General features: G+C 38.4%; 3 protein-coding genes across 3 annotated transcripts; all 3 read left to right on the top strand.

Moving 5' to 3' along the window:
- The first annotated feature begins 22,519 nt into the window (after positions 1-22,519).
- On the top strand, positions 22,520-33,196 carry Amtn (amelotin). The gene is made up of 7 exons (XM_051198592.1): positions 22,520-22,573; positions 24,018-24,101; positions 25,287-25,352; positions 26,775-26,864; positions 29,428-29,463; positions 30,971-30,997; positions 32,843-33,196. Exons 1-7 carry the CDS (start codon positions 22,520-22,522, stop codon positions 33,194-33,196), a joined length of 711 nt encoding a protein of 236 aa, XP_051054549.1.
- A 42,591-nt stretch (positions 33,197-75,787) lies between these two features.
- Ambn (ameloblastin) lies at positions 75,788-88,107 on the top strand. The gene is made up of 11 exons (XM_051198427.1): positions 75,788-75,802; positions 76,621-76,689; positions 79,126-79,191; positions 80,504-80,551; positions 81,218-81,328; positions 82,669-82,911; positions 83,928-83,966; positions 84,207-84,266; positions 84,365-84,409; positions 84,782-84,826; positions 87,495-88,107. Exons 1-11 carry the CDS (start codon positions 75,788-75,790, stop codon positions 88,029-88,031), a joined length of 1,278 nt encoding a protein of 425 aa, XP_051054384.1. The 3' UTR covers positions 88,032-88,107.
- Positions 88,108-114,114: 26,007 nt separating this feature from the next.
- On the top strand, positions 114,115-132,601 carry Enam (enamelin). The gene is made up of 10 exons (XM_051198199.1): positions 114,115-114,441; positions 114,728-114,788; positions 114,916-115,022; positions 116,300-116,327; positions 116,442-116,486; positions 117,846-117,887; positions 119,907-120,179; positions 121,251-121,313; positions 126,031-126,081; positions 129,371-132,601. The coding sequence occupies exons 1-10, from the start codon at positions 114,302-114,304 to the stop codon at positions 132,599-132,601; spliced, it is 4,041 nt and encodes a 1,346-aa protein (XP_051054156.1). The 5' UTR covers positions 114,115-114,301.
- The last annotated feature ends 11,578 nt before the right edge of the window (positions 132,602-144,179 follow it).

The following is a 144,179-nucleotide window of genomic DNA, read 5'->3' as shown; positions in this document are numbered from 1 at the left end:
TCAAACGTAAGATCTAGAGATGGTCCAGTGCTTAAGAGCATATGGCACTGGAAGAGGGGCAGATTTCAGTTCCCAGCTCCCACAGCAGGGACCCACAACCACCTATAATTCCAGCACCAGAAAATCTAACACCCTCTTCTAGGTTCTGTAAGAATGTGCATTCATGAATATCCCAAATATCACATGTGTGTGAGCATGTATGCACACTTAAAAACAATTTTTTAAAAAAAATCAAATGTAAGACTTAACTAATGAAATATTTTTAATATGTTATTTTAAGTAAAATGATAAAACTTTTTTCAGTACAGAAAAAATGACTTAAGATTTAAGTTATTAGAGAGATAGTGTACATCAAAAGTTATACTAAGTGGCATAATCACTATTTCCAAGGAGCTGATAACATGATAGAATACTGTGGTTTGCTTCTGGTGCTTTTGACTGTAAGCAAGTGTAGCTGCTGTTCTATATCTGCTTTGTAATTTATGGAAGCACTAGAAGAAAGCAATCTTTTAAATATATAATCAAGAAATTTGAAAATATGCTACAGAACAAAGAGATTTAACTGAGAGAATCTTTACAACATTGACTACATATAAATACAATTATCCAAACACAAGCTTCATTCCCACTTCTGCCACTATGGGTATCTTACTAAGAAACAAAATTGCTAGACACAACTTCTGCTTACCCTCTTTGGAATCTCCTGGCCTAGGGACTGCGGGAAGGAAGAATCACTCCCAGTAGATCAAGCAATCCAGAGTTGCTGACATCCAGGAGCTAGTCCCACCTCAATCCACAAGGAAAGGGAGAGTCTCTCAGAACATTCTGCACATATCATGAGAGCCATCGGAGCATTGGACCTCCCTGCACCATCCAGAAGAGAACCATGGATCTGAACCTACCAGGAGAGGAAGATACCACACCTGCACCCACCAGAAGAAGGGATGAGAACAGAAAAATGTAAGAATATATACATAATCCCAAATGAAATAGAAGAACTCATCAAAAGACTCCCAACCAAAAAAAGGCCAGGGTCATATGGATTCAGTACAGAATTCTACCACAAAATTCAAAGAGTTAATACCAATACTCCTCAAAGTGTTTCACACAATAGAAGCAGAAAGTTCATGAGCAAACTCTTTTTATGAGTGTACCTTGGTACACAAGCCACACATAAAAGCAAGTAACAAAGAGAACTACACACCAATATCCCTCATGAACATCGATACAAAAATATTCAATAACATATTGGCAAATAAATCCAAGAACATATCAGAGTAATCATCCAACATGACCAAGTAGGCTTCATCCCTGGATTGCAGGGATGGTCCAACATACAAAAATCTATTAATGTGATCCACCATATAAACAAACTGAAAAAAAAGCCACTCTCACTAGATGCTGAAAAAGCCTTTGAAAAAATTCAACACCCTTTCCTAATAAAGGTCTTAGAGAGATCAGGGATAACAGAAACATACCTAAACATAATAAAAGCAATATATAGTAAACCAACAGCCAAAATCAAACTGAATGGAGAGAAGATTAAGGTGATTCCTGAAAATCAGGAAAAAGACAAGGCTGCCCTCTCTCTCCATACCTCTTCAATATTGTACTTGAGGTTCAAGCTAAAGCAGTAAGACAACAAAAGAAGATCAAAGGGATACAAGTTGGAAAGGAAGATGTCAAACTTTCTCTATTTGCCAATGATATGATAGTTTACATAAGCAACCCAAAAAACACTACCAGGGAACTCCTACAGCTGACAAACACCTTAAGCAAACAAGCAGGATGCAAATAAACTAAAAAAAAATCAGTAGCCCTACTTTATTCAGACGACAAAGGGGCTGAGAAAGAAGTCAAAGAAACATCACCCTTTACATAGCCACTAACAACATAAAGTATCTTGGGGTAATGCTTACCAAACAAGTGAAAGACATATATAATAAGAACTTTGTGTCTTTAAAGAAAGAAATTAAAGAAGATACCAGAAAATGCAAAGATCTCCCATGCTCTTGGATAGGTAGGATAAACATAGTAAAAATGGCAATCTTGCCAAAAGCAATCTACAGATTCAATGCAATCCCTATTAAAATCCCAGCACAATTCTTCACTGACCTTCAAAGGATAATAATCAACTTTATATGGAACAACAAAAGACCCAGGATAACCAAAACAACCCTGTACAATAAAGGAATGTCAGGAGGCATCACCATCCCTGACTTTAAGCTCTACTACAGAACTATAGTCCTGAAAAGAGCCTGGTATTCACACAAACATAGACAAGTAGACCAAAGCAATCGAATAGAAAATCCTGATATTAACCCACATATCTGTGAACACCTGATGCTTGCAAAACAGCTAAAAGTATACTATGGAAGGAGGAAAGCATTTTCAACATATGGTGCTGGCACAACTGGAGGATGGTATATAGAAGACTGCAGATAGATCCATGTCTATCACCATGCACAAAACTCAAGTCCAAATGGATCAAAGACCTCAACATAAATCTACCCACACTGAACCTCTTAGAGGAGAAAGTGGGAAGTACCCTTGAACAAACTGATATAGGAGACTGCTTCCTGAACATAACTCCAGGGAGCACAGACACTGAGATCAACAATTAATAAATGGGACCTACTTAAACTTAGAAGCTTCTGTAAAGCAAAGGACACAGTTCACAAGACCAAGCTCATAGACTGGGAAAGGATCTTCACCAGCCCTACATCTGGCAGAGGGCTGATCTCCAAAATAAACAAAGAGCTCAAGAAACTAGTCAACAAAACACCAAATAATGCAATTAAAAAGTGGGGTATGGAAAAAAGAGAGAATTATCAGTAGAGAAATCTAAAATGGCTGAAAGACACTTCTGAAAGTGCTCAACATCCTTAGCCATCAGAGAAATGCAAATCAAAACAATTCTGAGATACCATCTTACTCCTGCCAGAATGGCTAAAATTAAAAACACCAAGGACAGCTTATGCTGGAGAGGATGTGGAGAAAGGGGAACACTCCTCCACTGCTGGTGGGAGTGCAAACTCATTTTGGAGATCAGTATGGTGGTTCCTCAGGAAAATGGGAATCATTCTATCACAGGACCTGGCAATTCCCCTCTTAGGCATATACCCAAATGATCCACATCTATGCAACAAAGACATGTGCTCAACTATGTTGACAGCAGCATTATTTTTAATAGCAAGAACCTAAAAGCAACCTAGATGCCCCTCAACTGAAGAATGGATAAAGAAGATATGGCACATCTACACAATGGAATACTACTCTGCAGAAAAAGTAATGGAATCTTGAAATTTGCAGGGAAGTGGATGGCACTTGAAGAAACCATCCTGAATGAGGTAACCCAGTCACAAAAAGAGGTACATGGTATGTACTCGCTCATATATGGATTTTAGACCTAGAGCAAAGGATTGCCAGCCTATAATTCACACCGCCAGAGGAACAAGGATACAAGGTGTATTCTAAGAGATTCATATAAGGTCCCTCACAGAAGGGGGAAGGGACTAGTCCCCCAGAACACATGGGAAGTTGGGGCTGGCAGTGAATGGAGAGAGAACTAGGAAAAAGAGAAGGGGAGGAGAGGAAAGCACATGGGACTAGGAAGATTGAGTCAGTGATAAGAGAAAGGTTCATAGCACTAAGGGCCCACATGAAGAAACTGGAGAATAGTCACATTAGAATATTAACAGCACAACTGAAGCGCTAGAACAAAAAGAAGCAAACTCACCCTGGAGGAGTAGACACCAGGAAATAATCAAATTCAGGGCTGAAATCAATAAAGTACAAAGAAAGAAAACAATACAAAGAATCAATGTAACAGAGAGTTGGTTCTTTAAGAAAATCAACAAGATAGACAAAACATTATCCAAACTAACCAAAAGGCAGAGAAAGAACATGAAAATTAGCAAAATCAGAAAAGAAAGGGAGTACATAACATCAGACTCTGAGTAAATCTAGATAATCTTCAGGTCATACTTCAGAAAAATGTACTCTAAAAAATGAAAATTTTAAAGGAAATGAGCAAATTTCTGGAAAGGTATCAGTTAACAAAATTGAAATAGAAGCAGTCATCAAAAGACTACCACCCAAAAAAAAAAAAAAAAAGCCCTGAGCTAGATGGTTTCAGTGCAGTATTCTACCAGAAATTCAAAGAACAGCTAATGTCAATAATCCTCAAAATGTTTCACACAATAGAAGCAGAAGGTTCATTGCCAAACTCTTTTTACAAGGCTACAATTACCCTGGTACCCAAGCCACACAAAAACACTACTAAGAAAGAGAACTACAGACCAATATCCCTCATGAACATTGATGCGAAAAAACTCAATAAAATACTGGCAAATCGAATCCAAGAACACATCAGAGAAATCATCCAACATGACCAACTAGGCTTCTTCCCTGGGATCAGGGATGGTCCAACATATGAAAATCTATCAGTGTGACCCACCATATAAACAAACTGAAAAAGAAAAACCACATAATCATCTCACTAGATGCTGAAAAAGCCTTTAACAAAATCCAACACCCTTTCATAATTAAGGTCTTGGAGAGATCATGGATAACAGGAACATACCTAAACATAATAAGAACATAAACATTAAACCAACAACCAACATCAAACTGAATGGAGAGAAGCTTAAGGTGATTCCTCTAAAATCAGGAACAAGACAAGGCTGCCTTCTCTCTCCATATCTCTTTAATATTGTATTTGAAGTTCTAGCTAGAGCAATAAGACAACAAAAGGAGATGAAGGGGATACAAATTGAAAAGGAAGCTGTCAAACTTTCACTATTTGCAGATGATATGATAGTTTACATAACTGACTCGAAAAAACTCTATCAGGAATCTCCTACAGCTGATAAATACCTTCAGTAAAGTGGCAAGTTACAAGATTAACTCAAAAAAATCAGTAGCCCTACTATATGCAGACAATAAATGGGCTAAGAAAGAAATTGAAGAAGCATCACCCTTTACAATAGCCACAAACAGCATAAAATATCTTGGGGTAATGCTAACCAAATTAAAGACCTAAATAGCAAGAACTTTGCATCTTTAGAGAAAATAATTAAAGAAGATACCAGAAAAGGGAAAGATATCCCGTATTCTTGGTAGGTAGGATGAACACAGTTAAAATGACAATCTTGCCAAATAGCAATCTACATCAAAATCCCAGCACAATTCTTCCCTGACTTTGAAATAACAATGCTCAAATTTATAAGAAAAAATATAAGACCTAGGGTAGCCAAAACAACCCTGTACAATAGAGGAACTTTCTGAGGCATTACCATCCCTGACTTCAAGCTCTACTATAGAGATAGAGCCCTGAAATGGTACTAGTATAACTAATTAGATACTGGCATGTAGAAGACTGCAGATAGATCCATATCTATTGCTATGCACAAAACTTAAATCCAAATGGATCAAAGACCTCAACATAAATCTAGCCACACTGAACTTCTTAGAAGTGAAAGTGGGAAATGCCCTTGAACAAATTGGTACAGGAGACCACTTCCTGAACATAACTTCAGTAGCACAGACACTGAGATCGACAATTAATAATTGGAACACCCTCACACTGAAAAGCTTCTATAAGGCAAAGGACACAGTTAACAAGACCAAATGGTGCCCACAGAATGGGAAAAAATCTTTACCAACTCCACATCTGACAGAAGGCTGATTTCCAAAATATACAAAGAACTCGAGAAGCTAGTTACCAAAACACCAAATAATCCAATTAAGAAATGGGATACAGAACTAAACCGAGAATTCTCAATACTAAGAATCCAAAATTCCTCAAAGACACTTAAGAAAGTGCTCAACATCCTTAGCCATCAGGGAAATGCAAATTAAAACAACACTGAGATACCATCTTACACCTGTCATAAGGGCTAAAATTAGAAACACCAATGACAACTTATGCTGGAGAGGATGTGAAGAAAGGGAAACACTCCGACACTGATGGTGGGAGTACAAACTTGTACAGACACTTTGGAAATCAGTATGGTGGCTCCTCGGGAAAATGGGAATCAGTCTACCTCAAGATCCAGCAATTCCACTCTTAGGCATATACCCAAAAGATGCACATTCATGCAAAAAGGACATCTGTTCAACAATGTTCATAGAAGCATTATTTGTAATAGCCAAAACCTGGAAGCAACCTAGATGCTCCTCAACTGAAAAATGGATAAAGAAGATGTGGTACATTTACACAATGGTGTACTATTCAGCAGAAAAAGAAAGAAAGAAAAAATGGAATCTTGAAATTCACAGGCTAAGGATGGAACTAGAAGAAACCATCCATCCTGAGCGAGATAACCCAATCACAAAAAGAGAAATATGGCATGTACTCACTCATACATGGATTTTAGACATAGCGCAAAGGAATACCAACCTACAATCCACACTGCCAGAAAAGCTAGGAAACAAGGAGGACACTAAGAGAGACAAAAATGGTCCCCCGGAGAAAGGAAAAGGGACAAGATCTCCTGAGAAATTGGGAGCGAGAGGAGAGGGAGTCAGGAGAAAGAGAAGGGGAGAAGAGGAGACCATAAGGGAGTAGGAAGAAATTTGAGTCAAGGAAAGAACAGGAGTGGAAGAAAAGAGATACCATAATAGAGGGAACCATATATGTTTAAAAAGAAATCTGGCACTCGGGAAGTGACCAGAGACCTACAATGAAGACCCCCAACTGACAATCTAAGCAATAGTGGAGAGGCTACCTTAAATGTCCTTCCCTGATAATGAGATTGATGACTACTTTATATGCCATCCTAGAAACTTCATGTAGTAGCTGATGGAAACAGAAGCTGACACCATATTTAAACATTAAGCTGAACTGGAATTCAGTTGCAGAGAGGGAGGAGTGATGACCAAAGGGGTCAAGGCCAGGTTAGAAACCCACAGAAACAGCTGACCTGAATAAGAGGGAGCTCATGGACCCTAGAATAATAGCTGGGAAAACAGCAGAGGACCGACCCAGACCCCCTGAACATGGGTATCAGGAGGCCTGGGCAATCCATGGGGCCTCTTGTAGTGGATCAGTATTTATCCCTAGTATATAAATGGACTTTGGGAGCCCATTCCACATAGAAGGATACTCTCTCAGCCTAGACACAGCCCTGCTACAAATGATATGATGGACTTTGAAGATTATCCCATGGAAGGCCTCACCCTCTCTGGGGAGCAGAAAAGGGATAGGATAGGAGTTTGATTGGGGGGGGCAGAGGAAGGGAAGGAGGGGATGGAGAGAGAACTGGGATTAAATTGTTAAATAAAAAGCGTGTTTCTAATTTAAATTTAAAAAGGAAAAAATTGCTGATATCTTTAGTAGAAAATATTCCTGATTATTGGTAAGTTGCTTTGCAGTAGAGACATTAAGTGGGAGTGATCTCTGCCTATGATTTTGGCCTGGCCAGAGTCCAAAAAAGAATAATGAATGACCAGCCAGCTAAACTGTGATCACAGTGATGCATGATGGATCTGTGTAACTGTAAAACATTGGCAGATCCTAGTTGAGATAACATGTGAACATATGAACACCTCTGTTAATTTGGTTAAACCCATTGATTTAATACATGTATGAAACTATCCAAGCCACCATCTTGTATAAATAATCTTAGGTCCCTTTAAAATGAGAAATTGTAACTAAATCAACAACTTTAATCTGCAAAGTATAAAACCCTAGCCTACACAAGCCACATCAAAACCAATTTGAAAATGGAGCCAAGCAAATGAAGCTTAATCCAAAATCACTTGTTTAAAATAAACCAAGCCACCCAACAACCTATGTGTAGTTGCTGGATGCAAGAGAGCACACACAGCTACTAAATTCAAGAAAACATCCTTAGCTATGTAGCTGAAGACATCTATAGACATCCTGTTGAAAAGGAAATCAAATCTACTCCTTAAAGAATCTAGTCTAACCTGCTATGTGGTAGGTCATGTATTCAAAGCAAACCTGAACCACGCCACCACCAAAAATTAGTATTTTCCTAAATTTTACTGAATCGTTTTTAAAAGTATGTGATTGAAGTTTGTTCATACATACATTCATAACACCACAGGCACTAAAGAAGTTTGATATCTTTACCTAGCATATGATTCTTATTATTCCTAAAAATGTTCTTTGAATTGTGATTTTTTATTAACTTAGTTCTTTGACAATTCTATACATGAATATAATATATTACTCTCTCCTGACCCACTCTTTGTCTCCCCCAATCACTTTCACTCCCCACCACACTCCAGTCCCTTTCCCAGGTTCATGTATTTTGTCTTTGTTCTTTGACCAACTTAACTTGACTAGGCCATCTATGAGACAGTAGATTATGACTATATATTAGAGCATGCTGGGGTCACCAACAGCTATACAAATGGAGGCAATGGCTCCCCTGACTTTTAAAACTATCAGTAGCAAATAGTTGTAGTAAGGAATAGAGTACCTGAGCCCCTCTCCCATCTGTGCCTGGCTGTTGATGAGCACATGTGTTACTTTCTCTTTTGTTCTTTTTCTTTAATTTATTATGTGATATAAATATATTACACATATTACATGTGTACACACACACACACACATATTTAGGGGGCTCATCCCTGGGGAAGACAGACAGACTCTCATTCTCTCATACTCTCTCTCTTTCTCTCTCTTTCCAATTGTTCAGGAGTTGGCAGTCATATTGCTAACGATTTTACAGATGCAACTTCCCTATCATATATAAAAAGACAAATTCTCAAAGCAGATGTTCTAATCCTCTTACAATCCTTTTACCCCCTCTCCTGCAGTATTACCCAATATGAAGTGCAGGGGATGTATTTTAGATGTGCCACTTGGTACTGAGCATCCCATGGGCAATTGTTCTCTGCATTTTGGTCAGTTGTGGCTTTCCATAATGGCCTCTTTGTGCTGCAAAATAAGCTCCTTTCTACACTCAACTGTGGGTATACAGATAAGCATTTAGAATACATCTAGAAATTATACTGAATGTGCCTCCATGGTGACTACAGAAACCAGAAAAGTAAAAAGAGACTGTGGACAGCAAGTGAAAGAAGAAAATAACAGGCCACAACTGATTTGAAGGAAAAATGAAGGGGGGGGGGTAATTGTAGAGGGAAGAGGAAGATAAACATAGAAGGAAGGAGGAGGGTAAAATAGCTCCAAGAAGGTCTAAAAAAGTCTTATAAAATCATTATCTATCTACCTAAAATTACATAGAACACATATAAGTCTGTGTACATACATACATACATACATACATACATACATACATACATAGCTTAAATAAATTTTCCCATATAGATTGGCAATGCTTCCCTCAAAAGCCATCAACTATTTAACAAAAACCCCAATACTATGCATGAGAATAATACCTATTTTGAGCTGTTGGTCAAGGATGTCCAAAGGACTCCCAAAACATTATAGTCTATTGTTATTGTCCTTGATTGCTCATCAGAAATAAGTAAGTCCCTACTGTGAAGACACCATACACTTCAGACACTGGATCCAGAGGACCTGAGCCAGATCTAATCTGAAATCCTCCTTCCTGAGGGCCAACTCTCATGGTACCAAAAGGGGCCATGCAAGCATCCAAGGAAGGAAACAATCCAACAGTCTTACCCAGGTATGATACCTAGGAACCAGGACAACAATCCCCATGGCTCCAAAACGTAAAGGTACAATAGTGGCACACACCTTGGTGGTAACCAACAGCTGTCTATTTGGACTTTGGGTTTAAATCCCCCTCCATGAAAGAGAAACCATGCCCAATATTGGAAGTTAGCCAACTACCCAGAGCTAATGAAGCCATGGCTCTTGAAGGAAATTCTACAACCACCAAACTACATTCCAAGTTTTTAATGCATATACTACCAGGTAAGTATAACTCTCACCTCTCATCAAAGAAACTTCTCTTTAGGGGGGGGGGAGTAAATGGAGAGGGAACTAGGAGAAAGAGAAGGAGAGGAGAGGAAAGCACGTGCAACTAGGAAGATTGAGTCAGGGTAGGAATAGAAGGCAGGAGAGAGAGAACATAAAAGAGGGAGCCATTATTGGTTTGAAGAGAAAACGGAACCTAAAGAAAGGTCTAGAGACCTACAAGACTGACATTTTGAGCAACTGTGGAAAGGCTACCATAAATGCCCTTTCCTGATAGTGAAATCAACAACTAACTTATCCACCATCATGGAGCCCTCATCTAGTACCTGTTGAAAACAGAAGCAAACATCCATAACTAAACACTGAGTCGAACTAGAATCCAGATGCAGAGAGAGATGACAAGACCAGGTTGCAGAAACACATAGAGACAGCTTACCTGAACAAGGAGGAGCTAACAGGCCCCCAGACTGATAGCTATGAAGCCAGCATGGGACTGACTCAGGCCCCCCTGAATATGGGTCTCAGCCAGAAGGACTGAGCAGTCTAAGAGACCTCAGACAGTGGAACCAGGATGTATCCCTGGTGCACAAAAGGACTTTGTGGGCACATCCCCCATGGAGGGACACTCCCTTAACTTAGAGACAGGAGAGAAGTTCTAGTCCCTACTCCAAATGACTTGACAGATTTACATGACCCCACCTGTATGGCATTGCCCTACATATGGAATTGGGGTGGGGGGATGGGAGAGGAGGGTGGTCAGGGTGCATTGAGGGGGGAGAGAGGGAAAAGGGAGGGAGGGAGGGGACAGAACTGGGATCAACATGTAAAATAAACAAATAATAAAATAAAATTTAAAAAAAAAAGAATCTTCTCTTTGCAACAGATAGAGACCATTACAGAAAACAACCAATCAGAATGCAGAAAAGAAACAAGTAGTACTCAGTACCAGCTGATACATCTACAATACAAATCCTGTAACTAACTCTCAGGATCATGATAGGAGAGGAGGCAGAAAAGGTGTCCAAGCCAGAGAAATAGTTTTGTTAGAATGTGTCTCTGAGAAATGTCAGAAGCTACATCCATGAAAACTCATCAAACAAGTCCTGAACAAAGGCAACAACAATGAATATAATTACAGAGGATGGAAAGTTCTTGGGGCCTCAACCCTAGAAAAAGAATTACAGGTGACTTGGGAATGCAGAGAGTGAGAGAAATGATCTGCCCCATGGAAGAGCACACTAACTGATTGTATAATACCATATATATACAGGTGACATTATACAGACTGAGTAGGTTGTATTTATGTATTTAAGAATACATATCACAATTTAAAAATAGGCCATGAATATCTGAATCTTCTTCGAATCCCCCAACACAGCGCCCCTAACCAGCAGGAAGTAGTTTGGAAAGAACGACGCCCAAATTCCCAAATATTGTGTATAAATGTTGTTTTTCATTTAATTGGACTTTGTTATATAAAATTAAATAAAAATAAATAAATAAAAATAAAAATAAAATAAAAATAGGCCATGAATTTGAAAAAGAAAGGGGTTTATGGAAAAGAGCTGGAGAGTGGGAAAGGGGTTAATAATGCAATAACAACTTGAAAAGTAAAAAGTTATTAGGAAAAAAACCCATGGTGATGGTGGTGATTACACTGACACATTTATATAATTACCAAATATATGTGTCAACTATATATATTAAGTATGAATGCATTCTATGTAAACTACAGGATGATAAGTTTATATTTAAGTCTTGGTAGCACTATTGACTGCTCTTCTCCCTTGGCGTCTTCCACAGCACCATGGTACCATGAGAGCTGGACCTCAGGGAGGAGGCTTCCAGGTCAGTCCCAGCTTTAATTCTCCATGTTTTGTGCTCAAAGTGTGTGTTCTCTTCAGAACTAAGAGCTGACTTTTTGCTGTTTAACAATTTCCACCCAGATTGAAACATCCCATCCTGCACGGAAACTTCTGAAGCAGGAAGGTAAATAACTCAAAATAGTTTTAGGAAGTCTCTGAAACTGAACAGAGTGCAAACAAGACAAGGTGCTGAGAGTCATCCTCAGACAAGACAAGCTGCAAAGAAGACTCTCAGACCAGACTAGTTAGTTGCCTGGGAGAAACAGGAACCAGCAAAGCTGCCTGGAAGAGGTTTAGACCAATCAGGACATGGAAGTGATACTCTCTAACCTGTTGAGCTGCCTGTAGGCTGTGTAGTGTCTTCCAGGTTCCCAGCTTTTCTGAACTGCCATTCATGCTGGGGTGGGATTCGGTGATACAGATGTCTTGAGTCATTCATTTGCCTGCAAATTTCATGATTTCATCTTTCTTTTCTACTGAATAGAATGTTATTATGTATATGTACCAAATTTTCATTATCCATTAATCAATTGCAGGTCATTTAAGTAGTTTCTATTACCTAGCTATTGTGGGAAAAGGAGGAGGTGGAGGAGGTGGGGACGAAGAAGAAGAGGAAGAGGAAGGGGCAATGAGCATGTCTGAAAATGTAACTGTGGAGTAAAATATCTTATCATTTGCAATTTTTTTAAACAATGTGATTCAAACTTTTAGGGTGAAGTCTGTTCACTATAGAAATTACAGGGACAGGCGTACCACAGAAGAGATATTTAAAGGTGTCAATACCATGTTCAGAAGAAAATGAGTTGCATCAATCCTGTCTCCCTTCAATACAACACACTAAGTCACTAAACCATGCCTGACACACAGATGGAGCTCAATAAACACATAGCTCAATTATTGAATGAAATAGGTTACCATTTACTGAGATAGACCTTCATGAGACTGAAACCCATGTTTACAACTAGAAAACCCATAGCTTTAGCAGAGGCACCCTCTAGTGTTCATACTTCTGAATTGCAAAACACGTCTGGTTGGTTTGGGTTTGTTTGGCAGATTATGTTAGTTTTTGCTTAGTTGGCCAGTTAGCATTGGTTAGTTTATTAGTCAGCTGGTTTAATGGTTAATTTTTAAGACACAGCCTTAAACATCTAAAACTCTGGAGTTCAAAGGCTACAGTGAGAGCCACACCACATCACAGTTTAAGTTGAGAATTAAGTACTTTAATAATACATTCTTCAATATTGTTTTATTAATATGCAGGAGCTTTTGGAAGGAATAATAAAAATGCTAAAAAGTAAAAACACAGTCATAAGAAATAGACTGAAACAAAATAAAAAGACATTGTCTATTGAAACATAACTTCTGAAAAAGCCATGCCTTTCCAATCTCCCACAGTGAGCAGACCACCTGGGGACAAACAGCCTATAACCTTAGTTGGGACAACAACGAGGAAGGAACAATTCGAAACATCACTCATAGCTTCTCTGGACAAATGTTCCAACTTCATGAGCTAACGTCCAGAACTGTCCTTAAGTAACACTTGGACATTCTACCAATATTCTTCATCTCATACTTGGAACTGTGTTTACTGCTGATTGATTCGTTTTATTTCTCCATTGAATTATACTTGTACAAGAGGAAGATGCATTTTATATTTCTTAGGAACAGAAATTCTTTGGAAGAAAGTATTTCTCATTTCTTTAATCACTTTTGAGCATACAAAATGACTTCAGGGGTTAATATAGGTAGTAGTGTGCATTGTCAGTAAAGAGAAACAAAAATATCTCTATACATTAATATGTCACCTAAACAGTATATATTGACTAGTGATTTCTGCCCCAAGAACAGAATCTGTGATAAATTTGGCTGTATAAAACTGGTGATACTGCCAACAGTTTTAATATACATGTGTTTAGAAACAGATTCACATTTGGGACCTGGAAAACCAACTGGCTCTGAGCATAAGAAGGGGAAAAGTTCTTCTGGCTACAATGAAAATGCAACATTTTATTACATAATATCCCAGGCAAGGGGACCCAGGGAGCATGCATTTCCACAACCACCAGTTGACTATCAGCTTAGTTTTATGTCTCAAACCTCAAAGCCAAATGAACACTGAGCTCCATTATAAGTCAATGGTCATGATAGGTCTCCACAGCTGTACATACCTCAACTATAAGGTAAGAATGAAGATGCTTATTTTCTATTCAAAAAAATTTTAAATGGTAGCAATATCGATGAATTTGACTAAATGGCTACTAAATAAAATGTAGGAATTCCAATAAAGATGTTTCTAATGTCAATGATCATTCTACCACTCAGCTACCTCATGCATTCATTTGACAGTATTTATCAAGTGTCCATTATGTGCCGGGCCCCAGGACAGAAGCATAAAATATGCACACTCATCAAGAGAGCTGCCAGGTGCTTAATAAGCAATGCATAGGCTTATTGGAAGTGACCACCATGAAGAAATGAGGAGGGTGGCATAATAGACCAATCCATGGGCACTAGAATGTTCTGAAAAGGCCTGTCAGCAGACTACCTGCTGTAAGGGATGAAAGGGAACCAGACAGACAAACTACAAACCAAGGATTTCAGACAGAGGGAAAACTCGGGTCAAAGGTTCTGCTGAGTTCAAAGGAACAGGGAAAATATGTAAGCTGTACAGTGAACTAGTGTGCACTCAATCAAGTTAAATGAAGGTGGGTTATTTCATGATTTTGGAGACCCTAATGAGCTTGCTCAAAATGAGATCAAAAGCCATTAGCCATTCTAAATAATGTGAGACGTGTAATTGACAGTTTCATGCAGGGATTAGGTTGAGAATGAATTGCAAAGGAAATCTGAATGGAGAAAGGGCATTAGTTTAATGACTATTACAAAAGCCACGGCACAGATAATGATGTGGAACCAGGAGGCAGAAGAAATAGGAGATTAATCTGAAGGCCAGCAATGTTCACTGGAATTAACAATGTCTGTGATTATTCCATCAGTGGTAAATGAGGGACAAATGAGGGACACAGCTGGCAATGTCTGAAGAAATTTTTGGTTGTCAAATCTGGAGGCAAGCTACTGGTCTCTACTGGAGACTTAAAGTAGCTGCCAAAGATTCCAAAACACACAAGGGTGTCCCCTGCAACAAAAGAAAATGGAAGGGAGGAGAGAGGGAAGAGGGTAAAAAGGAGGAGGGGGAAGGAACAAAAGTAAGGGCAAATAGAAAAAACTAAGGAAGGAGAAGAAGTAAAGAGGGGGGAAACAGGGAAGAAGGGGGAGGGAGAGAAGAAGAGGATGAGGGGGTAGGAAGAGCAGGAAGGAGAAGAGGATAAAAAGAGTGAGAGGTAGAGGGAGTTTCATAAACTTAATAACTAAATGAAACTTGGCAGAAAATAATCAAAACAAAACTTGGGGGTGAGAGATTTGGGGTATATTTTAGAAGTAATGCTGACAAGACATAACAATACCTGTAAGGTGAATTCAATAAAGTAGAAATAAGATGTCTAACTTTAGACAGTTGAGAGATTGGTAGTACTGCCTACCAAGAGAGTGAAATCTTGGGGAGAAAATTAGATGAAGGAAAAAAAGTTTGCCAGAAACAACTGGGTTTGCTTCAGCAAAGTGGTAGGATACAAGATGAACTCAAAAAAAAACAGTAACACTATTATGTACAGAAGATAAAGGGGCTGAGAAAGAAATCACAGAAACATCACCCTTTACAATACCCACAAACAACATAAAATATTCTTGAAGTAATGCTAACCAAACAAGTGAAAGACGTACACAGAAAAAACTTTGTGTCTTTAAAGAAAGAAATTAAAGAAGATACCAGAAAATGCAAAGATCTCCCATGCTCTTGGATAGGTAGAATAAACATAGTAAAAATGAGTCTTGACAAAAGCGATTTAATGGAATCCCCATCAAAATTCCAGAACAATTCTTCACTGACCTTGAAAGGATAATACTCAACTTTATATGAAAAAAAAAAAGAACCATGATAGCCAAAACAACCCTGTACAATAATGGGGAGACATCCCCATAACCGATTTCAAGCTCTATGATAGGGCTATAGTCCTGTAAATAGCTTGGTATTGGAACAAAAATAGACAGGTAGACCAATGGAATCAAATCGAAAATCGTGAAATTAACACACACACTTACAAACACAAGATTTTTGACAAAACAGATAAAAGTATACAATGGGAGGAGGAAAGCATCTTCAACAAATGGTGCTGGCACAACTGGATATGGTGTGTAGAAGACTTCAGATAGATACATGTCTATCATTATGCATAAAACTCAACTCCAAATGGATGAAAGACCTCAACATAAATCAACCACACTGAATGAACCTCTTAGAAGAGAAAGTGGGAGGTACCCTTGAACAAATTGGTACAGGAGACTGCTTGCTGAACATAATACCAGTAGCACAGACACTGAGATTGAATATTAATAAATGGAACATCCTGAAACTGAGAAGCTTCTGTAAGGCAAAGGACACAGTTCACAAAACCAAGCTTACAGACTGGGAAAAGATCTTCACCATCTCTACATCTGGCAGAGGGCTGACCTCCAAAATATACAAAGAAATCAAGAAACTAGTCAACAAAACACCAAATAATGCAATTAAAAAGTGGGGTATGGAACAAAGAGAGAATTTTCAATAGAGAAATCTAAAATGACTGAAAGCCACTTCTGAAAGTGCTCAACATCCTTAGCCATCAAAGAAATGCAAATCAAAACAATTCTGAGATACCATCTTACCCCTGCCAGAATGGCTAAAATTAGAAACACCAGTGACAACTTATGCTGGAGAGGATGTGGAGAAAGGGGAACACTCCTCCACTACTTGTACAGCCAATTTGGAGATCAGTACGGCGGTTCCTCAGGAAAATGGGAATCATTCTATCACAGGACCTGGCAATTCCCCTCTTAGGCATATACCCAAATGATTCACATCCATGCAACAAGGACATCTGTTCAACTATGTTGACAGCAGCATTATTTTTAATAGCAAGAATCTGGAAGCAACGTAGATGCCCTTAAACTGAAAAATGGATAAAGATAATGTGGCACATCTACACAATGGAATACTACTCTGTGGGGAGGGAGGAAACAATGGAATCTTGAAATTCGCAGGCATATGGTTTGAACTTGAAAAAACCATCCTGAGTGAAGTAACCCAATCAAAAAAAGAGGAACATAGTATGTACTCACTCATATATGGATTTCAGACCTAGATCAAAGGATCACCAGCCTATAATTCATGCCCTCAGAGAAACTAGGATACAAGGAGGAACCTAAGAGATTCATACAAGGTCCCTCACAGAAGGGAAAAGAAACAAGATCTCCTGAGAATATTGGGGGTAGGGGTAGTAAGTGGTGAAGGAACTAGGAGAAAGAGAAGGGTAATAGAGAAAACTATGTGAGACTAGGTAGAGAGAGAGACCATAAGAGACGGAGCCATTATAGGTTTGAAGAGAAAACTGACTCTAGAGAAATGTCCAGAGACCTACAAGGATAACTCCAGTGAAAAGGCTACCTTAAATGCCCTTCCCTGATAATGGGATTGATGACTAACTTATCCACCATCATAGAGCCCTCATCTAGTAGCTGATGAAAACAAAAGCAGATACCCACAGCTAAACACTGAGCCGAACTGAAATCCAGATACAGAGAGGGAGGACAAGATCAGGCTATAAAAACCCACAGAGACAGCTGACCTGAACAAGGGGGAGTTAATGGACCCCCAGACTGATAGCTGGGAAACCAGCATTGGACCAACTCAGATCCCCTGAACATGGGTCTCAGAAGGCATGGGCAGTCCAAGGGACCTCTGACAGTGGAACCAGGATGTATCCCTGGTGCACAAAAGGACTTTGGGAGCACAATCCCCATGGAGGGATACACCCTTAACCTAGAGGCAGGAAGGAGGGCCTAGTCCCTACTCCAAATGATTTGACAGATTTTATTGTTCCCTCCTGGAAGGCATAACTCTCCATGTGGACTGGGGGAGAATGGGATGGGAGGGTGGTCAGGGGACATGGGAGAAAGGGAGAGAGGGTGGGAGAGAGGCAGGCAGGGAGAGAGGGAGGAAGGAAGGGAGGGAGGGAGGGAGGGAGGGGGGAGGGAGGGAGGGGGAGGGAGGGAGGGAGGGAAAGAGGGAGGGAGGGAACTGGGATTGGTATGTAAAATAAAAATAATTTAAAAAGAATGGCTAAAATTAAAAACACCAAGGACAGCTTATGCTGGAGAGGATGTGGAGAAAGGGGAACACTCCTCCACTGCTGGTGGGAGTGCAAACTTGTACAGCCATTTTGGAGATCAGTATGGTGGTTCCTCAGGAAAATGGGAATCAGTCTACCAGAGGACCCAGCAATCCCCCTCTTAGGCATATACCCAAATGATCCACATCCATGCAACAAAGACATCTGTTCAACTATGTTCATAGCAGCACTATTTGTAATAGCAAGAACCTGGAAGCAACCTAGATGCCCCTCAACTGAAGAATGGATAAAGATGATGTGGCACATTTACACAATGGAATACTACTCTGCAGGGGGAAAATTTTTTTTAAAAAAATGGAATCTTGACATTCACAGGCAAATGGAAGAAACCATCCTGAAGTAACCCAGTCACAAAAAGAGGAACATGGTATGTACTCACTCATATATGGATTTTAGACATAGAGAAAAGGATTGCCAGCCTATAATTCACACCACCAGAGAAACTAGGATACAAGGAGGAATCTAAGAGATTCATGCAAGGTCCCTCACAGAAGGGGAAAGGAACAAGATCTCCTCCGCATATTGAGAGTAGGGAGGAGGCAGTGTGTGGAGAGGGAGTTAGGAGAAAAAGAAGGGGAAGAGAGAAGAAGTGTGGAACTAGGAAGATTGATTCAGGGAACGAATAGACCACAGCAAAAGAGAGAGAGAGATGCCATAATATAGGGAGCCATTGTAGGTCTGAAGAGAAAACTGACTCTATAGAAATGTCCAGAGACATACGAGGATGACCCCAACTAACAATCTGAGCAACAATGGAAAGGCTACCTTAAATGCCCTTCCCTGATAATGAGATTGATAACTAACTTATATGCCATCATAGAGCCCTCATCTAGTAGCTGATGAGAAGCAGAAACCCACAGCTAAACACTGAGCCAAACTCCTGGAATCCAGTTGCAAAGAGGGAGGAATGATAACAAAAGGGGTCAAGACCAGGCTACAGAAAAACACAGAGACAGCTGACCTGAACAAAGGGGAGCTCATGGACCACCAGACTTATAACTGGAAAACCAGCATTGTCCTGACTCAGACACCCTGAATATGGTTCCCAGTTAGAAGGCCTGGGCAGTCTAAGGGACCTCTGACAATGGAACCAGGATGTATCTCTGGTGCATGAAAGGACTTTGGGAGCACATTCCGCATGGGGGTATACTCACCTAACCTAGAGGCAGGAGGGCCTAGACCCTACTCCAAATGAGGACAGATTTTGATGATCCCTCCTGAAAGCATCACCCTCCCTGTGGAGTGGGGGGAGGATAGGATGGGAAGGGAGTCGGGGGAATGGGGAGGAGGGAGGAAGAGAGAATGGGGATCGATATGTAAAATAAGGGAAATATATATATATATATATATATATGTATGTATATGTATATATAATCAAGAGATTTTATTTGTGTCTTCATTGTTATGCTCTTAGGTCTATGAAACCCTTGTCATTGCCTGACATCATTATGTGCATTGTCATATATGTAGTTTTCTAAGAAAGTGGTACACAGATTCAATGAGTTTCAATGGGCCTAAAGAAACATAAAACTAATAAATAAAAAGGAATAGTAAAGTGCCTAGACATTTAAGGCTAAAAGATGTCACTTGTAGTTAACAAAACCCTTTAATGAATCCTAATACCTAAGCAATTTCAAAAACAAAATTATCTGTTTTGATATACTTTGCCTTTGGTACAATTTAGAAATTTTCCCTTCATAGTATGTACTTCTTGATACCAAAATTCCATAATTACATCGTTGAAAGTTATCTGCTTTCAGACTTAAATTTTCTTGTCTAAGAAATTACTCAGCCCTCATAATGTTGCCTGCTTGTTTTAGTTTAATCCCACTGACTACTCAGTTCCCTGGCTGGGACATGTATCATTTCACCTTAGGGTTGGAGGTATGTCTGAAATAAATAATGCACTCACTGTGAGGTCCCTGAATCACCTGGGCCCCAGACAGAGGCAGTGATTCAACTGAATTTGTTATTCACTGGAGCCATACTCTACACTGGAACTAAAACACAGGTTTTTCCCACATAATCCCTGAGACAGCAATGACATGAAACTCAATTCTTCCTCCACACAAACAAAAACAGTTAAATAATGATCTGCAAATTCACCTAAAATAAAACCTGGAAATAGTAGAATACACAGTGCCAAGGGGTCTGTCAAATGCTATGAAGCTGCTTGAAATTTAGTGATCCTGCCAACAACATGTAAGGTACATAAGGGTAAGGATTTCTATATCCAGATACTAAAATGGTATTCATGAATATGGAGTGGATATGTTAAATGTGTTGGAAAAATAAATTCACTAGGGCTGAAGAGTTAGCTCAGTGGTTAAAAGCACTGACTTCTCTTCCAGAAAACCTGGTTCAATTCCCAGCACACATATGGCACCTCATAATTATCTATAAATCTAGTTCCAGGGAATCCAATTCCCTCTTCTGGCTTCTGTTGGCACCAGGCACACATGTGACATATAAACATACAGGCAAAATACCCACACACAATGTTTAGATGTCTTACATAGATAAATTTACTCAAAAACAAAAAGGTGAACTTGCCTAGGAAGGAACATAAGAACAAGAAGTTGCTTCAAGTGCCAACCAAATAGCTCATCATACTGTGCATTGGCAGCAAGTGCACACAAGCCTACACACAAAATAAAATAAAATAAGAATAAGAATAATTGCTTCTCTTCAAATCCTGAAGCATTTTTGTTTTCCATTAGTCCTCTCAGTATTATCTTTTTCCATGTTATGTCTTATTCATCATATTTATTCTCCAAATTTACCTAATGTATTCTTTCTCTCCCATTGTGTGCATGTGCACATGTGTTGTGTATGTATCTGTGTATGTATCTGTACATGTGAGGTATGTACACGTGCACATGGATATGCATGCATGTGTGCATACATTCATGTGAAGGTCAGAAGTCAGTATAGGATAGCATTTTCCCGCACACTTCACCATCTTTTCCAGACAGGATTTCTCACTGACTGGAGATAACCAACTGGCTAGGCTGTAGGCTAACAACCTCCAGGGGTCTGCCCCAGTAGCTTTGGGGGTACAGATAAAAGCAACTGTTCCTAGTTTTTATGTGAGTGCCATTGATCCAAACCCAAGTCCTCATACTTACTTCTTTCCATCCTTCAAAACTCACATCAAGGGTGACTCCTCCATAAAGTCTTGCCTCCCCCAATCAAAAGCTTTTCTTCACACTTTCACACGCTCCTATTTTTATACTTACCACACATATTATTACTGTTAGCCTCTTAAAGTGTTCCTCCATTCATAACAGACTATCTGATAGTCATCAGTCATCAGTAAATGAGTGGAGTTGCTTGAGGAAAACTGAGGCAAATGCCTCATCACCTCAGCCAATTTTCCATTGATAGACACTCCATATTGAATAAAAGATGACACTGGATGTCACGTGGTCTTCACTATGAAATTCCACCAGACAGATTCACCATTGATTTCATTTCAGATATTAGTGAGTAGACCTGGTCTGGTCTGAAGGCCAAGCTCTGGAAGCTTGTGGGTAGGTGTGAAATGCCTGTCTTGTGAAAGAAACTTCAGCAGATTCTTTTCTTTGGCTGATATAACATCATCCCTTTCAATATTTGAAATCATGCAAATTATTCAACAATTCTTAGAGGCAATTTTGTCATATTCATTGAAGTTGTAGATATTTGTATCTTTTTTAATATTCCTAGCAGTAACACCACAGAAAAACTGCTACATATGTGAGAAATACGTTATATGAATGTTATGATATTCATTGTAAACTGTTTATAATTTTAAAAATAGAATGATGCAGATTATCTATACACCAAGAAGAAAGTAATACAATTTAACCACTAAATAAAATTGATCTATAAAGTTCATTATTAACTAAGGAAACATGTTAGAATATAAAGAAATACATATAATAGACTTTATTTTAGTAAAGTATATAGAGAGTATATTTTGATGTTTGAGATATCCGCTCACTCTTATATGGTAAAACCAGTAAATTCACAAAATATTTGCAAAAGAGTTGGAAGTGAAGACAATTGTCTTTTTTGTTGTTGTTGTTGTTGTCTGCACTTTTAAAATTATACAGGTGTGTCTTCCTAAATACCCTCTAGTCAAATCGTAGACGTTGGGTAATATAATGTCTGCAGCTAATAACCCACCTAATGAAGTGTTGGGAAATGAAACCAAATGATTTCACAGACAGTTTAGTCCTGATTGGTCTCTCAAGTTGCCTGTCTACTGTAGCTGAGCTTAAATTCCTTCTACAAACACAAATCAGCAAAAGATAAATTTTGCACCAGAGTAAAGTGGAGAAGTCATCTGGATTTTGAATATCATTTTGCCTGGTAGCACAAAGGTAACATTACTTGACCAGATTGCAAGTAGAATGGTCATTTTTAAGTGTCATCTTCTCTCAAAGGTTAGAAAAAAGTGAAAGAGTAACACAATTTTGTTCTTATAGGTAGCAAATCGAAACATGAAGACTACGATTCTACTGTTTTGTCTTCTAGGATCAACTCAGTCATTACCAGTAAGTGCAATGTGTTTACTTTATGTACTGACTGGCCTCAGCCCTGTCTCATTTGAAGACATTTATTTCTTCCTGCTTTTCAACAAAACCACTCTGTTCTATGACCCATTTTTTAAGTTTCCTGATTTAATTTCCAAAGCAAAAGCGGTAAACTAATAAGGCGTTCTTGGAAATTTCAATGTTTTGAATTTTTCTTAAATGCATCCACTTTATCATAGAAGAATTTCAGTTCTTTGGGCAAGGTAAGAAAGTTGACATGAGGGACAGAGTGAGTAACTATTTTACCTTCCAAAAGATAATTAAGATTTTCTTAGTGGCGAGTTATTTGATCATGACTAAAAGGGTAGACAATACTTTTTATGTTTCTATTTGATAAACAAAGCAGCTAAACTGGATAAACACTTAGCTATAAAATTATGTGATCCATATCTTTTACTTAACACATATCATTACAGAGCATATTGACATACGATAGATTATTTAAATGAAGGATGAGGACTAGTGATCCTTCCTTACTTCAGTCATCCTAAATTATTTTATAGATTAGAGATGGGCTATTTGATCTCTATGTAGATTTCTCTCCCCCTAGAATTCACAATGGCTACACATATCAAGTCATTGTTTAGAGAAAACTTAGATTGTAAACATTTCTGTGAAAAAAGAAAAGAACAGAAATTATGAAACAAAATATGAATGACCAGCAAATTTTTAAGAAGTTCTCAGTGCAGACTTAATCATTAAAACAAAGCAAAAAAAAAAAATGGACCAAGATTTGGCATCCCTCTGGGATGCACCCAGCAACAAATGCATTCTGGAGTCAGACCAGAGAGAAGGGTTAATTGTATTCAGAAACTAGAGTCACTACAGTGGTCTCAGTACTAACTCTGACACTCACCAGGTAACCTTGCACAGATCTTGTTTTGCCTATAAAATATAAACAAAGCCAACTAACTAGACCATCTGAATTGCAAGGTCATTTTCACCCTTAAGTTCTGAGTCTTAATACAATATAAATACTCCAGTTAGAAAAGAGGCTGGATTCCCATTGCAAGATTGGCATGCCTTATGCAAAGCAAGAATGGGAAAACTCAAAAAAAAATGCAATTTAATTAAAATATTGCAAGGAAAATAAAAGCAGATGTGCATAGAACTAAGACTCAGAGTACAACACAAGTCTTAGTAGAGGACAGAAATAGTAAATTAATGGGAACTGGAGATAAGCGCTGGAATCCCATGTGTCTCATCCTTTCCACCTGGTATTTTCCCAGTCTCTGATTCCAAATCTAGCCAAGCATAAAATGTTTAAGAGTTAAAACTGCTCCAAAAGACATGGAGTTTAAATTCATATTGTTGTTTAGGGGACAACCTGTTAACCTTCCAGATATTACAGGATCCAAAACCTCAAAGGCATCCCTCCTGCTTTATCAAATATTTATATTCACAGAAGCAGATTAACCCTGCTTTGGGACTTCCTCCAACAAAAACTGCAGATCAGGTGACACTACTAACCCAACAGCAACCAAATCAGGTAAGCACCCAACAATAGCAACAATTTACATACCAGGAATAGAAGCACATTAAGGCTGGTAAATTTTAAAAATCAAGAAGCTTTGTCTTTGGAAGAAGCCAAATATCTTGCTTTGACATTTAAATGAAGAGAGCAAAATAGCCTCTTCTTTTTATGTGAATTATATGAGCAGGGATTTGTTTTAACAACTAAATCTAGAATGCTTTGAAACGTGGATGGCATCACCTATTTACAAAGGTGTGACCTTGAGATTCTCTAACATCCTGTATGGCTTACAGGAAAAAAAAAATGACAGTTAAGAAGTGTATACAAAATTAACTATAACTTTTCTCATGGCTCTCTCAATCTCTTTCTCCTCTCCCCCCACCCATGTGGGGGGATGTACACATGTGTAGAAACCAAAGGTTGGCATTAGGTGTCCTTCTATTTCTGTCCTCCTCTGTTGACTAGACTGGCAGGCCAGTGAGGCTGTGGGATCCTCCCTTTCTACCTCCAACCCTGAAATTACACATGGGGCTTTTTACATGAGTTCTGGGAATCTGAACTCAGGCCCTCTTGTTTGCACAGCAAATGCTTGATCCACTGAAACCTCCACACACCCTCTCATAGTTTTCTTGAGTTCATCACTACCAATGAATTGATACAATGCTGTAAAGCCTGTCTTGTACATTCTTTTTTAGCTCCTATGTTCTCTATCTCTCCAACTCTCATACTTCTATAAAGGATCTTGCCTTGCCTTCATCTAAACTCTGAAATATTAGTCAAAAATATTAAAAGTTCAAGCTGTCCCTTTAGTTAATGGACACTGAATCATTCAAGTCAAATCAATCCAACTCCTGTAGCTTATACTATTAGAGACATTCTTTATGGAAAAGAATATAAAATTTAATGTGCACAAATTAAGTACTAAAACAAAAATAGTATAACTAAATAATAATCATAAATCTCCTGCTAAATATCATAAACTTCACATATTGCTAGGCCATCCAGAACCACACAGGAAGAAATGTGGCATCGTGCAGACAATTCAAGGGTAGTGAGAGGGTTTGAAACTTTGCCTTCATTAATTTTGATGGTAAATACCTACCTTTGAGAGCAGTATAAACTAGCTGAAACTATCTACCATTGATATTGCAGTAGAAACAGATAATCTCTTGTCTGATGGCCAGTTTCAATGCCTTGCAGGTCTTTCCTTCCGTAAGTCTAATACCACTAACACAGCTGCTCACCCTGGGGTCAGACCTGCAATTGGTAAGTACTCTTTCACATCACCTCACTACCTTTTGCTTGATGAATACTGCACTTGATATTGAGCATGGAGGAAAGTCAAGAACATACAGAAATGTCTATCCACAAGTACACATGCACACACATTCACTGCGCGTGGGCTGGAAGAGGAACAAGAGAGTATTCAAAGAGAGTCAGATGCCACTCAATAATTCTTTGAAAGTTTTCCTCATAAGTCCCTCTGTAGCACTGACCTCATCCTCATTTTTAATCTCCAGATCCTGATACCTCTTCTCTAAGATCCTGCCTCAGTTTCTGCATCAGATCTTCCTTGGTGTCCCTTATTGTATTAGAATGTCACATAAACACTATGATTGATGTTGTGGCCATCTAGGGTGACAATAGAACACTAAGATCTCTCTGCTCGTAGAACATCTATAGAGTCATCTGTTTGGGGAAGAAAAATGTTTCCCTCATGATTGTTCCCAGTGTTCAGATTTAAATACACTCTTAACCTATGCTCTACACTTGGTATGTTACTCTGTATCTCATACTATGTCTGAAAATGCCTGTGAAGTAATTCATTTCTTAAGGGAAAAAATCAGAAAATGTCCAATAATGATTATTGTATCCAAAAGTGATAAATTACCTAACTGACCTCAAAAATGCCAAAGAAAAAAATCAATTCCTAGGGAAGCAGCGACAAGAAGGCTCATTGTGTAAGAACATTTGCCACAAAGGACTGATGACCCAATTTTGAAGCCCAGAAACCACATAAAGGGGGAAGGAAAACATAGATACCATTAAGTTGTACTCTACCTCCACAAACACATGCTGTGACACAAACATATACTCAGTATTTTTTTTTTCTTTTTAGTTTAGTGTAGGAGCTTGAGAGACACCTCAAAGGTAAAGAGAACTTGTAGAGAACTTGTAGCAGTACAGAAGGCTCTATACTGCTCTTGTAAAAGACCTGAGACTTGGTCCCATGTAGATCAGCTTACAACTTATTGTAACTCCAGGTCCAGGAGGTCCAGTGCCCTCTTCTGTCTGTCTATCCTACTTAGGTACACACACACACACACACACACACACACACACACACACATATATGTAATATATATATGTATATATATACACATGTATATATACGTATATATATATTTATATGTATATATTCATATACACACACTCACTGACACACATGCATACATGTAATTAAAAATAAAAACAAAGCAAATCTTTGGAAAATTATTGTAGAGGCTGTGCTAGGAAATTAAATAGTTGAATTGCATTTCTGCGATTAATTACAGACACAATAAAATAGTATGAACTTATATAAGAAATCCTTCCTTTAAATGTATTTGCCTTTGGTGAATATATTTTAGGGTCCTAAACATTCAAACAGAAAGAAATGTAACTCAAGTTTTCTTTGATTCCCCACAGCTCAACCCTGCCACTGGACTGGCACATGGGGCACAGGCACTCCCTTTTACTCTGGGCCCACTGAACAGACAACAACAGCTGCAATCTCAGGTAAAGTGAGGGTAGGGCTTCCTAAATGCTGAGGGCACTTCCTCTCAGCTGAAGCTGTAAGGATCAATGAGCCTTTTTCAAGGTTCTTAGAAACCTTATATGTAGGTGTTTTGCGGGTGTTTATTCCATGAACACAAAATGGCATTAATTGTTTCCACAACCTTAAAATACTCACATACAATGTTATTTTTAATAACTGCATAGTATGCTGCAATATATGTAATTCCTTATTGTAGAAAATCAGGGGTTATTTTTCAAATTTTTGACTTCTAAACTCATGTTAAATGACACCCTTATAACTAAATCTATTGCTACTGAGGAATGTTTCTTTTGAACTCATTCTTGAACTTTTTTTTAAAACAAAGAGACATAAATGTTTTGACAATAAAAATCTTGAGAATAAATTTTGTCCTCTGAAAAAGACCAAAGAAACAAGCATACGAAATGCAAAGCCTCCTTACTACATGATGCTGCTGTGATTCATATACAGACTGTCCAGCTTTAGTCTCATTGCTACTCTACCCTAGCAAGAAGACATGAAGAGTAGAGAAGGCTGAGAGCCTTCCATGGGGAGTGGGAGGAATGGGGACGAGCACCACAAAAGCGCATTTGGTCAAATGTCATGCTGGTATCCATTAGATCACATAGCATGGTGATTTAAAAATCAAAATGTTTCAAAAGAAACAGACTCAACGCAGCATCTTATTCCCCAGAGTTAGAAGCATTAGTGGGCAGGTTATAAAAGGTTTTGTATAAAAGATCTGACATTGCACATTCTCTAGCATACAGGAATGTTAAGTCATTGATTCTTCATTCTCTCTGGGGATTCTTCAATGCCTCTGGGCCAGGTCTAGATCCAGTCCTGTCAACCTGCCTCTTCCTATGAAGAATGAATAACTTTTTGGAAGTATTTTATATGTATATATTATACATAATAATGGATCCTGTTATGCCATTATCATACATGCATATGAACTATTTTGATCATAATTGCCTCCCATTACTTCCTATGACCCTCCCCCTCCTTGTCCTCCTACTGACATCTAGCCTCCCTTCTTCTTTCATATTTTTATTGTGTGCACGTGAACCAATGAGCTTAATTAGGTTAAATTACATAAGCATAGGTGAGTTATCACTTTTAGGAACATGAGCAACTTACCCCATGACTATATGGCTGAAGAAGATGTCTCTCTGCTACCCCAGCAAATACTAACTGCCTATAGATCCTCAGAGAGAGGCAGGGTCTCATGGGTCCCTCCCCTGTCCATGACAGAATGTTGACTGGTCCAATCTTTGGCAGGGTTTTTTCCGGTAATCACAGCTGCTGAGTGGTTGGTCAAAGTGTGACAGCCACGTCCTTCCCACAAGACAGCATTGCAGAGTACTCTGTCCCTTCCTCCATCTCTTCCACTCTATCTACCATGCTTCCCTCTGAGCCTTAAAAAAAAGGTGGTAAGAGATGCCCCACTTCTTATTCTCAGCACTTAGACCAGTTACAAGTCTCTGCCACAGCTGCTGCCCATCACCAAAAAAGAAGTTTCTCTGACCAAAGATGCTGATAGAAGTACTAATTTGTGGCCATAAACAGGCAAGATAAAATGGATCACTTTCTATGACAAAAACCTCTGTTTGTAGCCTAACTACCAAAGGCCAAACTGGGGAAGAAAAGATTACAGAACCTCAAAGCTAAACAAATCCCAGTTCTCTGTGTACACGGCCTGTGTGATGTGGGTGAGTTATTTTAACCCAATGGGACTCGTTTTCCTCAAAATTTCAAACAGGCCTTAAAGTAGAGGTTTCCTTTAACTGTTACCAAGATTAAATGAATGAGTATCTAGACCAGTTTGTACCACACAGCAAATACATGTGTATTCACTGTCGTTACTCCAAACAACTTCCAATCAGTAACTAAAACAATGTAGTTTATAATTACCCTGCTGAGCAATTAGGTTAAGTCTCCTATTATTTGTACTTATGTACCCACACAGTTCCCCTTCTTATTTGTTTATTTTTGTTCCTCCCACTCCGGTTTTCCACCAAAAGAGACTTTAATTGGGTTTCTTCAAAATTCTATCCCTTCATTGCTCACCCTAACAGTTTGTTGGATTTGTTGTTCCTCCTGCTTTAGCTACTGTCATATTTTGCTGTTGAGAGACAACTGACTATTATAAAAAGATGTGTGCATATCATAGTTGGCCTGAAAAAGAAATGGTAAGGTTGGGAGCCCATCAGATTCAGACCTTTCAGGGTGGTACATACTAAGTTAAAAGTCAACTTTGATGATTTCTCCTGACACTATGGATTTTCTATGGAAAAATAAAATAAAATTTTAATGTTTGAGCTCCATTTTTGCAAAATTTAGGCTAGTTTTTTGGGTTAGTAGAGAATACCACAGCATGCCTAGTTGTCATCCATTTCAGCCAGCAACTCATTATCCAGTTATCAGTACTCTCACCTACCTTAAAGACCTCGACTGTTGTTGTGGGATGCTAAGCGAGTGTAACCCATAACCTACCCCCTCGTATTCTACTTTCACAGTGATTTTTGTTCCTCTATTTTTCAGATGTTACCCATTATCGTGGCACAACTTGGAGCTCAGGTAAGGCTATTATTAAACAGACTTTGGTTTTCAATTGCCCATAGGCAGAATACATCTCTTGTCTCAATTCACCAATCAGGCACCAGGATTCTATCTCATTTTGCACTGTGTGAGCACTGAGGATAGCAAGGTGTAGCACTTACCTAGCCCTAGCTGGCTGAAAGGTGCAGTTCTAAGTTCTTCATGATACCATTTCAGTTAACAGTGACACAATCTCTTGTAGACATCATCATTATATCCATTCTGAAAATGAGTGAGATAAAGTTACTCCTCTAGACACACCTTTAGTAAATGAAGCATGCAGTCACCCCTGAACCACCTGTCAAGAAAGAATAACTTAATGGGATTAATGTGATGACTCATGATGTGGGTGATTTATTTTTAATCTCAAATATATTTTAGCTGTCTGTGTTTAATCTCAAAATGCTCAAACCCTTTTCCCTTTCTTCTCTTCCTATTTGTTTCTTACAAAATTTACTGTTTAGCTAACTTATAAAATCATCAAGGACCAAGATCAGTATCAGCATTAGCATCAGATGGCAGCTCCATTTCTAAAATCAGAGGCAGATATTGGCATAAAATCCCTATCAATCCTTTGTGCTTAAACAGGTATCTGTATAGCCTGTCCTTGAGTTTGCAATCCTCATGCCTCAAAACCTCTCTTGTTCTGAGATTAAAGGAGTGTGTCATTCACTACACCCACTCCTATCGTCTCTTTATTCCACATCTAGAGACTACATCTCAAGAAAAGAAATTCTGAAATGCAGCAAAGATTAGGTACCACATACTCATTAAATAATATTTGTGGTGTATAAAAATACAGCTAAACCTTAAATTTAAGACCAACCCAAAAAGAAAAATTCAGTGAACTACAACATAACCACAATACATACAACATAGCCATTTAAAATTCCATTTATCACAATTTAGTAGTAACCCAGCTAAGGGATTGTTATGAAATGCTGAGAGAAAATGAAAGTCAAAAATACTATATAAATGACAATTTCTATTACATGAAAAAATAAATTTGTAGAAAACACCTAGAAAGAACATCATATGTAAGTCACAGGATTATTTTTTTAATTTTTTAAATTTATTTTATATAACAAAGTCCATTTAAATGAAAACAAACATATATAGACAATATTTGGGAATTTGGGCGTTGTTCTTTCCAAACTACTTCCTGCTGGTAAGGGGTGCTGTCATGGGGATCACAGGATTTTTTTTTCTGTTTTTTTTTTTTTTTTTATTCTCCATGTTCTTTCCAATGTATCTATCACCTAATAATACATATCTGTATATGTACTTTTCAAAGGTGTGTCACATTATTCAATAAAACATGAGCAGTCCCAAATCACATGCTGACATGAGTTTTGTGAAATAGATACCAGACTTTTAATTTCTTTATAATACTTAAAATTATTTGAAATTTTGAGTTATATTATATGCATTGTACTGAATATAATGAAATTTCTCAAATTGCTTCCATTTGTCATTTTGCTTTTAGGGTGCTCTCCTAAGCTCAGAGGAACTGGTAAAAAGAAAATCTTTTAAATCACTGCCATTTTAAATTCCTCTCACTTCTCCTGTGCCCTCTGGCTTCCCGGTTCTTTTGATCACATCCCTTCATTTGTGTTCTCCTAAAATGAGCCCTGCATTTTTAGAGCTGCTTGAGTATGATTATTCTTTCTCAGCTAAAGATTTAGTCATCTTTATCCTACTACTTCCCACTAATTTAACTTTGCATTAGCTTTCTATATAGTGCTACCAGACTCGGTATTAACCCAGAGGGCCATTGCACACTTTTACTTTATTTTGATTGACTTAACCTTTATATTGAAGTTTATGCACTATTCTACAGATGCAGAAGCAGAGTAATAAAAATAAATACTGACTCTGCGGGAGTGATTAAATCTGTTGTACTTTCCATTTTATGAAATGTTTTTCTACATTATAGTAGTGATGAATGAATTCTTTCCTATAAACACAAATAGCTGAAGAATAGGAATTAAAATTCTTATTAATATCACTCATAATTTCTATGCAATTCTGAACAGGTCATGTTTAAAGACACCTGTTTGGACTACTGTGGTATCTAAGCAGGACAACATAAGTGAGTAACTGAAGTAGTATCATAGAACACAGTTTTAAAGTATCTTTTATATTATGAAAGGGTATGTATTATATTCACTATACCACTCCTAATAATAATCCAGTCATGATCTCCATCTGCTTTGACAGCACTGACACATGGAGCTTCACATCTTCCTACTGTGGGGCATTTTCACATAACAAACGCTTGAAGTCTTTCACTTTTAGCCTTCTGTCTAAAATTACATAGCCATGACAGAACTGTATGGGCAAACTGAGGCTCAGCAAACTTAAGTTAGTTGTCTCAAAGGCAACAAACTAGATCTAGATCCACAGCCACATGTTCTATGATATTAGTAGTTTTCAAACATTTTTTAGCTCAACCCATGGTAATAATTATATATTCGTGCAGCCTAACACACACACACTAGTTCACAAAACAATAATTACTCTTATATGGAATGTTTTTTGATAATTTACAGTCTTCTCTATTAATCAAAATTCCTATATTTCAAAACCATGTGCCATAAGCAGGGATCTAGCTCTGCCTTCAGGATCTCTTAAGTCTGAAACAAGGCTTCCCTACCTATGGTTCTGGAACTCAGATTGCCTCAGGAGGCCTTTGAGAACTAGCTTAAATTCAAATTACCAGGCCCAGTGCAGACCTGTTCAAGCATAATCTAACCATGAAAGCCTCTGAAATGGAAATGTTCCTTCCGGAATCTCAGAAAACACCCAGGCAGCTCAAGTGCCAGGAGAAGTGCTCCTGATGACCACAGTGATGCCTTTGAAATGCATGCTAAGGGAAGCTTCAAGGGAAGGGTTCCAGCCACAAAAGCAATGTCTGGTTAATGAACTTGCATTAATTGTTCCATTAACTTGTAGTCTCAAGCTTTCATGGGCAAAAGAAAGGTTGTATTTCAGGCCAAGGACAAACAGAGCTTCTCAGTGTTTTGTGAATTTTCTACCTTAGCACTGTCTCCAGACATGCTTCATAACTCCCAGCTGTCCTTCTGCTTGCATTTACATTCCCTTTTTTGAGGAAAAGGAAGTCAGCAAAAAAAATCCCAGCTCTGAAACCAGCAACAGATTTGGTCCTGACAGGGGCACATTTTTGATGAATGTTGGATCTCTATGACTTTTCTCTGACTTTAGTCTCTCCCTTCTGCCATGCCTATCCCACCCTGCCATCCTCTCTCCAAAGAAAAAAAAGATTGGGTAACCTTGTTCAAATGAGTTCTTTTTTTTTTTTTTTTTTTTTTTTCTTCTGTTTCCTTCCCTATTCTAGCCATTAGCCTCACAAATCTTCACAGGCCTCCTTATCCACCCCTTGTTCCCTGGAGGCATTCTGCCCTCCAGTCAGACAGGAGCTAAACCAGACACACAAAATGGAGTCCTTCCTACAAGGCAGGCAGGAGCAAGCCCTGCTGTACAGGGAACCACCTCGGGCCATGTCACAACTCCTGGTGTCACCGATGACGACGACTATGAAATGAGCACCCCTGCAGGCATGCGAAGGGGCACACACACCACGGAGGGAAGCACTGTAGACACACCAAATAGTAAGTTGTCCCAGTCCCACCATGCTTACCCTGAAGGTCATCTGCAGCATGGCAGAGAGGAGTTCTTTGCCTTGCACTGACAAATGCAGATCTCAAGCGAGGCGAGGAGCCTTCTTTATTTACAAGCTTCAAGACTCATGAAGAAACAGTTTTTCTAGGCTACCAGTCCAATGGTATTAACTCTATAAGAGACAATCAGTTGCTGATACAACTTCCACAACACACACACACTCGCATAGTCATTCACACATTCACAATCACACACACACACACACACACGCACGCACGCACGCACGCACGCACGCATGCACGCACACATGCATGCATGTATGTATGTACATGGGGCCTGTAACCAACTTCCCTATAAGAGACAACCAGTTGCTGATATAACATCCACAACACACATACACTCACATAGTCATTCACACACTCACACTCACATAGTCACACACACACACACACACACATGCACATGGGGCCTGTAACCAACTTAGAAAGAGCCTTAGAACTTCTTATAATATTGCAAGGAGCCACTGGTAATATCTGAAATTAACACAGTGGATAAACTACCCTTCTGCATTTCCTCCATCGAGTGTAAGCACAGAATGCTTTTACCTGCATCTAAAATAATTTTGTCTCTTCTAGGAACTCAGTAAGCTGCTTCAGATCTCCTTGGCTAACCCACATCACATTTGGAGGTTACATGTGAATCATCTCCATTAATCACATGACAAAAAGACTGAGACACAGTAAAAGGTTTCAGAAGGTATAAATTCTTAGTTTACAAAGATTTTTTTCTTGAAATGAAGAGAAAGCCAGGTTCAAAAACATCATTAAATAGATCAGTTTGTCTTGGAAATACTTAGTATGATACGTCAAACTTGAAAGATGTTATATTAAAATATATTTTGAAAACTGACTTTTTTCTCCTTTGGGGCTAGAAGAAAGTTGGATGTCTTCAGAAATTGTATTTATAACCATGACCACTGCATTCATACGGGTTGAAATAGAATCACCACACACACACACACACACACACACACACACACACACACACACCCAGTGTTGTGGGATATTTTGATCACACTCTGATACTCCTAAGACTGCCAATAAACTTTACTTTGAATCAGAGGGCAGAGCTAGCTATTAGCTGATCAGAATTAGCCATAAAAGTTCTTGAGGACCCAAGACATACAGACACTGGAAGTAATAGGGGCAGGAGGGGGGCTTAGAAAGAGTTATTGGCTTTTGGATTAAGGAAGGAGAGAGGAGGTCACTGATTATTTCTCCACTTCTCTGATGGATCAGGTTTTTACCCTGCTATCTAACTCCTGAGTTCTCTTTAATAATTGAACAATATAAGTAACCACTTCATCCCAACCTCCCATGGATCAGGCTAATAGTGTTCCTCAGTATGTTTATCTGATCCTATCAGTATACAATAAACCTAAATATGCATCATGAAATTCATTCCACCCAAGTCCTTCAGTGATTAAAGATTATCATCAGCATTTCATATCAACTGAATCTCAAACACACACATGAATTGTCATTTTTTGTGGTCCAACCTTCAAAAATATCAGTAAGAAGAATTGGTTTTATCTTGAATTCTCCTCAGATTTGACAAATCAAAAGATAGTATGATTTTTTTTTCATCTGTTTCTGCATTGGATGTTGGAAATTTTCACAGTATAAGATTCAGACAGGTAGAATAAATATAAAATAACACTTGAATGTTATTAAAAAATTAGATTTACATTGCCAAAATATCCAAAGGATCACAGAGCCTTCCAGTAATCCTCAGATCAAATGTTGAGGACAACTTTGAGCAATGGTACATCTGTTTATCTTTATCCTCTTCAGATTACATATATCGATGTTCACACATAGAAATTCCCACTGTTTCACTATCACAAATGAATGGCCTAATACACCATTTCTGATAAAAACTCAATTTCATTCGATCCTAACCCCAAAAATTTTAAAACTGTAATAAACTTAATTATAAGTGCTGCATATCAAATATATTCCTGACTGGAATGAGTTCCCTGATAAATGAGGCATCAGTGAAAACTGAAACTTGTGTCACTAATTTTTACCATCTGATAACTAAGCATTTTCCTTAGACTAGTCTCTGGCTTCAAATGTTTAGACATTTTCCCCTTCCATTAATGACATAAATGCCAACTGTTACTAAGCACCATAAAACACAGGTACACAGTGTTAACAACTTTGACCTGTCACTTGTGAGTCTCAGTACTTGGTGCAGGAAAACCCTGAGTGACACCTGAACCATTCCTAGAAGCCGTTTCTGAATGGAACAACCAGAAATAACTATTCAAAAAACTACATAAACATACACCACTGAGCCTACACTAAATGTATCCCCAATTTAATCTTCCTTAGGCACATCAAAAGTATACCTATGATCATACCATACCAATGCCATCTAATACAAGTCATAGTAAGACAAAGGAAACTCTAAGTGGACAGAAGTCATAACCAGCTGTGGTTAAACTATCCTGGTAGCACAGCCTATAATCCCAGCTATTAAGGAGGCTGAGAGGGGAGGATCACAGGTTCAAGTGCTGACACAGCTATAGTTCAAGACCAGCCTGAACAACATAGTTAAACCTTCTCATAATAAAAACATAAAAAGGACTAGGGGGCTAGGAGAGATGGCTCAGAGATTAAAGGGCTTGTCACACATATACAGTACCAGATTTCAGATTCCAGAACCCAGTACAAAATGCTGGTGAGTATGGGGGCCTCCTGTAATTCCAGTCTCAGAAGGTGGAGACATGATGAACACAAAGACATGGGAAAACTGTGGGTTTAACTGTGAGACCATGCCCTGTTGGATAAGATGAAAACTCAACCAATGGTTCCCAATAACTTAGTTTCCACAAGTAAAACACATGCATACACACACACACACACACACACACACACACACACACACACACACTGAAAAAATGGGTAAATGAGATGGGTATTTAACTCAATGGTAGAGTGTGCTTGCCTAGCACATGAGAATCTCAGGCTCAATGCAAAAGCTACAAATATAGGGTCTTGTGAGTCCATTGCCTCTTTTTATACTACAAAATCTTTAAAATCTAACATGTATTTCCACTTAATCCACATTTCAAGTTCTTAATGGCAACATGTAGATGGGGAATGCTATACTGGGTCTAAATTTAAGGAAAGAATAACCACAGGTTAAAATTAAACATAAACATACTTGTGAAAACCACAAAACCTTAATAGAAGAAATAAAGAAACCATAAGTCACTAATGAGATATTTCATGTATGTGGGTGAAACTCATCATGTCAAGATGTCAGTTTTTCCCAACTTGAGCTACAGATTCAATACAATCTTATCTAGAACCCCAATAATATATTCTTTACACCAACCTAAAAATTAATATATGTAAAATATAACACAAGGTGTGAACCTTAATGTAAAATATCTAATCCATCTAATAGTAATGTATCAATGTTGGACCACCACTTGCAACAAATGAACCATACTAATCCAAGAAGCTGATGATAGGATTAACTGTGGAGAAAGTGGAACACTCCTCCACTGCTGGTGGGAGTGCAAACTCGTACAGCCATTTTGGAGATCGGTATGCCGGTTCCTCAGGAAAATGGGAATTAGTTTACCACAGGACCCGGCAATCCCCCTCTTAGGCATATACCCAAAGGATCCACATCCATGCAACAAAGACATCTGTTCAACAATGTTCATAGCAGCACTATTTGTAATAGCAAGAACCTGGAAGCAACCTAGATGCCCCTCAATTGAAGAATGGTTAATGAAGATGTGGCACATCTACACAATGGAATACTACTCTGCAGAAAAAAATAATGGTATCTTGAAATTCGCAGGCAAGTGGATGGCACTTGAAGAAACCATCCTGAATGAGGTAACCCAGTCACAAAAAGAGGAACATAGTATTTACTCACTCATATATGGATTTCAGACCTAGATCAAAGGATCACCAGCCTATAATGCACACCACCAGAGGAACTAGGATACAAGGTGTATTCTAAGAGATTCATATACAGTCCTTCACAGAACTGGTAAGGGACAAGTCCCCCAGAGCACAGGGGAAGTGGGAGGGGCAGCAAATGGAGAGAGAAGTAGGAGAAAACGAGAGAGAGAGAGAGAGAGAGAGAGAGAGAGAGAGAGAGAGCATAAAAGAGGGAGCCAATATTGGTTTGAAGATAAAATTGAACACAAAGAAAGGTCTAGAGAACTACAAGACTGCTGCCAACTAACAATTTGAGCTTCCGTGGAAAGGCTACCATAAATGCCCTTCCTGGATATTGAGATCAACAACTAACTTAACCCTTCATATGGAATTGGGGTGGGGGGATGGGAGGGGAGGGTGGTTAGGGTGCATGTGAGAGGGCAGAGAGGGTAAAAGGCAGAGAGGAAGGGAGGAAGAGAGGGAGGGAAGGAGGAAGGGAGAGGGAACTGGGATCGACATGTAAAATACTAAATTAAAAAAAAAAATGCTCTGACTCAAAAATTTAAGTTCAAGGACAAGTTACTGGGGGAAAGGATTCTATTTTTGTTTTCACAGAAAATGAAAAGCTGTGGATTCCTTCCAGACTAATGTGGTTTGATCAAGCCAGAACACCTGAAACAGAGTACCAAGTGATCCTACATTCAAAACAGCTGGACAAAGCAGCCTTACAGACTACAGCCAGGATTTCTGAATCTTCTTAGAATCCCCCATGACAGCACCCCTTACCAGCAGGAAGTAGTTTGGAAAGAACGACGCCAATATTCCCAAATATTGTCTATAAATGTTTGTTTTCATTTAAATGGACTTGGTTATAAAAAATAAATAAATAAATAAATAAAAACTAAATTATAGTGTTGCTACAAAGAATTTACACTGTCATCTAAACTTTTAAATCTTTCTTAATTTCCCTATTTGTGTCTGTGCATGTGAGGTGAATGTTTACCACGTATGCACAAGGTAGCAAGAGAGGTACCTCAGGTACCCCATTCTATCACTCTCCACATACTTCCTGAGACGGGTGGGGAGCTGGGGCCACCTCTGCCTCCTGAGTGCTACATTAAAGGAATGTGTACTTTGTCTGGTTGCAAAAATTACAGCCTGCAATATTTTCCAAGCTGCTGCATCATAGCAAATGGTGAATCTTAGAGTTACCAATTATGACAACTTCTTAAAACAGGAGTAAATAAAAACCAGCACTTAAAAGTACAAAAAAATAGGATAATTCCAGTTCAATCAGCCTTTGCGTGTGGAACATCAGATGAATGTAACTAACCCATTCCAAGCCTCTAAGGCAAAGGAATTTAGCAAACATAGAAAAGACAAGTCCAAAGGGACTTAACTTCCTCCTACCACTATGAAGTAAAATATGTAGACAAACATTCCTGTGGTGATGAAGGATGGTTCGATGCCTGATGCTTGTCCGTGAGTGGAAGCAATGAGGATGAGTGGCTGCAGCCTCCTGGCACAAGTTCTGAGTGCTCTGTGAGTATCGTGTATGTTTGACCAGCTGTGTGAGACTATCTAATAATGCAGTCTCTCCTCACCCGCTGCCACTTGTGGGGTGTCCACCAAGGAAACCCCATATACTATAATATAATAAGCACCAGCACATGCCTTTATCACTACTCAAATCAGACTCTGTGTCAGCAGGCTTCTTCTAGTTAATTACCAGTCATTTTGCCAAGTCCACACCCTGTCTGCCCCACACACTCTACCTGTGCCTCACTTGCTTTTTAAAGGAATGTCTCACCAGACCATCTGAAACTGGTTATTCAGTATGAAAAAATATGCTCAAGGAAGCTTCAGCAAGCTGTACTCAGCAAGCAGCTACCGAAGGAGCCTGCTGAGTATAACAGCTTACACCCTCCTATGCATCAAATCGCAGTCTTTAAAACATTATAACCTAAGCACATTTAATGTCTTTACATTTCAACAAATTACGTGTTTTAAGTAAGCCAAAGAAAACACCGCAGTACACACATGACACGTTCAGAAATGTAATCATCTCCCTCATAGTCCTTCCTCTGCAGTTTCTGTTTGTGTTCATTTTCTCCCACAGTTCCTGACCTCTTTCCTTCACCATCACATACAGTCAGGTGTGAATGCTATGTCTACTTCAACTCCCCCCAACAACTACTTGGCAACCTTTCTAACATATTGGGAATGTAATAATCTTGACTATTATAATTCATTGCATCAAAAACATACTGTTTTCTTGCCTATATGAGCAAGAGAGCTTGAATTCCCTCCCCAGGCCCTATCTGTTTTGAGACAGAGTTTCATTATGTAGACCTGGCCATCTTCAAAATTATGGAAATCCCCCCTGTCTTTGCCTTGCCAGCATGAGGATTATAAGTATGGGTCACCATGCCTGGCTGATTTTCCACTGTTTACTTTCTTGAAATTAAGTAAGTTTCAAAAAAAAAAAAAAAAAAAAACAAAGAATTGCTCTATATTCACTGGCAGTCTCATATCTTACAGCTTGTATATAGAAATATGAAAATCATTGGTGCTAATAATAATTGCCATGTCTCATAGAAGATAAATTGAAATATGAATTTAAAATGATCAGGCAAAGACTAGAGCAATACACTTACCATCCTCTTTAATAACTACAAGGTGAAATATACACATGTTGGATTACTTAAAAGGTCTAAGATGAAACAATTAATTGTAAAGAAGGAGGGAAAAGAATTTAAAATTTTAGGCATATAAAATCAATAAAAAAATAATAGATTATGTTGCACCATATTAACCAACCAGTTTCACACAATACTAGAAACGTATAACCATAGTACTAAGACATGAACATTAGGGCTGGAGACATGACTCCCTGGGTAAGATTAGCTCTTGCTGTTGTTACAGAGGACCAGTGTTCAAATCCCACTTTATGGTTAGAGATGCATACAAATACACCTGCTATTTTTTGTTGTTGTTTTGGCTTGGTTTTTTTTCTTAATGTAGGTGCTAGGGATCCAAAGCCAAGTCCTCACTCTTACTGACTAAGCCATCTTCTCAGCACCAAGCTTTCTTCTTTTTTTTTAATGACCTTAATAATTTGGAAGAATATTGATGAGGCATTTAAAAGCTACCCCTCAATTTAGGTTTTTCTCATAATTTCACATAGCTCTACTGTGGCTGCAGATTTTGAGTAAGATAAATGGCTGTAATGTGCTTTGGTGTGTATTCAGGAGTAGTGTCTGTGTATTTTATTGCTATTGACACTGAAATGGAGTCTTATGGCTTTCTCTTGCATACACTTGCTATTTTTCCTTTGGAATCAATATTTTTTCATCAATATTTGAGTGATAATATTAAGTCATGCAAATATCCTAAGTTTATCCATTAAATTTTGACAGTCAGCCATGGACCTTAAAAGCTTTAATATTCCAGTGATTATTTCCTTTTTTCATCCATTCAACATTTATTTATTGAAATCTATGAGAAAAAAAGTCTGTTTCTTTTCCCACATAAAAAAGGAACTTTGAATTGTCACCAATAACAATCATTATTAATTCTCCTTATGGTCTATGACCTGAATACCCTAACTACCTTACAGAAGATAAAAATATCAACAGATAAGAATTCCATTGTCTAATACAGTTGATCAACTATAATCAACAACACTTACAAGCTGAGCAAAATTATAGATAAAAGACTTGTGGCTAAAAAAAAAAGATAAAGATATACAATAAAAACAGATTCAGATAAAGTAAAAACCTAAAATATTTTAACAATATGTTTAAAAGTATACATAGGCTTGAGAGAAAAAAAATTTAAAAAGATATTTGGTTAAAAAAAATAACTAAACAATGATTACACACACCTTTAATCCCAACACTCAAGAGACGGAGACAAACAGATCAAGACAAACCTAGAGTACAAAGTAAATTTCAAGACAGACAAAAGTTCACAAAAAGGTCTGGTCTCAAAATTTTTTTTAATTTTTTTTTAAAAAAGGAATAGAGTAATAAAAAAGGCCATGTAAAAAAATGAAAAATACACAGAGAGTCTTCATACTCTATGCTACTGTATTGTCTTCAATTGTTTACTGCTGAGAAAATAGCAACAACTGCTAACAAAAAAAAAATTACTGGATTAATTCAATTTATATATTTTAAAAAATACTTTGACTTCAAAATTTAAATCTAAGAACAGGTTACTGGAAAAAATAATTTCTACTTTTATTTCTACAGAAAATGAAAAGCTGTAATTTCCTTCTAGAGTAACACGGTTTGATCAAACAAGACTCCTTAAGACAATGTCCCAGGTGATCCAACATTCAAAACAGCTGGGACAAGGCAGTCTTACTGACCACTACAGCCTGGATTTCTGGGTCACCAGTCAACAAAAAAACAATTTAAAGAAAATGATACCCATATTCCCAAATATTGCCTATAAATGTTTCTTTTAATCTAAATGGGGTTGGTTATAAATGGTTAATGATCACAACCAATCTTTTTTTTTAATGTAAAAAAGAAATTATGGTATAAAAATGAATACTTTGTTTTGGAATGGATTTTCATTTATTGATACAAATTTAAGGTCAATTTAGTGATATGTATATTTCTCTTCTTGTTTATGTACTGTATTTGTATAGCTCATTTAAAAATGTAATGTGTAATTAAGTACAGATTGTAGATAGTTACCTATAATAGTCAAGGTTTACAATTAGGTTGGTTAAGTTTTCTAGATATACATAGATATATTTCAATTAGATAGGCATTCTTCAAACCTTTCAAAGAATTACAGAATATGGCATTTTAAATGGTTTAGGGTTTTCTTTTTAACAGTGAGGCGCAACAGCTCCTGGCAACACTAACTTCGCTGTCGAAAGGAAAGATGGACATCAAAGAAACTCGTTATGGAGTTTCCTCCCAATATGGCAAGACTCACCATTTGGGCAAGAAACTGCTCTTGTCTGAACTATTTGACTTTATGCTATATAAACTGGACATGCAGGACCGACAGAAAAGTGACTGCTAAAACAAAATGGACAGTGCTACAGGATTCCTGCTTCATGGAAGAATCTGCCAGACATTCTACAGGACACAGAGAAAAGTGACTGACAAACTGCCAATACAGGTGGACAGTTTAAAGTGTCCTGCTTTGCTGAGGAGTCCTAGGGCCTAGGGACCAAACATGGATGTGCCAATTTACAAAAGAACTTTGGAAGACTGTCCAGGTAGTGAGATGTCTCTGTCATTTCTAGAGTTTATATACTATCCTTCTGTAGTCTTTGATGGAGTTGAAGACAGATAGTTATGATTATAGCTTTCCTATTACATATAAGACTTTAGACTCATAAAGATAGGATAGATGATAGAATATTTTCTTTAAATCTTGCTAAATGTTAATGGACTAAATATTGTTAACTATAGTTCTTATTTGATTACTGTTTTGCTATATATTTTACTATGTTAAAGTTAAAATCCATCTTCATATTTTAGACACAAAAGAGGAGATTATGGGAGATATCATTCTGTAAATATGTTTCTCTTATTGGTTAATGAATAAAGTACTGTTGGCCAATAGGAAAGCAAGATAGGTGGGACTAGGAGAGGTGGAGGATTCTGGAAAACATAGTAGAGTTGCAATGTGATCTCAGGAAGAGAGGACACATGAGGTGTGAGTCTGGTGTTCTCATTAAGATAAAACCATGCAGAAATACATATATTAGTAATTATGGATTAATATTTAAGACAGAGCTAGCCAATAAGAAGCTCGCCATTGGCCAACAGCTTTGTCACTAATAGAGTCTCTGTGTGTTATTTTGGGACTAATGCAGCTCTGGAACCAGGCTGGCAGAAAAGTACTCACAGCTCCTTGGTGATGACAATGCTGCTGAACCTGGATACTGAATCTGTATTCTGACCTCTCAGACCAACTACAACCATAGTGATGAGTGTTGAAAACAGCTTTATTGTATGTAATGAATTCTGTTGTGAGTCAGTATGACCTTTTTGGGAAATAGTTTGGGTGTTCAACTCAAAGCAATGCTTCTTACCCCTAGATGCATATTAAAAGATCCTCACAAACTTCGCAAACTATCCATGTTCCATGGTGACAAACTACCTTCTAAACATGTATGTTTAACACAGACAGATATTTTGGGATATTTGTACATGCCTGAAGATGTGTTGCTGTGATTGGTGTAGTAAAAAGTTGAACAGCCAATAGCTAGGCAGGAGAGTATAGGCAGGACTTCCAGGCAGAGTGAGAATTCTGGGAAAAAGAAAGGTGGAGTCATCAGCTAGGCATGGAGGAAGCAGAATGGGCAGTGTGGAGTTGAGGTAACCCCACATGGCAGAATATATATTAATATAGATTGCTTAATTTAAGTTATAAGAGCTAGTTGAGAATAAACCTGAGCTAAGGGCAAGCTCTCATAATTAATATTGTCTCTGTGTCATTATTTGTGGGCTGGTGGTCCAAGAAAGTCTGTGAGAAAGTACTACTACAGAAAGACGCTACCTGCAACCTTAAACAGAGGAGCTTCTTCTTATAAAGAACAGCCATAAATGCAAAGATTCTCAGCTGCTGGTGGTACTGGAAGGAGGTGGTTGAGTGACCAGCCCTAAACAGGACATATACCACCCCCTTTGTGGTATGCCACAGAATGGATAAAAGCAATTCAAAGGCTGAAAGGTAAGATAAGGAGAAGGACAGTACAATGCACTTGGGGGCCTGCCCAAGGACCAATGGTCAACAGGCAGAAGTGAATGGGGGTAACCTCTGGAAACTGTCCCCTTCCCTATTTAACTATTGACTGACTATTTATGGAGTCTAGGACATGGGGAGTCAGTATCTTCAAATGTCTGCCTATTGATGAGCTCACCAGTCTTCACTGGATAGTTTCATACCCATGGTCATATAGATGGTTAAACTGTTAAACTCAATGGATCACAAGCAAAACAAAAGAACATTAATGTGGGAAACAGACTTGTAAGGAGGGGGAACTGACAGGAGATGGGGATAGAAGAGGTGGCTTGGCGGGAAGAGACTAATGAGAATGAGTTACATATTTGTATGAAATTGTCAAAGAACAAATTTGATTAATAAACAAAGAACACCTATGTCTAAATACTATTCCAGAGCATTTAAATCAAAATCTTCAAGGGTGAAATCCATTAAGAAATAATTGGGACGAAAATATATGATGAATATTTTGTTTAATAAAGCTGATTGTATAACTAATGAACTATGTAGATATTAGAAATACAAGAAGAAAACATGATATAATGCTAAATTTTTTTTTTTTTTTTTTTTTTTTTTTTTGGTTTTTCAAGACAGGGTTTCTCTGTATTGCTTTGGAGCCTGTCCTGGAACTAACTCTTTAGACCAGGCTGGCCTTGAATTCACAGAGATCCACCTTCCTCTGCCTCCTGAGTGTTGGGACTAAAAGTGTGTGCCACCAATGCCTAACTATATAATGCTAATCTTAAGTAATCATAAAACTATTGTATTTAATATAATTTTTATTATTGCATCATTAAGTCAACAACTTAATTATTTGTTGCTGAGTATGTACTGGGTACTAGTCTAACAGATTCGTGATATAATTCAGTAAATAATTTTTAATTGCATTCTCTGAGAAGCTCACATTTCACGTTATTGTGTATCTAAAAGTAAAATTAGACATATCCAAAATTAAGTCTAAGTTGGTTCTAGATAATCTTTTCTCCTTTAATTATTCCTGGGGTTCTTTATTTCAATAACAAATAAAAATAGGTACATTACTCACATTGTATAAAATTAACACTATAAAAATTTGTATTTTATTTAAAGACATAAAGCAAGCCCTCTTGCCAAAGTTCAAATCTGTTTCCTTTCTGACAGTTGGATTTCGCTAGCAAATGCTTTGCTCCAAAGATGGACCTTGGACTCCCCCTGCTGGCCTGCAAACAAAGCCTGAACAGATAGAAGCCACTCTGCCTACATATTAATCAATCAAAGGTTATTTACCATGTACATGGTATATGACAGATAATAGGTGCATATTGTGAGAAAGAAAAATGTCATCCCTTTTCTTGAGATACCTATATAGTTTTCTTTTTGAAAAATAAATTTTTTGATACTATACATCAAGAAAAAGGAACAACTCTCTACCAAGAAAGGGCAGATGGTATGTACTCATACTAGATGATAAAAATAAAATATGTCACCAGGCGATGGTGGCACGCACCTTTAGTCCCAGCACTCAGGAAGCAGAGGCAGGCAGATCTCTGTGAGTTCGAGACCAGCTTGGTCCAAAGCCACAGAGAAACCCTGTCTCGTAAAACAAAAAACAAAATGTCTCCATTAACAACAAAGAACACTTTTCCACAACACTATCTGGGATGTACTCTAATAGTTGAACTTGAAGTTTCCATAAACTACTACAATTTGTATATAGTAAAAGACCTGATACTAAAGGACAAAACTGATCAAGAAGTCACAGATAATATATGATCAACTGTCCCAACAAAAATAGGTATATTCATGTTTGCTTCTTAGACATGGCAAGGGTTTATATAATGAGAAGACTACAAGATGTCCCTAGACAGAAATCATAGCAGAGTCTCTAGTCTTAGCTAGTTCATTCAATTACCTGGCCAGCAGTGACTTATTCAATTCAAACAAGCTTGTGTTTGGGGAATGACATCCCTAAACAGAACACTCACTGCAATGATGTTATACCCACAATCCATGGAAACAGCTGGATTCAAACTATACCTCTCTTGCAGTCAAGGAAAGATTGCACTGTTTTTCATTCAGACTCGCCCAGGAGCTGCTCTCTGTTGTGAAAACTGTAAAAGGAAAGCATCTCCAGGGCACCTGAACAATAGTATACACTTTCATCACCACATTGGTACTCAGGGAACATGTATTTTAGCAAATATTTAAGACACTATAGTGTTCTTTGATATCCACAAAAATGCAGCATTCTCATCTTACTTTATTAATAAGTCTATTGGCTCAAATCTGTGACATAATTGGTTGTCAAAATTATAATTTGGAGTTTTAGTTGCCTATTGTTTTTCAATCTCATGTTTTCTGCATTTTTGATTCTATAATTCCCACATGTAACATGAAATTTCTCTTTAACTGCTCTTTCTTTGTCCCACGGCTCTCCAACTTCCTGCTGACTGTCAAAGAGTATAGTCTCTGTGGTTCTCATGGGTCAAAATAGTGCACCTCAACATGTGGTTTCAAGGTAAAAGTTATTTTCTGGAATACCCTGTCTATTTCCATCCCACAGAACACAGGGAATTATCTAGACATATGCTCACAAAACAAGACTCAGTTCTTTGCAAGAATTCCTTACTTCCTCGTTTTCTCACTCCAACAATCTATAATTTGTCTAGACATGGTGTGCTTACAGGTAAGGTCATTTTCCTCTTTCATCATTTGGAGGCAGCTCTAGCCTGCCATTATTTCCTCTAGCAACAGTTTGTTGGATAGGGTCTTTTTTTCCCTAGTTTCTGCTGCACCACCAATCTTTCAGCACAGCTTGTAATTTTGCTTCTTGATTCTGTTTCATTTGGTTCCGTGCAAACATCTGACTATAACTTGGGCCACCTGCTGCTCAAGCATTATGGATGAATTACGCATTTTATTACACCTTTTATTCTCTTCTAAACTGTACTAAGGACATTGTATTTTTATGTACTATAATTTAGCTGTGCAATACATGTTCAGGTATATTATCCCAGAATTTAGTTTCAGAAAAGAAAATAAACTTTATGAAAAGAGTGACTTGGGGTCTGAAAGGGACAATTTTTATTTTTATTTTTATTTTGCATTTTTCCCACCTTTCTTCAGCACTGGACCTTTTCCATCCTCTGACCTGTGGGCCAATCTTTGCCTCTAGGATTATTCAAGATGCTTTGCAACTGGATTTTACATTTCGTCTTTCCTGTAAAGGTTTACTCTCTTAAAGACTCTGAAAGGGTCTCTGAGAAAGGGTCTATTTGCTGTGGTAATCAACACTTAATTTCATATTGCTTTGAACTACCACCTCCGCTTATGGGGGTGTGTGTGTGTGTGTGTGCATGTGCACGCATGTGTACGCGTGCGTGTGTGTACATAATTATCTCATCAACTGTGCTATATATTTCTGGAAGAAAATTATCATTATCTTATGCTACACTTTACATAAAGTTAGTTCTTAATAGATTTGGGTTGAGTAAATGAACTTTAAAGCTTTACTTGGCAGTCTAGTTCTTGGCACATTTATCTACTACACAACCTAACAAACCAAACTTAAGATTTTTTTTTTACATGCTTGATTCTCTCAAACACTGGTAGCTCCTTGAGAAGTGGCCATGCTTGTTCACATTTATAATGGCAGCATGTGAACAGATGACATGTCAACAGAAATCATCTCGGAGATGTTATAAATGACTAGGTGAATGCTTTGAATTCTAGGATTGTTACAAATCAACTTAATGCTAATGAACACAACTAAATTCACTGCCATATAGGATACCATAGGATAGAGGTTCCCAGAATTTTGCCATAAGAATCACACCATTCTTTTATTCTGACCTCATGTCTGGCATTTAATCTTCTCTGTAGAAAAGTATTCCACGGTGGAATTTTTTAAATGGGTATAAAAGAAAACAGAATTTTTTAAAAAAAGATTTATTCCACTGAGATTGGCAGAATTTTATTTTTATTACATTTTAGTTATTTATCTTGTGTGCATATAGTAGGGTATGTGGGTGGGTGGATATACCTTTGCCACAAAGCAGGAGTGAAAGTCAGAGAACAACCTGAGGGAAACCATACACTCCTTCTACTATGTGGGTCCTGGAAATTAAACTCATGCCATGCTTGGCCTCCGGCACCTTTACCTACTGAGGCATATCATGAGCCAGATAATTTTTTTTGCATTTCTTTACATAAAATTATATATATATATATATATATATATATGTATATATATGTACATATATATACATATATATGATTTCCTCTTATTTTACATATCAATCCCAGTTCCGTCTCCCTCCCTTCCTCCCATGCCCCACAAGCCCCCTCCCATCCCACCTCTCTACCCCACTCCACAGTGTGGATTAGGCCTTCCAAGAGGGACCATCAAGTCATTTGGAGTAGGGCCTAGCCTAGCCCTCATATCTCTAGGTATGGAAGGATCTCTCCATGGGGAATGTGCTCCCAAAGTCCTTTCGTGTACAAGGGATACATCCTGGTTCCATGATCAGAGGTCCGATAGACTGCCTTCTAACTGAGACCCACATTCAGTCCAATGATGGTTTCTCTGCTATCAGTCTTGGGCCCATAAGCTCCTTCTTGTTCAAGTCAACTGTCTCTGTGGGTTTCTGCGGCCTGGTCTTGACCCCTTTGCTCATCACTTCTCCCTCTCTGCAACTGGATTCCAGGAGTTCAGCTCAGTGTTTAGCTGTGGGTGTCTGCTTCTGTCTCCATCAGCTACTAGATGAGGGCTATAGGATGGCATATAAGGTAATTATCAATCTCATTATCAGGGAAGGGCACTTCCTCTTCACTATTGCTCAGATTGTTAGTTGGGGTCATCCTTGTAGATCTCTAGACATTTCCCTAGTGCTGGATTTCTCTTAAAACCTATAATGGTGCCTTTTATTATATCTCTTTTCTTGCTCTCCTCTATTCTTTCCCTGGCTCAATCTTCCTGGTCCCTCATATTCTTCTCTCCCCTCCTCTTCTCCCCTCCTCTTCTCCCCTTCACTTTCTCCTAACTCCAACTCTACTCACTGCCCCCACTCCCAATTTTCTCAGGAGATTTTGTCCCTTTTCTATCCTGTGGGGGACTTGGTATGTCTTTCTTAGGATCCTTCTAGCTTCTCTGGTGGTGTGAATTGTAGGTTGGTGTTTCTTTGCTCTATGTCTAAAATCCAGATATGAGTGAGTAGATGTCATGTTCATCTTTTTGTGACTGGGTTACCTCACTCAAGATGGTTTCTTCAAGTTTCATCCATTTGCCAGCGCATTTCAAGATTCCATTGTTATTTCCACTGAGTAGTACTCCTTGTGTACATGTACCACATTTTCTTTATCCATTCTTCAGTTGTGAAGCATCTAGGTTGTTTCCAGGTTATAGCTATTACAAATAATGCTGCTATGAACATAGTTGAACAGAATTCTTTGTTCGATAGATGTGTATCTTTTGGGTATATGTCCAAAAATGAAATAGCCAGAACCTGTGGTAGACTGATTCCTATTTTCCTGAGGAACTGCCACACTGATCCATTTGATGTACAAGTTTGCACTCCCGCCATCAGTGGAGGGGTGTTACCCTCTCTTCACATCCTCCCCAGCATAAACTCTCATTGGTGTTTCTGATTTTAGCCATTCTGACAGAAGAGTATATCTCAGAGTGGCCTTGATTTGCATTTCCCTAATGGCTAAAGATGTTGAGCACTTTTTAAAATGTCTTTCAGACATTTTAGATTCCTCTATTGAGAATTCTCTATTTAGTTCTGTAGCCCTCTTTTTAATTAGATTATTTGGTGTTTTGATGACTAGCTTCTTGAGTCCTTTGTATATTTTAGAGATCAGCCCTCTATCAGATGGGTTGGTGAAGATATTTTCCTGCTCTGTGGGCCACCTATTTGTCTTGTTGACTGTGTCCTTTGCCTTACAGAAGTTTCTCAGCTTGAGGAGGTCCCATTTATTAACTGTCGATCTCAGTGCCTGTGCTACTGATGTTATGTTCAGGAAGCAGTGTCCGATACAAATTTATTCAAGGGTACCTGCCACTTTCTCTTCTAAGAGGTTCAGTGTGGCTGGATTGATGATGAGGTCTTTGATCCATTTGGACTTAACTTTTGTGCATGGTGATAGACATGGATCTAGCTGAAATATTGTACACACCAGCATCCAGTTATGACAGCACCATTTGCTGAACATGCTGTTCTCTTTCCATTGTATACTTTTAACTGTTTTGTCAAAAAATCAGGTGTTCATAGGTTTGTGTGTTAATGTCAGGATTTTTTATTCCATTCCATTGGTCTACCTGTCAATTTTTTTTCAATACCAAGCTGTTTTCAGGACCATAGCTCTATAGTAGAGCTTGAAGTCAGGGATGGTGATGCCTCCTAAAGTTCCTTTATTATACTGGGTTGTTTTGGCTATCCTAGGTCTTTTGTTTTTCCATATAAATTGATTATTATCCTTTCAAGGACAGTGAATAATTATGCTAGGATTTTGATAGGGATTGATTTGAATTTGTGGATTGCTTTAGGCAACATTGCCATTTTTACTATGTTGAGCCCACCTATTCAAGAGGATGGGAGATCTTTCCATTTTCTGGTATCTTCTTTATTTCCTTCTTTAAAGACACAAAGTTCTTGCTATACAGGTCTTTCACTTCTTTGGTTAGCGCTACCTCCAGATGTTTTATGTTGTTTGTGGCTATTGTAAAGGGTGAAGGTGAAGTTCCTCTGATTTCTTTCTCACACCCTTTGTTGTCTGTATATAGTAGGGCTACTGCTTTTTTTTTTTTCTTTGCTGAAAGTGTTTATCAGCTGTAGGAGTTCCATGATATAGTCTGTCAGGTCTCTTATGTAAACTATCATATCATCTGCAAATAGTGACAGTTTGTCTTCTTCCTTTCCAATTTGTATCCCCTTGATCTCCTTTTGTTTTCTTATGGAGAGAGAGGACAGCCTTGTCTTGGTCCTGATTTTAGGGGAATCACATTAAGTTCCTCTCCATTTAGTTTAATGTTGGCTGTTGGTTAACTGTATATTTTTTTTTTTACTATGTTTAGGTATGTTCCTGTTATCCATGATCACTCCAAGATCTTTATAATGAAGGGGTGCTGGATTTTGTTGAAGGCTTTTTCAGCATCTAGTGAGATGATCATATTATTTTTTCTTTTTCCATTTGTTTATATGGTGCATTACATTGATAGATTTTCGTATGTTGAACCATCCCTGCATCCCTGGATGAAGCCTACTTGATCCTGGTGGATGATTTCTCTGACGGGTTCTTGGATTCGATTTACCAGTATTTTATTGAGTATTTTTGCATGTTCATGAGGGATATTGGTGTGTAGTTCTCTTTATTACTTGTGTCTTTGTGTGGCAAGGGTACCAAGGTAATTGTAGCCTCAAAAAAAGAATTTGACAATGAACATTCTGCTTCATTGTGTGGAACAATTTGAGGAGTATTGGTATTAGCTCTTCTTTGAATTTCTGGTAGAATTCTACACTAGCCATCTTGGCCCTGGGCTTTTTTGGTTGGGAGAATTTTGATGACTGCTTCTATTTCATTAGTGGTTATAGGTCTATATAAATTGCTTATCTGTTCTTTGTTTAATTTTAGTATGTGATACCTATCCAGGTTGTCCATTTCCTTTGAATTTTCGAATTTTGTGTAGTACAGGTTTTCTTAGTATCACCTGAAGAGTCTGGATTTCCTCAGTGTCCGATGTTATGTCCACCTTTTCATTTCTGATTTTGCTAATTTGCATTCTCTCTCTCTCTCTCTCTCTCTCTCTCTGTCTCTCTCTCTCTCTCTCTCTCTCTCTCTCTCTCTCTCTCTCTCTCTCTCTCTCTCTCTCTCTCTCTGCCTTTTGGTTAATTTGGATAAAAGTTTGTCTACCTTGTTTATTTTCTTGAAGAACCAACTCTTTGTTACATTGATTCAATGTTTTGTTTTCCTTGTTTCTACTGATTTCAGCCCTCAAATTTATTAATTCCTGGTGTCTACTCCTCCTGGATGAGTTTGCATCTTTTTGTTCCAGGGCTTACAGTTGTGCTGTTAATTTATAATGCGGCTATCTTCCGTTGCAACTATCTTCCGTTTTCTTAATTAATTGCGACTATCTTCCGTTTTCTTAATATGGGCACTTAATGCTATGAACTTTTCCCTTAGCACTGCTTTCAAAGTGTCCTGTAAGTTTGGGTATGTTGTGACTTCATTCCCGTTGAATTGTAGGAAGTCTTTAATTTCTTTCTTTTATTTCTTCCTTGACCAAGGGATGGCACTACTGTGCATTGTTCAGTTTCCATGAGTTTGTAGGGTTTCTGCAATTTGTGTGTTGTTGAATTCCAACTTTAAAGTATAATGATCTAATAAGATACAGGGCGGGTCTATTCCAATTTTTTTTTTTTTTTTATCTGTTGAGGTTTGCTATGTTGCCAAGTATGTGGTCTATTTTAGAGAAGGTTCCATGTAGAGATAAGAAGAAGGTATATTCTTTTCTGTTTGGATGGAATATTCTATAGATGTCTGTTAAACCCAATTCAGTCATAACTTTTGTTAGTTCCTTTGTTTCTTTGTTAAGTTTCTGTCTGATGGACCTGTTGAGAGTGTGGTGTTGGAATCTCTATAAGTGTGTGAGGATTTATGTGAGCTTTGATTTTCAGTAATGTTTCTTTTAATAATGTGGGTGCTTATATAAGTTCCCTCACAGAAGGGAAAAGGAACAAGATCTCCTGAGCATATGGGGATGAGGGAGAGGGCAGTGAGTGCAGAGGGAACTAGGAGAAAGAGAAGGGAGGAGAGAAAAGTATGTGTGACTAGGAATATTGAGTCAGGGGAGAAAAAGATAAGAGGAGAGAGAGAGATCATAAAAGAGGGAGCCATTATAGGTTTGAAGAGAAAAATGAACCTGTAGAAATGTCCAGAGACCTACAAGACTGACCCCAACTAACAATTTGAGCAACAGTGATACCATACCATTTATGATACCATAAATGCCCTTCCCTGATAATGAGATGGATGACTAACTTATCCACAATCATAGAGCCCTCATCTAGTAGCTGATGGAAACAGAAGCAGACACCTACAACTAAACACTAAGCCAAACTGGAATCCAGATGCAGAGAGGGAGAACAAGACCAGCTGCAGAAACACATAAGAGACAGCTGACCTGAACAAGGGGGAGCTAATGGGCCCCCAGACTGATAGCTGGGAATCCAGCATGGGACTGACTCAGACCCCTGAACATGGGTCTCAGCTAGAAGGCCTGGGCAGTCTAAAGGACCTCGGACAGTGGAACCAGGATGTATCCCTGGTGCACAAAAGGACTTTGGGAGCACATCCCCCATGGAGGGATACTCCCTTAACCTAGAGACAGGAAAGAAGACCTAGTCCCTACTCCAAATGACTTGACAGATTTAGATGACCCCTCCTGGAAGGTATCACCCTACATGTGGAGTTGGGGGGATGGGAGGGAAGAGAGGGAGGGGGGCATGAGAGGGTGGGAGAAAGGGATAGAGGGAGGGAGGAAAGGAGAGGGAACTGGGATTGATATGTAAAATAAAAAGCCTCATACAAATAAAAAAATAATAATAATGTGGTTGCTTTTGTATTTGGGGCAGAGATGTTCAGAATTGAGACTTTGTACTGATGGATTTTTCCTGTGAATCATATGAAATGACCTTCTTCATCTCTTTTGATTGATTTTTGTTTGAAATCTAACTTGTTTGATATTAGAATAGCTACACCTGCTTGCTTCTTGGGTCCATTTGATTGGAAGATCTTTCCCCAATCCTTTACTCTGAGGTAACATCTGTCTTTGAAGCTTAGATGTGTTTCTTGTATGCAGCAGAAGGATAGATTCTGTCTTCATATCCATTCTGTTAGCCTGTGTCTTTTTTATAGTCTAGTTATGACCGTTAATATTGAGGGAAAGTAAGGACCACTGGTTGTTAATTCTTGTTTGCTTTAGATTTATTGCTGATGGTGGTATTGTGAATAAATTTGTCCCATTTTTTTCTTTTGGGTTCTGGTAAAGTGTGATTATCTATTGCCTATGTCTTTGTGGGTGTAGTTAATTTCTTTGGGTTGGAGTCTTCCTTCCAGAACTTTCTGTAGGGCTAGGTTTGTGGATGGATATGTATTGTGTAAATCTTGTTTTGTCATAGAATATCCTGCTTTCTCTGTCTATACTTACTTAGAGTTTTGCTGGGCATCTGTGAACTCTTAGTGTTTGTAGAACATCTATGCAGGACCTTCTGGCCTTGAGAGTTTCCATGGAGAAGTCAGGTGTAATTTTGATAGGTCTGCCTTTCTATATTACCTGGCTTTTCCTTTGCTGCTCTTAATATTCTTCCTTTATTCTCTATGTTAGGTGTTTGATTATTATGTGCTAAGGTGACTTTGTTTTTGTTTTTTTTTTTTTTTTGGTCCAGTCTATTTGGTGTTCAGTGTGCTTCTTATATTTTTATAGGCATTGGGAAATGCCTATCGGATTGGGAAAGTTTCTTTAATGATTTTGTTGAATATGTTTTCTGCATCTTTGAGCTGGGCTTCTTCACCTTCTTCTATGCCTATTATTCTTAGGTTTGGTCTTTTCACAGTGTCCCACATTTCCTGGATGTTTTGTGTTAAGAATTTGTTGGATTTAAGATTTTCTTTGGTCGATGAATCTATTTCCTCTAGTTTATTTTCAGCACCTGAGATTCTCTCTTCGATCACTTGTATTCTGTTATACTTGCATCTGTAGTTCCTGATCATTTACCCAGTTTTTCTAGTTCCAGCATTCTTTTTGTTTGTGTTTTCTTTATTGTCTCTATTTCAGTTTTCAGGTCTTGAACTGTTTGAATTGTTTCCTTCATCCGTTTGATTTTTTTTCAGGCTTTTCTTTCTTTAAAAGATTTGTTCATTTCTTGCATTTTTTGCTTGGTCTTCTTCTATTTATTCCAATTTTTTGTTTTTATTTTTTCTTCCATTTCTTTAAGGGATGTTCTCATATCCTCTTTGAGGGCCTCTATCATTTTCATGAAGTTATTTTTTAGGTCATTTTCTTCTGCTTTACCTGCTTTGGTGTGTTCAGGTCTAGTTGGTGTAGGGTCCCTAGATTCTGGTGGTCTTTCTATTGTTGAGTGTTTTCTTGTACTGCCATCTTCCCATCACTTCTTCCAGTGGGTGCAGGTGGGGGTCTCTCTCTCTCTCTCTCCCCTCCTCTCCTGGTGGGTGTAGGTGGGTCAGGACTTCTATGTAACTGTGGATAATCCCAGCTCTCTTGGAGATCTCTCAAGCAGAGGCCACAGCAGGGCCAAGGATGTGGGGATGGCAGGCTCTGGATGGTCTCAGCAGAAGGCAGACAAAAGGGCCCAAAGGTCGGGTGAGTGCAGGTTCCAGATGGTCCCGCATGGAAGGGTAGGTCTAGTTTATGCAGAGCCAACCCAGAAAGTTCCAAGGAGAGGGTGGGGGTGTTGGACCTGAGCTCTGGCCAAACACTCTCCCCAAGCAGTGGGCCCAGTGGAGCCAAGGATTGTCATTATCATGTCTTCTACTATATTGACTCAACCTCCTTCACCATAATGGATTGGACTAGGGATAGTTGTTCTAACCAGTATTCTATGGGCTACTCTAACTCAAAAGCTCAGCTCAAGACTAGCATTTATGGAATATAACTAGTTATATGCTGAATTCGCCACATTTCCTCTCAGGAAATTCAAATTGGAATTTCTGGAAGACAACTGGTGTTGTGTGACAAAACTTTTCCTAGGAAGATGCAACATAAACATCTACTCTCCCCAGATAGGAAGCAGAAGTCTGACCAAAGTACAGATAACACCAAAGACCAACTTGATGAACCAATAAGTGTTACTGGGGTTATTTACAGGAGAGGAGTACAGGTGGGGATTTAGTTACAGGAGAAATGACTTGAAGACAGTTGTATCACCAAAGTCCACCTCAGCATGGGTGTTAGCTCTCTAAGGCTAAAAATCTGTAGCATTCTGTACAGCCTATAAGTTGTACAACAGGTTGAAGAGAATCCTTTCCAACATACTCTGTTGGTCTAAACCTCTTCCAGGCAGCTCAACTCACTTCTGCTTCTGGAAAGCGTGGCTGGTCTGACTCTTCAGCAGTCTTTTTTTTTTTTTTTTTTTTTTTTTTTTTTTGCTTTTTCTTGGAGGGAGGGCCTGGTCAATTTCAGGGACTTCCTGAAGGTATTTTGATTTGTTTACCTTCTGTCTTAAATCCTTTCCCTGCAGGGTAGAATGTTTCAATTTTAGAGGAAACTGCTACCCAGCAATTGGTAACTCTTGGTCTTCCTAAGTATAACTGCTGTGATAGGGTAGTCACAAGACCTCCCAAGTTATGAAGCTGATGGAAGACAGCACGGCAACAACAAGGTCTTGGGAGGCACCCTGCCTCCATGAGGCCTGAGAAGTGCATTTGTTCCTATTTTGCTCTCATCCACTAAGAATCTTAATTTGTGCTTATGTTTTTCAGTAGTGTACACCATGTAATGGTGGGAACACTATCTAAGCACAGCTATACTAACAATTTAGAGCAGGTATAAAAGGACAAAATATCCACCCAACTGAGGTAGATAACATATACTAGTGAAACCAGGCAAATATAGATAAATATAGAACACTTGACCTCTGAAAAAGAGCAATTGAGCCCTAGCTTTTTTCATAGTTACCATTCAGAAGAGCAGCCATTGTTCAACAGAACTTTGATATTAAAATGAGATAATGCCCACCATGTTGGTAAAACATACCTATCACAGAGCAAGAGTCCATTATTTTGGAGATAGGGACATAGCTCAATAAGTAAAGCGCTTGTCTTCCAAGCATGAAGAATTGAGTTCTATCCCTGGCATTTGCATAAAAAGCCAGGTATGTTGACACATACTTGTAATCCCAGCACAGAGGAAATGAAGACAGTTGATCTCTGGGATTTGCTAGACAGCCAGTCTAGTCAAATCCGTGAAAAAAACCATGGTGATCAGCTTCTGAAGGATGACATCTGAGGTGGATGCCTGTAGGTAGGTGAATGGATAAATGGAAGAATGGATAGGTGTATGGAAAACTAAATAAATTCTGAAAATATTTTATATTTTTTACAATCATTATTTATAGGAATTCATAGGGATTATCTGGAAATGAAGCTACTCAGCCAATATTTCTAATCCCTTAGCACATTTTTATCTCATACTATTAAAATGTTTCTCTGTAACTTACCGGTTTCCTATCTGACTCATGAAACCCCTAAAACCTAAAGTATGCTGATTCTTATGGTTTACTTTCTGTTAATGAGTCATTGAATTAATGGAACCCGTTTCTTGGTATTTCTGACTTATATTTTCCCAGGATAATTACCTCCCACAGACACCTTCAGACATTGCCTATCAGACAAACATGCATCTTGGGAAAAATGGTTTTCTCCAACTTGATGCAGGTCTTTAATCAGAGATTGCCAGTTTTGAGCAGCTCTTCAAAGTAAGTTTTCCTATCTCTGAGGCTCAATACACTGAACTAAGAAATGAAGACATGGTGGTGGAAAGCACCACAACATATTCAAAGCACATAAAAGTCTCAATGTATGTGATGCTATATTAGTAGAGCCTAATTCAACTCTGACTTCCTCCTTCTGGAAAATATGAGTAGGACAAATATATATGAAATCTGAAGTCAAACTAAACAAGATTCAAATTCTGACATTCTTACTAGATGTATATCTTTAGCATGTAACTTGACTTCTCTGAGCTTGTGTGGTTTTCTCTAAAGACTAAGCCAATAAGGCATTGTAAGGCTGGTAAGAAAGTGAAATGACTTGACAACAGAAAAAGGACTTTCCATTAGTAGATATACAAGAAAATTACTTTCTTGTTTCCATTCCATAATCTTGTGGAATGTAAGGATAAATCAATTAATATACAACATGTTTGATTGAATAAGATACTTGTTTAAAGCTGACCTGAACAAGGGGGAGCTAATGGACCCCCAGACTGATGGCTGGGAAACCAGCATTGGACCGACTCAGATCCCCTTAACCTAGAGGCAGGGAGGAGGGCCTAGTCCCTACTCCAAATGACTTAACAGATTTTATTGATCCCTCCTGGAAGGCATCACCCTCCATGTGGAGTGTGGGAGAATAAGATGGGAGGAGGGACATTGGGGTAGGGAGGGAGAAGGAACTGGGATTGATATGTAAAATAAGAAAAAATAATAAATGTATATAAAAAGTTTAAATATAAAAAAATAAAGTAAAATGTTTAAAGAAAAAATAAAACAATAAAAATAAAAGATACTTGTTTAATTTATATGATTTTATATATACATATAATGCATCTGAAAATAAAGAGACACAACATGAATATTCTTAGATAAAATACTGAATAACAGCATTCTTCCTCCCCACACTGCCTTTCATCTCAAATAGATATGTCTGAAATAGCTTTGGTAGAAATGTCACACACTTTTTATTTGTCATTTGGTTAACAAATAGTAATCCCTAGTTTATTGCAAGCACTGAAGATAACAAGAAAAACAACTCCTGGGACTCTGAGGCTCTCACATCTCAGGCTGCAGCAGACTTACCTTAAACATAATTTCCTAGTGTACATTCCACAGAGTCCCGGTTCTGCAGCTTTTTGAGTGCTTTAAGAAAACTAAGTTTAGGGAAAAGCTTTCAAAATGTCATTATTAGGAGGTTTTTAGAAACAGTAGTGTTCTTGGGGGCATAGAATACTTGGAGTTAACCATGAACCTTTTCTCATAGGATCACTTTGGGATTTGTCTGGAACTAATGGGGTTTGTCAGAACATGCTGCAGGCAAAACAGATCTACTGTGTAATGACAGAAACTCTCCCATGCTGTATTTCTGAAATCACTTTGAAAAAGCAGGTAGGTAGGAAGCCAGTGCTTTCCCCGATGCCCATGCTGGGTTAGTAGGACAGCCATGGACATTGGGCCCAATCTGAATTGAACATCTGATTCTGCCTTTTTTATCCTCATTCCTCAATAAGAGTCATAATAATACCAGCCTCCTAGAATTCTTATAAGTAATAAATATAATAAGAGGGAGGTCCAAGGTATAATCTGAAGGCAAAGTCTACTAGACATTCTCCCCCATCCCTTTCTAGGCTGGATTTTATTACATCCTGGAAAGTATAGTACAACCAGTCAAAGATAAATACATCCTGCTTGCCTACAAAGCAAATGAATGTGCTTCTCTGTCTGTATTTCCTCTGTTATTTTGCTTGAAGTTTTGTGCTCTCTGCACTTTTTGTTTTAGCCATAAATGCTGAGACGACACAAGGCAAGCAACATGGTCTAGATAAGAAGTCCCGCCTGCCTTCTGGGAGTTCTTACCTCTGTACATCATCAGGGTCAGAGAGGGTACTTTACACCATCCACCAAGCATTATCTTATAGTGTGTAAACTTCAGAAAAGCCATTAAAACCCATCTGGGATTTTGATGTTCAAGAAATTCACATAAAAGGGGGAAATTATGATGGTATTTAAACCAACATTCAGATACCCAGTGGTACAGTGCCTGAGAGTCATAATATAGATTCTTCAGTCATTACTGTAATCCTTGTCTATCAAGAAACAGCTCCAACGGCAATCCACAAAATGGGAAAAGATCTTCACCAACCCCCCCCATCTGACAGAGGGCTGATTTCCAAAATATACAAAGAACTCAAGAAGATAGTTACCAAAACACCAAATAATCCAATTAAAAAGTGGGGTATAGAATGAAATAGAGAAATTTCAATAGAAGAATCTAAAACGACTAACCATCAGAGAGTTGCAAATCAAGGCAACTCTGAGAGACCATCTTACTCGTGTTGGAATGGCTAAAATCAGAAACACCAAAGACAGTTTATGCTGGAGAGGATGTGGAGAAAGGTGTATATTCCTCCACTGCTGGTGGGAGTGCAAACTCATACAGCCACTTTGGAAATCAGTATGGCAGTTCCTCAGAAAAATGGGAATCAGTCTACCTCAAGATCCAGTAATTCCACTCTTAGGCATATGCCCAAAAGATGCACATCCATACAACAAGGACATCTGTTCAACTGTATTAATAGCAGCATTATTTGTAATAGCTAGAACCTGGAAGCAACCCAAATACCCCTCAACTGAAGAATGGATGGAGAAAATGTGGTACATGTACACAATGGAGTACTACTTAATGGGAAAAAAAAACAATGGAATGTTGAAATTAGATGGCAAATGGATAGAACTAGAAGAAACCATACTGAGTGAGGTAAACCAGTGACAAAAAGACAAACACGGTATGTACGCACTCATATATGGCTTTTAGACATAGAGCAAAGGATTACCAGCCTACAATCCACACCGCCAGAAAAGCTAGGAAACAAGGAGGACCCTAAGAGACATGCATGGTCCCCTGGAGAAGGGGAAACGGACAAGATCTCCCAAGAAAATTGGGAGCATGGGCAGGAGAGAGGGAATTAGGGAGAATTAGAGGGCAGAGGTGGGCATGATGGAGCAGGAAGATTAAGTCAAGGAAAGAATAGAGGAGAGCAAGAAAAGAGATACCATAATAGATGGAGCCATTATAGGTTTAAAGAGAAATCTGGCACTAGGGAAAAGTCCAGAGATCTACAAGGATGACCCCAACTAACAATCTAAGCAATAGTGGAGAGGCTACCTTAAATGCCTTTCCCCAATAATGAGATTGGTGACTACCTTAAGTGCCATCCTAGAGCCTTCATCTAGTAGCTGATGAAAGCAGAAGCAGACACCCACAACTAAACACTGAGCCTACTCTTGGAATCCAGTTGCAGACAGGGAGGAGTGATGAGCAAAGGGGTCAAGACCAGGCTGGAGAAACCCATAGAAACTGCTAACCTGAACAAGGGGGAGCTCATGAACTCCAGTCTGATAGCTGGGAAACCAGCATAGAACTGACCCAGATTCCCTGAATGTGGGTGTTAGTTTGGAGGACTGTGCAGTCTATCAGGCCTCTGGTAGTGAATCAGTATTTATCCCTAGTATACATGGACTTTGGGAGCCCATTAAACATAAAGGGATACTACCTCAACTTAGACACATACACACAAAGCCTATGTGCCTTTGGAGGGTTTTTATTATTTTTTTCTCATTTTACATATTGATCACAGTTCCCTCTCCCTCCCTCTCTCCCTCCCCTTCTCCCATGTTCCCCTACCCCCCATGTTGGTTTGTGAGTCAATGCTCACAAAATGCTATTGGCATCAACAATGCATAATAACTTGGGAGATACAAAACAACACACCAGGCAAGTAGACATTTTACTTAACAAATTGTGCCTGTTACACACAATTCTTTCTCAAATGCACTTGCTTATAAAGGAGCAATGCCAAATTTGTTCACTGTTTGTGGTTTCTTACTATGTTGCTTTGAAATATACCGTGCTAAGAAAGGCAAAAGAGGCAGATAGTAAGATGAACCTGACTAATAAACACATTTGAAGCATCCACTACTCTATGAGAAACTGGTGTGAAATACAAAGCCTTTTCATGGAGGTGTTTTCACTTAAACTGATTTAAATGTTTGTCAAAAAAATTATAACAGGAATTAACAGACTGCTGAGCAGGTAAAGGCACTTACCTTAAGTTCAATACCCAAAACCCAAATAATTGAAGAAGAGAATTGACTCCCCTGAAATGTTCCTCTCACCTACATTTGTGCACTATTAGAGCACATGCACATACACACAAATACATAACAATGTAACAATAATTTCATTAATTAAATAAAAGTGGTGAAGATGAGAATGAAGTCAGTTTATTGCAGTTATTTTTAGGAGCTCAGATGAAGGGTTATTTGCCAGAGCACCAAAGCCCACCTCAGCATTGATAAGTCAGGACTCACAAAGTTGAACAAACCTTATGGCAGCTAGTAGCAGCCAGCTTTTTAATGTAGACTTTCAACATAGTCTTAAGTTGTGTTTCATTTTCTCTACAGTGATATCTTATGTTTTACTTGTATTAGTTCTTGAGCACTCCATTGAATGAATTTTTGATTGGACTGACTGTCCTTCTCACAACTCTTCCCACATTCAATCTCTGACCAAAAAGGAAGGTCAGCTAGCTGCTTCTCAGTGGCACTGAGCTAGCAGGTTTTTATCCCAACATCTGACTTCCAAGTCTCTATTGGTAAATCAAACAATGGATCAGGGAAGACCAAGGTCATGATGGAGGAATCCACAGAAATGACTGACCTGAGCTCCTGGAAGCTCATGGACTCTGGGCCAACAGTTAAAGAGCCTGTATGGGACCAACCTAGGTCCACTGTATTTGTGTGACTGTTGTGTAGCTTGGTCTGTTTGTAACATGCCTAGCAGTGAGATCAGAACCTGTCATTTGAGCTTAGGCTGGCTTTGGGGATACTGTTCCCCATGTTTGATTATCTCAACCAGCCTTTATGCCTGGGGTGGGGGGAGCTCTGTCCTACCACAACTCGATGTACCATACTTTGTTCAAGCCCATAGGAGGCCTGCCCCTTTCTGAATGGAGATGGAGGAGGAGTGACTGGGAAGGGGAGGTGGGAGGATGGGATGGGAAGAGAGGAAGGAGGGAAAACTGTGGTGTACATGTGAAATAAATGAAAAAAAATGTTATTATGAGTTAAAAGAAACTACAATGGGCAGCAGAGCCTATACCAGCAGGACCAAAAATCCTACCAGGCCATGGCCTGAGCAGTGGGGCCCTGACTGCTGGGTTAAGGAGCCCCAGACAGTAGTTAAAACATCAGTAGATTCAAGTGTAGCTGCTAAGCCAAAAGAAAAACAACACACACAATTTGAAAATGATAGCAATTTTCCTGAGGCTTATAAGAAAAATATGAAGAAATCACCATTAAAGGTAGAAAAACAGGACTGGAGAGATGGCTCAGTTATTAAGAGTACTTAAAAAGCTCTTGCAAAGAAGCCAGGTTTAATTCTCAGCATCCACATGACAGCTCACAAATTAATATAACTCCAGTTTCAGAGAATCTAATACCCTTTTCTGACTTCTATAGGCACTTGTATGCATGTGGTACATACATATATACACAGGTACATATACAAATATATTAAATAAATATTTTAAAAGAAAAGTATCAAGAAGTCTAAATGATAATGACAATGAAATAATGTGTTATGCCTATTTGATATAAAGAAAGGAAACTAGCTAGGTTCCCTGACAAGATTATAATAAAAAATTATTACCTTCCATTACCTGACAGTAACATGTTATTGCTAAATATATCGCATACTTATATCATCAAACATAGAGAAATAAAGCTGTGCACAAGTAGATGCTTCAATCCAGCTAATAAGCATCCATTATGTAGAAAGGTATTATTTTCATGTTTCCTTACTACAAAACTTGTGAGATACCATAGTGACCTACCTATAAGATACATTGATGCATAGTGGTATGAATATGTGGTTAAAGGCCTACTCCTTAAGAAGGAACTCATACCTGAAATTGTTGATTGGTAAGACTGGATAGGTCATAGACCTAGGGGAAAACCTGCTGCGATTAGTCTGCTAAATGAACAAAGCAATAAAATGTTTCCTAATGGTATTATTATGCCAATAGATCAGTGCACCACTGAACCCTCATCAAAGAGGCTTCGTGAAACAGATGGCAATTAATATAAAGACCCACAACTGGACAACATGCAGAAAGTGAAGCATTAAGCCCTAAATGGGATGTTAGTATCATAACCCTATCCTCAAGGCTCAGGGATATAAGCAAAAAAGGTGGCAGAAAGATTATAAGAGCAAGAGTTGATGTATGACTTCAAGCAAACAATATTTTCCAGACACAAGAGGGTTGAAACACATATAAATTCCATCTAGGTTGATGTTGGCTCTGGGCTTGCTGCAACTTGCCTTTATTATATTGAAGTGTGTCCCTTATATCCCTAGGCTCTCCTGGACTTCTGGCATGATGGGGTGCTGGATTTTGTCAAAGGTCTTTTCTGCAAATAATGAAATGCTCATTTTTTTTATCTTGCAGTCTGTTTATATGGTAGACCACATTTATTTATTTATCTATATTGAACCATCTATCAATCTCTGGGTTGAAGCCTACTTGATCATAGTGGATGATCTTTTTGATGATTTTCGAGATCTTTTTGAGAATTTTTGCACCTATGCTTATAAAGAAAATTGGTTAGCAGTTTTCATTCTTTGTTTAGTCTTTATGTGGTTTAGCAATCAGAGTAACTTTGGCCTCATTAAATGAATTAGGCAACATTCCTTCTGTTTCTATTTTGTAGAATAATTTGAGTAATATTGGCATTAACTCTTCTTTGAAAGTCTAATATAATTCTGTACTGAATCCATCTAGCCCTGGACTTCTTTTGGTTGGAGACTTTTAATTACTTCTTCTATTTCACTGGGGACTATAAGTTTATTTAAGTTAATTGTCTGTCTGGTCTGGATTTAACTTTGATAGCTTGTATATATCAAGAAATTTACCCATTTCTTTTATGTTTTCCAATTTGGTAGAGTACAGACTTTTAAAGTATGTCCTCAGTATCTGTTTTTATGTTCCCCTTTCATTTCTAATTTTATTAATTTGGATCTTCTTTGTGTCTTTCAGTTAATTTGGCTATGAGTTTATCAATTTTATTGATTCCCAAACAATGAATTCTTTATTTCATTGGGTTTTTTTTTGTATTTTTATTTTATTGGTTTCAACCCTGAATTTGATTGTTTCTTCACATCAACTCCTTTGGGTGTTATTTCTTGGTTTTGTTCCAGAGGTTTTACGTGTGTCACAAAACTATTAATATTAGATCTCTTCAGTTTTTTAATTTTTATTTAAATTAGAAACAATCTTATTGTATGTATGTATGTATGTATATATATATATATATATATATATATATATATATATATATATATCCCAGTTCCCTCTCCCTCCCATTCTTACATGTCCCCCACTGACCCCCACTCATCCCTCTTCTAATACATAGAAAGGGTGTAGATCTCTCCAGTTTTTTAATGTAGATACTTAGTGAAATGAACCCATTCTTAGGACAGATTATACAGGGTCCCATAGATTTGTGTGTGTTGTATTTTCATTTTCATCCAATTCTAAAAAGGTTTTTATTTCCTTCTCAGTTTCTGTCTGAACTCATTCTCCATTCATTAGTTGTTCACTTTCTATTTTTTGTAAACTTCCTGTTGTTTCTGTTGTTGATAATATCCAGCTTTAATTTGTAGTGGTCAGATAGAATGCAGGATGTTATTTAAATTTCTTGTATCCATTGAGCATTTCTTTGTATCCAAATATGTTGTCAATTTTGTAGAAAGTTCCATGAGGTGCAAAGAAGGTATATTCTTTTGTCTTTGGGTAAAATGTTCCATAAATAGCTCCTAGGTCCTTATGTCACTAACTCCAACATTTCTTTGTTTAGTTTTTGTTAAGGATGTCCTCGTGGTGTTGAAGTCACATACTATCACTGTGTGTGGTAAACATGTGATTTTAGCTGTAGCAATGCTCTTTTTGATAAACTTTGGTGCTCTTGTGACTATGCTTGTGTAGAGTTGCAATACCCTCTTTGTGGGTTTTCCCTTTGATAAGCATGTAGTGTCTTCCTTATCTCTTCTGATAAGTTTTGGTTTGAAGTCTATTTGGTCAGATAGCAAAATGGCTACACTAGTTTGCTTCTTGAGTGCACATCCTTGGAATACCCCTTTTCATCCTCTTACCCCAAGGTAATGTCTATCCTTGATGTTAAGGTATACTTCTTGGTTGCAGCAGGAAGAATCCTATTTTCAAATTCATTTCTTTTTATTGGGGAATTGAGACAACTGATGTTGAGTTATCAATGAGTAGTTTTTATTGGTGTGTGTGTGTGTGTGTGTGTGTGTGTGTGTGTGTGTGTGTGTGTATGTATGTTAACCTCTTCAGGTTTAAGTTTTCCTTCAAGTACGTTCTTAGAGACTCCATCTACTGTGATTGAAAGTTTTGCTTGATATAGTAGTTTGCACTGACATGTGTGGTCTCTCGGAGTTTGAGAAAATCTGTCCAGCCTCTTCTGGCTTTTAGAGTCTCCACTGAGAAGTCAGGTGTAATTCTAATAGATCTGCCTTTCTATGTCACCTGGACATTTTCCCCTGTAGCTTTAAATATTCTTTCTTTGTTCTGTACACTTAATGTTTGACTATTATGCGTCACGGGGAATTACTTTTTTAATCCACTTTTCTTGGCGTTCTCCATGTTGCTTGTAACTTAATAGGCACTGCCTTCTTTAGGTTAGGGAAATTTGCCTCTGTGGTTTTGTTAGAAGTATTTTACAGGCCTTTAGGATCCTTCTCCTTCCTCTCTTTTTATTGTTTGTGTATTTAGTCTTTTCCTTCCTGGGTATTTTGTGCCCAGATTTTTCTTTTAGATTTAAAATTTTCTGACTGATGTATACATTTCTTTTATTTTCAATACCTAAATTTCCCTCTTCAATCTTCTGTACACTCTTGGTGAGGCTTACCTCTTGGGTTTGTTTGATTTCCTAAGGTTTTCATTTCTGGTTTTACCTCAATTTGGGTTTTCTTTAGTGATTCTGTTTCAAATTTCAAGAATTGTTCTCAACTTTGAATTGTTCTCATTGCTTTATTACACTGTATTTTCACAGACTTCATTAAGGGATTCATTCTATCCTCTTCAAGGACCTTTAACATATTCACAATAGCTGTTTTGAAGTCCTTATCTTATGCTTCTGCTATACTGCATTTCTCAGTGTCTACTGTAGTAAGGTTGCTGGCTCTGGTAGAGAAATTTTGTCTTGAATGCCAATGTTACTTTTGCACTGTTGTCTAGGCATCTAGGGTTGAGAGTCTAGATGTTAGTGTCTGGTCTTGTCTTTGTTGTGTGGTTGTTCCACTCCTTGTTGCTGTCATTCTCCATATGTTTCTGAACCTTCTAGAGAATCTTTTGCTATTGATTTCAAGATTTTTGTACTGTGGTCAGACTAAATACATGTTTTTCTGTACTTGTTTTCTTTTGTGTCTCAATATGAAGTCTATTTCAGAGAAAATGCTATAGGATGCAGAGTAGGGGTAGGTGTGTGTGTGTGTGTGTGTGTGTGTGTGTGTGTGTGTGTGTGGCTAGAATATTCTGTAGATATCTGCTAAATAAATTTAAATAATGAGGTCTGTTAATTATGATTTTGCTTACTTTTTGTTCAGTTGATCAATATATCAGACAAAGAGAGGCATTGAAATCACCTATTACTTGATTGGAATTAATCTGTGGCTTGATGTCCAGTAGATTACCATTTATGGAATTTGGCACAGGATTAGGCCAGGAACACTTATTTATTTTCTAGGCCCATTTGCTCAGAACACTTGTTTCCAATTTTTCACTCTAAGGTGGTGCCTATCCTTAAACATAATATGAGTCTCCTATTGGCAAGAAAAATATGGGTTTTTGTTTCCTAATCCATTCAAATTACTTGTCTTTTGTTTATGAACTCAAGACTAATAATATTTAAAGTTATTATTGAAAGTGTATTAATTACTATCATTTTGTAACTTTTTGTTTGTGTTCTTTGTCATACTTTGTGTTTTGTTTATAGTTTCACTTGTTTTCTTTCTGTAATCTTTGAGTATGCATATTACTTTTTTCAGTTCAATCTATCACTTCTAGTATGCTCTATAGGAATGGTTTGGTACACGTGAATTCTTTTATTTTTTATTTTTAGTCCCTCTATGTTGCCTTGGCTGACCTGGAACTCACTAAGTAGAACAGAATGAACTGAACCTCATAAGGACCTACTTGCCTCTTCCTCTGCCTCTCAAGTGCTGGGATTGAAGGTGTGAACCAATACACCCAGATAGTACACATAAATATTTTACCCTGTTTTTATCATGGAAAGCTTTTCTTTCTTCTTCAACTATGGCAAATAGTTTTACCTTGTAGAGTGGTCTGTATTGGTATCTGTGGTCTTTTAGGAGTTGGGGAAGTTTGCTCTAAACTCTTCTAGCTTCTAAAATTTCCATTGAGGCATGAACTGTTATTCTGACAAGTTGACCCTCATGAATATGATTTGTGGCTTTTCTCTTAAAGCTTTTAATACTTTTTCTTTTTCTGTATAATTGGTGTTTTAAGTATAATATACTTTTTCCTGGTCCTGTCTCTTTGGTGTTCTTTGTGCCTCTTGTATCTATATAAGTTTGTCTTTTCCTTAATGAGTGCTTGAAATTTTCAATTCCATCTTTCCTTTGGCTTACATTTTTTTTCAGTATCTCCTATCTCTTTAATGAATTCAGTTAGGAACATACCTAAACATAATAAAAGTAATATACAGCAAAGCAACAGCCAACATCAAACTAAATGGAGAGAAACTCAATGTGATTCCTCTAAAATCAGGAACAAGACAAGGCTGTCCACATTCTCCATATCTCTTCAATATTGTACTTGAAGTTCTTGCTAGAGCAATAACAAAACAAAAGGAAATCAAGGGGATACAAATTGGAAAGGAAGAAGTCCAACTGTCACTATTTGCAGATGATATGATAATTTACATAAGTGACCCGAAGAATTCTACCAGGGAACTCCTACAACTGATAAACATCTTCAACAAAGTGGCCGGATACAAGATTAACTCAAAAAATTCAGTAGCCCTACTATATATATATATAAACAATAAAGGGGCTGAGAAAGAAATTAGAGAAACATCAACCTTTACAATAGCCACAAACAACATAAAATATCTTGGGGTAACTCTAACAAAAAAGGTGAAAGACCTGTATGACAAGAACATTGAGTCATTAAAGAAAAAAATTAAAGAAGATACCAGAAAATGGAAAGATCTCTCCCATGCTCTTGGATAGGTGGGCTCAACATAATAAAAATGGCAATGTTGCCTAAAGCAATCCACAGATTCAATGCAATCCCCATCAAAATCCTAGCACAATTCTTTACTGTTCTTGAAACAATAATAATCAACTTTATATGAAAAAACAAAAGACCCAAGATAGCCAAAACAACCCAGTACAATAAAGGAATTTCAGGAGGCATCACCATTCTGGACTATAGAGCTATAGTCCTGAAAACAGCTTGGTACTGGCACAAAAACAGACAGGTATACCAATGGAATTGAATTGAAACCCCTGATATCAACCCACACACCTACAACGACCTGATTTTTGAAGATCCTTAATTGTCTTTCTCATTTTATTCAGCCATGAGGATTTTGTTGAACTTCATTCAGAAGTTTATTCTCATCCTCTTGAACTTTATTTTTATTTCACTGTGTTTTCTTTAAGTGTCCTGAATTCTTTTATCATGTTTATGATTGTTCTTTTAAATTCTCTGCCCTGGGGTTCATATAGATAATTACCATTTGAAAACATTTATATAGGACTGGTGCTCTGGTAAGACACATTGTCTTGGTCTTTTATATTGTTTGTGAATTTTTTTATAGGACCTTGGCATGTAGATCTAGTTAATTGGCTATTTGAGGTTCTATCCTGCCTATGTTTAGTGGAAATTTGGTTTTGTTTTTGCTATTGCCCAAACTTAGTTGAGCCACAGCAATAAAGCAAGCGAAGGAGATAAGGGGATACAAATAGGAAGGGAAGAAATCAAATATCTTTATTTGCAGGTGATTGTATACATTAGGGACTGTAAAAATCCCACCAGGAAACTCTACAGCTGGTAAACACTATCAGCAAAGTAACAGAATACAAAATTAATACAAAAATAGCAATAACCTTCTTTCAAATGACAAACAGTGTAAGAAAACAATCTGGGGAAGCAATACCTTTCACAATAGCATCCAAAAAAAAGGTTCTTGGGGTAACTCTAACCAAACAAATGAGGGACTTATATAACAAAATCTTTAGGACATTTAAGAAACCATCAAAAGATGGAAACCTCTCCCATGCTCATGGATCAGTAGGATTAATATTGTAAAGCTTGCCATCCTACTAAAAACAATATAGATTCAATGCAATCCCCAATAAAATCCTAGCACAAATCTTCCCAGATCTTGAAAAGACAATTCTCAGCTTCATATGGAAACACAAAAAACCTAGGATAACTAAGACAATCCTGAAAAATAAAAGAACTGCTGGAGGTATCACCATCCCCAAATTTAACATGTACTATAAAGCTATAGTAATAAAAACACCATGGTATCAGCATAAAAACTGACCTGCTGATATATGAAATAGAATTGAAGACCCAGACATAGTTTACACACCAATGGATACCTCATTTTTTTTTAATTTGGAAGCCAGAAATAAACACTGGAAAAAAAGACAGCATCTTCAACAAATAGTCAGACTGGATGGCTATATGTAGAAGAATCCAAATAAAGCCATACTTATCATCCTGCACAAAATCCAAAATGGACTTCAAGGTAAGGCCAATTACACTGAATTTGAAAGACAAGAATATGAGGAACAGCCTTGAAATCATTGACACGGGAAAAGAATTTCTGAATAGAATGCCAACAGCACAGGCACCAAGAACAATTAATAAATGTGACCTCATGAAATTTCTGTATGTCAAAGGGCACTCTCATACAGACAAAGCAGTTGGATATATAGTGGGGAAAGATTTTTACTAACTAAATATCCAATAAAGGGTTAGTATATAAATATATAAAGGACCCAAAATACTGAACATCAAGAAAACAAAATAACCCAATTTAAAAATGGAGTACAGATCTAAACAGAATTCTCAAAGGAGAAAACACAAACGGCTGAGATGCACTCAAAAGAAATTTTCAACAATTTTAGCCATCAGGGAATATCAATTCAAACCTACTTCATCTTACACCAGTCAAAATGGCCAAGATCTATAAAACAAATGACAGCTCATGACGGCAAGGATGCTGAGTAAATGGAACACTCATTCATTGCTGGTAGGAATGCAAACTTATATAGCCACTATGGAAATCAGTGTGGCAGTTCTCAGGAAGCTGGAAATGGTTCTACCTCAAAACCCAGCTATACTACTCTAGGGTTTATATCTAAAGGTCTCTATATCCTACTAAAATGATATTTGTTCAATTGTATTCATTGGTACTTGATGCATAATAGCCAGAAACTGGAAACAGCCTAGATATCTGACAACAAATGAATGGATAAAGAAAATGTGGTACATTTACCAATGGAATATTACTCAGCTATAAAAAAAAATCTTGAAACTCGCAGCTATTAGTGCACCTAGAAAAAAAACCATGCTGAGTGAATTAACCCAGACACAAAAAGACAAATACAATATGTATTTGTCTGTATATGGATGTCAGATGTGAAAATCTTCAATAAGCATTCTAAATAATCCATATTTAGGTATAGAATAAGGGACTACGATGGAGAGGTGAATTTTCCTAGGAAGAGAAAAATGAAATAGTTATAGATGGACATGGGGGAGACTGGAATGGGAGGATAAACTAAAGAGAGATGAAGGAGGGTATACAGGGATGAAAAGCTAAAACTAAGGACTAGTCAAGGAGACATATGGAAACCTAATGCAGTAGAAATTGACTAAAATATATACATATAAAAGAAATTTAAATGGAATCATCAAATAACAGAGGAGAAAAAGCCCCAACTAAACATCTTTCACAACCAGATGAAGCCCCCAGTCCCAGGAATATGTTACACATACTCTATCTAGTTCTTAGCCAAAGGGCCCCATGGAAAACCCCAAACAACCCAAATTATTGCTGTGCTGTTGCTCTCTACAAACTGATGGTAAGGCTCTATCACTAAAGACAACACCTATATAAATCACTGAACATGGAGAAATCAAGCTGGTGGATACACAGAGCACCACCCCCCTTTGAATAGTGTTCATGATACTTGGAAGGTATCTCCTCTACCAGAGGAGAAAGGTGAACTTCAAACACAGCTACAAACCCTTCAATCTACAATGGTGTTCTGCCTGCAAGAAATGCTGGTGCAATAGTGGCACAAATCTCGTGGGAGTGATTAGCCAGTATATCATTTGACTTAAGGCCCACCCCATGAGATAGAACCCATCCCCAACACTGCTCAGGTGGCCAAGAACCTAAGACCAATTAGGCCAGGGAACTGGGGAAAAAATAAATACTACTCTTCTGCTGTTATCGAACAGCAATAAAATGACTCCTCGTGACATTCTGCTATATTCATAAACCAGTGCCTTGCTTAGCCATCACCAGAAAGGCTTCCTCTGACAGTAGATGGGAACAAATACAATGTGAAGAGTCAAAAACCTTAAAATACTCAGTCCTAAATGAGATGTCTCCATCAAACCCTTACCCTCAGGACTCAGGTAACTCTGCAAAAGAGGAGGCAGAAAGATTGTAACAGCCAGTGGTGATGGAAGATACCAAGGAAGCAAAACCTTCTAGACACAACAGGATTATGCACAAATAAAATCAGAGACTGTGACAGCACAGACAGAGTCTAGACATGATGGGGTCCTAGTACTATATCAGAAGTGGACACAAGTCCCCATCTATAACCCTTAAGCCATCTCTAATTGATACTTGCTCACAAAGAAAAATTTTGATTTCTTCAATAGAGTCTATTGGGTATACAAACCACACTTAAAAGCAGGCCCCATGCCCAGCCATAGATGAATAACACAAAACAAACACAGTGATAGTTTTGGAGGTTTTTGTCTCATAATGCTTTGTCTGGGCTTTTTTTTTTTTTTTTTTTTTTTTACTTTTTTGCTTACACATTATGGTTTCAAGGTTGTGTTTTGTGGGATTTCTGTGTTTATGCATGTGACTGTATCTGTGTGTATTTCTTGTGCTTTTTCTTTGATTCTTTTTTCTCTTTGTTTTGTCCTATTTTATTTTATCTTATTTTATTTTTTAGATGCCTGTTAGTTTTATAATGAGAAAGAGAGTATGGGTGGGGAAGTGAGAAGAATCTGGGAGGAATTCAGGAAGAGGAAACCATGGTCAGAATAGATTGTATGCAAAAAAAAAAAAAACATTTTGAAAAGGGGAAGACAAAATAAAACAATACAACAATACCTTAATTTTGATGTTTATAAAATACATTGACATTATTTACATATTTGTGTCATAAAGGTCATTGTTATCAATGGCAGGAGTTTTTCAAACATGTATATCATGTATTATGTTGGTAACTGCTCCTCATTTATCCCTCCAATTCCCCTAACACACCTTACCACATCCCTCTCCTAACTCTCCTAGAATTTTTTTCCGTTTTGCTTTTTAAATTTTTTTTAGACAAGCTCTATCTATTATGCAGCTCTAGATGTCTTATAACTCTCAGAAATCCACTGCCTCTGCCTCCCAAGTGTTGGGATTAAAGGTGTGCAGCTCTCTCAACTCTCATAGTGTGTGTGTGTGTGTGTGTGTGTGTGTGTGTGTGTGTGTGTGTGTGGTGTCCACATGCACATGGGTGTGGAGCCATCCACAGAATCATGGGTAACCTACAATCCCACAGAAAAATGACTTCCTCCTCACAGCTGCCCACACTCTCAATAGCTCCTGAGATGGAGCGAATTTCCCATGAGCCACTCTCCATCCATGTGGAAAATTTGACCACTGGATCTGTGCAATGAACCAAAGCCACTGTGAGTATATGAGTATCACAGCACTGTTGTATACGGAAAGCAATATTTTCAGCATTCCTCCACATCTTCTGCCTCTCCCATTCTTTCTACCACTTCTTTCTTGATATTCCCTGGCAGGTCATGGAGGTTGATATAACCTCATTCAGTGCTGAGCACTCACAGTTACTTATTCTTAGCATTTATTCTTAGCAGTGTAAGATTCTGCACTAACTACTACAGAAATAAACAGCCCTGGCAAAGGTTAAGATAGCCCATACCTACAGGTATACACATAAATATTTCAAAGGCAGTTTGACAGCAGGACAATTTAGAAAAAATAGCAATAGTAGGATCCCTTCTAGGGCCTGTGGCCTCCAAAGTCACAGACTTTTGACTAGGTTTACAGACCTAGTCATTGCCTCCTATTAACAAGGCTTAAAGTACAGTCTTAAGAAGTTAGTTGTCCCAGGTCCAGGTCACTGTCCTACTGCAAGGGAGACACTGGCCCAGCCCTCAGCACAGGTCAGACTGAACCTTCGCAGATTCTATTGGGCATATTTTCTTTTTAGGATGAAGGACAATTCTCCCCATTTTTGAGCCATTCTTTTGTCAATTCTACAAAACTGGATGTAAATTTATAAATATTTTTAAAAGATACAGTTTTGTAAACATTTAATATTCTGCTAATTTGATTTGGAATTGTAAATGTCAAGTATTCTGTTTTGGGGTTCTTATGTTTTATTATACTTTGTTAAAAAGGAAAAATGTACATTTTTAGACTGTTTTATGAGTAAATTTAATGTACAGAAAATAAAAAAAAATTTTTAAAAAGTTGATTGTCCCACCACAGTCATGCCACTATTGCAGCAGCAAAAACATCTTGCCTGGAAAGTCAGTGTTGTAGTATGTAGGGTCCAGTGCTAGTTAAGATCACTAGTGTCTTTTCCATTTAGAGGTCTTAATACCACTTTTTTAGCACCAGGAAAACTAAACAACAGAGAAGAAGATTCCTGATCAGCCTAAGTTTGACCTCTCTGTGTCCTACAACTGAAATATATGGTGATCTTCAGCAATGGGATCTTACTATCTATTTATGATAGACAACTAAGAGTAATGGTAATAGCTTACAATGTTTGCAGCACTCTGGAGCCTCTCTTACTAGTAACTCGTAGGGAGGTAATCCATACCAAGTACTGAGGTTTTCACTAAACTACCCATGAGTTTGGGGAGCAGTATTGAGCTTCTTAAATAACATTATTTGAAGATATTAGGTCTGCAGTTGGGTATGAAGGTGTCTTTCTCCCAAAATACCAGCTTCCTCAATGTTCCCTATAATTGGCACAATCTCTACTTTCCTAAAGTGTATACTGAGTCATCCCTTCTTCAGAAAGTAGTCTCAGATGGTTATCCCATCTATAAAATCATACCTTTGGAAAGACTAGCAGGGCAGAAAAAAATTAAGCATCTGGTTCTCTGTCTATATCCATACCATCCTTATCAGCTCATGGAGAAAAACCTATTCATGTTGATGTTTACCACCCAAAGACAACAACCTAATCTTGTTTGATACTGAGCAGCAAGTACTAACTGCCTAAAAAGTAGAGGAGAGTTGACTTTAGATTTGTTTGGTTCCAGTGAAATCTTTGAAATTTTCTTCCTCTCCCCAAAAATATGCACCAAGGACGTTTTTGCAATTCTTGCAGAGAGACAACTTAAATTTCTTTTTTTTTTTTAATGGTTATCTCGAGTCAATTATCCTCAGATAAAACTACCTAGGAAATTCTGAGAGGAAAAAAAATAATCACAAAATTTTCAGTATGTAGCTATCGTTTTCATCTTCCCTTTCAAACCCTAAAAGGTATTTCAGTGTTTCACTCTAGGATATTTGTGTTGGTGGGGTGGGGTGGAGACATTACTTTTACCATAATAAACATGAGGGTCAAAAAAAAAAAACCTTAAGAATGCAAGCATTAGGTCACTAGCTTTATCTACAGAGAAACACTTCCATAAAACAGATAATGGTTTGTTTTCTACCTATTTTACATATATTTCCCCAAGCTCACCAAAATGATTGTCTTCAAAGCCTGTGTCCATTATCCCCTCACTGTCTTCCCTGCAATCGAGTTCTCTGAATAAATACAGGGGCTGAGTTACAATTTAAAATAATGAGACCCTACAGGCCCAATGTCCTCACATGCAATAAAAGGGTGTGGGCTAATTGCAGGAGCACAATTTTTTTCCTACACTTGCTTCACTTTGATTGGTGGATTGGTGCTTTAAATAAAGGTTTCTGATCTTTCCAGAATGAGAGACACAGAGAGAGCCCCAGGCACTGTCCAGAAAAAAAAAATTTAATCTACTTTTCTTAGAACTATTTTGATTGGCATCATCAGGCTTGTGAGCACAGTGAATGTCAGCATCTAAGGTAAACAGATTTTATCATTTCCTTATGTTTGCTGTAAATTCTCTTTTCCTATCTCCAGATAACCTTCACAAAGAAAATTTATCTTCATTTATGACAAGATGCTGAATAACAGCCTATTTCAATCATTAGAATGCTCCAGAAAATATAATTCAGCTAAGAAAATAAACTTATTTGTACAACGTTCTAAAGATGTTAGTGACTGTTAGTGATGGTGCCTAATATATATAAGTGTGGAGGATGAGCACATGTGCATTCATGCCAAAGTAAAGGGCCTTTTGGACTTGAAAGACACATCTTAAAGGAAAGGAGATTATTTTTCCTTCACTTCCTTCCTCATTTTTAGGAAGACAAATCACTAATATCAAGGGAAATAAATATATTCAACTTTAACTTGAAAGCTCTAAGTTTTGAGATGGTTCTGTCTTATAACCCATTACAGATTACAATTTAAATGCATTCAAATTTTATCTGAGTTTAAACAAAGAATAAAATTCTGTGAATGGTGGTTGTTAGACCTGTTTTACGAAGCAAAGCATAGCATTTAAATAATATTCCTGGAGGTTGTTCTTAAATGTCTATTTAAATTATAACTTCATAAAAATAAATGCTCAGATATGTATTTTAACTGATCATCATTTCATCCTAGGAGCCACTTGTTTAGCAACATTTTGCTTTTGTTGATTTTGTTATTGCTGCTGTTGATTATTTGCTTGCTTGCTTTTTACCTGATTGGAAGAGACACTCGCTCTAGAAATGTACTTTGACCAATGTGAATGCCATTCTGCCTGATGTAATTTTCCAACCTAACTGTGTTTTAGATTCCACTTTTCAAAATGAAGGGCCTGATCCTGTTCCTGTCCCTAGTGAAAATGGGCCTGGCAGTGCCGGTAAGTCCATCCCAGGGTTTCTATCAGGCTCCTGAGTCACACTAAAGCAACCCTGAGGAGACTGTCTGAGAGTCCAGGCACTGAATCACTTGATTTAATACAGTTGTAGCTCCCAGTGAATCCAAAGTTGCAGTGACCAGACATCAGCCTTATCATCTAAAAGTAATAAGGCAAATACAATTTTTCTAATTCAAACAACAGTTTAGAATTTTCCAAAGACAACTTTCTATGTGTCATTTAACTCTTTTAAAAGCTTGAAGACTAAAGTGCCATAGTTCTCATTATTTTATTATCAATTCCTTGCTATCATTATAAAATTGAAATGAAAAGAAAACATCTCTAAGGGGGGGAACGTATGTCTCTTTATATTAGTAACATTACATAGTTATAAAACTAAAGCATGAAGTTCCAATTAAAGCTAGAAATTAGCTGTTCTACCACCCAACAGAAATTTTTAAATGAAAGAAAAGTTGAGAGGGGCTACCTAACCTGCCTTTGCATAATAACTGAGACTAGGTCCTCTTCAACCATCGATCATCAATCTAAAACAGTGGTATTCTTTGAAAATACAGTGATGCACACCTGACTAATTCAGGGTCACACTGAGGAATGGGGAAATTACTTGTTTATCATCCGATCAGATGTTTCTGCTTTTAATTCCTCCATGGGAAATGTATCTCTAATAAATGTCTATTACATGTACCTCTATACATGTCTATTTATATCCATTTAAATAATGTTCTTCTTTAACGCATGGCATGAATCAGGTATAAGCAAACTACTTTGTTCTGTAATTAGCACTCTCCAAAATGTGGAATTAGAACACTTACCCATAAGGTGAACATGGTTCTGTTCTCAAAATACCCCCAAATTTTGAACATCCTCCTTGTACTCACACTGGTATACACACAAGCACACAGGCACACACAATCACTCTCCTTGTCTACACAGATCACATGTTTCTCTACCAAAAGTGTTTACTACACATTTTAGTGGCTTTTCTTCAGCATATAGCCAAAATGAATTTTTGGAAAATTTTGTATGATGAGTCAGAAAGTAGGGTCTTACTTATATGAAAAAGTAAAGAATAAAAAAGTTCAGGATGGAATTCCTTAGCCTCTTATTCCTGAAGGACATGGATCCCAGTGTTCCATACTTGTGGGGTGGAAATAAAGACAGACAGAGGTATTTGTAGTATAGATGAAAGAAAGAAAGACTTTCAATGTCAACACTAGGTAAATAAGAATATCCATAAAATCAAAGGTTCTCAAAGTCAAATTTTCTGGTAGGTAAGATAGCACGTAATTGACCCAGCACATGGGAAGTTGGGAATATTGTGAATTAGAAGCAAGCCTTGGCTACATAACAAGTTCAAGGCCAGCCTGAGATAAATACTAAAACCCTGTCTAAAATAAATGAGCAAATAATTTTAAAAAACTTTAAATTTAAAAATATAATTTCTCTAATTCTATTCTTCCAATCTCTACCCACCCTTGGACACCGGTATGTGTGTTTATTAACATATAAAAAACTAAAACTGCTTAGAAAGAGAAGTATTTTATATTTTTGAAAAGCTACTTACAAATATATGCATGCTTTACAATAGCATAGTACTTAGTACTAGAATACTTTCTATTTGCAGAAAAGTATCCATTGCATAATCTAAAAAATAAAGACATAATGTTACTTTTATTATATGAATGTGTGTGTGTGTGTGTGTGTGTGTGTGTGTGTGTGTGTGTGTGCGCGCACGCGCGCATGAATGCAGGTGCATGAGGAGGTCAGAGACCTCAAATCTCCTGGAGCTACTAGCATTACAGATGGTTGTGAGCCACCTGACATGGGTGCTGGAAACCAAACCTGGGTTTTGTGGAAAAACAACAGATGTTCTTAACTACTGAGCCATATGTCCAGCCCATGATCTAAATATTTAAACACAGATCCATGAGCTTATACCCAGAATAATTTCTAAATAATGGCACAGAGGCCTTTTAAATGGGAGGCAAGATAGATCTGCACATGACTTTTCTCAATACATAACCTCATACCATATTCCATAAACCAAAAGCATAGACATTTATAAGAAGCACAAGAAAATTCAGCTCATATGTCTCCTTTGCTTTTACATGTGATCATATTTAAGACTATAAAGTACACTTGTCTCCATTATTTTATTTCTCATTGTAAATCAGTTTCCTTTTAAAGCAACATAGTATTAAGATGAACACAAAAAAAAGATATAGGAACAAAATTACTAAATATAACAATTCCTCCAAGTGACTTGAATTCTGTCTGAAAAACTAAGTCATCTGAGTACTAAACCAATATGGAAGCCTCTCCATGAGACATTCCATTCAGCAGTGACCTCCTACTTCAAACATACATTTAGAGAACTTTCTCAACAAAGGATTCAAGATCATTCATATTTCTATTTAGGCATTTCCTCAACAACCTGGGGCTCAAGGCATGGCACCTCCTGGCATGGCTAGTTTGAGTCTTGAGGTATGTATCATTAGAGTCCATATATTTTTTTTCTATACTAGCATGTCCCTTATTGTAGATAGATATGATGTATTGTTTCACACTCTTCCTATTCTTTGTCATCCTGAGCAATTCTAAAAATGTTAATACTACTCATTACAATTTTCTCTAATGAATTCTACTCCAGTTTTAAACTCTGAGATATCTTAAGTTTTAAGACATTTGTATGTGAATCAAAGTAAAAACTGATGATTAATGCTTGTATATGTATATTAACTATTGTACCTGCTGAAACACATTATTCTGTAGTTGAAAACAGTTTACATTTAGTTCTGCTGTTTATAGCTTAGATGATAAAGCTCTCTTGTCGCAAACATATTTGCACAAAGTTTAGCTGTGAAAAGATCCTATCAGCAGCATTAACATTAATATATATTCTGTTCAGAAAACTACAGTAAGATAGATTTTATAATGAAGAAGCTAACAGAAAGTTCTCATGATACTATAGTTATCACAATTTTTCACAGGTTTAATTGTATCATCTGAGAGTAATCAGTACATAAATGGACCAGATAGTTATTTCACATGGAAAGCCAATTTCACTGGGTTTTTACCGAATTTTTTAGCTCAAATTCAATACAAGCAACATTGTTCTTTTCCCATTTAAAAGGTGAATCTAGGCCAGGTACGGTAGCGCTGATCTGTCATCCTAACATACAGGGAGACTGAGGCGAGAAGGATCATGAGTTAGAGACAAACCTGGGCTCTATAGGAAGATCCAGTCTCAGAGAAAAAAGAAATTTACACTCTATAGAACAATGATGTTCTTGGAAATCTACCTAGACACTTCTTACAGTGTATAATATCTATTATATTGATTTGGGGGTGATGGGAGAAAAAAAAGAGGTGAGAGTTTATTTGTATTGTCTGTTTTTCCAAATTCCTTTTCAGGCTGATTTTGTAAACTATATAAACTAAAGTAATTTAAATGAGTGAAAAGGAGAAAGTGATAAAGCAATACTCTCACAAATGTCCTTGTATTGTATGAGCTATTTTCCTATATTTCAATGTAACACTCAAATAACTAGTATTTTCCCATTTAATTAATGGCAAAAACCAAGCTCACTGTTTTCACAGACTGACCATGTCAACAGCAAAGCTATACATTCTACACTTCTTTCTTTTAGTGATAATTTGGGCCTATTTTAGCTTTATTCAAGTTGACCTACCCCAAGTTTTGTATTGATGATGTTAAATGTCATGAGAAACCAATTGTGTCAAATGAACATCTAACATATGTTAGAACACTAACCTACTTTTTGTTTATATATAGACAATGAGACAGTTGGGAAGCTTGCAGGGACTGAACGCACTTTCTCAGGTAACTATTGGAGATAAAAGAGAGCTTCATAAAAACTTTATTTTCAAATATGCATTTTGAGCATTCATGGTTAGTGGCTATGATAGCAACAGCACAGTAATTTATAACATTTGTTTATTAACTGGCAATACTTAGACATTAAGAGAAGAAATGACTAAATGATTAAAAAGACTAAAACAAAATAAAATGTGATAGCCAAGCGTGGGCCTCACTCCTATAACCCCAGTGGTGGGAGACTGCGGGAGGAAGAATGCTGTGAGTTCAGAGCCAGCCTAGGCTACATAGTCAGTCTAAAAAACAAATTATAGTAATAATGATATGTGGTGACAAAAGAAAGTAAAAACAATATATCCAGCACCAAGAAGACTAAAGCAGAAAAATTGCAAGACCAATCTCAGGGCATGGTTTAGTATAATCCTGTCTCAAAACACCATCAAAATACATGCACTGAATTTCCTTAAGTAAGGAAAAGCCCTTTATTCGCTAATAATTTTGTTTAAAGTCCCAAACACAAATCCCCAATCACTACACTACATCTCAACCAAGATTAAGGCATATTGTGACTTGGGAAAATTGATTTATCTATTTTAGATCACGTAGCATCACTTTTCTCGTGTTCCTCTCTCCTAACACTGAAGTGTATATGTGCTTTCTTCCTCTCATCAGTACTCTAGACTCGGTTTTGGGAAAGCACTTAATACATTATGGCTGCATGGTCTCCTCCCACCACATAACTCCTTCCCATGGATAAGACCGAGGGAACATGAAACCCAACAGGTAAGCTAACTGCATCCATGTGTTCAAACTCCATGCTTTAAGACCTTTTTCCTACTTTTCTTCTTGAAATTGATACCTAATAGCTAATACAAATCAGTAATTAGCAAAAAAAAAAAAATTCCCCTAGTACCAAATAAATCAACTTCTATAACTACTGTTACTCAGGGAAATTTTCAATTTTAAAACAAGTTTGCATTTTTATTTCAAATAGCCTCTGAAATAGGAGATCTACAGCAAATATATGAGCAATAACAATAAACAATCTCAGGAATGAAAACAGACTATAAGCTGGATTATTTTCATCTTAATGAAAATTTCCTAAATAATTACCTAAAGACTATTTTCAATGACAATAAGCATTGTGACTGCCAACACAATGAGAGAAACAGATAAATATGTCAATCTGTCAAGTGTTACTTACTGGGTTCCTAATAAGCATGTTGTCCAAACTGTGCTTGGGGGGTAAAAAATAAGAATATTTTAGATGGCTCAATGACTTGTGAAACTTCAAGTCTGATAGGACATAGTTCAAGGCATGCATTGAGAGGTAGAGTAGTAACTGCTATAGGATCTGACACATGGGCAATGGTTGAAGACAAAAAGCAGGGCCAAGTTAGTAAGAGACTTCCATACCAGTTCTAGGAGTATGAAGCTAACCTACAAATAATATGTGGCCAATCACAAGTAATTTCTAAAAACATACAAAACATCACATGGCAGTTCTACAGATACTTTTAGTTATACCTAGACTTCTATAACAGCATTGTCTACAAGGCCATACTGATCATACAAATTATATTATTACTGGTCATTTCTTCACTTGATTATTTACAAAGCATACTTATGATAAAACATTTAGTTAAGAATTTTAATTGCCCTTTTATTAAATCACAAACTATAAAAGTATTCATTATACACTGAGCACTTATTAGTAGCAATATCAATATGTTAAATATGGGGGCACATAAAGATAAATAAGATATTGTTCTCTGTCAATTGACTTGGGGAAAAGTTTGTGACAAATTCTTATAATCTAGTGAGAAAATGATGAAAAATAAAAAGATATACAGGTAGTGGTGGTTACAGAATGAGTCATTCTACCAGAAAGTTCAAACATAGATTTCTGCGCCCCAAGAAACAATGGCCCCAACAAACATGGAGGGGTAAGTACATTTAAAACTTTCTTGAGTGTATTGCCTCCACCTTCTGTGTGAGCTCTGTTTCAAGACTACTTACTCCCTTCCAAACAGCAAGCATCCACGCACTTTGCTGTAGAAATTCTAGGCGCCACGGTTCAATGAACCACCTCTTCCTGACACTCTTTTCAAATTTCTCTACAGTATGAATATTCTTTGCCTGTGCATCCCCCACCTCTCCCATCACAGCCATCCCTGCAGCCTCACCAGCCAGGACTGAAACCCTTCCTCCAGCCCACTGATGCAACTGGTGTCCAGGTCACACCCCAGAAGCCAGGGCCTCAACCTCCAATGCACCCTGGACAGCTGCCCTTGCAGGAAGGAGAACTGACGGCAGCAGATGACCAGCCACAGGTGGTGCCATCAGAGAATCCTCCAACACCTGAGGTAATTCTTCGACTTTGCCATCAGATCAGGGTCACCCACTAACACCATGAAAGAAAAACTAACTGATGGGACAATTTAAATAATCTTGTCTCTTGAGCCTAATATACACTAATATTCTTTCATAAGACATAAATATTCATCTCTATTTTTGCCATCAGAGATAGCACAAATTCTAAAAGATCTACATCTCTAAACGTATCTTGAGGGACCCTTCCCTTGGGAATAAGACAGTTCAGAGAATCCCAGGCTCATTAACTTGGGTTTTTTAGTGTTGGTAATACTTAGCACAGTGATTGCTTCCTCTGCATAACAAGTACAATATTGGACTCTTATCTCCCTACAGATAAAATACAGCTATGCAAAATTACCTTGTAATGATGTAAAGAAAAGAGCAATGAACAGAAAAAGAGAGATTCCATGCAACTACCAATAAATATTATGTAGCAGGCATTTAATAGTCCGTCCTATCACCCTGACTACAATCCTATAAAGATAAACATTATGAACCTTTTTAAACCTAAGAAGATGCAGGGCTTGGAGCATGCCTTTAATCCCAGCACTCCAGAGGCATAGGCAAGAAGATCTCTAAGTTAAAGACTGCAAGTTCCTGGGTAGCCAGGGCTACACAAGAAACCCTATCTCAAAAATAAATAAACAAACAAACAAACAAGCAAACCTAAGAAAACACACTTTAAGAGGCTACAAAATTCTCCAAGGATTACACTAAAACTAAGTGGCAGTGGTAGACTTCAAACCACTCAAGTATGTGCCAGTTCCAAAACTCATTACCATTTACTCTGTAATGTATAGCAAATCTGTAAAGGACATGTTCCATCTCCCTACAGGTTCACTTGAGTCATGTCAGTAAATGGCAACTTTAAAGACATAGGTTATCCCAAGACTTAAAGAGAGTAAAACATATAAACATTTTAAACTGCTTTATTATAATTATTAACAAAATAAGTGAGTACTATGTCTGTTTTGACTGATAGTTTCAATGTTCCTTTATGATACAGGTCCCACTAATGGATTTTGCTGATCCACAGTTTCCAGCAGTAAGTACAGATGTTTTCTTGGAGAAAAAGTATCTCTATATTTTTAAAAAGTCTGAATGAATTGTCTTATTTTCTTATTTACCTATAGGTGTGGAGTATTTCTGAGTTTCTTTTTCTTAACTATTAAGTACTAATATTTCATACTAACCAATTGAAAAATATGTTCCTAGTGCTCTTAGAAGTACTGCAGTGGATATGTGCCTGTGTTGACTGACGCCTCTGCTCTCTGCCCTGCTACAGGTGTTCCAGATAGCCCATTCTGTGTCTCGGGGGCCAATGGCACACAATAAAGCACCAGCTGTAAGTCTGTTTTCTCCTCCCACTTCTGTGTTTGAAACTTACTTAAAAGATCTCTCTTGGGAAGATTCACTTTTTCATAACTATTTTGTTCTGCTTAGTTTTACCCAGGAATGTTTTACATGTCTTATGGAGCAAACCAATTGGTAAGTCCATATTCTGTAAAAAAGCATCAATTAGACATCATCTTCAAGGCTAAAAAATCTGTACCTAACACAAGATATTCCAAATAAATATTCCCTAAATACCTACATTTACCATTTAAACAGTAATTTGACACACTTTTTTATTTGTATAATAGAGACACACAATTGCATTAAAGAAAAAGTTAATTTTAAAATCTGTCAAATTGGCTCTATCTACTCAGTAATGACTCACCTCTCTATTCTGCTTCTGGACACAGCACTCCTAAGTCTTAAGGGAAATACAAAGTGGTTTTTTTTACTTTGTCTTGAGTATCTAAGAAAGTCACAGGGGCTGCCAGTTCATAAAGCGATGCTCTGTTTCTTTTTTAACAGAATGCTCCTGCCAGAGTTGGCTTCATGAGTTCAGAAGAAATGCCTGTGAGTATTACCTTCTAACTCTTCTTAAAACAATGGTGAAGGGGAACAGCTACAGATTACCACCTACAGGTGGCAGTGATGTAAAAGCACCCGTAGGATCATTAGACTTGGATTATTCTGTTCCAAAAGCAGTACCAAAAGATTTAAAAACATTTCAGAGCTAAGAATGGCAATGATAGACTCCCAACACTCGGGACATGGAGGCAGGAAGATCCAAAGTTCAAGGCCAGCCTTGACTCCATGAGTCAAGAAAAATTCACATTTTCTAGTCATTTGTTCCTGAATGATGGTCATTTTTGAGCCTACAGTTTTGTCCCACTCCTTGTATGTGAGCAGAAGAGTCACCTCTCCTCAAAGGGAGGTTAGCACAATAAATTGCAAAACCTTCAAATTTTTAAAAGATACGAAGTTCATACAGACATCCCGTGCATTTTAGGACTATTTAATTTCCCCAGAAAATAAGTTCAAAAGTAACCCAAAGAAATTCAGCCCACAAAAGAACAAAAAGGGAAAAGCTGAATTTAAGTTTTGATTATTATAAATTTATTAGGCCAAAATATATTACTTTAAGTCAATGAGAGCCTACTGTTTGCTATTGTTAATGCGTGTTAAAATTTTCAGATTTGAAATCAATACACTCAAATAATTTGACCTATTCTCTCAAAAGTGTCTACTGGCTACATCTGTTAGGGTGCAAAATGAAACTATAATCATATCAAGTTAAGAAGTCATTGCCAATGGCATAGCCTACCAAATTAATAAATGTGCACACGTTACCACTAAAGAAGACTGCCATCTCACCATTTGTTAGTGCTTTCTGTGTGCCAGACTCTAATGAGTTGGAAGACAGGTATCATGCAAACAATGTCAAATTCATGGGATAAGAATAATGACCTTATTAGAAGGAAAACAAGACAGCCCAGCCCGGGGGTTCACAGTGCCAGCTCTAGATGAGATGACATGAAAGCCAAGAAAAGTGGGAGGAAAGATTATTTTATTTACATACTACCAACACAATTAGCTGAAATTAAACATCTAAGATTAATGCTAATTGCCATCTTATTAAGTGAATCTAGTTATATTTTGTCTCATTCTCAAAAGAGTTTGTGATTGTTTATGAAAAACACATTATATATAATGGGAAAAATTAAAGGTGAGATTTCAGATGAGTCAAAACAGTGAAGAAATCACACAGCTCTGCTCAAATATAAATAGTCCTCGATTTTGGTTCCCATAGTCATGGCAGCAAAAGAAACATGTTAAGTTCTAGAATTCATTATGTCCACAAAGAAAATGTTTCCTCCAGGGGATGCAATCTTTTTCTTATACTTTGTTTTTAAAAATCTAAGGAAAAGAGAAGGAAGGGGCAGAACAGGAGGAGAGGAAGGGAAGGGAGAGAGTGGGGAGGGAGAGGAAGGAGGGAAAAAGAGGTGGAGGGACAGGGGAAGACAGGGAGGGGAAAGAGAGAGAGGACAAAGGGAGGGAGTGGAGATGAGGGAGGGAGAGGAGGAGAAGACCAAGGAGAAGGAGAAAGGGGAGGGGGGAGACACAGATGAGGGTGAGGAGAGGCAGAGAAGAGGGGAAGGAGAGGGGAAGGAAAGGGTCTGAGAGGGAGAAGAGGAGAGGAGGGGCAAAGGAGGAAGAGGAGGGGAGAGGGAGGGAGAGAGAAGGGATCCTGAAGGGGAAGAGTTAAACTCACACATAGAACCCAACTCCTCATACTGTGTCATCTTGCTCAGCCTTAATACGTGTGGAGGTGCTTAATCTTATTGAAACTTGATAGGCCATGTTTTGTTGCTAGTCATGGGAGACCCACCCTTTCCTAAACAGAAATGGGGAGGTTAGGGGGGAGTGGAGACAGAAGGAGGTGAGGGAGGGTCTGGAAGGAGAGGATCGAGGAGAAACTGTGACCAGGATGTAGAATACATAAATAAATAAAATTATATACATATACACACACATACATACACATACATACATATAGATATAGATATAGATATAGATCTCACACATAGAGCTGTATTTGAAGGATATTGAAAAATGCCATAGGCAAGATCCTCCAGAACTTTCCTCCTCAACCAAGGCAGTTACAGGTCTGATATTTTGTTTTATGATGGTAGAGCCCTTTTCAACTGCTTACTGTTTTCTTTTTTATTATTATTACTACTCTCTCAGACATTACATCCCACCCACAATTTCTACTCCTCCAAGTCCTCACCCTCCCACCTCCCCTCTCCCCCAGAACCACAGCTCCTCCATTTCCTTTAAAAAAAAAAAATGAAAAAGAACAGAGCCTCCCAGGGATGTCCACAGAAGAGTCATAACAAGTTACAGGAAGACTAGGCACAAACCCTCACAGCAAGGCAATGGATGAGCAAATCCAGCAGGAGGAAAAGGAAGAGTTTTGCTTACTGGTTTCTTAATGTTAAGATGGCAGAGTCTCTACCTGCCCTTCCTGGAACTGGCTTTCCCCAACCCAGATAAGTAGAGAATCCTCTCCGATATATTTTAAAGCTAGTTTCTGTAAGAAGTGTGCTTTCACAAAACAGTCAGCCAAATCCCTATTGTTCGGTTAGTGTCTGTGGCTTCTCAGGGAACATACCAGGTATAATTACATGGAATTAGTAACATACAATAATTGTGTCATCGATGGATGTTTATTTTCCAGGGAGGAAGAGGAAATCCCATGGCCTATGGAACTCTGTTCCCAGGATTTGGAGGCTTCAGGCAAACCCTTAGGGGACTGAATCCCAATTCACCCAAGGGTGGAGACTTCACTGTGGAAGTAGATTCTCCTGTATCTGTAACCAAAGGCCCTGAGAAGGGAGAGGGTCCAGAAGGCTCTCCACTGCAAGAGGCTGACCCAGGCAACCGGGAAAACCCAGCTCTCCTTTCACAAATGGCACCTGGTGCCCATGCAGGACTCCTTGCTTTCCCCAATGACCACATTCCCAGCATAGCAAGGGGACCTTCAGGCCAAAAGCAGGGACTCCTCGGGATCACCCCTGCAGCAGCCGACCCACTGATGACTCCTGAATTAGCAGATGTTTATGAAACCTATGGTGCTGATGCCACCACACCCCTGGGTGATGGAGAAGCAACCGTGGATATCACCATGTCCCCAGACACTCAGCAGCCACTGGTGCCAGGAAACAAACTGCACCAGTCCCAGGTGCACAACGCTTGGCGTTTCCAAGAGCCCTGATGACTTTCAGATAGCTGCTACTTTGTGTATGCACAAGCTTTCCAGCTGTGTCCCCATAGCTTACCTTGTTGCTAAAACACTTAACTACCCTTCCACAGTGAAGGTATTAAGAGCACTAAGCATGTATTAATAAATACAAGTGGCTAGAAATAGCGTAGATCCCTTCTTGGCTTCCATTCTTCTTGAAATAAAATGTATCAACTGTCTCCATGATTTAGAAATACTATTAATAATATCAGAGCAAGTCTAAGTCTCAGCACTTGGTGGCCTAGCACTTGACTGTCATAGGCATTATATTACTTCTCTTAGTAGCATGACATCATTATACCCAAGGAATGTGACACTGCTTCTTCCTCTAAGCAAAAGCACTTAGTTTCAGAATCCTAAAGTATTTCACTTAAACTTTATTAAATGGTGATTGGTGGAGAACCCTGACTGCTATTACTGGGTTTCATATATTGGATTTAAAATTCTTATTTGTAGAATATTTTATTTAATCTAGGAAAAGAAAAGGCAATTGGCCTGTTTTAAATAAAGAATTTTCTCACTGAAAATGTCAGGAATTGTATGCTTATTATTTATATGTACTTAAATAGTTAAGAAAAGCATACTCATCCCTTGTTTGCTATCCATTAACTTAATTTACTTTATCCAAAGTTCTCTGAAGATATACATAAGCCCTAGGCACTGTGCAAGGCATCAGCTTTATGGTCCCATCCTTCAAAAATTAGAATGAACACAACTGACAGATAATTATAATACTAACAAAACAGCCAGACTAAGGCAAGCTCAATTATTATACATAAATTATCTCACACTGCTGTAAATAAAAATAAAAATATACTCAGGCCTAGTACTCATTGGCAAAGTTCCATGAAAAGACCGAGCCCTGGGACCATGGAGGAGATGTTTCTGGGGACCAACCAGAGGGCTCAGTAGGTAAGGACACTTACCACCAAGCCTGAGGACCTGAATTTGATACCCAGGGATTCCCACAGTGGAAGAAGAGAAGTGACTCCCAAAAATTGTCCTCAGACTTCCACAAGTGTACCATGGTACATGTGTGCATGTGTGTGCACACACACAAAACCTTGCTGGTTTTTTTTTTTTTTTAATTAGAGAGCACAAAGCTTCTAGTCCAACCTAAGTGGCATCAGAGGAGCAAAGAACCGCTTTCTTAGTAACACGGGTTTGCAGAATGAGGCCTTCAAGAGTCTTATAAAAAAGAGATAACATGGGAAAGTATGATGTAGAAAACAACCCATGCTTGCTTCCAAGGCTAGGTGTGTATTCACCAGAAGAATCTGGTCAAATTACGAAAATGTGACCCCAGTTTTGATCATCAATGAAAATGAACCTCCTGCTCCTCTTTTCCTACTTCTTCTAAGTTTCCCAGCCCAAGTTTTAGACTCTATAAGCATAAAGTCTGCCCCATCCCCTGATGAATGTTTCAGGCTATGATCAAGGAAGAACCTGAGATGTTTCCCACCTAGAACACTTTTGGAAGGCTAAGGAACATGTTACATCAACTTACAGCCCACTCTCTCTTCAGACAGGGCCCTGCTCTCCCAAGCTTTGTAGACTAGAGGTGGGAAAGATGCATAAGGCAAAAACTAAGTTTACCTTCTCAGTGACTGGTAAATGTACAAAGGATGGAGAGAGATTTCCATGGTGGCTGACAGATACTCACTGAGACATACCTTACCACTGTAGACACTGGCTCCAAAAAACCCTGAAAAGACATGTAGTTACATCTGAATTTTATTCTTAACATCATCCCTTAAAATTGGTGAAACACTAGATGTGAATTAATCTCTATGCCTGTGCTTGAGTCCTGTAATCATGCTGCTACCTACATCACAAGGTTAATGTCGGAAATGAGCTAAACACGGGGGTACTGCTGAACCACATCCTTTTCCTCTTTTTCCAACTGGACTGGAGGAGGCAAATCTAGAATTTCCTGGGTCAGTATAGATCATCTCTTTTTACATGCAAAAATAGACAGCCAGGCACATATTGTTGAAATGAGTACAGTTTCATGACTATGTCAGCTTCCAGCTGGCACCAAAACACCATAAAGAAATCCATGAACACACTCTCCTCTCCATAGACTCTCACAGGCAAAGCAGGCATGTAATTAGTGCCTCTGAACTGGGATACATTTCACATCAGAATGGAGTGTCATTGATGATTACACTAGGAACATGTGTAAACAAGGACTGCCTGGTTTCAGCAAACCTGAACATCTGGCTCTTCTGACATGGACCTCCTTGATGACAGACCTGTGGATGGAGGGAAGGCTCTCACAGTTTAAAAGCAGCAAGAAAGTGGACATTTGAGGCTTTTGGCCCTGCGATTTGCCTGTGTCCTCCAGAGCTACTGTCATATTTCTCATCCTTCACTGTCGTTTGTGTCCTGCTTTAGAGTTCAATGAACACATACACCACATATCCCAAGAGGGGGAACTCAAATGATATAATCACTTAGCCACTCACAGAAAACACCTTGTCTGTCAGTACTCAGTAGCAAGGTAGGCATTACTTTTCACAGAGAAACACCTAAGGTCAGATGCTGTTATTTTCCTACTGGGGCTGGCCACAGATCCCATATTGCTCTAGACAATTTTAATATACTAAAGACTTCTGCATCCCAATATCCATGTGATAAGAGAACTTCCATTATAGAGACTTTTTTGTTCTCTATATTCTACTCTAAATGTTTAGATTTTCAAGATACATAATACGTGGATATGCAGTCTTCAACCCAGAGACCAGGGGCCATGGGCTTCTTTCTTCCTGTAAGTAGCACAAGAAACAACAGCTTGCTGACACCCTCAGCTATCTCAACATGCCTCAGAGCACTAGATCCTTACAGCAATTGTCCTAGGAACTTCTGCAGGGTTAAGTTCTACCTGAAATTTATTAGTTCATGTTAACCAAACCCCTGTAGCACAGGCTTCAATGTCCTGAGCTCTCACAATGCCTTATAAGATATAAATAATCAAGGGCTTTCAGGACTGTATTATAACAGATTGCAGGGTAGTTTTTCTAGTCCTACAGTAAATCACAAGCTAGTATTGCTCTTGCTTTTTAAAAAAACAAATAGATTCTAACTTTTTAACTGAAAATAAGAAGAAAGGGCCTGCCATATCAGTAACTACATATCAAGTTCCACACTGAAAAGAAATATGAAACTAGTAACACTACTTGAATGAGTTCACAATAATCCACTTTAAAACTTAATGACACACTGTGCTCTTGCACAACCTAAGCAGACAAATTCAGTGCAGAGATATGATATGACACCCTATCTCTTTAACTCTTTAACATTTCTTTAATATCCTCTGTGAGGCATCACATATGGTGATATCTTGGTTGTACAAATAAAGCCTGTCTGAAGGTCAGAGAATGGAGCTTGCCACTAGCTAACCATGAAAGTCTGGAGGTTTGTATGGACAGACAGGAAGTGGGGTAGCTGGGCGGAAAAAAGATATAAGCAGGGAGAAACAGGAACTCGCTCTCTTGTCTGCTAAGATGCTAAGGAGGCAAAGTGTGGTGGTGGCTTGCTCCTCTTTCTCTCAGATGTCTCAGCATTTTCCTCTATATTTGACTCTGGGTTTTTATTACTTAGACCAATTAAGATCTCCATTTACAATTACAGTTTATAGAAAATAATGGTGTGTAGTCCCAGAAGCTATCTTCCAGATGATAGTTCATGCTATCACATTTGCTTCCTTCTGGCTGATAGTTCATGCCATCAGGTTTCACAGGGCTGATATAAGCACAAAAGTATCCTGCTCCTGAGTAAGTACAACTATTAATACTACATACACTGACACTGAGGAAATTACCATAGATCCATTGAACCTATTGTTAGATGTAGAACAAGAGCCCACCCCACTCATCTGACTTCTATAAGCATTGATTAGTAAACTACAAGGGATTTTCAGATTCTAAACCACTATATGATAGTCCCCCAGAAGTCTGAAGTCTAGGAATCTCTCTTCATTCACTGCACCCAACATGGTCTCCCTAGTAAAATACAAGTCCTTTCATTGGAATCTTAAGGAAACTTTAACAACGCACACTTGTGACGACATTGAAAGATCATCCTAACTGGGGGCTCTAGATCTAGGAGATAAGTGAGAAATCATGAATCCCACTATGATAACTTGAGTTAGGCTCAAGGATTGTAGAATTATTTAATATTTTTATTTTTGATATCATAATATAATTACATCATTTCCTCCATCCTTTTCCTTCCTCCAACCTCTCCCATGTTCCCATGCACTACCTACCCCCTTGCTCTTTCAAATCATGGCCTCTTTTTCTTTAATTGATGTTGTGGTGGTGGTGGTGTGTGTGTGTGTGTTCTTAAATTCATAAATACAGCCTTATTTATGAATATAAGTAACATTATCCGTATAATGTTACTCAACATTATATGTTACTTATATGAATAAGTTTTCAGGCTCACACTAGTATTGAATAACCAACTGGTGTGCTCTTCCCTGGGGAAGACTGTTTCTCCCCTTCTCAGCATTCCTTAGATGTCTATAGTTCTTTGTCTAATGTTGAGACCTCATGAGCATTTCCCCCAACCATTCTAGCATGTCTATTGATACCATCATTGCTCAGATCATGTTTAGGGAGCCATCCTGGTGAGACTTCATGGGTGTAGCTTCTGACATTTCTAGCAGACATAATCTCACAGCAAACTCCCTGTTATCCTGGATTTTACCATCTTTCTGCCCCTCTTCTGCAATAATCCCTGAGCCTTAGGTACAGAGGGTGTATTGTGGATGCCAGCTGGGACTGGCTCCAAAACTCTGCATTTTTCTCAGGTGTGTTTTTCTGTAGAAGTCTGTCTGTTGCAAAGAGAAGTTTCCTTGATGAGGAGTGAAGATTACACTTAGTCTGGCTAGATCCTGGAAAGGGAAGCTAATCCTAGAATTTATATGCAGAGCAACAACTTAATAAAAATCTTCATGTACTTTTGTCTTGGAGCCCTGAGATCATCTGCTATCATCACTAAACATTATTGGTCAAAACATCCTGATCTGCATTACAGCCTATAGTTTATTGTAGTCAGAGCATCTTCCATGTCTCTGAGAGACCTAGTCTGCTGCCTATCTGCTGTTCCTAATGCTTATCTATTTCCCACTGAGCATTCAAAGCAGCAGATTTGCTCTACAGAGAATAGAGCTACAGAGTTCATTTCTAACGCCTTCTATAAACAGTGTTTTCTGGGATCTTTTGGGGGGAAAGAGGTGAATCCAGACTAGTAAATACAGTATCTCATTATACCAGTACCTAGTATAGCACACCACTGGCATAAAGACTTTTTTTTTTTCTTATTTTACATATCGAGCCCAGTTCCCTCTCTGCCTCTCCCTCCCTGCCTTCCACCTTCCCAAGCCCACAGACTGCCCTCCCATTCCATTCCCCCACCACTCCACATGTAGGGTAATGCCTTCCAGGAAGGGTCATCTAAATCTGTCAAGTCATTTGGAGTAGGGCATAAAGACGTTTTTAATGTAACATGTAAATAGCATTGTTTAACTTATATCAGGTAGCATGAATTTTCCAATTACAGATGCAAAGAAGAGGTATCTTTTAAGTTTGTATTAAGTGATTAGATAAAAGAAAAATACAGCAAGAAAGTAGGACTGATTATCACAACATGAATAATCTTGGGGAAAGATTTAATTCCTCCTTACCTTTTATAGGTGAGGAAATCAGTTCATGGAAGATGTCTTTTTTTAAGTTCTTTTTTTAAGTTGCTTTGGGAGGCAGAATTCTAGCCAATGCTAACACACGTGTTCCATACAGCATTCAAGCATATATTTCCTGTGATGCTAATGGAAGTTGTGAATGGCCTCTCTTAGAAACTAAGTAGAAAAAGGCACACAATCCTGCCTACAATTTCACTGGTTGCTCTGATGATTTCAATTCCTTCCTTGGATCTGAGGTTAAGAAATCTAACTATAATTGTTAAAACACCCACCACTGTATGATATAGATGAGATGAGACATGCAAACTGACCCGGCTTAAGTGCTTAAGTTTTATTAGGAGTTAGAAAATACTCTTCACAAACACAAGTCTGAAAAACACAAAAGCTGTGAACCTCAAATGTGTTCCTCTTTGGTCCAGACCTGCTCAGCACTCAGCCCACATGGTAGTTCACACCTGTAATCCCACTACTCAGAAGGCTGGGGAGTGTCCTACAGACAGTGTGGCAGCCAGACAAATGACATCAACAGACAGACAGGCTTCCATCTGGTAGCAAGGGAAACCAAACCAGAAGTTTAGGTGGTTGCTTTCTTCCATAGACATCAGAAGACAGCAGAAGCAGTAGCAGCCACAGTCCACAGTCCACAGAAGCCAAACATTAGAAACAAAATTTCAAGTCTGAGAAATGGTCATTATAAAGCTGCTTGCCATAACGCCTTTGCTGATGCCTTCATCTCGCTCTCACTCTCAGCTTTCATCTTTCCCCAGGCTCAGCAGCTTTCTGCCCAGAGACTCATCTAACAACCAGTTCGATAATGGCATAAAGATATGCTGTAGGGAGCACAGTGAAGGAAATAACTGTGAGCTTTCCATGGTGGACAGGCATTTACATTCTAATTTATTCACAAGCCAAAAATGTATGGTTGTTTAAAGATATGCTTTGGAAAAACTAACATTTAAAAAGTCAACCCTGGAGTTACATGTCTCACATATTCTGAACAGCATTTCTAATGGCTTTCTCCAGACATGTAACCTCCATGAAACAAGGATAGATTCCCAAAAGACAGAAAAAGGAGAATGTCTGTGGATGATGAGGTACTGTTATGCTTCTCACATAGGGAAAACAGAAGAGAAATGTAAGGGGGAGGGAAAAGAAGAGGAGGGGGAGGGGAGGGAAGATGAGACCTAGAATGACTATCTTGGCTCCCCCTAAGAGTTGCCTATCTGATTCCTAAAGAGTGCCATTATTAACTTTCAAGCCAAGCTAATGAAGTATAATTCTCCCTTTGAAAGCAGGTTTGGAAAGTTTGTTTCTCCTTTTCTTCTGTTGTGTTGTCCATGTCAAGCATGGATTTTGTAGAGATGCTGTTCTAAGGGTTGCTGCCTATCTTGCTGTACTGTGAAATGTGTTTGTTCAATAAAGATTCAAGTGACCATTGTGTTCCATGTACTATGTACCACTATTCTAGATACTAGGAAGCAGTAATAAACAGAATGCCATATATGCCATACAATATCAGGTCATGAGGGGAAAACCACCATAGAATGAAAGGAGAAGGGATATTTGAATGATTGGAGAGAATTTTCTGAGGTAATGATACTTGAATGTAATGATTTCAAAATAGAAGTTCCTGGAATCACTAGCAAACATGCTGAACATACATATTTTTAAAGGATTCTAAATAAGCTAAATAAAAATTTCCTCACAATTATAGCCAGAAGAACAATTAAATACCAGAGTGGTATCTCTCCAACCTAAACATTTCCAGTCTGGAATCTGTCCTAACTCCTGTTACATCATGAAGCACCTTCGTGGTCATAGTGATGACCAGTGAGAGGAAAAAAAAAAGGCAACTTAACCTTGACTCCAACCTGATTTGGATGCAAACACTAAGCAGGAATGTATCCTAGCAATCTAAATCCCAACGTTGCCCTTCTTGGCTGGTGCCAAACTTCTGTGCCATAGCTTCCATATCTAAAAACAAAATAATAACATGACATTCCAGTGGGGATTCAGCTCAGCAGTAGTTACCAAGCACACATAAGGCCCTAGGTGGAAAAAAACAAAAACCTTAAACTAAATTTTCTAGGTAGTTCACGCCTCTGAATCCCAGAATTGAGGACCTGGAGGCAGGATAATCAAGAATTCAAGGTCAGTCTTGGATATATGCCAATATGAGTCCAGCTACATGGGACTTTGTCTCAAATAACAGGAATAATTACTATTATTATTATTATTATTATAGAATCCACATCCAGAATTGAATAATAAAAGTAAATATTTAAAGGGCTTACAGCAGTGGCTGACATATATATATATATGGTATGACTATAGGTGTTTGTTATTTTATTTGAGACAGATCTCATTCTGTAGCCCTGGCTGGCCTGGACCTAGCTGTGTAGACCAACCTTGCCTTGAACTCACAGGAATCCACCTGCCTCTACCTTCTAAGTTCTGGGACTAAAGGTGTGTGCCACCACACCTGAATATAACCTATGCTTTTTACAGCTACTTTATACATACCAAGAGCTTGTTACATTTGTAAAAATATTAATTCTTTATGTAATACCTAAGTTGAAAATTCATTCTCATAGTACACAAGGTCTTTGATAGCAAAATTAGCATTTTTCATATTCACCATTCACTTCATTCTCCCACCCACAGCCCTAGAACAACTCAAAAAATAAAAAAAAAAAAAGCTAGTAAAACCTGCCAATGGACACTGACTTAAGACTGTAATGCAGAACTCACAATCTGTTCTCACTGAAAGGTTATGCCACTACTAGCCTAATTATGTTTTGTAGGACCGTTTAAGTGTATATAATCCCCTACTTCATGCTCCCATGATCGCCTACCATAGAAAGAAAACTCAGTGATTCAGTTAACTTTATTCAGCTAAGATATCTTTAACACCTACCAAGCCTAGGCTCTCTGCAGCCACTAGAGAAAATGCACACTATGATCAATGCTATCACTAAGATTAGGACATGATGTCTGTGGACAGAAAGTCTGGCTCTGCCAGGAAAGAAGGAGATTTTTTAGGCTGGCCCTGAAAAGATGGGAAGAATTTTTCCACCTGGAAAAATAAAAAGGAAGTTATAAATCTAAAAGCCACACATACAAACAGATATATGGAAAGATCTGGAGAACCCTGAAGTGGGGAGTAGAGTACCATGACATACATGTCAGGATGCCAGGGGAAACTGCCCAATGGTGTGTTGATAAACTAGGAGGTGATAGTGTGAGCATTATGTTCTATATCTCCCAGAGTAACACCAGGGAGATTGTAGAATCACACCTGTACTGGAACAAAATAATCAGACACATGGAACATGGGATGGGGATAGTGGAAACATGAATCCAGTCAGGACCATCGCCTGTGTCTGTATCTTTTTTCTTGTCTTTTTTAGAAATATCTTTGTGAATTTTACATGAGTACTGTATTTACATGATGTTCACACTTCCCCCACCCCCTCTAATTCATCCCATGTCCCCACTCTGCTCCCTCTTAAATTTATGATCTCTTCTTCTGTATTATTGTTACATGCACACATATACCCATATTACCAAGTCCATTTAGTGTTGTTCCTATGAATGTGTGTTTAAGGCTGACCACTTGGGGTTAGGATTAGATAAACTCTCAGGGAACTTGTTGCTGGAGAACATGAATTTTTGTTCAGTAGCCATTGCTTCATATAATTTGCAAAGTGGGACCTTGCAAAATTTCCCCTTCCATATTAGCATGTCAACTAGTGTGGCTATTGTGCAAGTCTTGTTTAGGCAGTCACATTGCTGAGATTTCATGGATGCATTTCCCTGTCATGTCTAGAAAATATAACCTACATTAGGCATCCTGGTCCTCTGGCCCTTACAGTCTTTCTGACTACCTCTTCCACAATGTTCCTTGGGACTTAGGTGTGGTGGTTGTGTTGTGAATGTACCAGTCGAGACTGGGTGCCCTACAGTCACTGATTCTCTGCATTTAGGCTGTCTGTAGATCTACCTTCATCTGCTGCAGCAAAAAGAAAGAAAGAAAAAAAAAAGAACTACACTTATCTATGAGTATAAGGGCAAGTATTTAGGATGCACTTAGGAATTTTCCTAGTTTAGGAAAGTGGCAGTAACTGCTGGTCCTCCACAGTTTATGACATCTCCAACCATGCGTGGTTGGAGAGGTCTACAGTACTGAGTGTGAATCCCTTCCTATTGAATGGTCCTTAAGTCCAATTAGATAGCCATTTGTTACCCAAGATAAAAAGTGCCACTATTGCACCATAGAAGATATCTCACCAGGTCGGTCACTGTGTTCTGGAGACTTTATATCTGAGTAGGATTACTGAAAGTTCTTCTCCCTTGGCAGCTTACATTCTATCTGCCTTCAAATACTATGATAAGAACTGATCCTCATACGAATGGACACTGGGAGGCCATCCCACATGAAGGGATATTGTCTCAGCCTAGACACCTGGGGGAGGGCCTAGGCTCTGCTCCAAATGATATGACAGAATTGAAGATTCCCCCCCCCCATGGAAGGCCTTACCTACCCTGGGGAGAAGAAAGGGGATGACACAGAGGATTAGTGGAGAGCAGGAGAGGGAGAGGGAACTAGGATTGACATGTAAAACAAGGTATTTGTGTATATTAATAAATTTAAATCAAAAAGAAAGAACTGGTCCTCAGGAAAGAGGCTTCTAGGTCTCTTCCAACTCAGTTCCTCCAAATCCTGTGTCCAACAAGTATGGTGTCTTCATCAATAGGGCCCACCATCTTCATGACTTCTGTCTGTCTGTCTGTCTGCCTGCCTGCCTGCCATACACCTACCTGTGTGTATGTGTGTCTGTGGGACAGAGATTTTCATTGTCATTAGTTCTATATTTACCTCTTGTTCTCTTTTCTTCTACCACTGCTGTCTCTAATGTGGAATATGAAATCAGTTGTTAAGATTAGCTCAAAACCGCCCCTCCCCCGCCTGAACTCCCTGGGTTGGCCCCTGATCCTGCTGCTCCTGTCTCCTGTCCCCATCCAGAGCACCCTTGGAGCTCTGATACACCCCCAGCCATCCCCACTGCCAGCCTACCCCCACACCCTGTGCCCTACCCCACCCACGGTCCTGCCGCTCTGGTTGAGCACTGGGACAGAGGGTGAGGCCAACAGTCCACCCTACTTCAGAGACTTCTCGGAGCAACTCTGCACAAAGGAGACCTGACTATCCACACTGGACCACCCGTAATTTCCACCTGCTTGGTCTCTGACCCCGCCTCCAGTCCTCTGCTGGAGTCCCGGGCCCCTCCCAGAGATCTGCCTATTTCTGCGGGTCCACTCGGAGTTCCTGCAGGCAAGATCCTTGACCCCCAAATTCTGGCCTCTGCCAAAGAATGAGGTCTCAGCTGGAGAGTGCCAGTTTCCAGTGAGATCCCACTACCCTGCAAAACATTCTCAAGTTCCAGCTCAGCCCTCGTCCTCTTCCTCCAGCTATTGGCCAGAGCTATTGGCCAGAGGACCACTGTGAGTACCTGCTGGCATCTTCTTCTGGATCCTCATCCTTGACCCCATCCCTGGATCCCTGTCTGTGGAGAAACCTCCTAGAGAGCTTGGACCACACAGAGCTACAGATATTGAATCTCGGACCCACATAAGCCCACCGGGGAAGTACCATAGAGAGAGGGGGGAGACACCACCAACACCTACTGGAAGAAACTATGGGAAGAAGGCAATACAAGAGAACACCTAACAACAGAAAGACAAAAATGACACCACCATAATCTAGGGAATCTACACCAACTAGAATGGAACACAACAACAAAGCAGAGGAAGCAGAAGGGTACGACTTAAAAATCACCATCATAAAAATGATAGAGGCCCTCAAAGAAGATGTGAGAAAATCCCTTAAAGAAATGGAGGAAAAAACAAACAAAAAAGGTGGAAGAAATGGACAAATTCCTTAAGGAAAGTACAGAAAGCCAAGAAAAAACAATTAACCAGGTGAAGGAAACGGTTCAAGACTTGAAAACTGAAATTGAGAAAATAAAGGCAACACAAACGGAAGGAATGCTGGAAATTGAAAAGCTGGACAAAAAATCGGCAACTACGGACACAAGCATAACCAATAGAATTCAAGAGATGGAAGAGAGAATCTCAGGCGCATAAGATAAACTAGAAGAAATAGATTCATCGACCAAAGAAAATCAAAAATCCAACAAATCCTTAACACAAAACATCCAGGAAATGTGGGACACCATGAAAAGGCCAAACCTAAGAATAATAGGCATAGAGGAAGGTGAGGAAGCCCAGCTCAAAGGTGCCGAAAACATATTCAACAAAATCATCGAGGAAAACTTTCCAAATCTGAAGAAGGACATGCCCATGAAAGTACAAGAAGCATACCGAACCCCAAATAGGCTGCACCAAAGAAAAAAGACCCCTCGACATATAATAACCAAAACACCTAGCATACAGAATAAAGAAAGAATATTAACAGCAGCGAAGGAAAAAGGACAGGTAAACATATAAAGGCAGACCTATCAAAATTACACCTGACTTCTCCATGGAAACCCTCAAGGCCAGAAGGTCCTGGATAGATGTTCTAAAAGTATTAAGAGAACACAGATGCCAGCCTAGGCTACTATATCCAGCAAAACTCTCAATCAATATAGATGGAGAGAACAAGATATTTAATGACAAAACCAGATTTTCCCAATACGTATCTACAAATCCAGCCCTGCAGAAAGTATTGGAAGGAAAACTCCAACCCAAGGAAGGTAACTACACCCACAAAAATGTAGGCAACAGATAATCCAACTACACCAGAAACCAAGGGTGAAGCAAAACAAATATATTCACAATACCACTGCCAACAACAAACCTAAATCAAACAAGCATCAACAATCAATGGTCCTTACCCTCAACATTAATGGTCTTAACTCACCTATAAAAAGACACAGGCTAACAGAATGGATACAAAGACAGAATCCATCCTTCTGCTGCATACAAGAAACACATCTTAGCTTCAAAGATAGACATTACCTCAGGGTAAAGGGTTGGGAAAAGATTTTCCAATCAAATAGAACCAAGAAGCAAGCAGGCGTACCTATCCTAATATCCTAATAGACTTCAAACCAAAATTAGTCAAAAGAGATGAAGATGGTCACTTCATATTCATCGCAGGAGAAATCCATCAACACAAAGTCTCAGTTCTGAACATCTATGCCCCTAATACAAAGTCACCCACATTCGTAAAAGAAACACTACTAAAACTCAAAGCTCATATAAAAACTCACACACTTATAGTGGGAGACTTCAATACACCACTCTCAACACTAGACAGGACCTCAAATCAGAAACTCAACAAAGAAACAAAAGAATTAACAGAAGTTATGTCTCAACTGGGGTTAACAGACATCTATAGAACATTCCATCCAAAGACAAAAGAATATACCTTCTTCTCTGCTCCACATGAAACCTTCTCTAAAATTGACCACATACTAGGTGACATAACAAACCTCAACAGATACAAGAGAATAGGAATAGTCCCCTGTATCTTATCGGACCACCATGCTTTAAAATTGGAATTCAACAACAACACAAATAGCAGAAAACCTGCAAACTCATGGAAACTGAACAATGTGCAATTGCACAACTCCTGGGTCAAAGAAGAAATAAAGAAAGAAATTAAGGACTTTCTAATATTCAACGAGAATGAGGACACAACATACCCGAACTTATGGGACACCTTGAAAGCAGTGCTACGAGGGAAGTTCATTGCACTAAGTGCCCATATGAAGAAAACAGAGGATAGTCACATAAGAGAATTAACAGCCCAACTGAAAACCTTAGAACAGAGAGAAGCGAATTAACCCACAGGAGTAGACGCCAGGAAATAATCAACTTGAGGGCTGAAATCAACAAAATAGAAACCAGGAAAACAATACAAAAAAATCAATGCAACAAAGAGTTGGTTTTTTGAGAAAATCAACAAGATAGACAAACCTTTATCCAAATTAACGAAAAAGAAGAGACAGAACATGCAAATTAACAAAATCAGAAACGAAATGGGGAACATAACAACAGACACAGAGGAAATCCAGACAATTTTCAGGTCATACTTTGAAAATCTGTATTCCACAAAAATTGAAAATTCAAAGGAAATGGACAAGTTTCTGGATAACTATCACTTACCAAAATTAAATCAAGAGCAGACAAACAACTTAAATACACCTATAACCCGCAATGAAATAGAAGCAGTCATCGAAAGCCTTCCAACAAAAAAAAGTCCAGGGCCAGATGGATTCAATGCAGAATTCTACCAGACATTCAAGGAAGAACTAATACCACTACTCCTCAAACTGTTCCACAAGGTAGAAACAGAAGGTTTATTGCCAATCTCTTTTTATGAGGCCACAATAACTTTGGTACCCAAACCTCACAAAGACACACTAAGAAAGAAAACTACAGACCAATATCCCTGATGAACATCGATGCAAAAATACTCAATAAAATACTGGCAAACCGAATTCAAGAATACGTCAGAGAAATCATCCACCACGACCAAGTAGGCTTCATACCTGGAATGCAGAGATGGTTTAACATACAAAAATCTATCAACGTGATTCCCCATATAAACAAACAGAAAAAGAAAAACCATATGATTATCTCCCTAGACGTGGAAAAAGCCTTCGACAAAATTCAACACCCTTTCATGAGAAAGGTATTGGAGAGGTCAGGAATAACAGGAACATATCTAAACATAATAAGAGCAATATACAGCAAACTGACTGCCAACATCAAACTGAATGGAGAGAAACTTAAGCCAATTCTTCTAAAATCAGGAACAAGACAAGGCTGTCCTCTCTCTCCATATCTCTTCAATATCATACTAGAAGTTCTAGCTAATGCTATAAGACAATAAAAGGAGATCAAGGGGATCCAAATTGGGAAGGAAGAAGTCAAACTGTCTCTATTTGCAGATGATATGATAGTTTACATAAGCAACCCAATAAACTCTACCAGGGAACTCCTACAGCTGATAAACACCTTCAGCAAACTAGCAGGACACAAGATAAACTCAAAAAAATCAGTAGCCCTATTTTTTTTTTCAGACGACAAAGAGACAGAGAAAGAAATCAGAGAAACATCACCCTTTACAATAGCCACAAGCAACATAAATTATCTTGGTGTAACGCTTACCAAACAAGTAAAAGACCTATATAATAAGAACTTTGTGACTCTAAAGAAAGAAATTAAAGAAGATACCAGAAAATGGAAAGATCTCCCATGCTCTTGGTTAGGTAGGATTAACATAGTAAAAATGGCAATCTTACCAAAAGCAATCTACAGATTCAATGCAATCCCCATTAAAATCCCACCACAATTCTTCACCGACCTTGAAAGGATAATAATCAACTTTATATGGAAAAACAAAAGACCCAGGATAGCCAAAACAACCCTATACAATAAAAGAATTTCAGAAGGCATCACCATTCCTGACTTTAAGCTCTATTACAGAGCTATAGTTCTGAAAACAGCCTGGTATTGGCATAAAAATAGACAGGTAGACCAATGGAATCGAATTGAAAATCCTGATATTAATCCACGCACCTATGAACACCTGATTTTTGACAAAACAGCTAAAATTATACAATGGGGCGAGGACAGCATCTTCAACAAATGGTGCTGGCACAATTGGATGAGGGTGTGTAGAAGACTGCAGATAGACCCATGTCTGTTGCCATGCACAAAACTCAAGTCCAAATGGATCAAAGACCTTAACATCAATCCAGCCACATTGAACCTCTTAGAAGAGAAAGTAGGAGGTACCCTTGAACAAATTGGTATAGGAGACCACTTCTTGAACATAACTCCAGGGGCACAGACACTGAAAGAAACAATTAATAAATGGGACCTCTTCAAACTTAGAAGCTTCTGTAAGGCAAAGGACACAGTGGACAAGACCAAACGACAGCCCACAGACTGTGAAAAGATTTTCACCAGTCCTATATCCGACAAAGGGCTGATCTCCAAAATATACAAAGAACTCAAGAAACTAGTCAACAAAACACCAAATAACCCTATTAAAAATGGGGTACAGAACTGAAGAAAGAATTCTCAATGGAGGAAATCAAAAAGGCTGAAAGACACTTAAGAAAATGCTCCACATCCTTAGCTATCAGGGAAATGCAAATCAAAACAACTTTGAGATACCATCTTACCCCTGCCAGAATGGCTAAAATTAGAAACACCAGTGATGACTTATGTTGGAGAGGATGTGGAGAAAGTGGAACAATCCTCCACTGCTGGTGGGAGTGCAAACTCATACAGCCATTTTGGAGATCAGTATGGCGGTTCCTCAGGAAAATGGGAATTAGTTTACCACAGGACCCGGCAATCCCCCTCTTAGGCATATACCCTAAGGATTCACATCCACGCAACAAAGACATCTGTTCAACTATGTTCATAGCAGCACTATTTGTAATAGCAAGAACCTGGAAGCAACCTAGATGCCCCTCAATTGAAGAATGGTTAATGAAGATGTGGCACATCTACACAATGGAATACTACTCTGCAGAAAAAAATAATGGTATCTTGAAATTCGCAGGCAAGTGGATGGCACTTGAAGAAACCATCCTGAATGAGGTAACCCAGTCACAAAAAGAGGAACACAGTATGTACTCACTCATATATGGATTTTAGACCTAGATCAAATGATCACCAGCCTAAAATTCACATCACCAGATGAACTAGGATACAAGGTGTATTCTAAGAGATTCATATAAAGTCCCTCACAGAACTGGGAAGGGACAAGTCCCCCAGAGCTCAGGTGAAGTGGGGGGGGGCAGCGAATGGAGAGAGAAGTAGGAGAAAATGAGGGGGAGGAAAGGAAAACATGTGTGACCAGGAAGATTGAGCCTGGTTAGGAATAGAAGACAGGAAGGAGAGAGAGACAGAGGGAGAGAACATAAAAGAGGGAGCCAATATTGGTTTGAAGATAAAATTGAACACAAAGAAAGGTCGAGAGAACTACAAGACTGCTCCCAACTAACAATCTCAGCTTCCGTGGAAAGGCTATCATAAATGCCCTTCCTGGAGAGTGAGATCAACAACTAACTTCTCCATGGAGCCCTCAACTAATGCCTGTTGAAAATAGGAGCAAACACCCATACATAAACACTGAGTCGAACTAGAACCCAGAAGCAGATGGAGAGGACAAGACCAGGCAGCAGAAACACATACAGACAGCTTACCTGAACAAGGAGGAGCTAAAGGCCACTAGACTGATAGCTGGGAAGCCAGCATGGGACTGACTCAGGCCCCCCTGAATATGGGTCTCAGCCAGAAGGACTGAGCAGTCTAAGAGACCTCAGACAGGATGTATCCCTGGTGCACAAAAGGACTTTGCGAACATATCCCCCATGGAGGGATAACTGCCTTAATCTAGGACAGGAGAGAAGCCCTAGTCCCTACTTCACAGGACCTGCCAGGTCTACATGACCCCAACTGGATGGCATTCCCCTACATATGGAATTGTGGTGGGGGGATGGGAGGGGAGGGTGTTTAGAGTGCATGTGAGAGGGCAGAGAGGGTAACAGGGAGGGAAGGAGGGAGGGCTGAGAGGAGGGAGGGAGGGAGGGAGAGGGAACTGGGATCGACATGTAAAATAATAAATTAAATTTTAAAAAAAATGCTTTGACTCCAAAATTTAAGTTGAAGGACAAGTTACTGGGGAAAAGGATTTAAAAAAAAAGAAAAAAGAAAAAGAAAAAAAAATAAAAAATAAAATAAATAAAAAAGATTAGCTCAAAACCATGGGAGAACTGCCCCTAAGTAGTTGCATGGGCAGGGAAGTGTTGCCTTCCCCCCATCAATGCCTGAGGCAGGCCAAAAGGCTGAGAAAGCTGTCACTGCCTGTCACCAGGCAACACTCAGGAGAGCAGGCCCTGTATCTAGCCTGAGCAGCACAATAGAGCCAACCCCATTGGCAGAGGCAGTAGTGAGTCAGCCCCAATTTTGTGAGCATAGAAGAGCTAACCCCATTATTCACCTGTCATGTGGCAGCAAGGGCAGGAAAAAGATGTCCTCCTATACCCCACCCTGCCCATCAATGACTGAGGCACATGGGAGAGCTGGCCCTGAGGTCAGCAGGTGGGAGAGCTCTGCCCCTCACCTACTGTAGCACTCAGGAGAGTGGCCCCTACATTGGAACTGGCCCTGAAAGTGTAGCTGTGGGAGATCCAACACTGAGGACTCAAAAACAGGAGAACTGCCCCTCCCAATCAGGTGAGTTTATCAAAGAGAAGGTAGGAGAGCTCACTCTGATGGTGAGGACTAGTGAGGGCAAGAGCTGGTGGGCTGACCAACTCTCCAACTACCCAGTACCAGGACCAGGGTTATGTGTCGGCCCACCCCAACATCTACCCCATCCGTGGCCTGCTGGAACACATGAAGGGACCCAAAGCTACAGGATCTTCAAGACACAGGGCAACAACAGGATATCCAAAAGGAGACCCAGTGAGGGGCCAGCATTGATAGTGTAGCAGACCAATGGCTCTCTGCAATGAACACTTGCAAATAAAGATATATGGACAAAAAAGTGTTTACTCCATGACTCACTATGTTACACTACAGGTTCCATGAAGAGATTTTTTTCCTTTTTTCCCCCTCTTTTCTATTAAATTTTATTGGGTGGTTCCAAGGTCAGAGGGCAGACACACAGGGATGAGAAATGAATGGGAATGAGATGTAAAAGATACAAAGAATAAATAAAAAGAAAGTTAAAAAAGATCAGCTCAAAACAAAATACTTCATATGGAAAATGCACAATACACTGAAAATCAACACCTACAAACCTAACTCTAACCAATGGTAGATATTACAGAAAATCAACTTATCCAAGTATGGTGGTACATAATTTAATGCCAGCACTCAGGAGGCAGAGTACAGGCTGACCTCTGTAAATCTGAGGCTAACCTGATCTACATATCAAGTTTCAAGCCAGCTATAGCTATATCATCAGACCCTGTCTTAAAAAAAAAATAAAAAGTACATTAATTCATCTCTCTAGACCTTAGTCCCCTTATCACCATATTTTACTTATTGCACACATATTTCTTGGCTACCTATTTTGTTCCAGGTTCTAAAAATACAGTCATGAGTATGACAAGCAAACTGTCCTGCCTTTATAGAGCTTATACTGTGGTAAAAAGACAACAAAATGTAAATTAGAAAATATTTGTGAACTGGTAGTGAGTGAGATGGAGAAAAGTAATACATGAAGGGAGTCATGTGGATCCATCACAAGAGGGCATTAGCATGAAGGACTGAGAGTCCTAGATGAAAAGTGAGTCTGATATGGTCCATAAAGAGCAGTAAGGCCTATGTGGCCCGAGCAAAGAAGGAATCTAATTCAAAGGCTAGGGGATAGACCAGGGGATAGACTCAGATCACACAAGACTCTATGGGAACTACAAAGACTGACTTCAAGGCACTGGAAGAGAACTATGACCAACTTATATTTATAAAGTATCATTAGCTTCTAATTTGAGAAGATACTAAGGAGGGGCAAGAAAGAGGTGACAGTAACGCAATTTTGTAGGGATGCCAGGGATGGGAATGTGTAAAGTGGTCTCATCCTGTGTCCATCTTTATGACAGAGCTGACAGGATTGTCTGAGAATGAAAAGAGGAGCTAAGGACTACCAGAAGACTTCAGTCATACATAGACTTCAGACATACATAACTGAAGGGCCCAGGGCATGAATCTTTATGACTCCAAGTTTCTGTTTTGTCAGCTTTTGTCTTTTTTCATGGCAGAGTCTTCTACTTACTTAGAAACAAGCACCATAAAAACTAAAAGTATTCACTATTTTTGAACCATTTCCTGTCTTCAGAAAGCCTTACACTAAAATAAATTATGGGAAAACCCTTTCTTTTAACCCTTACTGAAAGATGCGACTGAAGAAGAGATGGCTCAGCAGTTAAGAGAGGTGGCTGCTTCTAAAGGACCCCAGTTTGGCTCCAGCACTCACTTCAGGATTACAGACCCTTTTCTGGCTTCCTCCAGTACCCATATACTCATGGTATATGCTCACACAGACACATACACATAAAAAAATTAAAACAAATTAAAAAACACACCAAAAGAAAAAAAATGTTCACTTCTCTAAAGTTCAGCCATTTTCCAGTTACTGGCCCTTTGATCTTTCAATTGTTTTGTATTCCTATGTGTCTTGTAGGTGTGCAGATGTTGCATCGTTGGTGCACTCTAAACAACCTTGTCATCAGAGCAAGGAAGAACAAGATATGCCAAAAAATGGAAAAACTCTTGCTACTAACACTTGAAGTTCCCAACTCTGGTGCTGTCCCCTGTGTCTGTCTGTGTTTGCATAGGCCTGTGATGAAGATTTCAGAGCAAGAATGAAGTGGAGGCTGACAGTTCTCAGAGCAAACCCATTCCCTGTGTATCCTAACCCCTGGATATCTGAAACATCCAGAACACCAGCTTCTACTTACTGCTCAGCTGTGAAGAAAGTACAGTAAGTCTGGTCTACAAAACCTTTCAGTCAAACATACTTAATGAAGGTGAATTTATGATGGACATTATCTGTGAATGGATGGATAAATTTTGGTTGACACTGGTATAATACAAAATCCATAAACAGGTTTGTAAGTAAATTGTCCTTGTATAGAGAAGGGAGCTTGGAATGTATGTGTCCTTTAAATGTAGACAGTCTGTAGAAATGCTAGCATTTCTGGGGAAAAAAGTGATTAGGTGTTGTCTAGGAAGAGATGACGCAAAAGACTAAATGAGCTTTGACCTACTCAATCATCTAGTCTTCTCTAACTGTTCATTTAGAAGTGGATTCATCTTGCCTAGCACACAACATACCCCCAACACTGAGAATGTAGTCTTCTGTTGTCAAGAAAAGCAAAGTTTTCACTTTTTCATTTTCTCTGACATTGGGTTTTTTAAAACTCTTAATTTATGTCAGTATTTGGAACTGAGATTACCCATTTCCTGTACATTCACAGCCCTCTGCACTTCTATCTAGAAAATCTTTACATAACACTGGAGCATGTATCCTGACACGACTCATAAAAACATACACACTGTCTATGTATATTTGAAACATACCCATATACACACACGCGTGCACACACACACACACACACACACACACACACACAAATTGAAATAGTTAAGTGCAAACAGATATGTTCCAAATCCCTGTTCCAGTATTTAGCCTTGGGCAAGCTGTTTAACTTCATTATGACTGCATTTTTTTTTCAACAGTAACATGTTGATGGTGGATCACAGTGCATACTTAGCAGTGTTTTTATGAATACTAAGTAAGCTGTGAAAGGCACTAAGCAGTGCCTACCATAAAGTTCATGTTGTCATACATCCCAAGCTACTTTCACTGTCAGAGGTGAGCATTTAGGGACATTTGTTGTCACTACTTTCTCTCTTCAATTAAACGTTTTGTATTTCTACTCTCAAAAGTTTATTAGACAGTTCACAGCTAGCAATGGAAGGGAACCTAAGAGAATCAGAAGGCAGACATGAGAACCTCATAAAAATTTCCCCACAATTAGTTAAGATGGTTACTTTTTTCCATTTCCATGTTCCCCCCTGGTTCTTCTAGAGTCAAATAGTGCTGCAATGGTCATGGGCATTCTCAGGTAGCTGAGCTAGGTAGGGGACATATAGTTTGGGTTTAATAAAACATACCTTTTTTGATTTTCAGCCACCTTCAGTATACAATTTGAACACTACTGGCCATCTTTACACAAGAAAGGCTCTAGAAAGCATGTTCCTTCTGCCCAATTCTCAATACCTATGTACTTATCATGTAAGCCAAAGACACAGCAAGCTGACACTAGAAATGTGAATAAAGAGGAAGTGAGGTTGACGTGTCCAGATTACATGGCATTACAGAGATGCCTCCAGACATTACAAAAAGTGTTTTTCTACATTTTATAGTAGTTGTGCTACTTGTCACCTCCTTAAAATTTGCCATAGTTCTTTTATCAAAGCATATATTCAAAACAAAAGTATGTTACTAAAAACATATATTTAGTTTCTTACAGTTTTCCTTCTTTTTCTTAAGACATATCTTAAAGTTTTACTAATTTAGAACCCACATATCCCATATCCACTGTTTATTTAAGCATCAAATACAGCTCTAGCTTCCTAATAATTGGTGCGGATGGGAAACACATGGTAGTCCAGATTTTTATAGCAAATTAATAACCACAACAAAAGTATGGAAAAGTGATCAAGTATATTACTTCCATAATGAGATGGCATCATGACTACTCATGAACTTTTAGGAAGTAAAGGAATATACACTCCATGGAGAATGCTCACTCACTCAAGTGCTGCTTTTGACACTCAGTACATCCAACCCCAAGTCGTGACCTTGTGCACTGGGTTACATGACATCCTCAGACAGAGAATATGGCAAACACACTGATCTTCTTGAAGCTAATTGTGGGGGGAAAATGCATATATATATATATATATATATGAGAGAGTTGATTGCTCAGAGCTCCACGAAGTAACTACTACCTTTGAGGGCGGTCCAAATAAATAACCACCTTCCAGCAGTTAGTCCTAGCTTCCCTAGGCCATGTTTCTCCTTGCAAACCAACTGCTGAATTTAAATAGGACAAAATCTGAAATGCTGCATGGATCCTTGCCTGTCCTTTTAGAGGTTTCTTGTTGTGATGGTGGTAGTGGTAGTTTATTCTATTTGTTTATTTGCTTGGTTTCTGTGTTTGTTTGTTTGTTTGTTGAGATAGAACCCCACTGTGTAGCCAGGTTTGGCTTCAAACTCATGATATTCCTCCTCCATTTGCCTCCTTAGTGCTGAATAAGACAGAAGCACTGTCGTGCCCACATGTTTTGTTTTGATAAGTAAGTAATCACAGTAAGGAAAAATATTATTCAAAAATATTTAAAAATATGTCAGTGATTAGTAATAAAGCAAGTACTGAAAACAAATACTGATAATAATTAATAATAAAGTAACATTTATTTACATATTACATTTCTTAAATGTTCAAATTTTATTTCAAGTTCTCATGAAAACTATAAAATGTATTATCCCTTGTTTTGCAAATGAGAAAACTGAGGATTAAATCAGTGGACCGAGACTTTAAAACATGTAAATTATAGAAGCCAGAATTTGAACCTACTACCAAGTACATTTCCATTCTAATAACTTGTGAATAATTGTGGGCATCTTAGCCAGGATTTGCATGAAGATGTTTATAATGGCTTGTGACAAACAGCACTACTCACCACTTGATCTGTGAGAGATCTAGGAAGAACCACCCTTCTTCTTCCTCTTCCTCCTCTTCCTCTTTGTCCTATTATAAGGGTGTTTTCACACTTAGGGAAATCTGGATAGTTTCAGAGAGAAAGCAATATGGAGGACTCAGAAATGGTATTTGATGCCATGATGAATATGAAGTACAACATGCTTCATTTAGTGATCCTACAACATAATCTACCTATAAAAATAAGCCACAGACACTCAAATTGATTGCTGTACTCTGGAAAGGATTTACTTGAAAACTGTAACTGTATTACTCCTAAGTCATTAATAAATCATTAAAAATTAACACACACACACAAAAGTGCCTAGTGTATTGCCAAGTCAGTCACTCAGCAATATAATTGCACTGTATATTGTTTCATTTAGTCTTGAATAGAAACTTAGGAGCCATTTAGTATTACCCTCATCTTACTCAACAGAAAAGCAGACAGTTGAATAAATGGTAATAATAAGTTTAAACTTCAGTCCAATAGTTTAAAACCTAGTGGGTTGTCTTTTTTTTTTTTTTAACCATATCTAAGAATAAGAAACCAAAAGACTTCTGCTCCCAGTAACAAAACTTAGGGCAGTGGGGCATGTTGACATGAACTTTAATGCCAGCATTCAGGAGGCAGAGATAGGTAGATCTTGGTGAGCGTGAGGCCAGTCTGCTCTACATATTGAGTTCCAGGAATACAGAGTGAAACCCTGCCTCAAACAAACAAACAAACCTATAATCTGGACAGAGGCAAAGAAAAGAGTATGTGCTCTCTTTGGTGCAGGGAGAGGGCTCGAATTTAAACACAAGTGCACAAATTCTAGTCCCAGATTGAGAAGCCTCATTTTTTGAATGAGAATAGAATCCCAAATAACAAAAAGAAACAGATACACGAGGGAACTGGGATCGACATGTAAAATAATAAATTAAATTTTAAAAAAATGCTTTGACTCCAAAATTTAAGTTGAAGGACAAGTTACTGGGGAAAAGGATTTCTATTTTTGTTTCCACAGAAAATGAAAAGATGTGGATTCCTTCCAGACTAATGTGGTTTGATCACGCCAGACCACCTGAAACAGAGTACAAGGTGATCCTATATTCAAAACAGCTGGACAAAGCAGCCTTACAGACTACAGCCAGGATTTCTGAATCTTCTTAGAATCCCCCATGACAGCGCCCCTTACCAGCAGGAAGTAGTTTGGAAAGAACAACGCCCAAATTCCCAAATATTGTCTATAAATGTTTGTTTTCATTTAATTGGACTTTGTTATATAAAATAAAATAAATTAATTAAAATAAGAAAAGAAAAAAGAAAAAAACTAATAATAAATAAGTAATATAGAAGCCAAAAAAATAAAGAAACAGATACACATGAAAAATTTAAACCATATTATAAAACATGTTCACAGACAGTTACTATTGTTTGGAGAGAAAAAGAATTATAAAATAAGGAGTAGTTAATGGAATAAATGGAGAAAAGTCACAGCCTGGTTCCAACACATTTCATAAAGTGAAGTGTATCTTTAGAGTTTTTATTTGAGGGGGGGAGGTTGTTGAAAGAAAAAAATTATTTAAATTATTTTTCATAATCTAATCCAACCCTACTAAGAGTTCATTCTTCCAATAGAAGCATAGATTTCCATGACCAATACCCAACACTGTAGCACAGGGAACTAATGTAAAAGCCAACAGTGGTAATTTTATGGCAATACCTAGTAACCACTGCATCCTATAAACCAAGACTCCTCTCCTGGGTTCAGAATACATGCATTTGGGTGTAAAGAGTCCTTTCCCTCCTGAAATAAAACACATGTTTGGAGACTGGAGGGAAGTAAGCTAATTTGATAAAGCTATTTAGACTGAAGTGTGGTATCAACCCTCTGTAGCCTATCTGCTAAGGCCAAAATAAAGCATCCAGACTCTGGGAAGCACAAGCATGTCTCAGGGCTGTCAACACCATGAGTCACACTCCATCCCCACTGCCCCTAAGTGACCCACCTCTTGCAAATTCACACCAATGTAAACAGTTTGTTATACTTGCTACTCAACTGATACAGAATCAGACAAATGGCAGCCAGATACCTTTGCAATTCCTGCATACACATAGACTGGAAAACATCTTACCTAATAACTATTACTCTAACACCTTCTTATTCTCTGAAGCACTAAACTTTGGAAATAGGGTCTCTGAAAATTTCAATGTTGTGTAGCTCAAGAAGATACACTGCACTTCCCATGCCTTAGAAGAATAGCACATGTGCAGCCACTGGGTGGACACAAGAGTAGAAGGTAGGAGGCAGCTTTAGGCAGCAAATTCAGCCCTTCTCAGATTTTAAGTGCCAGCATTAAACTAAGCAAGCACACCATGACAAACATGCTCCCTCAGGAAGACATAAAAGGATCAGAGCACCCCAGATCAACCAAGAATACAAATCTCATTCTTGTTGGTAAGAAGCACAATTAGATTTATTTAGAAATGAAGTCTTTATTATGAAAAGTCAAGTTGCAGAAAAACCAACCAACAACCAACCATACTAAGTGAATTTCTCAACTACAGTTTTTCCAAAGTTATATCATCATAAACATTGGAGAGCTACATGCTATTCTGGCCAGCTCCCCTAAAATCCTAAATCCCCAACAACTAAGCTACATATGAGTTTTAAAAGGAACTATACTCTATAGGCTTTTATATAATACACAACAAATAACTGAGTTGATCATAGATATAACATTCCAGTTTAATTATATATTAACTACATATCAACTAGATCTATATCATTCCACCTTTTGAAGGTGGCCAGTGGTTTATGTCAGTAGCATATACTTAATAGTCACTTTTGTTCCCAAAATATATTTGTATAAATGAAGTTCCAATACTTCAAAGCCCAAATTCACAAGGAAAGCACCTTCTAAATCTTACTGCTGTAAGCTTGTTTTTCTGAGCTGTTATTATAGATAATAAGAGACTTCATTCCCCAGCTCCTATAATAATACAGTATAAATTTTGCACTCGGTTTTTTTTTTTTTTTTTTTTTTTTTTTTTTACTTTAAACTCTTGTGAAGGCAAAACCATTTTCCTCAAAGCTGATTGGTTGTGCACATCTACAACAGTGCTTAAATGTGATCCTACTATCAAGGCTCCTGACAAGGAGGGATCTTTTTATGTTAAGTCTTTTGGGTACTGAACATAACACCTTCTTGAAGAATTTTTTATTATTAAGAAATAAATGTGTCTTGCTCCTTGGCTTTCTCTGGCTTTAGCAGTTTGCAGTCATTTCCACCATAGACTAGTAAGAAAATATTTCAAAGACAGGTTAGCAAAGTTCAAGTTTACTTTTCATATAGTGCAGCTTCTCAGTGGCATTGGGTGAGTATCAAACATTATCAACATATTGTACAGTGCCAAATAATGACCTTATTTATGGATGTTTGTTAACTTTCCTACTATATTCTGTGATGTTTCTAAATCACTTTTGTAGACTAATCTTTTGATAAAAGCTTCAACTCCTTGGTTTATCTGGTGTTTCTTTCTCTTATAGGTTTTCTTCCTTTAACACTGTACCTTTGTACATTTTCCCATAAAGAAGTTTTGTCAACAATGCACTAGAAGTATCTCAAAATACGATGCCTATCTCATTTTCTCTCTGATTTAGCTCTCATCCTAATCTTAAAGCACCGAAGATTAAGCTCGATTTTGAGGAACCTCTAATAAGGGTATGGTTGGATAAAATGATTAACATGCCATGGGCTGCCCTAGAGGTGACGCTTTGCTATTCATTTATTTGCTCCATTTCCAAATTTGACTTTTTTCTCATGCAAAACTCCTTATTTTTCCCAAAAGGCTTATGAAAATTTTGGTGAGAACATGTTGCTGCTTCAGTGCAGAAATCCAGCTGCTCTTCCAAAGCCATGTAATTTGGTGAGTATTTCACTACTTTTCTATTATCTGTTCTTTTAAACTATAAGGTTATTGAATAATCTTGAGAAGACAAAAACCTCACTTAAACATGTAAGATGGTATGGCAGATGTAAAGATTTACAGTCATTGCACTTCAAAGCAGCCACTGAGTAGTAGTTTCAAGTCAAAAAATAGGGGGAAGCTATTATTCAGTTACATTCTTTTAGAGGTAAAAGGGACATTAAAAGACACCCAACAGAGCTATAAGAAGTTGGTTTCAGGACAATAGAGGTATTGTCCTAAAAAAACAGCTTGGTATTGGCACAAAAATAGACAGGTAGACCAAAAAAAAAAAAAAAAAAAGATACCCAACATAATTTGATAGTTTAGCAAAACAGAAAATAAGTGACATTATATGCCTACAAAAGAAAATAAGATATCTCCCTGCATACAAGAACAATCTAGAGTCAGCTTGACTCTACTATAAAGATGAAATTGGTAACTGAATGAGATGAACACCCAAAGCTTCCCAAAAGCCTTGATCCACAACCTTAGAGACATTGAGAAAGGAGATTCTCTACCTACTCTCTTTTCATTTCCTTGCAGCTTTGAAACCTACACAGAACATACTAGCTTCAGCAGTTACTTCTCTAAGGAAGAGACAAAATGCACATATCTGTTTCTTCATTCGTATATTTTTCATGACAAGCCTTGAACAAAAGTGCATCCTTAAAGGTCAAGTCATAACAATAATAAAAATACAGAAAGAAAATAACACTGTGAAATTCTACAATTTATTTAACCAGAATATTAATATTTCTGTTACGTAGAGTATCTTAGAAAATTTCCAAGTCCTAATTTTTGAAGTGTACATTCATTGAAAGCAAGGATATGCACAATCGCTATGGCTGGACCTTACTATACCTTTCTAAACCAACTTGGCAGCGAGACACTCAGAATCATAGATACTGTGGCTTTTCAGGTTATAAACTCTTAAATATCCCATCATTCCTCTCCCTGCCCCCTTCTCCCACTTTTCCCCTATCTTCCCCCCAACACACATATACACACATCATTCCTTCTTAATTTGACTTTGGTAATTAATATCTCCTAATTAACATAAAATTATGGTAGAATCCCTTTATATTTATGAACTCTCCCTGATAGACAAGGAAGGAATCTAGACCCTAACTAACTGTAGAGTGCCCATAGGCTAGTCCCGAATTGTAGAGTACTCAGAGCATAATAATTTTGCTGTCCCAAAATAATATTGTTTTCTATTCTAGGTACCAAATATAAAAATGGAGATTTTTGTGTTTTTGCTGAGTCTGCTTGGTAACTCTGCTGCCATGCCTGTGAGTGTTCCCTTTTTATGTTAGGGCTTTTCTTTGTATTCTGTTGCTATACTACTCGGGGGACAGCTGGCAGGTTACTTCCGCTAAGACTCCACATTTCTCCCTCAGTTCCAGATGCCAATGCCCCGAATGCCTGGATTTAGCAGTAAAAGTGAAGAGGTATGTATCCCCCTGTGTACTGGAGGAGATGTGTGCCAGAGTCCTACCTAGAAGTCCTTGAAAAAGATTGTTGATACTTTTTTTTTAGAATATAAATTTTTTATGAAGAAACAAAGGGAGGGAAAATTGAAAGTCTTACATTCAAATATAAGCAAAATTATTCTCCCCCATGAGTCTACTTATGTGCTTCAGTGTCCATTTAGGTTAAAATTGAGTTGTTAGCTTCAGGGTCATTTTTGTTCACTAATACAGAGTCATTTGTACCTGAGAGTATTAGAAAGTAAATACTTATGTATGTATACCTTTAACATAATTCAAACTAGCTATCACTAGTCACATTCCATGTATAATAGAAACAGGGAACTTTGTATGTTTGCTTGTTTGGGTTTTTGTTGTTGTCTTTGATTTTGTTGTTTTGAGACAGTCTTTCGATTATGGAGCCCTGGCTGTCATGGAGCTCACTATGTAAACCAGGCTGGCTTCTAATTCATATAGATCCATCTGCCTCTAAAAGTGCTGGGATTAGAGGTGTATGCCACCATACCCAGTGAAACAGCTATCTTTACCATGGAATTACCTTGTTCTCAAATCCTGAACTGAAAATAAACAGACCGTTCAAAATCTTCAAAAGTAAATTATGTATATTTTCTGTTATTCTATATTAATTCAATATGAAGTCTGACTTCAAATTCTGAAGCTTGGGGTCCGGGAGATGGCTCAGTTGGTAAAAACCTTGCTGTGCAAACATGAAAACCTGAATTTGATCCCCAGAGCCTCAGTAAAAAGCAGAGTTGGGTGACACTCACTTGCAATCCCAGCATTGGGGAGTGGAAACAGGAGGGTTCCTGGAGCTCATTGGCTGGCCAGCCTACCAAAATCAGGAAGCCCCAGACAGCAATGAAGCTCTGTCTCAAAACAGAAGGTAGAAAGCTCCTAAGGAACATTATCTGTTGTGTTGGCGCACAGAACACATATGCAAAACTGGGCATATGGGGCTGGAAAGATGGCTCAGTAGTTAAGAATACTGATATTGTTCCAGAGAATAGAGATTTGATCCCAGCACCCGCATTAATTGTCTGTAACCTGTATCCCCAGTTCCAGGGAATCCAACACCCTCTCTTGCCTCTGTGGGCATATGCAGGAAAACGCCCATACATATTAAATGTCTAAAATTTTAAGAAACAATATATATGTAAAAATTTATAAACTCTAGAATTTTTTAATAAATACAAATTTTAAATGCATAGAATTCACAAAAGATTATGACTATTGAGCCTTTAGATCCTAAACTTGTTTAATGAACTCATTGAATAAAAGCTTTTCATTCTGTGCCACATTAATGGAATCCTTTCATTTCAGATGATGCGATACAATCAATTCAACTTTATGAATGCCCCACCTGTAAGTTGTTCTTTATATGATCCCTGAGATTTTTTTTCATGTTTATATCCAGAATCGGTGTTATTTTTTGTCTTAGCTTATACCAATGCTAATCACTACCCCCTTGTGTCTTAGTTGCAAGATAACAATTACAACATTCACTTGCCTCCTAGAGTCTCTATAAATAAACATAATCTACTAATTATAAACATTCTTTATGTCTTAGAACACTTGGTTCTGACCAGGGCTTACAGGAGCTATTTCTACAGTGATGCCAACAAAAGTCGTATAGTAAATACTATTAAAAGGAACAATCCTATTCATGTTCTCTTAAACAATACTAAAAATGTGAAATTTGTTTTTATTATTTTGCTGGAATGAACATGGGTTATTCTTGTGGTGGAATTATATGCTTATTCTTTGTTTTGTTTTGTTTGTTGAGACAGGATTTCTCTGTGTAGCCCCAGCTATCCTGGAACTCAAAGATCTGTCTGCCTCTGACTCCTGAGTGCTAAGATTAAAGGCCTGGGGTATACACTAAATCTTAGAACAAACTAAACTATGAGTGTCAACTGATCTTTTGAAAAAATTGTGTGATTTCTCAAAAGCATTGGGCCACTTTGTACTTTTGTGGCATTATTACAGACTTCATCAATTTGGTATTAAGCCTTTCCATTCAGTAATTGTCTTATACAGTCTTTACCTAAAGTCATCATAATCAATGTTCTCCTCCTAAACTTCTGGTTAGCCAAACTTTTCTTGCTGTTTTGGTGTCTATGAGTTGATATTTACACCAATGCAAAACCCTGGATCTGTTTTGAGGGTTTTGGGTATTTGTTGTTTGTTTGATTTTGGAATATTATTTGGATTTTGGTTGATTTTTTTATTTTATTTTCTCTCTCTACCTGGCCTTATATATAGCAAGTCACTTGGGTTTTGAATTTGGCATAATTTTCCATAAAAATCTGTACAGTTAGAAAAACATGAAATTCTCTTGGTGTGCTGGTACACACTGCCCCCTCTGGATTTCAAAGACAGGAAGATTGCTTTATCTTTGTCACTCTGTGTGTCTCTCTGTCTCTCTATCTCTCTGTCTCTGTCTTTCTGTGTGTGTGCATGTGTGTGTGTGTATGCGTGTGTGTGTGTATACATAATGTGTGTACATGTATATAAAGGTCAGAGAACAACTTAGGGCATCAGTCTTGGCCTTCCACCTTTCTTGAGACAATGTTTTTCTTTGTTGTTTGCACTGCATATACCAGACTAGTTGGCCCATTAGTTCCCAGGGATTCTATTGTCCATCTCCTGTAACAAGTACGGTTTTTCTGCCCGCCACCTGCTCTTGTTCCGCCACCAAGCCAGCCCCAAATAACACACAAAGACTCTGTATTTGATACAATGCTGTTGGCCCTGTTACTTGTTTCTTATCGGCTAGCTCTGCCTTAATTATTAACCCATTTCTGCTGATCTATGTATTTCTCTTACCAGGGAGCCGGCGGCATACTGCTTTCTTCAGACTCTCCATCTTGACTCCTCCTTCCTACTTCCTATTTCCTCCTTGTCTCCTAGTCCCTCCTATCTTCCTTTCCTATTGGCCAACAGTGCTTTATTATTAACCAGTATGAGAAACATACAGAATGACATCTCCCATCAATCTCCCATTTTACCATAGGAGTACTGGGATTACAGAACCATACTATTGTTCCCACTTTAAAAGCACAATTTAGAATGATACAAACTCAGGTTCCCACATTCATGTGGCAAGCACTTTGCCCTCTAAGCCATCCTCCAGCCTATCAAGCTATTAAACTTGATAAATTTCTTACTGAAGTCTACTTTTCTATTAGTTTGGCATGCTTTCTAGAAAACTGAAGTCTTGTCCAATAAGACAAATGTGATGAAGTTTTCACTAAGGATCTTAGAATCAAATTCCATTGGCTCTTTTAGTTTCCTGACTTGGCTTGGAAGCTTATGTTTAGAGGGTGAGAAGAGTCTGGACCTCGGCTCTCATCAATACTACTGTCTTTGCAACTTTTTCAGATGATGCATATGGGCCCATATGGAAATGGTCTGCACATGCCTCCACACATGCCTCCACCATACCCTCCATACCAGATGCCCATGTGGCCTCAGCCAGTACCCAATGGATGGAATCAACCCCCAATGCCCAATCTCCCAGGCAAGACTGATCAAACCCAGGAGACCACCAAACCCAACCAGACAAATCCACAAGAGCCACAACCACAAAAGCAGCCTTCAAAGGAACCACCAAATGAAGCAGCACGGGCCAAAGAGGAAGGCCAACCACCTCAGGTAAGGCTTGACTAAAAAACTTCCATATTCTGGGTTTAAAAATGCCTTAAAGAACATTTGGAGGTTCATACCTTTCCAGCAGCATCCATACTTCCTCCAAAATTCAGTACAAGTATTACTATGTAAGACTATGACAGTTAATTTTGACATTTATCAGAAGTTCCCTGACAGGTCAATTCCAGTATTCTTTAGTTCAAAATTACACAATATTGTTGCCATGAAGATCCTTTTAAAACACAAAACCAATCTGTGAATTGTGGGACATGCCTGTGATCCCAGCAACATGAAGGCTGAGGTGGAATCATGACTAAATGGCCACTTGGTTATGTAATGAGAAAATATTTAAAATTAAAAGAGAAAAGGAAATTTAATTCAGTCTTATGACCACTAGAAGAAGAGTCAGGAAAGAATGGTCAAGTTCTACCCCAGCCTTCATTGGTCATACAATGCTGAGGCAGTCTCCTTGACTTTCTAGACTTGTTTCTCCACAAGCAAATCAAATGGCTTCTGAAGCATTTACAGACCTATGCTGTAATGACATGCCACTACTTTCAATACTGCCAGATGACTCAAGTGTAGTCATAGTATAAGACAAGAATACATACACATGGTTTCTTAGAGCTCCTGCTGTACAGAACTTCAGAAATAGCAGCTGTTGGTCATTTATTATCAGTTTTATATACATAAGGAAGACAAAAGGGAATAAAAAGGACACCCCTGTATTTGAATACTGGTTTTAGTCACACCCCTGCCTTTTGGGGCCACTAACTTCTCTAAACCTCAGTTCAGCTTCTCAATGGGAATAACAATAATGCTCAGGCCAGTGAGGTCTAAAGGAGTTCCAGAATCTATTATTGCTTGAGTACAGTGTTTAATTATACTAACTATTACCCTCATCTACATTCAAAACATGGAGGGAGGGAGATAGAAGGAGGAGATAGAAAGAGTAGGAAAGAGGTTTAATACAAACAAAAATATACGCACTCTCCAGTTTTCAAATAATTACCAATTTCTTTCATTTCTCATTTTCAATCTCACTACCAACTAACTCTAACTGGTCTTTCTTCCTAGCCATTTCCACCATTTGGCAATGGGCTTTACCCCTATCAACAACCACCCTGGCCAATTCCACAGGTAAGAATTTTCTATATATTAGCATGTGACATGTAAGACTACTACAAGTTCATATATTGCAATACACCTGTCAGTAGAGAGGATGAAACAAAATCAAGTTAGTAGTTATTCAGAAAAATTATTTTTGAAAAATTAAGTTGACCAGTTGTCAAAATGAACAGGGCCTAAATCACCACTACTAACATAAATTTTTATAATAAATTTATTTATTTTACATCCTGGCCAAAGTTTTTCCTCCCTTCTCTCCTCTGAGTTCCCTCCACCTCCCACCCCCTACCCCCCATCCACTCCTCCTCCATTTCTATTCAGAAAAGGGCAGGCATCCCATGGATCTAATAATATAAGTTAACAAGTTGATTTTAAAAGGTTGTCTATAACCTTCTTACATAAGAGATCATAATACCTTCAATGAATATCATAATTTAATATAATAGCAAAACTGACACAAGACAGAGTTTAAAACTAAGAAGCAAGCCATGATTATATTATGATCTCTTCATCATATCTTTTTTCTAACAAGAGATATGCCATTAAAAAGAATTTTGTAAAATACTGAATTCTCAGTTATTAAAGTTTAAAATAACATTAAACATCATATTTAGCATTTTGAACTAAAATAATAGTAAAGGCAGTGAGAGGTTCTCAACTCTCCTGATACTGCAACCCTTTAATACAGCTCCTCATGTTGTGCTGACCCCAACCATGAAATCATTTTCATTGCTACTTCATAACTGTAGTTTTCTACTGTTATGAATTGCAATGTAAATGTCTGCATTTTCTGATGGTCTTAGGTGACCCCTGTGAAAGAGTCATTTGAGCCCCCTACCCTCCAGGGGTTATGACCCTCAGGTTGAAAGTTGTTGAAAACAGCTAAGCATCAAGAAGCATTCAATGATTGTTCATTTGGCTATGAAACAAGTTTTTCTTGCTTATAATTCTCTGACTAAGAAGGTTTGGAATTAAGAACAATTTACTCCTTGTTTTGCTTTTTCCTTAAAAGGTGGCTTTTTTTTTGTTGTTGTTGTGTTTTGTTTTATTGGCCACACTTAAGTAGGGAAATATAGACAGTCCCAGGTAAATTGTTTAAAAGCAACATGATTTTCATATTAAAATAAATATTAATCTCATCTGCATCAACCTCTTGAAGAGAAACAAAATATGCTTTTTCAAAACATTGCTACTTTGTAATTGTCCCTGCGCTTTTATATTTTTTTAAGCTTTTATATTTTTTTTAATTTAATGTACTCTTTTTTTAACTTCTGATATTAGTATACAAAACAATGATTCCATCCTGGCACTGTCTGTATCTGTGTAGGTGTGCGCACATGTGTATGGATGTATGTGTCCACGCATGTGTATGAAGGACAGAGGCTGATGGGCACTGTCTTGCTCAATCGCTCTCTGCCTTATCTTAGAGGAGAGTATCTTAGGATCTGGACTTCATGTCTCTGGCTAATTGGCTGGCAACCAGTTCCCAGGATCTGCCCACCCTTGCCTCCCCAACCCTAGAATTAGAGATGCACAGCACCACACCCAGCTTTGGGGGGAGGGGGCTGGGAATGTAAACTCTGGTCCTCAGGCTTGCATAGACAGTGCTTTACTAATTGAGCCCCTCATAATAGCACTTCCACACCTATGTGTTGTTTTCTTTTTTCTTATTTATCCTCCTCACCCACTGCTTCCTCTCCTCTCTGGCTCCTCTCTTGATGGTCCCCTACTTGCTCCCAAAAGTTCCTGCTTTTGCTTTCATGACAGGGATATTTCATTATTCTCTTCCCCTCACCCCCTCTTGCATCTGTAGGATCTCTTCATCACTTCTCATGGTCCTCCTACTTTACTGAGCTGCACAAACACACACATCAGCACACATACACAAATTCTGGAGTCCACAATGAACAGAAAATGGCACTTCTCTACTAAAGTATGACTTATTTTGCTTAACATAATGATATCCAGTTACATCCGTTTCCTGGAAATGTCATTATTCATTTATGACTAATTGAAATTCCTTGTGTAAATGTACATTTTCCTTACCCATTCATCTGTTAATGGATATTTAGGCAGGTTCCACTCGTTAGTCATTGTGAATAATGCAGCTTACAGATGCAGATGTTCAAGTATTGCTGTGGTGTGCTACTTAAAAGTCTTTCACATGTAAGTCCAGAAATGGTACAAATGGGTCAAACAGATGGTTCTGTTTTTAGTGTTGTAACTTCCACACTAACATCCATAGTGGCAGTCACTCTACACTACCACAGAAGTTTCAAGGATCCCTCTTTCCACACTTCCTTGACAGCATTTCTTTTCTTTTTTTCTTCCAATTATTTTATTATTTAATATTTTTTCTTATTTTACATATCAATCCCAGTCCCCACTCCCTCCCATTTCCCCATGCCCCTCACTGAGCCCCCATCCCATCCCCCCATCCACTTCCCAGGGAGGGTGAAGCCTTCCATGAGGGAATCATCAGAATCTTTGACAGCATTTCTTAATATTTTTGCTGGAATAATAACCATTCAGACTGTGCTGAGATAGAATCTTAATTTTAATTTGTAATTCTCTGATAGTTAAAAGCGTCCAATACTTTCTCAAATGTTCACTGGCCATTTGCATTTCTTCCTCTGATAACTGTCTCTTCACTTCATTAGACCATTTACTATTTTTTGGCGGCTCAGTTTTTGCAGTTCTTTCTATAGGGTACATATTTACCCCTTAAGTATACTTGGCAACGATTCCCTCCCATTCTGCAGCTGGTCTCTTCACTCTGGTGATTGTATTCTTTGTAGAACCCCTTTTTTATTTTATTTTATTTTATTTTATTTTATTTTGTGGGGGGGTCCCCTTTATTTTTTAAATTTGAAACAAGCTTGTTTTACATGTCAATCCCAATTCCCTCTCCCTCCTGTTCTTCCCATCCCCCATCCCAACTCCCATCCCATCCCCTTTCTGCTCCCCAGGGAGGGTGAGGCCTTCCATGGGGAGTCTTCAAAGTCTGTGTCTCATTTGGAGCTGGGCCTAGGCCCTCCTCCATGTATCTAGGCTGAGAGAGTATCCCTCTATGTGGAATGGGCTCCCAAAGTCCAGTCATATATTAGGGATAAATAATGATCCAATACCAGAGGTCCCACGGACTACCCAGGGGGTCAAGACTGAAACTCTTTAATGTTCTGTTATCCTCCTATTTATCAGGTCTTGGGAGTCTTTACTATGCTAATGGAGTCTATCAGAAAAATCTTACCTATGCCTACCATCTTGAAATGTTTTACCTCAGTTTTCCTTTATTAGCTTCAAACCTACAGGTCTTATTTAAGCTTTTGGTCCATTTGAGTTGGTTTTGGTGTAAGGTAAGAGATACAAATTTAGTTTAAATCTTACACAGATGGATATACAGTTTTACCAGCACCATTAATTAAAGAAGCTGTCTTTTTTTTCCAATGTATCTTTTTTGACACCTTTGTGGAAAATTAGGTGTTTGTAGCTGTGTAGGTTTATTTCTGGGTTTGGTTTTCCATTCTACCGGATAACATGTCTATTTTTGTACAGATGCCACACTAGCTCTGTTACTATAGCTCTATATATACAAAGAAGTATCAGGTATCATGACATCACCAGAATTTCTGTTTAGAATTCTTCTAGTGACTTGAGTCTTTTGTGCTTTCACATAAATTTTTGAATCTTTTTGCTATTTCTGCAAAATATATAATTGGAATTTTGATGGAGACTGAATTGATTATACAAATCACTTTTAATAACATGATCATTTTTATATAATCTTGAGTTTGACTTCCATGGGAAGCCTTCACTTTTCTTGTGTGAACCTTCAAATTTTGTTAGGAAAACTAACTCTATACGTAAACAAAGCATATGAAATATCACTATTTAATCTCATATTGTTGTGTGTCCTAATATGGATAGTTGGAGCTCACTATTACTCAAATATTAATATATCTCTCTGTTTTTCTGAGATAGTGGGGTAAAGTGATTGTTAAGGCATATAGGTATTGTTAGTAAGATAACCTAGGATCTTGTTGAAGCCTTATAAAAACATAATTCACTAATGGATCATAAGTATCAATAAGTAGATAGTGAGTTTAATGCCTCAAGAGTACAAAGTTCACAGCACTAACACATCATTAGTAATGAGCCACTTTCACATATCTCTAGTCTTAAAAATGCCATCATAGAAAGGGGTTTCCAGGGCTGAGGAGAGATCTCAGTGGGTAAAGTGCTTGCTATGCAAACATGAAGACTTGAGTACAGATAGATTGCCAGCACTCACACTGGGAAAAAAGTGGTATGCTCACCTGTTAACCCCAGTACTGGGAAGAGGAGACAGAAGAAACCCAGTGCTTGCTGGTTCAGCTACTCTAGCAAACCAGTGAGCTCCAGGTTCAATGAGAGATCCTACCTCAAAAAATAAGGTGAAGGAGGAAAGATAAAGACATCTGACATCAACCTCTGGCCTCCACACAGATGTGCGCGCACACACATACACACACACACTCTTCTAGCCAAGTCTTGTAGTACACATCTGTAATCCCAGGGCTCAGAAGGCTGAGGTTGCCATGAACTCAAGGCCAGCCCAGCTACATAACATATGCATATAAAGCAAAGTACGGCTATAAAGCAAGACCCTGTCTTAAACAAAAAAAAAAAAAGGAAAAGAAGGAAAGGGAAGTAATTTCTTCCTGTGTTCATTGCGCTTTTCATCTTTCAGAGGGGACCACCACCAGCGTTTGGACGTCCACAATTCAGCAATGAAGAAGGAGTAAGTAGGAGTGATGCTATCACCCCAGTCAGGATTTACAATCTATCAGTTGCTATCATTTAATCCAGTGTCATGAGCACTTAAAATCTATCATAAAAAACGTGTTTAACTCGAATTCCTAAGATTTTTTTAAAGCGAGATAAAAATCAAGCCAGCAATCTAAATAAATTTGATATATCATTGGGCATAGCAGTGAATGCCTATAGGTTTCAGCACAGGAGACAGATGCATGGACTTGCTTCTAAACCCAGCATCACTTAAATGGTGTATCATTTCCTGCATATATTGAAAGATTGTTCACATATTTGCTATAGAAACTATTAGCCTCTTTGCAAAGTTGATTGGTAAACTCCAGACAGTAGAACACACAGAAAGAAATTAAGATCATCTTAAGACTATTCTCTTCACGTGAAATTGCATTATCATCTAAATATCTCATTGCACAAATACTGAAATCCAGAGACGATAAGCTACTATTCAATTTTATCTCTTTGATTACAGGATAAACTGGACCAAACCTAAGTCTTATGATAATATATCTTTATATTTTTAGTATGCTCCAAGAAAGTAATCAAATATACCCAACCAATTCTTAGTATGTTAGCAAGACTTATGTCATCAAATAAACTATTTTAGTGGTTATGAGTCCATCCCTAGACTGTTTTAATTTTTTACCTAAATATGTGATATGACTCAGTGAAAGCAGAAATCAATGCCTTTGCTGGAGGAGAAAGGAACAAGTTGTTATTAAAATAGGTGAAATTATGGTTTCAATAATAACACAGAATTATTTTTTAAAAAATCACTGTAAAGCCAGGCCAGGCAGTGGTGGTATACCCTTTTAATCCTAGCACTCAGGAGGCAGAGGCAGGCAGAGCTCTTTGAGTTCTAGGCCAGCCTGGTCTACAGAGAGTATTGTTCCAGGACAACTCCAAAGCTACACAGAGAAACTCTGTCTTGAAAAACCAAAAAAAAAAAAAAAATCACTACAAAATACCCAAATAGGAGTGATATAGTAATATAGATCATTTTATACAACTTTACCTAAGAACTAGAACTTCAGATTTTTATAAAGAACATTATCAAGTAAAACAGAATAATCCAGGCATTAATACTGGCACTAGATCTGTATTCTACCTCTTCGCAACACTGTTTAATTTCTTGTGTGATACAATAATTATTTTCTCACCTATATATTTCATCATCTCTATCTAAAATGAGAATAAAACTATTTTCTCCTCTATTTGTTTTTTAAAGAAAAACAAGGTCTGGGGATACAGCTCAGTAGTAGCATGTTTAAGTACCATGCCTAAGACCATAGGTTTAATTACCAGTACAGGAAGAAAAAATTAATCTAAATGACACATAAATGTCTAAAAAAACATATAACTTATTCATTTCATTGAAAATTATTAAGCATTTCTCACTGTTCTAGAGAATATCAAAAACAGTATTTTTACTCAAAATCTTCACATAAGAGAAATCAAATGGAATAACCCCAAAAAATAAGCAACTAAAATTCCCTGTACTGATGATTACAGCAGAAGGATATATTACTTCACATGCCCAGGAACAAATCGCATGCCTAACTTGCTAAGGGACATCAGGACACAACTGTGATACTCAAGCTGAGTCTTCAAGGATAAATCTGGTGTGCTGGGAAGGATGAGTGTGTAGGTTAGAAAAGGTTAGTAAGAAGCCATGGGCAAACACTCTACAAACAGTAGAGCTGGGTGGTGATGGCCCACGCCTTTAATCCCAGAGGCAGGCAGATCTCTATGAGTTTGAGACCAGCCTGGTCTACAAGAGCTAGTTCCAGGACAGCCTCCAAAACCACAGAGAAACCTGTCTTGAAAAACCAAAAAAAGAAAGAAAAAAAAAAGAAATTCCAGGAGATGTAATTTGCAGCCACATCAAATTTAAAGAAGAGGAAATAAGGTTAAATGTCATGACCATGACTCAGATGATTACAAAAATTTTAACATTTTTATTATAATATGTAGCATATATTAGACACAAAGTTCCAGATATGAAGACATATATAATATATACATATATTATCATTTGACTTTCATGACAAACTATGTAGTTTCTATTATTCTATTATTATCTCCATATTACAAGTGAACAGAGTGAACTTAATTAATAGTCATGGCACAGAAAGTGGTAAAAAGAGACTGCACGCCACATCTGTCTTGCACAAAACATACTGCTTTCCCTGTCATGCTAAAGGACATAGAGTTTATGCTTTGAGGTAAAAATAAACACAAATTTTAAAAGGAATATGCTGTCATTCTCAGAAACCTATTCCCAGTTTCTCCTACTCTGAGGATGAACAAAGAAAAATCTGGGGGGGGGGGGTAACTAAGATTATACATACAGTCACCAGTAAGAAAGATACAATATTTTGGGAGTAATAGGCACACAGGAAAACAGGACAAGGATGAAAACTTAGATACAATGTTTGGACTTGGTAATTAATTGTCTGGGGAAATAAGAGAGAAGGAAGGAAATGGATGTGAGAGCAGTAAATGTTCCTTAGATGTGCAATATTGAGAATGACCTCTCTGGGGAGATGAACCTAGTTATGAGTGTATTCAGTTGGAACAGTATGGAATCTTACTGACTGGACCTTAGAGAACTGGGGGACAGGCCTTACCTTTCTAAGGTAAAAGCATGTATCCTTATTCAAAGTTCTGGCGTATAACTGATTCCTCAACAACACAGGTGTATAAAATGAGAACACAGAAATGAGGAGAAGAAGAATGGAAACAAAAAGCAGACACTGAAAATCATAATATCCTACCTGCAATCCCAGCACTCTGAGGCTAAGGCAGGGGAATCTCAGCAAGTTTAATACTAGACTGATCTACATAGCAAGTTACAGGCCAGCCTGTATGACAAAACACTGCCTCAAAAACTAATGACAAAATACAATTTTTAAGAAAAATAAAGTTAACCTAGACATGGTGGTTCCTTTATCACAGCACTCAGGAGGCTCGAGTATGAGGGTTTTCACAAGGTTGGGACCTGAGTGAAGAGTGAGACAGTGAGATCCTAGATCAAAAAAGTGTTTAACCCTAAGGTCTAGGATCTGGGCCTAAATGCTAGACAGAACACTCAGCACCCAGAGGACAGAATGTAGGAGTCAACCTTCTAAAAGGAAGGTGTAGGTTGTAGTGGTAAGAGAAGCCTGTGTGGGAGATTTCCTTGTTACACTAAGCAATTCCAAGCAACACCATAGGAGGAAACAGAGAACGATTCTCCTTTTTTGTCTTCTTTCCTACAGAATCCTTACTATGCATATTATGGATATCACGGCTTTGGTGGTCGTCCTTATTATTCAGAAGAGATGTTTGAAGATTATGAGAAACCCAAAGAAAAAGATCCTCCTAAACCAGAGGACCCACCCCCGGACGAACCACCTCCAGAGGCTGCCACTAACTCAACTGTGCCAGAGGCTAACTCTACTCAGTCACTTCCTGGAGGGAGTCAAGGCGGAAATGACACTAACCCAGTAGGGAACAGGGGCCCTGGGCCAAATGCTGGGAACAACCCTACAGTTCAAAATGGCATCTTCCCTCTCCCTAAAGCAAATGTTTCAGGCCAAGGAGTATCGAGAAACCAAATTCCATGGAGACCAAGTCAGCCAAATATTTACGAGAATTATCCTTATCCAAATATGCGAAACTATCCTTCAGGAAGACAATGGCAAACCACCGGTACCATGGAGCCCAAACAGAATGGACCTGACTACCAAAATCCACAAGTACAAAGAGGTCCTCAATGGAATTCCTTTGCATGGGAAGGCAAACAAACTACTCATCCAGGAAATCCAACTTACCACAAACCTTCCCCTCCTACTTCAAGAGTCAATTATCCCAACTCTGCAGGAAATCCAGTAAATTTTGGAAGAAAATCCTCTGGGCCAAATACACCCTTTGTGGGAACCAATCCGGCCTCAAATAAACCCTTCGTGAGAACCAATCCGGCCCCAAATAAACCCTTCGTGGGAACCAATCCAGCCCCAAATAAACCTTTTGTGGGAACCAATCCGGCCTCAAATAAACCCTTCATGGGAACAAATCCAGCCTCAAATAAACCCTTCGTGGGAACCAATCCAGCCTCAAATAAACCCTTTGTGAGAACCAATCAGGCCCCAAATAAACCCTTCGTGGGAATCAATCAGGCCTCAAATAAACCCTTCACGGGAACCAATCAGGCCGCAAATAAACCATCTATAGGAACCAATGCAGCCGCAAATAAACCATTTGTGAGAACAAATATGGCCTCAAATAAGCCATCTGTGAGAAACAATGCTGCCTCAAATAAATACCCTGTGGGAGCCAACGCTGCCTCAGTGGGTCCTAAACAGGTTACTGATAGCCACAATGTAAAAACTCAAAATCCAAAGGATAAGTCACTAGGTCAAAAAGAAAGAACAGTCACTCCTACAAAAGATACAGCCAGCCCCTGGAGAAGCTCTCAACAATATGGAATTAATAAACCAAATTATAATGTGCCTCACCCTGAGGGTAGCAGGGTAAACCCAAATTTTAATTCTTTTGATCAACAAGAAAATTCCTACTTCCCACAAGATTCCAGAAGAGTGCCAATACAAATCCAAAACCAAAATCGGCCCAAAGGTATTGCTTTAGAGCCAAGAAGAACCCCGTTTGAATCAGAAACTAAAAAACCTGAATTAAAGCATAGTACACACCAACCTGCCTACCCTAAGAAAATCCCTTCTCCTAAACGAGAACATTTCCCTGCTGAAAGAAACACCTGGAATCACCAAGAAATCCACCCACCCCTAAAGGAAGATAGAGGGAGGCAGGAAGAAAATTTACCTTATCCTTCCTATGGGTCTAGAGGAAATATTTTTTACCATGACTATAACAATCCTTATTATCCTAATGAAAATTCACCATACATTACAAGCAATACATGGAATGAGAGAGTTCACTCTCCCAGTACTAAGGGGCAACCAGAAAATCCACAGTACCCCATGAATTCTCTAGACCAGAAGGAGACAGAGCAGTATAATGAAGAGGATCCAATTGATCCAAATGAAGACGAAACTTTTCCAGGACAAAGGAAATGGGGTGATGAAGAGCCGAGTTTCAAAGGAAGCCCAACAGTTCGGCAGTATGAAGGTGATAAATATGCCTCAACCCTACCCAAGGACTATCTTCCCTATTCATTAGGTAATCCACCTAAGGAACTCTTTCCTTACAGTGACTTCTATCCCTGGAACCCACATGAAAACTTTCCAATATATACTCCAGGTCCTACTATAGCACCACCTGTGGACCCCATAAACTATTATATGAATAATGCCATAGGACAAGAAGAAAGCACTCTCTTTCCTTCGTGGACCTCCTGGGACTATGGGAATCAAGCACAGAGACAGAAAGAAAGTGAGCCATATCTTAACAGAAATGTCTGGGGTCAGTCAACAAGTTCACAGAAATCTAATATACCAAACCAGAAGAGGAACCATCCTCATTCCACTAACTCCCCCGCCCGACTTCCAAAAGATCCAACATGGCTGGAGGGTGAGAATATGAACTATGATTTACAAATTACCAGTTTAAGTCCACCAGAAAGAGAACAGTTGGCTTTCCCAGATTTCATTTCTCAAAGTTACCCATCAGGCCAAAATGAAGCACACTTATTTCACCAAAGTCAGAGAGGTTCCTGCTGTATTGGTGGCTCCACAGGACATAAAGACAACGTGCTGGCTCTACAAGACTATACTTCATCCTATGGTCTTGCACCAAGGGAGAACAAAGAAACCAGTCCTGTGTATACAGAAAGTAGTTATATCAAGTATGCAAGACCTAATGTCTCCCCAACAAGCATCCTACCTAGTCAAAGAAACATCTCAGAGAATAAACTAACTGCAGAAAACCCAAACCCAAGCCCTTTTGGAGATGGTGTGCCTGCTCTGAGGAGGAACACACAACCTTCTGGAGAGAATCAACTGGAGACAGGAATTATGGCCTTTCCTGAAGCTAGCTCTCCTCAACCAAAAAATATGCCCTGTCTTAAAAGTGACCTTGGAGGAGATCGGAGGGATGTTCTGAAACAATTTTTTGAAGGCAGCCAGTTCAGAGAAAGGACTCCTGAACTTACACCTGAACAGCTCGTTATCGGTGTCCCTGATAAAGGCTCTGCCCCTGACAACATAAAAAGCAAAGTCCAAGGAAACAAGGGTGAGATGCAGCAACAAAGACCACCTACCATTCTTAAGTTACCATGTTTTAGCTCCAAATTATCAAAGTTTCACTCTTCAAGCACTGGACCTCCGACTAATAATGGAAGACAAAGCCTGCTTAATGGTGCTCTCTCTATACCTACTGAAAATCCTAACACTTCAGTTGGGTTAGCTACTAGGGAACAGTTTAAAAAGATAAGTGTAGATCAAGTGAATGTAGATGAACATACTACATTTGAAGCTTTCCAAGGAACCAGTCAAGAGGATCAAGTACAAGGCTGCTTGCTGCTACAGGCTTAGGGGTAACTTCAACTGAGCATTCTTGAGGCATGAAAACAACTAGAAATCCTATGTCAATGATTCTTAACTACTCCCTGAGACTTTATTATCTGACTTTGATGGTTCCTAAGTCTTTTACCCTGCCAACAGTAGAAATAGTGGCCCAGGTAGAGTGAGAGTGGGCCTTTGGGGCTGGCTGGATCCAGCACTGTAACAAATTAGTGCACACTTAAAAAGCATGAAGGCCATGACCATTCCTGCCTTGAAACTTGGAAGCAATTTGTCTGATTATCTGAGTTAGTTCCCTCCTTCTTGCTAATTTAATTACCCTTTCTCTCTCAAATTCTTTACAATATTGTATGGTTTTGTACATCTAGCAAACTGCTAAGTGTTCAATTTTATACAGAGGCTTGCACACTAGTATAGCCCTGAAGTACTGTATACTTTTTCCTTTGGGCTGCTTTTGTTTATCATACTTCCTAGTTAATATTAACTTTGTCACTTTTTCCTTCGACTGTTCTTTTGCTTACTTCTTTGCCCTTCAGCCTTCTCTTTCTTCTTCCTTCTCGAAAGAGCTTTCAATGAATGTTTCCTCACCTTCACCACTTCTCACATTATGAGGAAGCTGTCTTTGACCCTTGTCTGTCTGTTCTGCCTCCTAGTGTAACTTTTCATCTTTTGCCAATTAATCTTTCCTCTCTCACTCCTTTTTCTTCCTAAATTTCTCTTTTTGCCTAGTTTATATGCCATTTTCTTGCTTTAAGACTATATCATCTTCACTATTTGAATCTACTCTATAAATTCTACTAATTTTTTTCTCAGCCAAAACATCACTGTAGATGATACCACTGAAGTAGCTTCTTTTCCTGTTAATTCTCTCCTGACCTCTCCAAGAAGACAGCCTTGTTAGAAAAGCATATTCTAGGAGAATGGAAGACAGGCTGGTTACCAGATCATAGGGCTTAGGAATGTAGGAAATGAAGAAAAGAGGAAGGTGTCACGCTGGGACTGAGTATCCAGAAGGAGAAAAAAAAAAAAAAAAAAAAAGACTAAGGCTAGGATCTGCAGAGGCCATTTGGGGATAAACACTCAACATTTAGTTTTCCTTACTAGTTCAATATAAATTATTGTACCACCAAATACTATGACTATTGTGCTTATGCTTTGTGTCCTTGTAGAGTATTAACAGACACAACTTCCAGGTATCATGACTAAATAGTGTAAATTATTTTGTAAAGTAGATGTTTCTATATTGTCTTGTTAGGATATATTTGAGTTTTATTGAATTATTTTTACTTTTATTAAAGGCATTTTGGCCTGTTATCTGAATATGGCCTGTTTTGAGTCTGGGGGGTAAAAATAGCTACATTGCCTACAAAGTTACTTTCTATTCCTAAGAAGTTTCTTAGAGAAATTTTCCTGTGACAGATTTTGTATGACCTCAGAAATTTGGTGGAACCCTCCTGAGAAAAAGAACTTGGCCCTTGGATCTAGTATAATGTCTTACCATTAGGAGATTCCCAATAAAAGTTGACTGGTTGGCTGGCTTCTGGATGCCTTTACACATTCACACTGCCATGGGCTCTTCCTGTGGGAGATACATGAGGGTACTGAATAAAGCACTGGACCACTGCAGACTGTGTTACCCATTGATGGTTTAAGTTCCTCCCCAACCTACCAACTTTATACTTTAGCCATATATGAAAAACCACTAGCTTATTATTTTCCCCAAAACTTCAATGTGAATACTTTCTCTACTAAATGTTCACTTTGTAGTTCACCGAAATGAATGGGTAGCACTGTTGTTTCAGTAATTATTGTCATGCCAAGTATGATGAGCACAGGGCACAGGGGTAGAAGCATTTACTGAACTGATATAAAAGTTCTAGTAAAGAACAGACACTGTGGACAGAGACACAGTGGGTAAGGTCTCATAGGCAGAGTCCCACACATGAAAAGGAGTGAGTGATGTGGTTCTTGTGTGAGAGTTGAGAGAAGTCACCTGAGCTGCCCCCTAAGCCATTCATGTCAGGTTGACTCTGAACATAGTAGAGATGGCAGTTCACTGTGATCTTGAGGTAGTCAAGTCAATATAATGTTGTTTGCCTACTTGGGGTGAGGTGCCACGAACCATTAGGAATGGGGTGATACAAGGTGTTGTCAGTCACTGGACCTGGCTCTAAGCAGTGACAGCCTGAGTGCTACTGAGTGAGGACATTTATTCTTTAGGGGGCCTTGTTTTTATCCTGTTTGTGGGTTTTTTAATTTAATTTTTTATTGCTTTGTGGTAATGGAAGTGGTGTTTACATTTTTTCCCCTTTGGTTTTGGTCTTTTTGTCACAATAAATATGTTGATACATCTCTATCTGTGAGATATTGGTACTGTCATCTGTAAAGTGTAAAAAAGCAGTTTGACCAAAAACAAACCTATTAAACTTGAGAACATAATAAAAAGAATGAAAATGTTCCTATAATGAAGTTTGTTTCTATGAACACAGGGATGCTTCTACAAGCCCACCTAGTAGGCATGAGTTCCTTGTATTAAATGTATTGCTCACTCTGTGTCCTCTTTAATCATTCATAAAGCTTTTGAAGTCTAAAGTAAGGGGCACATACTAAAGGTTCTGATAACATCACACCCCTTATGTCTAGCATCTCCATCCTGCTACTGCTGCCCACTTCTACAGTAGATGATATATCTAACAGTCATCTCTGCTGATAACTAACATAGCTAGTTATGTATAACCTAGGATATCCCTAGAAGATAAATGATAGAGAAGAAAAACAAACCCGAAGGTTACAGAGACAAGAGACAGACCAGAGGCTCTGGAGGCACAGTGCAGGTCTCTTGAGAAACCTTGGGCTCTTTGCTGTATAGAAGGCGAAGTAGAAGCATGAGGTGCAGGGTCCATCTGGCCTTCTGAGAATTTAGCCTGGCAGTCATTATCATGGAGATTCTTTCTCCAAGTATCTGGAGCATCTAAAGATGTAGACAACATATTTCAATTTGACCATTCAAACCAGAGTCATAAATTTAAAACATCTTTTTTGGTTTGGTTTGGTTTAGTTTGGTTTAGTTTGGTTGGTTTTTCAAGACAGGATTTCTCTGGAACTCACTTTGTAGATTAGGAGATTAGAATGGCCTTGAATTTATAGATATCTGCATGTATCTGCCTCCCAATCACTGTGATTAAAGGTGTGTGCTAACACACCCTGCCATTTAATAAAATTTTTAAAGAGAATTTTTAGTAATTTTTATTGCTTATTTAGGCATTCCTATTTGTTCCCGTTATCTCACTTAAGCCAGTTTTAGTTACCACCTTCAAAATATTCATCTTGCACTCATGAAGCTAAAAGGCATTTCTATAAGCCAAAAAGGGAACCAAAAATGTTGTGCTTAAAATAGACAAATCTGGCCAGGCAGTGATGATGCATGCCTTTAATCCCAGCACTCAGGAGGCAGAGGCAGAGGCAAGCAGATCTCTCTGAGTTTGAGGCCAGCCTGGTCTACAGAGCTAGTACCAGGACAGCTAGGGCTGTTACACAGAGAAACCCTGTCTATAAAACACACACACACACACACACACACACACACACACACACACACACACACACACAAGTCTGTTTCTACTTTGTAAAACCTTAAAGGTTTTCTGTGACTCAGGTCAACAGCCAACTGCACCCTCAAATGAAACTACCAGAAAGAAAATAATCAGCATTTCACCAGAGTATACATTTGGTTTTATCCACCTGTCCCTCCTTGCCGCTCTGCCTCTCTGCCCACTCTATCAGTAACAGCCTTTTGTTCTCTCTTTGAACATAGAGTCCATTCAATTTAGAAACACAAATAAGCTGGTAACAAGCAGAAGAGAAGCCCTCAAAAGAAGTAGGGGACAATCTGAGCTGTAATCTTATACATAGAGCAATGTTAAATAAATAAAACTGTGCCCAATAAGCCCCACCCCCACCTCTCCAGTCAAGACCCTTTGGGTCTTGTGCTTCATCTCATCCCTATCCTGCCTCCTCACCGCCCCCCCAAGCACTTGGTAGCATGCACAAGGTGGGGCAGGGTTCTTACATTTCCCGAATGTTCCTTGCTCTTTCTCTGACTTACATAATTCTAGAAGATTCTAACTCTTCAAGTGTGTAAATCCTATTTAGTTAACATCTATTCCAAGACTCTCCCAACCCATGACTCTTCCCTTATGGCTCACAGCACATTTCATCTCTTATCTTTAACCATATTGTAATATATTGTGTGCAAACTTTTTCCTGTTAGTTTTTCCTATAGGAAAATTCCTAGAATGTAAATTAGTTGTTATTCTTTTATGTGTCCCTCAGAGCAACTAGCAATCGTACTGGGCAAAGCAAATGGTCTGCAAACATCACCTTCTCTTTAAATACTTGTGTAAGTGCACAAAAATTCATAATTTCCAAAACAAAATAATTAAGTGTTCAGCTACTAATCAACATTTTCTAAAACATAATGGTGTATATTAAATATTAGTTATGGAATATTGGGGAGAAAAGATGTAAAGTAAAAGGAAACAAAAAAAAAAATCACATTTTGGCCTATTTCCATGAACTCTTTTGTCATGTATGGATGTATAAGGGGTGTTCTAAAAATCGTTCTTTTATATAATTTCCTCTTCCTTTTTTTCTTCATATTGTATAATCAGTTTCTACAAAATTTGAATACTTAACATTTCATTTTTTTAAAAAATTTATTTATTATGTATACAGTGTTCTGCATGCATGTATGACTGCAGGCCAGAAGAGGGCACCAGATCTCATTATAGATGGTTGTGAGCCACCATGTGGTTGCTGGGAACTGAACTCAGCAAAGAACTCAGTAAAGAGCAGTCAGTGCTCTTTACTGCTGAACCATCTCTCCAGCCCAACATTTCATTCTTTTGTCTATAAAGTTTTCTGAAATATACTGCTTAGTTCTTTCATTGCAATGAATAAACACCTGACAAACACAATTGATGGGGGCCAGCAAGATTGCTCAGTGGATAAAAGTCACTTGCTGCTAACATGAAAACTTTAGAATGAATCCCAGGGACCACTTGTTGAAAGGAGAGAAGTGACTCCTGGTCCTCAGACCTCCACACATGTATGGCACATATATACATGGGTGTACACACACACACACACACACAGAGAGAGAGAGAGAGAGAGAGAGAGAGAGAGAGAGAGAGACATACCAATAAATAAAAATATAATTTAAGTTATAAGTAGACTGAGTCAAGCAGAAGATAGGACTTGAAGATAGACAATCTATAGAAAATGTGAAAAGAATGAAAATTTGTAAAGCAAAAGAAAGGGATATGCAGGAAATGTAGGGCATCATCTAAAGATCAAATGTTGAATTATAGGATTATGGATCACAGAGAGGAATCACAGGTCAATGGCATAGGCCAGATTTTTAGCAGGAGCATAGAAGAAAACTTCCTCAAACTAAAGAATGGCACATTCATACAGATATAAGAAGAAGACAAACCCCAACTAGATAAGACCAGAAAAGAAATACCCCATGAAAGAGCATAATTAAACCATTAAATATATAGTACAAAGAAAAAATTTGAAAGCTGAAAGAGAAAAAAAAAACTAATAACATATGAAGAAAAACCCATCAGAATAACAGCTGATTCCTCAATGGAAACTGAAAACTGAAAGTCAGAGAAGCCTAGAGCAATACATTCCAAGTTCTAAAAGACCATGACTACTAAACCCAGCAAAACTATCTGCCATGACAGGAGGAGAAAAACTTTTCCATGTTACAAACACCCTAAAAAAATCATACCTTACTGAAAAAAAAAAAAAAAGAAAGAAAAAAGGACCCTAAACAGAATATTAAAAGAATAACCTGAGCTGAGGGGAAGGATAAGGAAAGTCAAGACTCTAGAGAGGAAACAAATGAAGTTATTATTTAAGAAAACACAAAGCTCAACTAAGAACACAAACTAAAAATTGCAATTGTCTTAGTTGGGGTTACTATTGCAATAATGGAACCCCATTACCAAAGCAACTTGCAGAGGAATTTGGGGAGGACAGAGTTTATTTGACTTACACTTACTTCACTGTCCATGATCAAAGGACGTCAAACAGGGCAGGAACCCGAAGACAAAAGCTGATGCAGAGGCCATGCAGGAGTGATGGTGACAGGCTTGTTCCTCATGGCTTGCTCAGCCTGCTTTCTTATAGAACCCAGGACCACCATCAAAAGGATGGTACCACACACAATGGGTTGGACCCTTCCCTATCAATCAATAACTAAGAAAATGCCCAAAAGGGGGATATTATGAAGGCATACTTTCCATTGAAGTCCCCTCCTTTCTTTTTCCTTTTTTTTTTTTTTTTAAGATATATTTATTATGTACACAGTATTCTGTCTGCATGTATTCCTGTAGGTCAGAAGAGGGCACTAGATCTCATGACAGAAGGTTGTGAGTCACCATGTGGTTGCTGGGGTAACTCCTGATCTCTGGAAGAGCAGCCAGTGTTCTTAACCTCTGAGCCATCACTCCAGCCCACCCCCCAATCCCCTCCTTTCAGATAACTATAGTTTTTGTTGAGTTGACATAGAACTAGCTAGCACAGTTGACTCCTTATCAACTTGATAAACACATCACTGTTAAGCCATAACCTTTCCTTTCTTGTTCTTTTTCAAGATCACACATTAGTATTGACACTACAATATAAACATTCCAATTTTATAAGTCTCACAGTTTTTAAAACTCCAAACACTTAGCCGGGCATTGGTGGTTCACACCTTTAATCCCAGCACTCAGGAGGCAGAGGCAGGTGGATCCCTGTGAGTTTGTGGCCAGCCTGGTCTACAGAGTCTGTTCCAGGACAGGCTCCAAAGCAATACAGAGAAACCCTGTCTCAGAAAAAAAAAAAAAAAAAAAAAAAAAAAAAAAAGGAAGGAGGGAGGGAGGGAGGGAGGGAGGGAGGGAAGGAAGATCCAAGTACTTAAAAATTTAGTATCTTCAAAATAGCCAGTTTCTTTTAAAATCCAAAGTCTTTTAAAATTCAAGTCTCTCAACTGTGGGCTCCTGTAAAATCAAAAATAAATTAAATGCCTTCTCAATTCAAGAGGGAACAGCTAGTACACACTCAAACTCTGAACAAAGCAAAACCAAACTCCAACAGCATAAATAACTCAATGTCCAATGTCTAGGATTCATTCATCTTCTGGACTCCTCCAAGGAACTTGGATCACTTCTCTAGCTCTGCCCTCTGCAGCACACATAGCTTGTCTTCTAGAATCATGCCAGCTCCACTCCACTGCTTCTGCTATTCTTGGAACTCATCCAATGGTACAGCCATCTCCAAAATGCTGGCGTTTCTTGCTGCAACTGAACTGTACTTTCACCAACAGCACCTCTTGGGCTCTCTTCAGGAACTTCAACCCTGTCATACAATACCAAGCCTTAGCTGTTCTTCATGATCCCTTAACACCTTCAAAAACAGCATCACCTGAGTGACTTTTACACAATACCAAGTTCAGCTGCGAGCCCAAGGTAAAACCTTGGCCACCTCTGGAACACATTTCTCAAGAAACACTTCCCAAAAGATTTCACCTCAATTGGTGCTGGTCTCTTCTTAATCAAGGTGATTCTTCAGCTCCAACTGACTAGTATCCATTGATCCAGAAAAGGAAAAGTTTTACTTTTGTGGTTCTTATTACATACACCACAGACTGGCCCAGTAGAGTCTTTGCTTCTCTCCGAAACTCCACAAGCCAGGCTTCCATCTTCTGCACTGCTCTCAACATTCTTAACTTCCAAGGTCCTACAGAGCCACTCACTGAGCTCTCAATACTCCATGTTCCAAAGTTCCAAAATCTTTCCACAATCCTCCCAAAAAGCAACATGGTCAGGTCTGTAACAGCAATACCCCACTTCTGGTAATAGTTTGTCTTTGTAATGGTTATTGCTTCAATGAAACACCATGACTACAAGCAACTTGGGGATGAAAGGGTTTATTTCACTCACATTTCATCATCAAAAGCAGTGTGGGTAAGAACTCCAGTAATACAGGAAACCTGGAGGGAGGAGCTGATGCAGAGGCCATGGAGGGGCGTTACTTACTGGCTTGTTCCTCATGGCTTGCTCAACCTGCTTTCTTATACACCCCAGGTCCACCAACCCAATGATGGCACCACCCACAATGGGTTGCCCCCCCCATCAATCACTAATTAAGAAAATACTTTATAGCCTTATCTTATGAAGGCATTTTCTCAATAGAGGTTTCCTCCTTTCAGATAATTATAGCTTGTGTTGGAACTATCCAGCACACAAAGTACTCAAATAAAAAAAGACCCAGTTTAAAAATGGCTTAGGGATCTAAACAGAGAGTTCTCAATAGAAGAACTAAAAATAGCTAAGAAATACCTCAAAGGATGCTCATTATCCTTAGAAATGAAAATTAAAACACTTTGACATATCATCTTACCCCAGCCAGAATAGCTAAGACCAACAAAACAACTGATCACAAACACTGGCAAGGCTGTAAAGAGAGGAAAACCTGCACTGTTGGTGGGAATGCAACTCTGGAAATCAGTAGAGAATCAAGAAAGGAGATTTAAAAAAAAAAAAAAAAAAGGAAAGGAAAGAAAAGGGAAGGGAAGGGAAGGGACAGAAAGGAAAGGGGAGAGGGAGAAAGAAAGCAAGAGAAAAAGAAAAAGGGGGAAGAAAAAGAAAACCCTAGAAATGAATCTACCATATACCACTCCTTGGCAAATGCCCAAAGGGATGGGGACATGCGGACACTTGCCCAGCTATGTTCACTGCCACCCTATTCACAATAGCCAGACAATGAAAACAACCTGAATGTACTTCAATAGATGGATACTGAAAATTGCTACATATACACAATGGAATATTACTCAGTTATAAAGAAAAGTGTTATCATGAAAATTGTAGGTAAATGGATGAAATTACTTTTAATCATGGGGGGGGGGCATTTGTGTGAGCATGTATTATGTGTGTGCTGAGTACCTGCAGAGGACAAAGACATCAGATCCCCTGGAGTTGCAGGCAGTTGTGAACCACATGGCATGTATGCTGGGGATAAAATTTACATCCTCTTTAAGAGTAATAATGCACTCTTAACAACTGAGCCACCTCTCCAGTCTCTCCAGTCCCACAAAACGATCTCGGTGCCAAAAAAAAAAAGTCAATACTTCCAACAGAAAATGGCATAGAATAAACATGCTTGTTCCAAAGGTAAGGAATGGAGGCACAGCAAGGAAAGACTGAACAAAGCAAGAACAAATCCTAGAATGGCTCCAAATCCTAGAGCTCCATGTCTAGCATCTGGGACTTTTGGTAGCACCTTCAGCAGTGTTCGGTAGTGCCACACATACAGCTCTACAACCCACAGTACATGTGATATCTCTCAAGGAGACTCCACCCTGTGCATACAACTTCCCAAGACCCTGGCATCTTCAACATCCTGAAGTCACCATTGCTACTTGGGTGTCACCTTCACAGCGTCTAAGAGTCAAAGAAAAGGCTTCCAGGATTCTCCTTGCAGAGAATCTAACCCTACCACACACACACACATATCAGCTTTTCAAAATCTTGGTGTAAACCTCCATGAGTCTGTAGTTCATGCATTTTGTCCAGCCTGCAGATCCAGATGCACACAGATAATGTTGCCATGTTCTGAGGCCAGCTCAAGACGTAGTTTGGCTCTCTTCTCGTGTAGTTGTAGTGGCCTCTGTGTACCTTGGAGGCTGAACCTAGGGGTTTGTTTTCAAGAAGTGAGCCATTCAGCTGCATTCTAGGTCTCAGTTGTGTCGATTCAAATGAGTTTATATTTCACAGAATGAAGTCTTTGGTGGGCATGGTCATGCTACCAACTTTCCTATTGTCCCAATGCAAAGTGTGAGGTCTTCCCTTAGTTGTGCTAACTCTTTAACAATTACAGATGCTTTCTTTGTTTTTTCTTGAAAACTTTATGAACTCTCTCACACTCCTTTCCTCACCAAAATGCACATTTTTCATCTTTCTGCTCCACTAGATATTCCTGCTCACTGTAAACCTCAATAATAAGAACACTAATCAATAAGCTAGCCACAGCCTGAATGCTATGATGTTGTTTTGAAATTTCCTCTACCAACCAACTTAGTCTATTATTTCTTAATTCAGTCTCACTCAAATTTCCAGGACACTGGCAGAAGGCAGCCACACTTTATTCTAGAATGTAGCATGAATAACTCTCTCTGCTAGTTCACAACAAAAGTTTTCCCTTCTGAAATCTCATGAGAGGCACACACTGTTCACATTTCTCCTGGCAGTCTGACCGTTGCAACTCTCCCCAGAATTATCTATTAAATTCAGTTTATAGCATTCAAGGCTTCTCTAGCCTGTATCTCCAAACTCTCCCCCATTTCTCCTGCATAAAACCTCTGAACCATCACAGTCACACACTCACAACTCAGTACCAATTTTTCTACATCTGTTACTTTCTGGTGCTCTGAAATAAGTAGTTTATTTGGTTCACAGTTTGAAGGCACAGTCCATCATGTCAGGGAAGGCCTGGGGTCTGTCAAGAGCATCATCACATTTGTATTCAGAAGCAGAGAGCCATGGATGCTGGTACTCAGTTTGCTTTCTTCTCTTTGTTCAGTCTACCATTCCAAGCTGTGGGGTGATGCCACCCACATTAGAAACTCCCTCAGAAACCTGCCTAGAGATTATCTCCTAGGTAACTCTAGGTCCTGTCAAGATGAGAGTATTAAGAATCTCAGAAACATAAGAAAAGAAGCTGGTTCATAGTTGGGGGATACAGTCCATAACAGTGGGGAGTTGGGACCGTCAAAGTGTTATATACTACAACAGCTATCCTAAGTGATATACAAGCGCACTCATATATATGGATATATTCTTGTTTTCATAGACACATACTAAGTAAATAGATGTAATTGTCAAAAAAAGTTATATGTGCTACTTGTAAAACAAAGATAGAACATTTCATATTCTATGAAGATTAAGGGAGACTACATATTTAAAAACTCACAGTTATTGTATTTTGTAACCCAACCACTAGGTGGAAGTAGAGGCTCATAATCCTAATGCTATTGTTGCACTGTCTCCCACAGCAGCAGAACTTGCAAATTTGTAAGAGTTGCAAGTTCCCCAGCTTCCACACCACAAAACTACTTAATCAGCATCTTTTGGAGGGAGAAACTTAGTAACTACTCTCCTCGGTCCTCCATGTTATTTCCATGCTCTCTGAAGTTAAGAACCACAACACATACTTGTGTTTTTCCCTAGTTTGTTGTCTTGGCAGAAAGATGAGCCAAAAGAAAATTCACACATAGTAATGACCACAATTTACTGACTAGTGCTAACTACTATGACAGCTATACTAAATGACATATAAACACATACATATATAGGATATATCGTCATTCTTATAAAAAAAATCTATGGGATAGTTATTTGTAATTCCATTTTTAAAAGAAGAAATTATCTTAAATTGAATTACCTTGCCTGGTGTTAATTGGGTCACTTAAGAGTTTGTATTTCAACTTGGGCCATTAAAGTTACCTACTAGACTAATATACAGAGTTGCCATACAG

Source organism: Phodopus roborovskii, unplaced genomic scaffold, assembly GCF_943737965.1.
Source record: "Phodopus roborovskii unplaced genomic scaffold, PHOROB, whole genome shotgun sequence".
NCBI lineage: Eukaryota > Metazoa > Chordata > Mammalia > Rodentia > Cricetidae > Phodopus > Phodopus roborovskii.
This window is presented reverse-complemented; position numbering and strand designations above follow the sequence as displayed.

Coding starts and splice junctions, on each gene's coding strand:
- Amtn (XM_051198592.1), top strand. CDS start 22,520: ATGAAGACTACGATTCTACTGTTTTGTCTTCTAGGATCAACTCAGTCA. Junction 25,353..26,774: donor TGGGGTCAGACCTGCAATTG/GTAAGTACTCTT, acceptor GATTCCCCACAG/CTCAACCCTGCCACTGGACT. Junction 29,464..30,970: donor TGGCACAACTTGGAGCTCAG/GTAAGGCTATTA, acceptor TTTTGCTTTTAG/GGTGCTCTCCTAAGCTCAGA.
- Enam (XM_051198199.1), top strand. CDS start 114,302: ATGTGTCTTGCTCCTTGGCTTTCTCTGGCTTTAGCAGTTTGCAGTCAT. Junction 116,487..117,845: donor TTAGCAGTAAAAGTGAAGAG/GTATGTATCCCC, acceptor CTTTCATTTCAG/ATGATGCGATACAATCAATT. Junction 120,180..121,250: donor AGGAAGGCCAACCACCTCAG/GTAAGGCTTGAC, acceptor CTTTCTTCCTAG/CCATTTCCACCATTTGGCAA.
- Ambn (XM_051198427.1), top strand. Junction 79,192..80,503: donor TGGCTAGTTTGAGTCTTGAG/GTATGTATCATT, acceptor GTTTATATATAG/ACAATGAGACAGTTGGGAAG. Junction 84,827..87,494: donor TGAGTTCAGAAGAAATGCCT/GTGAGTATTACC, acceptor TTTATTTTCCAG/GGAGGAAGAGGAAATCCCAT.